Source organism: Piliocolobus tephrosceles, chromosome 6 (assembly GCF_002776525.5).
Source record: "Piliocolobus tephrosceles isolate RC106 chromosome 6, ASM277652v3, whole genome shotgun sequence".
NCBI lineage: Eukaryota > Metazoa > Chordata > Mammalia > Primates > Cercopithecidae > Piliocolobus > Piliocolobus tephrosceles.
This window is the reverse complement of record NC_045439.1, coordinates 7,416,398-7,560,576: the sequence shown is the minus strand read 5'-3', so window position 1 is coordinate 7,560,576 and position 144,179 is coordinate 7,416,398. Positions and strand designations below refer to the sequence as shown.

General features: G+C 46.2%; 1 long non-coding RNA gene across 1 annotated transcript; it reads right to left on the bottom strand.

Moving 5' to 3' along the window:
* Positions 1 to 61,743: 61,743 nt before the first annotated feature.
* On the bottom strand, positions 61,744 to 131,457 carry LOC111538157. Its single transcript, XR_002730237.2, has 4 exons — positions 131,354 to 131,457; positions 110,731 to 110,856; positions 91,109 to 91,181; positions 61,744 to 61,954 (listed from the first exon to the last, which is right to left on the bottom strand). It is a non-coding gene; the product is annotated as an uncharacterized LOC111538157 (long non-coding RNA).
* Between the last annotated feature and the right edge of the window lie 12,722 nt (positions 131,458 to 144,179).

Sequence of the window (144,179 nt, the reverse complement as noted above, 5' to 3'; positions counted from 1 at the left end):
TCTCCAGACCCCAGCACCAGACTGGGAGCTGTCCCCTCTGCCTTTCAAAGTGACTAATCCCAGTGCCTCAAACAGGCTCTGGCAGGGCCTGCCTGTGGGCATCCACTTGTTTCCTTCCCTCCCTCCAAATACCCTCCATTCTCCCACAGAGTCCCTAAGTATCCATCCACTAGGCAAAAAAACAGGAGGAGGAGGCACCCTGACACCTCCATCCCTGCCTTCCCTCCAGTTCCTTCCTCTAAACTTCAGAAGACACTTTATCCGTCCTATCCTAGGCACTAGCACATTCTGCTGTTAATCACCTTAAATTACCTCACACCAATAGGCTGTGACTCCCTGGGGCAGGTCTATGTTTAACGGCTCTGTGTGTGGGGGTATGTGCTCACATCTAGCCCAAGTCTGGCTTTTATCCACCCCATGCAGGGAAGAGCATGTGGTTAGCTACCGAAAGCCTTTCATTATAGACCCGAACTTATCACTGGGCATTGGTTTTCCCACTTTCCACAACCGTATAACCCTTACTTACATGTAAAACATAGTGCTATCATGTGTGTCTGTGACTGAATGTCCAAACCTTTTCTAAATAAGGTCCACTCCCGGATGGAATCCAGATCCTTCTCATGGCACCATAAGGGAGATGAAGGAAAGAGATGGACTGGCTTCAATTGTTTAACACTGGTTGGTTGTTCATATCATTCTTATTTTTCATGCATCTCTCCCCTCCATCTCCAAATGCAAGGTCTGGGGAGAAATAGTCTAGATGACCTGTCCTATGTCACTTGTCTAACCCTCAGCTAAATGCTGAGAGGAGGCATTCAGTTGACAGACCCTCTGACAAGGCACCCAAGAGTGTCCTTCCCCAAAAAGAAGTTGGGGCTAGGGTCAAAAGAGAAAGAAATTTGTGACAAATGCCCCCTACAAGAGGGAGGGAGAAACAAGTTCTCAAAGCCTAAGCTATAGTGGTGGGCATTTGAGCAGTGTGTATAACTCCAGCCTTCCCCTGTTGTTAAGAGAATGTTGCATTCTCCTCTATCCCCCAACTTTCTCATCAAAATCAGGTTGATCCCTTGCTGTGAAATATTGCAGGTGAGCAGATGCTGTTTCTTAACTTGGGATATTTATCAAAGAATTTTGACAAGTCTTTGTCAATAAAGACAAAAAATTCAAACCATGTGACCATACAGTGTTAGGAGAAATGACAACACATGCGTTGTTCTTTCCACACGAAGTTTGCCCTTGAAGTGATATATTCTCTTTCTGATTACACAGAATTTATGAGGTTCCCTAATGTTTAATCTTCTGTGTAAACTTTGATCTAGAACCAAGCATCCTTAAAAAAAAAAAAGAAAGAAAGAAAGAAAGAAAAAATCTACCCAAATCAGAAAGAATTCAAACCAGAAGCATAAAATGTGAGATTCTTAGTGTGGTGGAAAAGCTTTGCTATCAGACGTTTCTAAATTCAGCTCAACCATGACTGGTTGCATGGCATCAGGCAATTAATCGTAGCCTCGATTTCCGTATTGGTAAAGTGGAAATTAAGAGTGCCCCTCGTTATCTGGGTATCATGAAGATTCAATGTGATAACACTTCATCGCCATCATTTATCCTCCCTCAGCTCTCCGGTACTTAATACATGACCATTTATGGAGTGAAGGCTGTGCTTTGGGAGCTTTGTATGTAATATTTCTATGCCTTATAACTTCACAAAGTTGTTAATCCCCATTTCACAGAAGAGCAGACCAAGGTTCAGAGAAACGTGTTCCAACGCCAGCAAGCTCTTTCAGATACTGCTGGCTGCCTAAGCCATCAAAACAGCGTTATCTCATGTGGGCTTTGCAAAGGTTGGAGGCAAATGAGCACTGAAGGGTCAGAGGCATCGCTCTCTGCAGCCAGGCAGGGCCTGGGGCTGCTGGAGCCCCCAACAGGTCAGCCCCCACTCCTTTTATTCCAAAGTGCCGAAAACGTGTTCTCACTCGTATTCTCTGTGTGCCGAGACAGTTTAAAAGGTTGAAAAGCATGAAGTCAAAGAGCTGAGAAAATTCCAAAAGGATAAAATAGGGGCTGAGTTATTTAGAGTCCCCATGTCACTGAGTCACCAGAAAACCCGCCAACCTTTGCTCATGAATGGCCTCTCAGAGAATGTCTCCCTACAGCCCATCTAGGCGACTGGACCCTCATCTGCTTTTCAAACAAGTAAATGTCCAGGCAGCCTGTTTGCCTGGCGATTGGTCCCCTTGGTGATTAGATTACTTGTATCTAGACTTAGGGAATGAAAGAGACGAGGCGAGAAGCGGGGAAGAAGGTTAGCCAGGGTGGAGAAGGTGAAAGAATTTCAATATCACATCTCGTTCCTTATTCGGGCAAAATGAAAAGGCCTCATTATTAAATCACAAAGCAATTAAAAAATTAAAAATTTCATAAGACCCTACATAAAAGAAATACAAGTGTTTAATGATGGATTAGAAAGTGGAAGTAGGGGGAAGAGAAAAAGTAAAAGCCCGCTTGTCTCAGGGGGTTCCCTCTCCTGCGGTGATAGTGGTTTCTGCCTTCACCCTCACGCCAGCCGCAAGAACTAATAAATTCCAGGCTCCCCTGCCTAGAAGCCAAGGCCGATTAATATCTGCCTACCTTGTTACCTAATTCATTATGGAATAGCAGTTAATTTGATTTGATATTATTTTAATAAAATTCTGTAATATATTAGATTGTTTCAGGCTATCAAAATAATTTTCCAATTATTACGGTTACTCAAGCAAGTCTTTTTTTTCCCCCTTCCTGAGCGGCAGTTGGTCTGACTCAGAATACATTAGCTCCTACAGCTTCATCCTGGCCGGGGGAGCAGGGGAGCTATGCATGGCTACCCAGAAGAGCTCCTGCCAAGAACAGGTGCCCGCAGTTCGCAGCCACAGACTGATGTGGATTTGTGGCCCCCGTGACTCCCTGACCGTGGGGCTGGTGATCCTTCAACCACGGGTTAAATTTTAAAAGGATGTTGAGATAAATGTATATGAAAAGATCACTAACTGTTGAGATTAGCGAGTGTGTGCCGGGTGATCAATAATGCCTGGTGGAGAGAGTGTGTACTTTAAAAGCTCAAATTCAAGTGCTGCCTTCACCATGTCCTCCCTCTATTGACAGACTGACCTCCAGCTCCTTGTGTGCAAAATTAGGGAGGCTCACCTGATGTACGGCATTGTGAAAGATGTCAAATTCCATCACTTGTGTAAAAGTGGTAAACGCTGACCTGTAATTGTCTCTAAGACATGAATTCCCTCTTCCCTGTTAATCCACCTGGGAGCTAAAGCTGAGGGAGAATCAAAACCTCAGGAGGGAATTTGGGGGAAAGTCGCTTGGCTTGCAGTGGGAAGCCTGGGTCTAGGTTCTTTTTTTCCTCTTCTTCTTCTTTTTTTTTAATTTGTGATAGAGTCTCACTCTGTGACCCAGGAGTGCAGTGGCCCAATCTCCGTTCACTACAACCTCTACCTCCCGGGTTCAAGTGATTCTCCTGCCTCAGCCTCCCGAGTAGCTGGGATTATAGGGACTCACCACCACACCCAGCTAATTTTTGTATTTTTAGTAGAGACGGAGTTTCACCATGTTGGCCAGGCTGGTCTCAAACTCCTGACCTCAAGTGATCTGCCAGCCTCAGCCTCCCAAAGTGCTGGGATTACAGGCGTGAGCCACCGCGTCAGGCCTGGCTCTGGGTTCTTGATGTGCATTCTCCCTGGGTGGACATAGCAGGCAGTGGGGACCCTCAGTGTCTGTTCCACAACTGGAGACTCACATTCTATGTCTTTGTCGCTGGTTCTCTGATGGGGCCTCCCCAGGGTGCTGAGACAGTCGATGTTCTCAGTCGCTCATTGATTCATTCAGCAAACATTTCTCCAGCTCCTTGGATGTGCCTGGCACCCTGCTATGGTGAGCAGGGCAGACAGAGTGCCCCGTGCATAGTGTTTGTGTAGCACCAGTGCAGCATCAGCAGCCAACATACAGTAGGCACTCAATGAATACGGTTGAGTTAATTAGTCCATTGAGCACAGAGGGACTATGCATAAGCCAAATAATCACATAAGCAATTACAAGTGAAATAAACAACTATAGGATGAGAATCTATGAAGGAAAAGCACAGCGTGCTACAAGAGCTGACAGCGAGGGGACTTGGCCCACAAAGTCGGTGGGGATCCAGAGCGTGGCAGGGATTAGCCATGGGAAGAAGGAGGGAGGAGCTCTCCAGGCAGAGCATGGCGCGAGCAAAGGCCCTGGGGTGGACATGCTGGCAGAAGGCTCTAGGGTACAGAAAGAAGGCCACTGTCAGGGAGTGGAAGGGAGAGGTGGGTGGAGACCAGGTCCCCAGGGCACCTGGTCAGTGGGCATGTTAAAGTCATGGCTTGACCCTGTGAGCCACGGGAAGCAGAGGGATGCTGAAGCTTGGGATTTCTTAAAGCTTGCTCCGAGCAGTGTGGAGAAAGGATTGGCACAGACAGGAACAGGTGGCAGGTGTGGACGGCTCATGAATAAGCCGTGGCAGGTGCCTGGGGAAGGGATGACATCAGTCTAGACCTGGGCAGATGTCAGGGTGAGATTCTGGGGCTAGAGGATCACTCTCTCCTGGGTCACGCAGCAGGGGAAGCTCTGAGCAGGGGCGCAAAAGCAGAGGCTGCCGGGCTTTGTGGCCATGCCTGGCCACCCTCCCTTTGCCCCAGAACCTCCCGGCATCCCCAGGCCTCTGATGCCTGGCTCATTTTGCATGCCAAGCTGCCCCCTGTCCTCGCCAGGGCCTTGTATGCTCGAAGTCAGCCAGCCTCTCACAGAGCCGATGCCACCCCATCCATGGAGCCCCAGAATCCATGTTGCAGTTACTTGCTCTGTCCTGCCAGGCCAGGCGCAGGAGGATTTTTAACCTCCCCTTCCGCAGAGGAAGAAATGACCAGTATGTGCTTGGGCTCACCGGCTGAGCCTCCCACGGGTGTGGGATGTGTTTTCATCTTTCTGCCCTCGGAATGGGTGATTGGAATATGACTCCCAATGGTAAGGAAAGAATCGTAACCTGGTCACAAATGGCGCCATGGGAAGTTCTGTTGCCTTCTGGGGTAAGAAAGAGGATGCTGATGGGGAAGAGGTTGAGTGAACTCTGGCTACCCGCAAGGCAAGGACTGAGGAGGGCCCGGGCCCAGAGGAACAGCCTGGGAGGTGAACTCCAAGACCCCCCCAGCTCTAGCCCTCCCCTCAGGCCAGACCCAGGGGGACAGGCCACCAGTGGTGTCACCTGGGAGCACTGTCTACTGGTGGGAGTAGACAGGAAGCCAGAAATGTATAGACCTGGTGACTCAGGCTGCTGGGGTCTCTGAGACCCTGTATTTCTGTTCACTCTTCCCAGCTCACTGGAAACCAAGCAGCCTGCCCTCAGCTGTGCTGTGGATTAGACAGAGGGGGTCACTTGGCCACACCTGGGGGCTGAGCATTAAAAGAGAATTAGGAAGGAATGAGCAGCTGAGTTCAGGCTGCAGCCCCCAAGCTCTGGGAGTTTGGAGGCCAGGAAGGAGGCGGCTTCCATCCACAGAGCAAACACTGAGCCCCTACTCTGCGCCAAGCCCCAGCTACATGCTGGAGACTCAAGGATGAGCAATGCTGGCCCTCAAGCTGCGGGGCAGGCTCTCAGCTCAGTGGAAGGGGAGAGGGCAGGAAAGGGCACTGTGATTGAGGGGCTGATGCTGCCTGGGAGGGAGCTTGTCAGGTGAATACATAGGAAACAGAAAGTGCAGGCAGGAACTTGGAGAACACTGTGGTCCAAGAGACAGCCCCCAGCTGGGTTAGGGATGGGGGTGGAGGGTGCACAGCCCAGACCTGCAGAGGGAGGAAAGCAGCCAGGGATGGGGAGTGGAGAGGACATGCCCTCGTAGGAGCCTTCCAGAAGGATGACTCTGCATGGGATTCATGGAGGATTAGAGAAGAGAAGACAGAGGCTGGGGGCTGAGGGGATTCAGGAAGACCCAAGCCAAGGACTGGACACACAGTGAAGCAGAAACCCATGAGAGGCTGACTGAGGGGCAGCCGGGGCCAGGCTTGGGGGTGGTGGTCACAGCGTAAAATGCAGGAGGGCCGGGGCTGTGGGTGCCTGGGCTAGGGAGAGGAAGTACCGCTGCCCCATCTCATGGCAGTTTGCTCCTCCTTTACCTCCATGGGGTGGTGGTACCCCAGGCATCTGGGCAGGAGAAACAGCCATGGAAATGTGTGTTTGAGTCTCAGAAAAACAGCCATCCAATTTCATTTCACTAATACGTATGGAGCATCCTAGGGCCTGACATCAGGACTGCCTCACATGCAGGACACGTCCTAGAACGTGGGGAGTGATAAAGTCTCAAGGTTATTCCCTATTTCTGTCCCACCTCCTATCCTGCAACCCAGACATTCATCAAAGAAGTGAGGTCCCCAAATCCCATGACACTTGCCAGCCACCGTCTTCAGCCACTCAGCTTCTTTGAGAGACACCAGCAGAGACACAAATGGCTCAGAGACAGAGGCATGGCTTGATTTCTGTGTTGTTGAATCACTGTGTTCCTGTCTCCACATGGCTGTTCTTGGGTGAAGAGAGCTCTAGGAACCACATGCTCCTATTCCGAGTTGATGGCTGTAAAGAAATGTCCTGCCCCCTGGTTACGAATCACCACTATTGTTTCAGACTCAGGAGAAGGAGGCATTTTGGTCTGTGATTTGATACTGCTTTTGTTAAATTCCCACTGTGGTGAGCTTATTGCCTAACAGAAAGCTCTGTAGTGAGGCATAATAAAGAAGGAAGATGTGTGTCTCATGGCAACTTGCATCCCCTTAAAATAATATAGCCAGCTTGCATTCCCTTAAAATAATATAGCATGGTTACCGGAAAATGTGCCCTTCAGAGGTAAGGTGCCTTTGGTGCTTCTCAAAGTGGGGTCTTAAGAATTCTTCACAAATACTGAGGATCATGGGTCAAATGGGGCCCCCCCTCCCACCGATAAATAGCTCCACCCAGAATCTGTGAATAGGACCTTATTTGGAGAAAGGGCTTTTGCAGGTGAAATTAAATTAATGATCTTGAGATGAGATCATCCTGGATTATCTGGATGGACCCTAATCCAATGACAACTGTCCTATAAGGGAATAGTAGAGGGAGCTTTGAGATACATGTGGAGACTGAGGCAGAGATTGGTGTGATGCTGCCACAAGCCAGGGAACACCAGGAACCAGCAGAAGACAGAAGAGGCAGGGAAGGATTCTCCTCCAGAGCCTTTGGAATGAGCACAGTCCTGCACCTTGACCTTGGACATCTGGCCTCCAGAACCACAAGAGAATAAATTTCTGTTGTTTTAAGTCCCCACCCCACTTGTGCTACATGTTACAGCAGCCCCAGGAACAAATCCACCTACCCTGTGTGAATGCACAATTTTAGATCCGAAAGCAAAAGTGAAGGTTTTAAATAAAACAAATCCTAACATACACATACCCATTCCTAGGAGAAAGGTTTAGGAATTACATACACTTTTAAGAGTCTTATTAAACCCCGGCACTTTGGGAGGCCGAGACGGGCAGATCATGAGGTCAGGAGATCGAGACTATCCTGGCTAACATGGTGAAACCCCGTCTCTACTAAAAAAAATACAAAAAAGTAGCCGAGCGTGGTGGCGGGCGCCTGTAGTCCCAGCTACTCGGGAGGCTGAGGCAGGAGAATGGCGTAAAACCCGGGAGGTGGAGCTTGCAGTGAGCTGAGATCTGGCCACTGCACTCCAGCCTGGGCGACAGAGCGAGATTCTGTCTCAAAAAAAAAAAAAAAAGTTTTATTAAACCACATTAACTGAAGTTAATATTAACTAAAGTCTGAGTTGTCCTATGCAGATGACAAAGCTATGCCTTGCACACTTGACCCCTGCTTAGAACAACATGGTGAAGGCATCACCATCCAGTTTTCATATGGGGAAACCAAAGCTCAGAAAACTGATGCTTTCAGAACCTCCCAGCTAAAGGAGCAGCAAATTTGTGAAAGAATCCCAGGCTTTCTGCTTTCACAAACTATGTCCTTGTTTCAGAAGCAGCTTCCCACCAGCTGTGACTTTTACAGGGGTTGTAAATAGCTTTATTTCTAAGATGTAATATATCTGAATCAGAGGAAGCTGGTCTAGGTAACCAATGGAAGCATCCACCCCTTCTGAGAATATCCAGTCTCCAAGCCCAAACTTTGAAGCCAAGAAGCTCAGTTGTTGTCTTTTTGTCTTGTCCATATGAAACCAAAGGTTAGGGCTTCATTCAAAGACTCCTTTAATACATAATCAGCTAAGATGATGGCAGAGCCTCAAAATTGCTACAAGATGGTTATAAAGTCTTTGTGTGGACAACTTTTCCATTTGGTGGTAAAACTGGAGGGTCTTATCACTCTTTTATAACTTGCTATATAATTTTTATGAAACCAAACAGCCTGCATCAAAGACTAAGGGCTGAAATTGCTGCTGTGATCCAACCCAAGTGGCAAAATGGAGTTCTGAAAATCCTAAGGCTCACATCTGGTTCATGGCCTGCCCAGATGCTTGGCCATGGAACATAGCCTGTGAGTAGACAGATGCAGGAGGAAGCTCAAATTTAATAATCACACTCAGTTACTGAATACAGTCATAAAGACGGAGGCGACGAAATATGTACCCACTGTGCCTTCGTTCATCACCTACCAGAAGACCAGGAGGTATGATCAAACAAATGCAGAACTTGGAGGCAGGGTGGTCTACACTTGGGGTCAGCCAGTAGGTGACCCACCTCATTGAACAGGTGCAAATCCTGAGAGCCCCAGGTGGACACTCAGTGCTCTTAACCACACACTATGTAAAGGGAGAAAGGAAGAGTTCAAAGTTTGGAATTCATCAATGCTGGGTCCAAGCTTGCTCTTAGCCTCTCGCCTGCTGTGTGACACCAGGCAAGACATTACACCTTTTTCAGCCTCAGTAATCTCCACTGTCCAAGGAAGATGGTCATATCATCTTTCAGAGATCACAAGAGGATTAGAAAAAATGTTTGAAAAGTTAGTGATAATGTAGATGGTAGTTATTATTAGCAACTTAAAAGGAGGGGAAACAGTTTGATAGTTTGATATCTAAGAGCATGAGTTTTGAAGCCAGACCCGAATTTGAGTTCCAGTTCTGTCGATCACTAAGGGTTAAGTCTAGAACAATGTGTTTCATTTTTCTCCACCTCAGTTGGGAGGATATAATAATCTGGAACCTGTGAATTTGATCTTACTTGGGAAGTCTTTGCAGATGTAATCAAGTTAAAGATATTGAGATGAGATCCTTCTGGATTACCTGGGAGAGCTCTAGGTGCAATGACAAATGTCCTTATGATGAACATGACAGAGGAAGGTTTACACAGACACAGAGCAAAGCATCACGTGATACTGGAGGCAGAAGCTAGAGTGATGCGTACACAAGCCAAGGAACATGGGTTTCCAGCAGCAACCAGAATCCAGAAGAGGCACAGATGGGGGTCTCTTTCTGAGCCTCTAGAAGGAACCCACCTGTGGACACCTTGGTTTTGGACTTCTGTCTTCAGGACCCTGAGAGAATGAGTTTCAGTTGTTGTAAGTCACCAGTATGTATGAATTTGTTATGGCAGCCTTAGGAAACAGACATTACTTTAGCCCAGTGCCTCAAATGAGAGATGCCCTTCTGAAACAGGGGCTGGGAGAGTTAGTGGAAGCACCTCTTTATTTGAGGAATTTGGAGACACAATCGTGGAGACATTGCCTCTTCCACCTCCCAGTGCCTCCTACCCCCATGTGGGGGACACGCTGTGCCTAGAAAGGCCTGCCCTGCCTAGCACCTCCTGTGACACCCCCAACATGTCACGTGGAGCCTGTAGAACACGTGAAGGCAGGCTGGTGAAGGCCACATGGTGAAGGTCACATAAATGGCAGAGCCAAGATGCAACTTATTTCCCCTGATCATCAACTGAGTGTATTCTTGTCTTCATTTTGCTTTATTTTGCTTCTGTTGAGGAGAGATGCTGTAAGTTGTTGTTATTTTTACCCTTTAGACAAGTGCCCCTCGGATTTGGTCTCACACGGCCCTGGTTTTCCAACATGTCTGGAATTGTCTCAAGATGATTCCAAGCATCCTAATGTGACATTCTAAAAATGCTCTTAATGTAAAATTCATGATAATTTACCTTAATGGAAAAAGAAGGTAAACTTTGTGCACATTGTTCTGCAACTGTTAAGAGAAGAGTCAGGAATTAAACACACCCACACCCACAATTATGCAATGCCACCCTGAAGTTAGGGACTGAGTAGAGGGCACCCATCTTTGGGATGAAAATTTAAAAATGAAAGTGGGTAGAGCCAGATGTGTGGCATCCCCAAACCAACATGTCCAAATCATGACAGAAACCCCAGCCCCCTCTAGAAGGGCTTTTAACAGCTATACAAATTTGCAAGGCTGTTTCAGGAAGGAACATAAATCCTCTCCACTTCCAGATTGCCGCTTCAAGGACATGGGACAGACTTTCCTGCATCCGCTGCCTCTCCAGGCAGCAGGCCAGAGGCACAGGGCCACCCTGGTATCCCCATGGAAATCAGTGAAGCCTACACAGAGCTGATCTTCTAATTGAATGAGAAAGTGAGACCTAGAACATCTGACTGGTGCATGAGAAGGATCTGTTGCTGCTCTGCTGGGTGGAGCTACAGCTGAGGGGCCTAGCCCCACCTGAGTCCTCTTGCCACACCTGATTTCAGTGCAGCTGGGTAGATAGTTCCATGAATGTGGCCAGAGCAGGGCACCTCTCTGCTTTACCACCACAGGGCAGGGCCTGGGTGTGAATTCCCTAGGGGGCTGCCCTCAGCAGTGAAGTTAGAGTTGGTAGATGAATGGGCCAGCCTCCTAGCCTTCAATGGCACAAGGGTGAAGCACATTTATTTGGTCTTTCAGAGGCTGCTGGAGGACATGCACCTAGCTGCCCACAGCAGCCACCATCTCAGTTATGTGTCATGTATTGGCTTTTCTCCTCTTCCCACCTCACTGTCCCCGCTGTCCGCTCTGTGCTGGTGTCAGCAGGGTCTACTTAAGAGGAGACACTGAGCAAAGGCTGAGCACGTGAAGCAAACTGTGACCATCTCCTTAAAAGGGCACTTCAGGAGACTCTGAGGAAGCCCACATTTGTCTCCCAGCTGAAAGCAAAGTCAAGGACAAGTGTTGGAATCTGAGAGACTTGCATTCAAATCTTGATCATTTCCTACCTACCTTGATCATTTTAAACCACCTCCCCAAATGGGCACTTCAGGGGGCTCTGAGGAAGGCCATCCTTTTCTCCCAACTAATAGCAAAGTCAAGGACAAGTTTTGGAACCTGAGAGACTAACATTCAAATCTCAATCAACATGTCCTACCTTTGTGGTCATTGGATGAGATAATGAACCTCTCATTGAGCATCAGTTTCCTCATCTGTAAACTGAGGGTTAAAAGAGCCAACCTGCAAGCTTGGTGCGAAATTCAAGTGAGATTCAAGACTCTTCAAATTGTGAGACCTCGATTTTAAACACAGAGCTATCAAATTTCTCGGAGACCTACGAGAAAGTCTATGTGACCTTGGGTTAGGTAAGAATTTCTTAGCTAAGACACAAAAAGCACAAGCCATTAAAGAAACATATTGATAAGTTGGAATCCATCAAAATTAAATATTTATGCTCTTTGAAAGACACTGTTAAGAGAATGAAAAGATAAGACACAGTTTGAGAGAAAATGTTTCGTTATTTATCTGACGAAAGACTCATATCCAGAGTTTAACCAGAAATCCTACCAAAGAAGATGCATGGATGGCAAAGAAGCATATGAAAACGTACGTTCAACATCAGTGGTGTTAAGAAAAACGCAAATTAAAAAATCAAAATGAAATACTACTACACATTTATTAGAATAGCTAAAAATATACTGGCAATATTAAAAGCTCTCAAGGATATGGGGCAACTGAAACTGTCACACATTGCTGGCAGAAGTGTGACATGGCACAACCTTTTTGAAGAATAGTTTGGCAGCATCTGACAAAGTTCATATATTCTTGCATGTGACCCAGCAAATCCATTCCCAGGTATTTACCTAAAAGTAATGAAGACATGTCCATACGAAAACCTTTATGCAAATGTTTAGAGCAGCCTTATTCATAATCACTAATAGATCCACAAATTGCGGTGCATGCGTATCACGGAATACTACTTGGCAATGAAAAGGAATGAACTGTGGATACAGGCAACAACTGGAGGGATGGCAAATGTCTTCTCCTAAGTGAAAGAAATGAGGGCCAAAAGCTACCTACTGTATGATTCCATGTATAGGCTATGCTGAAAAGGCAAAACTATAATAACAGAAAACAGATCAGAAATTAAGAAGTTGACCATAAAGAGAAATGAGGGGCATTTTGGGGAGTGATGGAAGCATTATAAATCTTCATTCTGGTGGTGTTTACTGATTCTATGTGGTTTCCAGAGGTTGGGTTTGGAAGTGGCTACAGAGGGGCACCAGGGAATTTGGGGGATGACAGAAATACTCTATATCTTGACTGTGGCATTGATTACACCACTATGTACATTGGTTAGAACTCATAGACCAGTACACCTTTAAAGTATGAATTTTATGTATATAATTCTATCTCAATAAACTGGCTTAAAAAAAAAAAGGCATGGACATGTAGCAAACTCTGGCTACAGGTAGGTTTAAGATCTTCAGGCTCTCAACTGCCTGTATCCCATCTCACCACAGGCCTGTCCCACACACCTGCTCTGGCATTTCCCTGGCCGCATCTCAGAGCACACACTGTCCTATCTGCCCAGCATCTGCATCTGGGTTAGGGACTGCCTATCCCCAGAGAAAACAGGCAGTTGTGCAGTTTACTGGAATGTGCTTCAGCATCCAGCCCACACTACTCAGGTGCTCCTACCTCCGCCAAGCTGCATGACTTTGGACAAGTCAACTGGTCTTGATTTTGGCATCTGCAATGGAGGTGTCAATATCTGCAGATAGATACAGCAGTACCTGTCAAAAAAGGCTCTGAAGACTGCCTCCCGTTCAGGGCCAGCTGCAACCCTCACTTGCTGTGGCCTCCAGACAAATCCTTTTGCAGCTCTGGGCCTCTGTTTCCTCACCTATGGGGCAAGGGAGAGATGAGCTTGGACCTCCCTGGGTGGTGGTGGTGAGTTCTGCATAAACTTGCAGAAAGCAGCCAGCACTGGCCGAAGTTCACACTCAATAATAAAAGTCAGCTGCTACCACTGTCATCACAGTGACTGTGATGGATGGAATCATGTTCCCCCAAGAGTTACATGATGAAGCCTAACCCCTAATACCTCCAAATGTAACTATTTGGAGATAGGGTTTCTAAAGAGGTAATTACGTTAAAACGAGGTCATTCAGGTGGGCCCTAATTCAATCTGACTGTTGTCCTTATAAGAAATTAAGATGGAGGCACATGCAAAAGAAAGGCCATGTGAGGACACAAGAGAAAGTGGCCATCTAGAAGCCAAGGAGAGAGGCCTCAGGGGAAACCAACCCTACTGACACCTTGATCTTGCACTTCTGGCCTCCAGAACTGTGAGTAAATAAATGTCTGTTGTTTGGGCCCCCCAGTCTGTGGTGCTCTGTCATGGCAGCCCTGGCAAATTAAGCGATTATGGTTGAGAAGCCAGGATCCCAGCCAGTGACATTTGCCCAGGACAGTGGTTTGGTGCATTCCACTGTGGAGTGAAGGGTGATTCTTGCTAGAACCTCTGGAGCTCACATGTGTCTCCATCTGCTGTGAACCCCGGGCCATTTTCCTCACTGATTTTTGATATCTAGACCCAATGTGTGACTCCTATTTCTCATTTACTGAATGAAACACCAAAAGAAGAACTTGGGGCTGCCCTCCTTTCTCCTTCCCCCAGCTTCAACACACAGCTTGGAAGCCCACTGCAGACCCCCAATCTCTGGCCGGATGCCTGATCCACCAAGCTCTCGGGCCCTGCACAGGAAAGTTGGATTTCCCTGCAAATCTCATTCTTTCCGGAAAGTTTCTTCCTTCTTCTTCTCCTCCCAAACGTGCCTTGGAAGGAATATGAGTACATCTAATATTGCACAATAAACATCCGCAAAGAATGCCAGAGGCAGTCCATAGTGCCTGCCCAGAAGGGAACCCCAGCCTAGTTGTGCTCCTCCATTTCTGTTCACAGGGTGACTCAGCCATGCTTCCTGGGCTCCCATGGCGTGCACTCCACATCAGCCCCCAGAATGCCTGCAGCGGGAGGCTATGCCAGGGCACTGGGCACAGCCAAGCACAGCCCGGGTCCTTGCCCCCTGCCCGTTCTCACGTGGTTCTCCCCGAACTGGTGCTTGACGTTTTTGCTCTGATTTTTCCTTTCTTGGGGTGCTTCATTCCTTCATCTTCCCTTTGGTCTGAGCCCCTGGTTCTGAAGGGATAGAATGGTGTCTCGGGTAGACCTGAGCAGCCTTGTGCAGACTGGAAAGAAACCTGAATGTGATGTTTTCCAGCCACATGATCTTGAGAAAATCACTTCCACTCTGTGCCTCAGTTTCTCCCTCAATGAAGTGGAAAGAACTTTGTCACCTTGAAGAGTGTCTGGGAAGATGGACAATAAATAAGAAATAACAAACAACATAACAGCCTGTAGAGGTACAAATCAGGATGCCAGGCCGTTTCCTGTCTCATTGAACCTCACACCAACATGATCTCAGCGTCCCCAGGCTAGAGACAACAAATAACTACTCCAGGAGGGGAAATGGCCGGTGCAAGGGGCAGAGCTACTCACATATTTGAAAGGGGCTTTGAGAATTAGAAAGAACGTATGGATGTAGGGAGTTTAGCTGAACCTCTAAGACCACAAGTTCTGGGGCAAGGCGGTCTGAGTTTGAAGCTCACCTGGGTCTTGTCCTAGCTATGTTACCTTGAACAGGTTATTCAAACTTTCTGTGACTCAGCTTCCTCATCTGTAAAATGGGAATAATAATAGTACTTACCTCACGTGATTGAGAAATTTAAATGCACTAGTCGTACAAAGCACTTAGAACAGGGCCCTGGACACAGAATGACTCAATAAATGTCAGCTGTGATTACTGTTCTTATTACTATCATCATCGTTATTATTACCATCATCTGTATTATTACTTTAAAAAGAGCACTAGTCAGAGGACTCAGGAGTCCCCGTTCTTGAAGCAGCTTGGCTTGCAGTGGTGAGAACGTGGGTTTTGGGGTCAGACAGGTTTAGCTCCCAGGCCTATTCTGGCCCATGCCTGCCGTGTCACCCTTGGGTGCCTGAGCTGTGATTTCATCTGTAAAGTGAGGCTGAGCAGCCCAGGGGTCCAGGCAGGGCCTCAGGACGACATGCACAGAGCCCCTCAGGAAGTGCCAAGCGCTGGATACAGAAGGGTCAGGGGCTGTTGCTGCAGTTGTCACTGTTGCTTGTTCACAGCTAAGAAGGATTGGACAAAGTTGGAGCCAGCCAGGCAGGGTCCCATAGTTCCAGGATCAAGCGGGGAGCTCGGGTCTCACCAGCCTCTCCACCCTCCAGCCAAGGGCATGACAACAACTGGGGAGCTTTTCCTTCTCCTGGCCAGTCTGCAGAGCAAGAGACTCTCCCAGTTAGCAGCAAGCGTGAGGCTCCCTATCTGGGCAACTGCACAGCACTGACCTGCCTGACCTTGTGCCCTCAAAATTGCAGGTATCTTCCTCCTAAGAAGGATCTTGGAGGCCCTTTCTTTCATGTTTACTTAAGTCCCAGAAGCATCTGAAGGGAGCGTTTGAAAAAAAAGCATGCGTCATTGTTTTTGTCAACAATGTAATGCTAGAAAAACAAGAGAATATAAAGCAACACCCCAAAGTGAGGGATAAACACCTTATCACATGACCTGATAATACCTAATTATTACAATTCTGGGAGCTTTTAAATGCTTGGGGGATCGAAGACAGAGGACAAAGGCCAAGATTACATTACCTGGAAGTATACTTAATATATGATGGAATACTACTCTGCCACAAAAGGGAATGAATTAATAGCATTCACAGCAACCTGGATGAGATTGGAGACTATTATTCTAAATGAAGTAACTCAAGAATGGAAAACCAAACATCATATGTTCTCACTAATAAGTGAGAGCTAAGCTATGAGGATGCAAAGGCATAAGAATGACACAATGGACTTTGGGGACTCAGGGGGAAAGGGTGGGAAGGGGGTGAGGGATAAAAGACTACAAATTGTGTGCAGTGTAAACCGGCCAGGTGATGGGTGCATCAAAATCTCACAAATCACCACTAAGGAACTTACTCATGTAACCAAATACCACCTGTTCCCCAATAACTTATGAAAATAAAAAAATTAAAAATAAAATAAAATATAAAATATATTCTTTAAAAAAAACCAGCATCTTTGACGTTTGGGAGATGAGGAAGATGAGGATGGGGGAGAGTAATGGTCAGAGGACCACACCTCTGGGCCTGAGAAAAGGCGCTACCTGATTAACTGCCAGCATCAGAGAGCAGAGCCCTGAGACCAGAGGGAAGAAACTTGAGGCAGACGCTGCAATCATGCCAAAGGTCGCCCTCCAACTGGGCGTGCTTCATAGACTCCATGCAGTTCCATCCAAGAGCATGGCAGAGACCAGCTCGGAAAGATGAGAGGACCTACTGTGTACTGGACACTTTATGTGCATGTCCCCAAGGAAGTCTCCCAGATAGCTTGCTAAGCGGCAATTGTAGGCTCATTTTTCAGAAGTAAAAACACAGCTAACAGCAAATGAGAAGTAGACAGGCTTGTTCCCACCACAATGCACTGATTGAGGGCTCAGTGCATTCGGGGTCTGGGGTGGTCCCCAGAATCCAAAGGTGAATAAGATGAATGGGATCTAGGTTTGTCCTTGGGTAGCTCAGGTCTACCAGGGACAACCTCAGTAACCGAGCATGACAAAGAGGGTGGCAGGCTCTAGGACGGACACTTTACCAATTACAGAAGTACAGATGGCAGATCCTGCCCAGAAGAGGCTGCCTGAGCCAGATCTTGATGAAAGAGGATGTTTACCAAGGAGAAGTAACACTGCAAGCAGTAGACCATACCAGGTCACAAACAGACTTCATTTGGCTGCCAGTGTTGAATAATGTTTAGATGAGGGTGAACCTTTAAAGATCAGACTTCACATAAGATCTGGCAACTGGCTAGGCTCAATGGCCCACACCTATAATCCCAGCACTCTGGGAGGCCAAAGCAGGAGGATTGCTTGAGGCCAGGAGTCTGAGACCATCCTGGGCAACATAGTGAGACACCATCTCTACAAAAAAATAAAAATAAGCCAGGCACAGTGTCTCATGTCTGTAATCCCAGCACTTCGGGAGGCCAAAGCAGGCAGATCGCGAGGTCAGGAGTTCAAGACCAGCCTGACCAACATGGCGAAACCCCGTCTCTACTGAAAATGCAAAAATTAGCCTGGGGTGGTGGCACATGACTGTAATCCCAGCTACTCAGGAGGCTGAGGCAAGAGAATCACTTGAACCCAGGAGGCGGAGGTTACAGTGAGCCAAGATTACACTACTACACTCCAGCGTGGGCAACAGAACAAGACTTCATCTAAATAATAATAATAAATAAAATTTTAAAAATAAAAATAGCCTGATGGAGTGGTGCACAGCTGTGGTCTCAGTTACTCCGGAGGCTGAGGCTAAGGGATTGCTTGAGCCCGGGAGGTTGAAGCTGCCATAAGCTAGGATTGTGCCTCTGTAGTCCAGCCCAAGCAACAATAAGTCTCCGCCTCTATTGAAAAAAATTAAAATAAAAAAAAATCTGGCAACCCAGGACCTACTTAGCTACATGACTTCAATCAACTAAACAACAGACATCCCAGTTTAGACAGTCATCTCAACGTACAGAGTCCCTACCCCACCCTTCCACACTCCACCCCATCAGCTTTATTCCACATGCATGGTGCCTGCAGACATTTGCATTTGTGCTTTCTAAGACCACAGACTTTAAGCCATTAATCAAGCTCTTTTTGTTTTGTATGGAAAGTTGTTTCATCTAACATGTTACATATGGCATTCAGCCAAAAACACCCAGAAATCCCTGAATCCCACTTCCCATTGTACAGAAGGAAACACAGTGGCCAGGGAGGCAAAGAGCTGTGGCCTGCCTTTCACATTCATTTTGCATTTAATGGAACCACACAGCAACTCTACCAAGTGGGTGCTGGGCATCTTGCAGCAGCCCAAAAAGGCTTTGAGAAGCTGGGAGGCTTGCTCAAGGTCACCCAGCTAGTAAGAGTCAGAGCTTGGACGGGACCCAGGAGTTCTGACTCCATATCCAGTGCTTTGCCCCACCACACCACAAGGGCTGCCTCCCATGTAGAAAGGACCGTGGAGGACAACAGAGAGTCAGAGACCCAGGGAGGCCCAAAACCACAGAGGACCCGATGTCACCCAACTGTCAACAGTAAAAGTGGTCAGCTGATGCTCAAACGGTTTGCATCTGTTCCCGGCATTTTTCTGAAACTCCCAAAGCATAAAGTGTGCAGGAAAATGTTCTATTTCTCACACACACACACAGACACACACACAGTGTCACATTGTTATAGGCCTGTTCTTTGGGGCACACTTGAGCATTGCCAGCTCCCCACAGCCTGGAGACAGCCGAACAAGCATCCGCCCTGGGCCACCAAGGGATTTTTGTTTTGTATTAAGCCAATCTGGTCTAGATTAAAGATAAGTGGGAATAATTCCTTCAAATGAAAACACAAAATCTTTGAACAGAATCTCCCAGTCCACAGTCATGAGAGGCCAGAGCCTTGGGCGTCTGAGGCCATGACATGTGCAGGCAACTGTCCCCGGCAGGAAGAAGGGAAAATATCAGAAAGAGGGATTGTGATCCTTTGTGATTAGGTGGAATCTCGATGATACCTCTCCCTGCTGGCACAATCATAGAATGAATGAATCGTTCATTCAGCCCTTGGCCCGGTTCAGGGTGTGTAAAACAACAGAGGCACAGCCCTTCCCTGTGGGGTCTTCCAGTCTAGTGGGCAGAAAGACACAGACAGGAGGGACTGCAGCAGCTCCCGAAGCTGCTCTCACAGCTGCTTCCCCAAAATGTGTCCCCGCCGTGCTTCTCATCAATGGCCCCGTCATTCTTCCAGGTGGTCAAGTCTGATGCCGGAGCCACACCTGAACCTCTGTCTCTTCCACCTTCCATTTCTAAGACAGAAGGCCGTCATCTGGCTGAACTCCAGCATCAATTTCTGTTCCCATTGCCTCTGCCCTTCCCCTCCTCCTGGTCTGCACCTTTGTTCAGGCTGTTCGCCTCCCCCCTGGACCTCGGCCACAGCCCTGTCTCTGGATCCCCCTGCTCCCGGGTTCCACACCACCCTCGGAGGGGTCTTTCAGAGGCTGTAGGTCAATCTCCTCCCAGCTTCAAATCCTTCAAGGACTTCTCATTGCTCTTAGAATAAAATCAAAATCGCCTGTCATAGTTGGCCTCTGGTCCCCAAAATGGACACGCGTCTCCCCCACCCCATGCAATGGCTCACTTGCCCACACACCTCAACAGCACCAAGGGGTGCTCACCACAGGGCTTTTGCCCCGCTGCCCCCTCAGCCTCAGTGCCTTACCTGCATTCTCAAAACTGCCAGATCCCTTAACCCCCCAGCCCCCACTGCGTGTCTGCTCCTTGGGGAGGCCTTCCTTGTCTACCTTCTATAAAGGAAATTGGAGTTGTGACAGCTTTACTGTGCCTGCAGCACTGTTTGTCGAAACAGACAAACAGTGTTTGTCTCTCTGTCTTCCCAACTAGACCAGAAGCTGCTTGAAGGCAGGAAGGAGATCTGTTTTGACACTCTAGGCATGGCTTAGAATGGTCACTGTCACAGAATCTTTGAACAAAGCCAGAAGTCACTGGGTCCGGTGCTCCAGGAAGTACTGGAATCCCTTTTGCAGCTCCTTAGGGGCAACTGTATCTCATCTGCCTGGCTGCCTCCCAGGGCAGGAAACCCCCGTTCTCCCAAGGATGCTGATCTTATCCTTAAATTACTGTGATGACTAAGTAGGTCTTTCTCACATGGAGCTTTGCCTTCCTGCAACATCTTCTTTCTGGGCCTCCTTCCCTCCTGTAGAACCTGCCATGGTAAGCTGCTTCTCCATGCCTGTAATGGTACTCCAGTTACTTAACGATGGTGCTCTGGATTATTCTGCGTTTTTTCAAGCGTAATCTCAGGGCCTCTAACTGTACTCCTCACAGGACTTCTCTTGGAATTCTTGGACTATCTTGGTCACCATTCCTTGGACCTGTTTATACTTTTTAAAAATATTCTAAACATTTTAGCTAACCGACCCAATACTCCAGACATGGTCTGAGTAGCACAAAGTAGAATTTTCAGCTCACTTATCATACAGACTATACTCTTGTTATTGTAACCCAAGTATACACTACTTTGGCAGGTATTTGTGGTCAGATTTCCCAGAAATGGACTAGGGACTTATTAGAGAAGTTGTCCTGGAGGAAACTAGTAAAAGACTGTGGTAAGGAGAGCATCAAAAGGAAGAAACCTAGCAAGGCTGTGACCACAGCCAAAGCCCTAGGAAGGTGTATTAGTCTGTTCTCAAGCTTCTCTAAATAAATACCTGAAACTTGGTAATTTGTCAAGAAAAGAGGTTTAATTGGCTCATGGTTCTGCAGAATGTACAGGTAGCACGGCTGGGGAAGCCTCAGGAAGCTTTCCATCATGTTGGAAGGGGAAGGGGAAGCAGGCTCGTCCTATATGGCCAGAGCGAAAGGAAGAGAGAGAGAAGGGGGAGGTGCAACACACTTTTAAACAACCAGATCTCATGAGAATTCACTCTCACAAGAATAACGCAGGGTAAGTCCGCCTCCACGAAACAGTCACCTCCCACCGGACCCCTCCTCCAACACTGGTGATTACAATTCCACATGAGATTTGGTTGGAAACACACAAATCCAAACCATATCAAAAGGGCAGCCTCAGACTGACCCTGCAGGTGAGCTCTGGAGTAATAATTACACCTTCCAGTTTGTCAGACTTGAGCCAGGGAGCTGGGCTCTCATACTCCCTCACTGATCAACCCTTGGCTAAGGAAACCCCAAGGGGTCATAACCTCTCAGGCAGTCCCTGTTCTCTTCCAGGGATGGCAAAGCAACTCCAGTAGCCTGAAGGCAGACCCCAGAGAGGGGCACAGATGCAGAAGGTTAGAGACCAAAGCACTGAAGCCAAGAAAAGGGTGCATCTGAGCTCTGCTCTGTTCTCGTACAGTTTTCATCTTAGACATAAACACGAGACTACATGTTCATCCCTGCATCCTTCAACTTCCAATGACATCTGAACTTCTAACTCTCAGTGACATCTAGCAAGCCAAGATTATGTTAAATAGTGTTTCTCTCACCCAGCACAGTCACGTTGACTCGTACCTTCATTCTATGGGCAAATCTGCTGCAGATCTGACTGCTTTTTATCGAATGCCTACTATTTCCATAGCATAACATCAGCCCTTCTTGCATTTTTTTACAGCTTTGTTTGAGAAGAGAACTTCCAGAATGCTCACCACATCCATGAAGAAGAATTGCCATTTGTGGCTCAGAATCTGCATCTGGCCGTAGCTGACCCAACGGCAGATGCCCTGGAGAGGAGCCTTGCCCAGGACGGGAACACACCACCAAGGAACTCCAAGGAATCAGTGAAGGATGCATAGCTCCCATGTGATCTTTAAGATAAAGATGCTACTTACCCCAATACTTGTCATGGCAGCGTGGCCTAGGGCCTAGAGGCTGTAGGACATGGAAACTGTCTCCAAGATAAAATGGCCTCTAGAATGTCTGAGATGATAAATTTGAACAATGATGCACACTAATGTTCTGAGAAATGACCAGGCCCCTTGCGGTTGCTCAAACTGAGGATATATACCTGAAGTGAGGCTATGAATCGTGCCTACTTCAGAGAGCCTCCATGGGGATTAGAGGGGACACCCTGAGGACAGTGACCCCATCCGTGTGCACAATGGGTGGGGAGCACCATGTAACTGTCATTCTTATTTCTACCTGGGCCACAGGCTCTCTTACTCTGATTTTTAAATCCTTTCTTGAGGACAGATTTTTTAAGCCTCCTTAATTATTGGGTAAGAATTCAGATAAGACAAAGAAAACAAGTGGATAAAATTAGACCAAAACAGAAAAGAAGATTGTTTAACCCTGGATTACAGTCGCCCAATGGTCCAAGAAATTTCACATCATAAACTATGACAGACTGCACGTTAATTTTTAAGGTCAATGTTGAAAACAACAACTTCCTAATGAGGTTAAAAACATGGAATAATTGAACAGGCAATTAAGTGAATATCATGTGCTTTACCTCACCCTAAATTTGTCGTATTCAACATTTCTTCTAAAGGGTAGAATAGTTTTGTCGGACCCAGTGATACTTTCCTCCAGTTGAATGGAACTAAAACTATAGCACCATAGGATCTCAGCAGCAAGACTACAGGAAAGTTGTCATCTAGCCTGAATCTCTCGTTTCAAGATGGCCCATCTAGGATGCAGAGAGGGAAAGGGAGCTGCTTGTGCCTCATGGTTACTAGCAGCATCAGGACTAAAACCCACCCACATATTGTCCCAGGTCTCTTACAGTTTGAAAAGGTCATGACTTCACTGAGCAGAGGTCTTGAAGCTCCTTTGAGGCAATTGAAAAGCTCTCTGAGGAAGGCACTCAGCCCTTTAAAGTTCGTGACCTTCACATGTGAGTAAAAAGGAAGAAGACACCAGAACAATCTTGAAAAAGAAGGATGACCTTGAAGGACTCACACTTCCTAATTTCAAAACTTGCTACAAAGCTGCAGTAGTCAAAGCAGTATGGTACTGGCATAAGAATAGACACATAGATCAATGAAATAGAAATGAGAATCCAGAAACAAGCCTTTATATTTGTGGTCAATTGATTCTTTACAAGGGTGTCAAGATAGTTAAACACAAAGAATAGACTTTTCAATAAAAGATGCTAGGATAACTGGATAGCCCCATGTAAATGAGCAAATTCTGACCCCTCCTTCATACATATGTAAAGATTAGCTCAAAATGGACCAAACACCTAAATATTAAAGATAAAACTATAAAACTCTTAGAGGAAAAAATAGGAGTAAATTTTTATGAGCTTGAGATAAGCAATGTTTTCTTGGCTACAACAATAAAAGCAAAAGCAATAAACGAAAACATTATATAAATTGAACTTTATCGAAATTTAGGGCTTTTATGATTTAGACTACTATCAGGAAAGTGAAAAGATATCCCAAAGGATGGAAAACTAATTTGAAAATTATGTATCTGATGTAGGACTTGTTTCCAGAATATACAACAAACTCTTTCAACTCCATAATAAAAACTTATATAACACAATGTTTAAATGGGCAAAGGATCTGAATAGGCATTTCTCCAAGGATTATACACAAATGACCAATAAAGACATGAGAAAATGCTCAGCATCATTAGCTATCAGAGAAATGCAAATCAACACCACAATGAGACACCCATTTCACACCCACTAGGATGGTGGGATCAAAAGGATGGACAATCACAATTGTTGTTGACGATACAGAGAAGTCTCATAGCAGGTGAGAGTATAAATGGTGCAGTCACTTTGGAAAAGAGTTTGGCAGTTCTTCCAAATGTTAACTGCACAGCTACTGTATGACTCAACAATTCTATTTCTAAGTTACACCCACGAGAAATGAGTACATAGATCACACAAAAACTTATACATGGATATTCAAGCAGCATTATTCATTGTCGATATTCCAAAATAAATAAAACATGAAAACAACCCAGTGCCCATCAACTGATAAACAGACAAATAAAATGTGGTGTATTCACAAAATGGAATGTTATTTAGCAATAAAAAGCAATTAAGTTCTGATACATGTTACAACATGGATGAACCTCAGAAACATTACACTAAGTGAAAGAAGTCAGTCACAAAAGACCACATATTGTATGATTTCATTTATTTGAAATGGCCAGCACAGAAAAATGCATAGAGACAGACATAGAATAGTAGTTGCCTAGGGTAGGGAAAATGGAGAAGGATGTTACTGGATACAGGGTTTCTTTTTGGAGTGCAGAAAATATGCTAAAATTAGATTGCAGCAATGCTTGGGTAACTCAGTGAATTTACCAAAAACCACTGAAGTGTGTACTTTAAATAAGTGAACTGTATGTATGCAAATTATATTTCAATAAAGCTACTCTATTTAAATGGAAGAGATACATTTAAGCATTCATTCATTTGTGATTCAGCATTCATTGAATTATTCTATTCTAGATTATGGACTACAGTAATGAGTCTACCCTACATAAATACCCTACATTCTATTGGATGATAGAGACATTAAGCAAATAAACTACAGTCCAAGAGCCAAATCCAGTCCATCACTTGTTGTTATAAATAAAGTTTTATTGACACCCAGCCACACTCATTTATTTACATATTGTGTTTAGATATTTTATGCCACAACAGCAGGAATGAGTAGTTGCAACAGAGCCATATAACTCACAAAGCCAAAAATAATTACTATCTGTTCCTTTAAAGAAAGTTTGCCAGTTCCTTTAATAGAAAGTCAATTAATGAGATAGGCTGAGTCCAAATAAAAGAGGGTAAGAGGACAGTGAGTGACATGAGCTGCTGTTTCAGGCAGATGAGTCAGAAGGTCTTTCTGAGCATTGATACTGGAGTCCCTAATGAGCATGAGACTGGAGTGAGTCACGTGACCACCTAGGTGAAAAGTGGTCCGGGAAGAGAGAACAGACCGTGCAACTACATTAGTCCATTTTCACATTGTTGATAGAGACATACCCAAGACTGGACAATTTACCAAAAAAAGAGATTTAAAGAACTCACAGTTCCACATGGCTGAGGAGGCCTTGCAATCATGACAGAAGGCAAGTAGGAGCAAGTCACGTCTTACATGGATGGCAGAAGGTAAAGAGATAGCTTGTTCAGGGAAACTCCCCCTTATAAAACCATCAGATCTCATGAGACTTATCACGAGAAGAGTACAGGAAAGACACGCCCCCATGATTCAATTACCTCCCACCAGATCCCTCCCACAACATTTGGGAATTCAAGCTGAGATTTGGGTGGGACACAGCCAAGCCATATCAATGATGGGAGCCACTGAGGCAAGACTGTGTCCCAGGAGCCAAACGAGCCACAGGAGTCACAGGAGGGAACATAAGTACCCAGATGGCCACACCCACAGCACCAACCCAAGCTTGGAGATAAATGAAATCATTTCAGAAAATCTTAGGAAAACAGACACTAGGAGGCATTTCACTTTGGGGTGAAAGGGACTCTTAACCAAAGAGCCACCAAAAGTCACTGATGGTGAGTGGATTGGATAAAGCTATACTTTAAAGCAGAAAGGCCAAGCTCATCAACACTGTTCTCCCAGGCCAGCAGAAGCTGTCGCAGGATGCAGAGGACTGCTGGGAGTGAGAGGCAGCAATCGCTATGGGGGACCTAAGTTAGAAATGTCCCTTTGGCCGGGCGCAGCGGCTCAAGCCTGCAATCACAGCAGTTTGGGAGGCCGAGACGGGCGGATCACGAGGTCAGGAGATCAAGACCATCCTGGCTAACGCAGTGAAACTCCGTCTCTACTAAAAAATACAAAAATCTAGCCAGGCGAGGTGGCGGGCACCTGTAGTCCCAGCTACTCGGGAGGCTGAGGCAGGACAATGGCATAAACCAGGGAGGCGGCGCTTGCAGTGAGCTGAGATCCGGCCACTACACTCCAGTCTGGGCGACAGAGCGAGACTCTGTCTCAAAAAAAAAAAAAAAAAAAAAAGAAATGTCCCTTTGTCACTTACTGGCTGTGTGCTGCCATGATGGATTTGTTTATATATGTTATTATTATAATAAGGATTTATTACCTTATTATCTCCAGCAAGGCCCTTCCTTCTCTTGAGTTCCAGCTTCCTCTGACGGGAATGATAATCATATTTCCTCCTCAATACATACACAATCACCCACCCTGAGACCAGACACTGACACTTCCTCAGTTTGTGCCATTGAAGCCGAAAGTGGCTGATGGTCAGGGGTAGCCAGCAGGGTTTACAATCCTGAAGGTCAGCTCCTCTTGGAATGTCACAAATCTGCCCCTACAGCTGGCAAATAAACACCCCTAGCAGAGTCATGGATACACTCTCCTGCCTAATCCAGGATAAGAAAAACACAAATATCACCACTTCACATCTGCAAGCCTCCAAAAAAAATAAATAACATAACATAACACGCCAGAGGATGCACTGAAAATCCCAAATTGCATTTACTCAGAAGGTCCGTTTCGAGTCAATGTCCAGAACATTTTGGAAATATGTCCAGAGGCTTCTTTCATTTCATGGTATGCCCGGGGCATTATTTTCTGTTCGCCTCATATGCCTGCAGGAGAATGAGAATGCACTGTGCAGGCATTGTGCTGGTCGAAAGGAACCAGATGGCTTTAAGGCACAGGAGACATGTAGGGTGGTGTCTGCATCCGTGAGTGAGCCAAAGACGTGTTTGTCTCCTGTTGGATAATTTGGAACCTCAGGAAACTTCACCCCATTGTTATTTTAACAGCAAATAATTCCACTGGAACTGAGAGGAAGAGTCTAGAGATAACTGCTCTGTCCACTCTGCCCTGAAGGGATCTTTAGTGCCCCAAGTCCCCAGAGATACTTCCTCTGCCTTTCAAAGACTGGCATCATGACAAAATCCAGTCTGGAGTCCAGAAGTGCCATGCTTTCTGGACTCCAAGGGCTTCCTCTATGCTGCAACAGAGAGTGACTGCGATCTTCACTGGAAATTCTCCACCGGGCGTGGTGGCTCATGCCTGTAATCCCAGCACTTTGGGAGGCCGAGGCAGGCGGATCACAAGGTCAGGAGATCGAGATCATCCTGGCCAATACGGTGAAATCCCGTCTCTACTAAAAAATATAAAATAAAATACAAAAAATTAGCCAGGTGTGGTGGCACACACCTGTAGTCCCAGCTGCTCAGGAGGTTGAGGCAGGAGAATGGCATGAACCCAGGAGGCGGAGCTTGCAGAAAGCCAATATAGCCCCACTGCACTCCAGCCTGGGCGACAGAGAGAGACTCTGTCAAAAGAAAGGAAGAAAGGAAGAAATCATCCCCAACCTGGAGGACTGGGTGTCCCACGCTGATACGACTTAGCTGTTTGTTCCCTCCTGATACAGTTTGTGTCCTCACCCAAATCTCATCATGAATTGTAACTCCCACAATTCTCATGTGTCATAAGAGGAGCCTGGTGGGAGGTAATTGAATCATGGGGGCGAGTCTTTCCTGTGCTGTTCTTCTGATAGTGAATAAGTCTCATGAGATCTGATGGTTTTTTAAAAAAAGGAAGTTTCCCTATACCAACTCTCTCTCTTTGCCTGCTGCCATCCACATAAGATGTGACTTGCCTTCCACCATGATTGTGGTGCTTCTCCAGCCACGTGGAAACGTGAGTTCTCCATTAACTCTCTTTCCTTTGTAAATTGCTCCATCTCAGGTATGTCTTTATCAGCAGCATGAAAATGAACTAATACACCTCCAAATCTCATGTTGAAATGTGATCCTCAGTGTTAGAGGTAGGGCCTGGTGGGAGGTGGTTGGATGACGGGTGCAGGTCCTTCATGAATGTCTTGATGGCATCCTTGCAGTAATGAGTGAGTTTTCACTCTGGATTCACAAGAGATCTGGTTGTTTAAAAGAGCCTGGCACCTCCCCTACTCTTGCTCCTGTTCTCATCATGTGATGTGCCTACTCAGCCTTTCCCTTCCACCATGACTGTAGCCTCCCTGAGGCCTCACCAGAAACAGATTCCAACACCATGCTTCCTGCAGAGCCTGCAGAATGGTGAGCAATTAAACCTCTTTTCTTTATAAATTACCCAGTCTCTGGTATTCTTTCATAGCAATGCAAGAATAGACTCATACACTCTGCTGACTTGCTTTTCCTGAATTGCATGACACCCATGATCCACCTGGGAACCATTCTTAATCCCAAGCCCAATATATTTCCTAAAGCTAAAGAACTTTTTGTTCAAAGGAAGCTGTATTAGTCAGTTCTCATGCTGCTTATAAAGACATACCTGAGACTGGGTAATTTATAAAGAAAAGAGGTTTGACACACAGTTCTGCAGGGCTGGGGAGGCCTCAGGAAACTTACAATCATGGTGGAAGGGGAAGCAAACACATCCTTCTTCACGTGGCAGCAGCAAGAAGCGCCGAGCAAAAAGGGGGAAACTATAAGATCTTATGAGAACTCACTATCATGAGAATACCAGCATGGGGGTAACCACCCTCATAATTCAATTACCTCCCACTGGGTCCCTCTCACAACCCATGGGGATAATGAGAACTGCAATTCAAGATGAGAATTGGGTGGGGACACAACCAAACCATATCAGAACCCTTGGGCAGAATGTCTGCCCTGAGATATAAAACAAATAAAAAGGAAGAAGCTCTAGATGAATTAGTGAGTTTCAAACTTCACCACTATCCCACCAGCGTCTGCTCCTCCCAATAAACTCCACTCTGGAACCAAATGGGGACCACCAGGAATCCAGAAGGCATAACTGGAAAACCAGTTTAACCCAAACTTTTCATTTTACAGATGAGGAAACTGAGCCCCAGGGTCAGGAAGTACCTTGCTCAAAGGCCAAGGCAAAAATCAGGCCAGGACCTGGTCCTACTAATTCAGGGGTTGGCAAATTGTTTCTGTAAAGTTCTCCAAAAACGTCCAGATAGTAAATATTGAGGGAATATGGTCTCTGTTGCAAACACACAGCTCTATCATTATAGCTCAAAAGAAGTCACAGACAATACATAAACTAATGGACATGTTGGGGTTCCAGTAAAATATTATTTATAAAAACAAGCAGTAAGAGCTGCACGATGTTCATAGCAGCATTATTCACAATAGTCAAGTGTGGAAGCAACCCAAGTATCCATGAACAGATGAATGGATAAACAAAATGTGTTACATCCATATGATGGAATATTATTTAGTCTTAAAAAGGAAGCGAAGTCTGACCCATGCTATAACATGGATGGACCTTGAGGGCTAAGTGAAGTAAGCCAGTCACAAAAGGACAAATATGGCATGATTCTACTTCTTCTTTATTTTTTTTTTTTTCTTCGAGGAACAGATTCTTACTCTTGCTGCAGGTTGGAGTATAGTGGTGCGATTTCAGCTCACTGCAGCCTCCGCCTCCCAGGTTCAAATGATTCTCCTGCCTCAGCCTTCCAAGTAGCTGGGATTACAAGCACCTGCCATCATACCTCGCTAATTTTTGTATATTTAGTAGAGACAGGGTTTCACCATATTGTCCAGGCTGGTCTTGAACTCCTGACTTCAGGTGATCTGCCTGCCTTGGCTTCCCAAAGTGCTCAGATTACAGACGTGAGATACTGTGCCCAGCCAGCATGACTCTACTTTTATGAGTCTCCCAGAGGAGTCAAATTATAGAAAGTAGAATGGAGGTTGCCAGGGTCTGGAAGCAGAAGGAAGTGAAAGCTAGTGCTTAATGGGTACAAAGCTTCAGACTGGGAAGATGAAAAGTTCTGGAGACGGATGGTAGGGATGGATACACAACCAGGTGAATGTCCTTAATGCCACTGAATTGTGCACTTAGATATTGTTAGGATAGCAAATTTTATGTTAGGTATATTTTACCCCAATTTAAAAAACAAAAATAAATTAATTTTTAAAGTAATGGGTGAGATTTGGCCCATAGGCTGTAGTTTGCCAAGCTGTGGGACAGTTCAAGCTACTTGTCTTAAAACAAAAAGGTGGCCGGGTACGGTGGCTCAAGCCTGTAATCCCAGCACTTTGGGAGGCCGAGACGGGAGGATCACGAGGTCAGGAGATCGAGACCATCCTTGCTAACACAGTGAAACCCCATCTCTACTAAAAAAAAAAAAAAATACAAAAACTAGCTGGGCGAGGTGGCGGACGCCTGTAGTCCCAGCTACTTGGGAGGCTGAGGCAGGAGAATGGCGTGAACCCGGGAGGCGGAGCTTGCAGTGAGCCCAGATCGCGCCACTGCACTCCAGCCTGGGCGATAGTGCCAGACTCCATCTCAAAAAAAAAAAAGAAAAGTGATCAGACAACAGCAGAGAATGTAGAGGAATCTCAAGCGTTCTTGGGGCATAGAAATTTGGCTGTCTACCTCTAAACTATCTGTGATCCATTGACTCAAGAAGCCAACGGTGGGTCAAGAAAACTTATACAGTAGCATGTCACCTACCTGGAGCCATGCACTTTCAGTCACTCTGGCCACAGCCAGGTTAGTTAAAACTGGCAGAACACAGGTATAGCATCAGACTAACTGCACTTTGCATCCTGAAACCTCCATTCAATGGCCGTGTGCATCTGAGCAAGGATTTGGTTTTCTGAGTCAGTTTCCCCACCTATAAAATGAGTATTTTGTACTATATGATCTCTTAAATTAAATGATAAAATTTTCCATGCCAGGTTATGCTGACATTTATTTTATAAAAATATGTGCAAATAACCTACCACACAATATAGGTTCAATGATTGTTACCTAATTTCTTTTTGTTTCTAGATCTTAAATTAACAGTGACTAAAAAGTAAAGGACTCCCTGAAGAGAAGAAGAAAAACATTTTACAAATCAAAAAATGTAAAAGCAGGAGAAACTCCAGGGAGCTGCCACAGCTGCCAAAAATGGAGCCATTTCCAGGCTTGCCATGAATGAGGGCAGGTCTGGAGCCTGTGACTCTAGGCAAAAGCACAGCCTTCGGTTTCTCCCTGAGAACAAAAACATCTTCTCAGCCAAGGAAACAAGGTCGGCCGCTGGAGAAAGAAGTTTCATTTTAAGAATTTCCTTGCTTCCCTTCTGTGATGAACTAAATGTTTTTGTCCCCCACCAAATCTATATGTTGTCATCTCCCTGACCCTCCATGTCCAGCCTGCTCTGAGACCGGTTCCTTCAACCTCCTTCTTTTCCTTCCAAATCTCTCCTTCTTCTCAGTCCTCATGGCCTTACTCGCATCCTAAATGGTTTTCCTGTCTCTCTTCTTGCCTTTCTCCACCCTGTGGCCAACAGAGAAATCTCCCAAGATCATGCCCTTTGTCAATGACTCCCTTGTCCCAGACTCTTTAATGGACCTGAGTGATAAAGTCTCATCTCAACTCATTGGTCTGGAGTCGGTGGCCCTCCTGACCACCCCAGCCTACCCCTCCAAGTCATCTTCTAATGCCTCTAGCCTCTCGTTATCACTGTGTTGGTCTACAGACAGCCCTCCACCCCTGACTTCTTTTCCCTCCTTCCTGCTGGCTTATGCTCTTCCCTCCAGATGGATTTTCTTCTCTCTTTTTCTTTCCTACTCCTTTTCACCCTTGAAGAGCCATCAGATATTGCCTCCTTCAGAAGCCCATCTCTGTGCTCCCAGAGCCTCTGTGCCACATTTTGCGTCGCACCTGGGAAGCCGTGCTGGGAGGGCTCTAGGGGAGTCTGCCGCTCCTCTGGGTGACTGCAGTGGCAGAGTCTTTTCAGGCCCAAATCCCAGCCCCCAATACTAAGACCAGACCCACAACAGAGGCCTTCTCTCTATGTCAGTGAAATAAGTGGGAAGGGCCTGTGTCTTTCCACCAGGACAAAGGAAGATACACATATGTTCTGGTCACCTCTTTGAGTGCTATTGTGGTCCTTTGAAAGGAAATGATTCTGTCCCTTGCTAGATGTGAGATTAAGAAGCTTTGCAGACTCCCAGGGACCACTGGATCTGGGCTGACCAAACCAGACCCAGAACACAGAATGCATCCAGCCAAGAACCAGGTTTGTGGGTGTGTGGGCTGGCAGTGGGGCAGGCTCGAGCCGGCCTGGTCACCACACCTGATTGCCACAGGGGCAACCACAGGCTGCAGGGCCAGCTGTAAACATGCAGGTGTCACAGGTCTTCGGCCACAGAGGAAGCAGTCCCCACCCTGTGCTGGGGCTCCGGCCTCACAAACCAGTGACACTACAGGGCACAGCCCTGCACAGAGCCCTGCTCTGCCCATGCCCTGAAAGGCACAGAGAAACCAGGAAACACAGGTCCTGTTGGTCCTTCTTTTCTCAGTCCCTCTCCTGCTTCTTTTTCTTCTTTTCTTTCTCTCTTCAACAAATGTAAGTTGCCGTTGTAGGCCCTGGGACACAGCAAAATGTTTAATCCCCCAAATAATTTCCTTTCACTCTACTTTCATTGCATGAGTAGCCAACATCCCCATGTTAGGCCAGGAGGATGTAGTAGTGAGAAGGGGATACACTCTCCGCCCTCCCGGAGCTCGGAATAATACCACAAATAAATACATGTGGATTCATGGCCATGGCATGTGGAAAGACAGAAAACAGGATGGACCTATGGGAAAAACAGTACCAAGAGCAACGGCAATCAAACCCAGACAGGCTCCCTGAGGATGGGCATTTGAATCCACAATGGAAGGATGAGTGGGGAGGTAACTGGGTAGAACCCAAGGCCTGGCCTGGGTACAGGAAGGGGGCATATTCCAGGCAGGAGAGAGTGAGGACAAAGGCCCTGAGGTAGACAAGATGTAGGAGGCAGTAGGTCTAAGAATCACATAATGACCCAAGTAAACACAAGTGGGCTCCTTCTCCTGGATCTCACACTTCCAGCAACGGTGGGTCCTTGTGAGTTCCTCCATAGAGGCCAGAGTCCTCCCCAGACCTGAAAGAACAGGAGCCAGCAGAATGGCGCAGGGAGAGAGGAGCTCAGAGGACTAAACAGGGTGTACTTATATCCCCTGTGGAGAGGGGTGAGGACGAGTGGTCTAGTTCCAGACCAGGAAGGGCACAATTGGAAAGAGGAAGAGCGAGCAGAGCTGGCTGCAGGGAGAGCCAGGCATGCTCCAGGAAGGCCTGGGATCCTGCAGCCTGGAGAGGCACTCTGGCCTGGGGGCGGGGGACAGGCTGACTCAGAGGGCCCTGCCAGGTGAACAGGGAGCCAAGGTGTGTGAGGAGGCAATGAAGAAGGCCAGCCTGCATGGGTCCCCTGAGGAAGGAAGGCAGGGTGGGAGGAGGTCAGAGCAGGGGGCAGAGGGCAAGGCTGGGGCAGGGCCTGGGGTGGGGTGTGGGTAATTGAGAGAGGCTGGTGCTGCTAGACACCACTCAGTGACAGATGGGTGAAGGCACCAGGGAGGAGAGAGGTTGGGCATGGAGGCCCAAACCAGGGCCTGCCTCACAGGGCAGAGGGGTGGGCCTCGCAAGTCACTGAGCCTCCAGGAGCTGCCCTTTCCTCCTTTAGGCTGGAGTCAAGTAAAAAATAAATCTACCACTTAAAAAAATAAACAATCTGAAAGTCACTGTTTGCAATGCGATGCACCATTTCACAGGCACCAACTCATCGTTTCCCCTGCCATGAGCTCTGAATCAAGCAGGAAGATGGACAGACTCTCAGAAGGCACCTGTGCTGTTGCTCACAAGTGGACTCTGCAGCAGGATGACCTGGTTTCGAATGACTGCTGTGTGAATGGGAGCCCAGTGACTTAACCTCTCTGTGCCTCAGTCTCCTCACGTGTAAACGGGGTGTAACCATTGTGAAGATGAATGAGTTCGTGTACATAAGCGGCATTTAGAAAAGCATCATTTGGCTAACGCAGTGAAACCCCATCTCTACTAAAAATACAAAAAAATTAGCCGGGCATGATGGCATGCACCTGTAGTCCCAGCTACTCAGGAGACTGAGGCAGGAGAATGGCGTGAACCCGGGAGGTGGATCTTGCTGTGAGCCAAGATCACGCCACTGCACTCCAGCCTGAGCAACAGAGTGAGACTCCGTCTCAAAAAATAAAAATAAAAAAAAAAGAAAAGCATAATTTAAACGTGTGCTCACATGGCACCACCTTACAGATGTAGAAACTGAGTCTCCCAGGGGTTAAGCACTGGACAGAGAGGAATATCTCAAAGCCCACGCTGATGGGAATCTATCCATCTGCCCTCTGCTCAAACACTCCTTTTCGGAAATCCCTCAGAAAGATGAAAACCAGATCAGAGCAAAGATCCAGCAAGAATTAGATGGAATGGATGGTGTGACTTCTATCTTTTTTCTTTAAAAAAAAAAATCCAACTGGAAATCATGGCACTGAAGTCACAGTGAGGAGTCGAGGCTGTGATGTTGTGGGAGCCTCAGGCAGCTGTGTCAATTCCTCTAGGAAGTTCACAGGGAGTCCAGGCTTTGGAGCCATGCCCTGCCAGGAGAGCTCACCAGCTTGAAAGCAGGGCAAGTGGTTTGGGGTTGATTCCCGCATGAATGGGGAACTCCCCAGCCCCACCTTCCTTTCTTCCTAGGCATCTGGGGGGTGATGGTGGTGGGAGGATCCCCCTGGCTCCCTCCTCCTCCTCTCCTTGCTTCTAGATGAGGTAACCGTGGGCTCCATCCCAGGTTCCCTGTCTAACTGCACTCCCCACAGACTTGGCCCAGCCCTGCGCCAACCCCAGCTTCCAATATCCTCAATAAGCTGATGGCTCTCAAATCCCTATTTCCAGCCTCTCTGCCAGGAGATCTAAGAGCAAGTATATAGCTGCCTTCTCCACCATCCACAGTGGGCAAGGCCGGGTGCCTTATTTCCTGGCAATTTGCAACTGCTTCTGTGCAGGCCAGAGGAGGGGCAGTGCTGAGTATTTCAAGGTTGCTGTTTTACCAGACAAGTACCTTGGAGGGTGAGGGGTGAGGGAGAGAGTAGAAGACTGTGGAAGTGACTAACTAAGTACCGCAGGCCAGTGGATCTGGGTCCAGGGTGGGGTGGGGATACTGGAGGGAGCTAGAAAGGAGAGGACGTTTGCAGCCTGGAGTTTGCAAGCGGTAAAGTTATGGCAAGGGAACAGCGAAGTCCAGGGGTGAGCATGGAAGCGGAGGAGGGAAAGAAATGATTGGAAGCAAAGTTATCCATCCCTGTATCCAAAGTATGTACTGAACCTGTGCATCATTCTCCCATATCAACCAGCCTGGCCCAAGCTACCACCAGCCCTTATCTCCTACCTGGTCTCCCTGATCTCTCTCCTATCCTGAGCCCCTCACTTTATTCTTCGCAGATCAAACAGAGTCATCTTTTAAAACTGCAAACTGTGTCACGGCACTGCCCTGTTCAAAGCCCTCGGATGGCTGCCATCACAGGTAAGATACGCTAATAACTTCTTGCCCTGGCTGCCACACGCTATGCTCTCAAAGCTTCTACCTCTTTTCATTCCCATCTCTTAAAGGCTTTGAATTCCTCCAGATGCAGGAATCGCACTCCTTGCAATACAATGTTGCTGCACCCCCACCCCACGCAATGGTGAAGACTGGAATCTGACTGGGCCTCATGATGTTTAAGCTACAACCTGAGTGACAAGAAGATCTGGGGAAGAGCAAGCCAGGCGCAGAGGACTGCCGACCTGAGTGACCTTAGGCAGGAGCAGGAAAGCCAGCGGGGCTGGAGTGTAGAGGGCAGAGGGAGAGAATGGCTTGGGAGGACACGCCAGTCAGCCTCTGCCATGTAACGAATGGCCCTGAAGCTTAGCAGCTTGCAACAACCACCATCTCAAATTTCTTCTGATCCCGTGGGTTGGCTGCACAGTTCCTCTGCTGGCATCACTGAAGCACCTGCAGTCACACTGCGCTGGAAGACTGGCCTGGCTGGGAGGTCCAAGGCAGCATCACTCACACATCTAGCAGTGGGTGCTGTGCTGGCTGGGATGCCTCAGTTCTCTCACAAGGCACAGCCTTGGCACTCAACCAGCCTCAATTCCCCTGCCTGCCTTTCCTTCACTGTCTTCTGGACCTGGAGTTCTTTCCAGTGGAGGCCTGAAGTCAACCTACCATTGTAAGAGGATTCCGGAAACGCTGGCGCGGCCCTTCAAATGCAATTCCTCAGCTGAAATCCAGGCCTGCTGGAATGAGATGGAGCTCCACAGGAGGGACACGTGCTAAACCCTGGCCCGGGTAGCCCCAGAGGACACACGAGGCCCGCTTCTTCCTAGAGCAGGGCTGACAGACCTCATGCCTCCCAGCTCTAAGATGAGCCCCATTCAGTGGCAGCCTGGGTGTCTGTGAGACCATTGCCATGGGCTTTGATTGGCATCAGCGTCATGGCACCTCTCTGAGCCTCAGGTTTTTCTCCCATAAAGTGAAAGAACAAAACAGAGGAGGTGGGAGTATTGGGTTCACCTTCAAGTACCAAATGCCTGTGAAGTATCCTTTGTGCTCAATCCGTGAACAGAGGATTATCCATGATATTTTGCTGATCGGGTAGCCTTTGGTCTACCAATGCAGACCCCAAAGTCAAACCCTTGTAACTCTGCAAGATGACAACTTAAGTCTGAGTTACATGAGAAGAAAAATCTCAATATGCCTGAGAAGCAAGAGGCTGCAGCATGTGATCCTAAGCACCCGGTGCCTTTGCATTTTCAGGGAAAGAGGTGGAAATCTCTCCTGCTACATGAAATTTAAAAAGCCAGCACAGAAATCTCTTGACAGCTCTGCTCTCTGGAATTTCATCGAGGTGCTCAATGGAATACTTCAGTTGCAAAGTAACCATTTCCATTGTTCTTAGTGGCCACAATCTCTTTTTATTGATGTCATAAAGTAGGTATTTATGAGATGAGGTTATTAAGATCAACAGAATAAATGGAACACCTAATTCTATCTTTTTCTCAGCAGCACAAAGCATTCTCTTGGCACGATCCCAATGAATAAAGGGACCTGGGCACTGTCACATAGGCCTAATCCCAAAGCAAAGAGCTCACCCTATTAACGGTGACTCCCTTTTTACATGCTTCTTAAAGTCAAAAATTCTGTTGGCCCTAAGTAGCCTTTATTGAAAATTAAAAAAAAAAAAAAAAAAGAGGACAGACTGGAATTCATTGTGCAACTGGATTTACCACATTTATAACCAGGTTGGCCGCACTAGTTTTCATTTCACCAGAAGAAGAAAAAAAATAACACGGAGAGGAAAGAGCCTTCTGTTTTTAAAAGCTGTTTGGAAACATGTAACTGGTTTACCCAATACCCCTTTCAAGGGAAAAAGTTCCACTGCAGGGGAAAACGCTTGACCCTAGACTCGACTCTGGTGGTTAAGGGAAGCCCTTAATCTCTGCAGACTGCTGGGCTCTTAAGAAGCTAATGCTGAGACAAGCCCTGGAAGGCCAGCCCATTCCTTCTTCCAAGACAAGGAACAGCAGAATAGGGACTGCGTTGTTGATCTGCGTTTGCACCAGCATGAATGCTTCCAGGGGTAATTATCGAATGTCTATATTTAGACAAACCGGCCCATTCTGAGATAATAACACAGGCTCCTATTTACCAAGTGTGTTTTCCAAGGAAGAAAGCATCCAGCAGCCGTGCTCGGCATATTTGCTCAGGTTAAAGCAACTTGGGTAACTAGGGGGCAGAGCGACTGCGTTGTCCGCAGCGGCTTTGGGTAACTGATTCTGACTGCACCCCAACATCCCATGGGGTGGTTCACGTCAGTGGAACTGGGAGGAGCCCAGCCAGCACCCAGCACATGTGTTCCATGGCCCTTCACAGAGGTTCTGCTGTGTGCCTGGCACCATCCTAGGCACTGGCTGCGACTGTTCTTGTTTTTGTAGTTATCTTGGCCCACGAGGCCATCGGTGGTCATACCTACCTACCCTGTTCACCTTCTCCCCACTCTCATCCTCAATGCATGCTACAGGCAGATCAAAGGCAACAGCCTTGTGTGTCCTGTTATTCCCTGTGACATCCACCCTAGGCCCTGATCCATGGGATCTCTGCTTCTCACATTCCTTTCCCCTCTCACCAGTGGGATAAGATGTGCCCCATCTTATCTGTGTATTTATCACCTCCCATAGTTATTAAAGAATCAGCACATAACAGTATCAAGTTACTCCAGAGCCACTCTTCAGGGTCTTTGCATCAGCGATGGAAAGAGGAACTCTTCCCTTGGCCCTCAGGGCCAGGGTGAGCAACCCAGATTAAACGCCAGTCCCTCCCTGCAAACAAGCTGGGGACAGACGCAGACAGATGTAGATAGTGAGGACAGACAGCAGAAAATCACAGAGCATGCAGGGATCTCAGAACAAGAAGAGGACATGCCCAGCTCCCCAGCCCACTGGTTACGAGGCATTTCCACATCCATGACCTCATCAGGTCCCTCTACCAGCCGAGGAGGCAGTGGATGCTGATCCTGCTTTGGAATTGCAAAAACCAAGCTGGGTGACCTGCCCACAAATTGAGAAGGTGCGAGAGTACAAGTTTAAGCCCATTCATCCAATGCTTGAACCATTGCTCTTTTTACCACACCCCAGGGAGCAGCATGGCATGCCCAGTTGGGCTGTTCCCAGAGTCCACCTGCCAGGCTCCAGGTCCCACTCCACCCCCATTCAAGCTCGGAGACCTCCTAGGCCAGGTGCCTTATTAGTCCCTCTATGTCTTGGTCTCTTGGGTAGAGAATCGAGGTACAATGGCAAAAGGTGGGTGACCCTGACCGTGATCAATGGGGTTGTCTTCAGGATTATGAGAGAAGATGCAGGAAAGCATTCACTTGGTGCTGGACATACATGAAGCATTCAGTAAATAAAAACAATTGTTCTACGTCATTCTTTAGGTCAATAACTTTATAGATGAGAGGTTGGATGACTTGACTGAGACCACACAGCATGGGGCAGAGTCAGGACTAACCACAGACACTCAGATGGGCAAAGAGCCTCAGAGTGACAGGCCCTGCCCTAATAAGATGCAGAAAACATTTGTAGCCCTGTTTAGGCAGTTAGTAAATGATGAGTCCAGGATGACACCTTCACTCCAAATCCTTTGCTCTTTCTCACTTTATTAGGCAGCCCCTTCTTTTTGTCCTACCTAGGTAGAGAAAAGGAAGTGCCACCAAGTCACTAGGTACCATGGACCAGGACAGCAGAATCCCAAGGCGATGAAGAGTGAGCTACAACCTCACGGGTGCCCCTGGGGTGTGCTGGGCACCATGCCTGCTGATTTCCATCAACTGGGGCTTCCTGGCAGCAGAGCTCAGCCTTTACAATCATCCTTTCTGAGTGGGTATCATTTTATGATGGGAGAGACTTTCCGCATCCTGAGAGTAGCAGATTTATAATTGAGCAAAGCAAAAATGCCGTTAGATCAAAGGTCCCAGGAGGTGAGGCCTCATCAGTTCTCAGTAACACATCATTTATATGGACATCAGGGATGGGCGTCCAGCAAGGACATGTTCAAGTTCAAGTCATCTAAGTGCCTGGAGCAGCTGGCCATTTCCTAATGACATGGACGGCTCTCATGGCAGGTGCTTTCCCTGGGATCTGAGCTCATATAGAAACAGAGGTTAAACATACAGTATGGACTTCCAGAGCTGGGAAGGACAGAGGCAACCCAGTGTTTTGCTTCCATTTATCTTACAGTTGAAGAAATAGAAGAAAAGCAACGTGCCCAGATGTCAGGTCAGACCAGTGACAGAGTTCAGGCATTCATTCATCAAACTCTCATGAAGCATGCCCTCTGCATCAGGTCCACTGCTAGATGCTGGGCATATATACAACAAGACTTAACTCAAGGAGCTCCTGCTCTCAAGGAGCTCACCATCCAGTGGAGCATCAAATGATCCTCTGAGGATTCAAATGGAGACAGGAACTACTGACCATCAAATCCAGTGGGACCAAGAGCAAATGTTTGATTTCAAAGGCAAGTGGAATAAATGACAAAAGCAGAAAGATGTATCTCTTGGTAGTGTATTAGTCAGAATGAGATAGGTTGTGCTGCAGTAACAAAAAAAGCACTCACACCATGCCCAAACAGTTCAGCAGAGGAGGCTCAACTTTACACAGTCTCTCAGGCTGACCAAGGCCACCACCACCTTGCAACTGCACCTGCTAGAACACACCAAGGCAGAGAAAGAATGCCAGGAATCTTGGACCAGCAATTACATTCTTCAACTCCTAAGTAATACGCTTCGCTTCCACTGGCTGCCCTAACCAATTCACTGTCTACTAACCAATTCAAAGTAGTCTTGTGTCTTTACCTAATTACAGAGGGGTGGGACATCATAAATCTCCACCAAGCCCAGAAGGGAGGGCAAGTGAATGTGAGTGAGACTTAGAACCCCACAGACACACTTCTGCCCTAATAGATGCTTGAGACTGTGTTTCTCTTCCACCAAAAAACTTAGTTTATCTTTGCTGAAACCCTGTTTCTTTAGTTTATTTTTCATTTTCCCACTTTCGGTAAACACATGAGCATAAGAGATCTTTTGTTCCTCTTAACGTTTCCATAAATGACAACTAGCATTCAGCCCAGAGTGGGAGCGATAAGGGTGAGTGGAGACTGCGGCATAAGGGGGATGGAGACAGGGGCCATTTCTGCTCTCTCTGCCTTACTGCGGCCATGTTGAAATGCCAGCAGCCTAAGTGGCACCAGTTGGGTTTTTTTCAAAGAAAAGCCAAAAATCTGATTTTTTTCAGTAGTACCTCTTGATGTTAATATATTAGCAAGTAAGCCAACTTTTTCTTAAAGAAACAGTGCTGGCCATACTATAGACACCAAAAATGTATAAAATAAAAATAAATACCTGGCCATCAGTGGGAGACCTCTGCTCCAATCAACATCTTCTTCTCAAAGAAGGGGGCAAGGCTCCAGGGGAAGGAGAAAGTGGCTTGAAGTCAGCAGCAGCTCAGGGGATGGGGACAGACTGGGCAAGAGGACCTATGCTCCAAGTATCCATGTACTTGGCCTCTCCTTAAGACTCTCTCATCAAAACTGACCAACACGGCCCCTCCTGAGATGCAATGCAGCTTGGCATGGATCCAGGCCTCTTCCCTACCTCCTTATCTTTACTCAACTTTGCCAGTCCAGGGCTTGGCAAGCCTTTGAACAACACCACACTGCCAGACTAACAAGCTAAGAGAACTTCCAGCATGAAGGAGCTTTCCAGTGGTCCCTGCTCATGGAGATGTCCTAGGGAGGGCTGGCAGGGGTGAACTCCCATGAGGAACCTCAGCTTTCCCATTCAGGACAGACCCCCATCACAGTTGGAGCCTCCAGCCTCTTAAATTAATGCATGGCCCAGGGAGCTCTGGGACCCCGATAGGTGTCCTTCTACACTTGGACCCTCTCCTTCGTGAGCTCCAGATCTTTTTCCTGGGAGCAACTCATGCTGCCTGGCATTGAGACATTGAGACTACCAAACCAAAGACAGGCAATGCACCCAGAGGTAACACAGGGCTACTCATATCGCACTGGATGCTCTCCAAAGTCCTGACAGGCAGGATTTTGCCCAAGAGCCCTTGTTGACCTTAAAGATTCAGAGGGGAGGCCGGGCGTGGTGGCTCACACCCGTAATCCCAGCACTTTGGAAGGCTGAGTCCGGCAGATCACCTGAGGTCATAAGTTTGAGACCAGCCTGGCCAACATGGAGAAACCCCATCTCTACTAAAAATACAAAAAATTAGCCAGGCGTGGTGGTGGGCAACTGTAGTCCCAGGTATTCGGGAGGCTGAGGCACGAGATGGCTTGAACCAAGGAGATGGAGGTTGCAGTGAGCCAAGATCGTGCTACTGCACTCCAGCCTGGGCAACCAAAAATAAAAATAAAAAAGATTCAGATGGGAAAGATCACACAACTGGTTAGCAGCAGAGCTGGAAGTAGGGTTCTGGTCTTTGAACTTTAAGGAAACTATTTATTTCATCCATTTTCCATGAACAGAAAGTGAAGATTTGAGTCAACTGAACAATGGGTGGCATCATGGCCACCACATTCATTTGTTCATCTGAGAAAGAAAATGTGAGTGTTTATCATGTGCCAGCACTTTCCAGATTTCAGCTATGTCTTCGTCAGTTCGGGACACTGTACAAAACACCATAGACTGGGTGTCTGCAGCAGCAAACATATATTTCTCACCGTTTTGGAGGCTGGAAGTTCAAGAACAAGGAGCTGGCATGGTGGGGTTCCTGGTGAAGGATTGCCTCGTGGTTTACAGACAGACACTTTCTTTTTGTTTTGTTTTGTTTTGAGGCAGAGTCTCCCTCTGTCACCCAGGGTGGAGTGCAGTGGCGTGAACTTGGCTCGCTACAACCTCTGCCTCCTGGGTTCAAGCGATTCTTCTGCTTCAGTGTCCCGAGTAGCTGGGATTACAGGCACATGCCACCACACTCAGCTAATTTTTGTATTTTTGGTAGAGACGGAGTTTCACCATGTTGGCCAGGATGGTCTAGAGCTTATGACCTCATGATCCACCCACCTCAGCCTCCCAAAGTGCTGGGATTACAGGTGTGAGCCACCACGCCTGGTTCAGACAGACACTGTCTTGCCATCTTCACATGGCAGGTAAAGAAAGTGCTGGTCCCTTCACTCCCTTATAAGGACACTAATCCCATCACGGGTGCTTCACCCGGTGACCTCACCCAAAGCCGATCCCCTCCCAAAGGCCCTGTCTCCAAATACCACCACAGCGGGAATGAGGGCTTCAGCACATGAATTTGCGGGTAATGCAAACATTCAGTTCAATATGTAAATATGTAAACGAAAACACACACACACACCACTGCCACAGATTCAGGAATTGTTACAATTTGCAATTTATAGAGAAAACAGAGGCTCAAAGTTACACAGATAAGAGCAGTCTAAGCATTTGGGTGTGGAAGAGCAAAGCTGCCAGGAGGATCTGCATCTGAATTCCCAGGCCTAGATCAACGTTCCGGGTTTAATGATCTCTCAACCCCAGCCAGAGATAATGGGAAGAATTAACACCATTGATGGCCACCACCACACCTTATTCTGTACCATGTATGATGCCAAGGACTTTTTTTTTTTTTAACATTTTCATTCACATACCATAAAATATACTCTTTTTAAGTGTACAATTCAACAGTATTTAGTAAATTTGCCATTACGCAACCATCGCCACAATCCAATTTTAGAACATTTGCACCACCACAAAAGAATCCCTCAGGCTTATATACAGTCACATCCCACTCCCGTCTGTCCCCAGTCCCTGGCAACCACGAACCTACTTTCTCTTTCCATGGATTTGCCACTCTGGACATCTCATGTAAATGAAATCATACCATATGGGGTCCTTTGTGCCTGGCTTCTTTCGCTTAGGGCAATGTTTTTGAGATCCACTTTTTTGTAGCATTATTAGTATCTCATTCCTTTTTATTGCTGAATAATATTCCATTGATGACTCTAACACACTTTCTTTCTCTATTAATCCGTGGATGGGCATTTGGGTTGTTTCTTCTTTGAAGCCACGATGAATAATACTGCTGTGAACATTCACGTACAAGTCTTTGTGTAGACGTGTTTTTATTTCTCTTGAATAGATATCCAGAAGTGGAATTGCTGCTGTGTAAATTTATGTTTAACTTAAAAAAAAAAAAAAACCTGCCACTGTATTTTCCAAAATGGCTGCAGTATTTCATGGTTCCACCAGAAATGGACAAGCGTTCCAGTTGCCCCACACCCTCACCAACACTTCCTATTGTCTGTCTTTTTACTATTGCCAAGTGATTTGTTTTTACCAATTAACTTAGAGAATCCTGGCAGATACCATAGAGATACAGGCTGTTCCTATTCCTACTTGACAGCCGGGAAGACTGGAGTGCAAGGATGATGAAGCCCCTTGCCCAAGGTCACAAGCCAGTAAGGAGCACAGTCAGGGCTAGACCCAGGTCTGCTGCTCCCTGAGGCTGGTCTGCCCCTCACCACCCTACTCTCCTGCCTCCTGTGGCATTGGGCAGTGCACTGGCTTTCCCCACATCATCCAACCATTAATCAGCACCTACCAAGAACCAGCACTGACAGGTCTCGAAGAATCCATAGTCCCTTGTGTCATCTCATACTCTCACTCACAGCTAGCTTTTCCCTGCAGAAACTAAGATTCAAGAGGAGTCACCATCTCTCCAGAGATCAGCAAACATATTCTGTAAAGGGCCAGAGAGTGAATATTTTAGCTTTGCAGGCCCAGTGGTCTCTGTTCCAAATACTCAGCCCTGACCCAGCAGTGCAAAAACAGCCACGGACAATACATAAACGAATGGGCATGGCTGTGTTCCAATAGAATTGTATTTACTAAAACATGCAGCAGGCCAGGTGTGGCCCACAGGCCATAGCTTGCCAACCCATGATTTTTTATCCACTGTTACATGACCAGGAAGGGACTGAGTCATTTGAATCCGGGTGGGCCTGACGTCTTGGAACCCATGGTTGTCCCAATCCTCGTAGCCTTTTACACATCCACTTCCCATGTTGATTTCAGGACACTCTTTCCATCCAGGTTGTACACGACTCTTCCCCTCCATTTTTGCTCATGACTGACTGTGGTCATTAATTCATATATTTAGCACAATTCAACCACTAGCAATTCCTCATGCCCCAGGCTCATGCACATGTAACAGGAGCACAAGCACCGGCCCCAAATGCCCAGTTCAAGTCCCAGCTCCACACCGCCTGGCTCTGGACCCTCTCAGAGCCTCACTCTTCTCCTTTGTAAAGTGGAGGCAGTCAGAGTGCCTGCATCATAGGTGGGTTGTGATAATGAAATAAACTCTAGAAACATCACTTTCAAATAGGGCCTGGCACAAAGTAGGCTCTCCTCAAATGATAGCTATCACCAGGTAGCCCCTGCTGTCCAGGAAATGGCATCCATTTCATATCGACGCGTTATTTAATATCTCACAAGGGACAGCAAAGAACGCACTGAGGTTTAAAGTTCCCATGTAATTATCGTTGGCTGCGCAGGGTGGTGCCACACACTTCTGCACAAAGTGGAACAGCCTGAGGACAAAACCGTAACACGCTAGTAGTAATAATAATGATGATAATAATAATAAGAGCTCACATTTATTAGGCACTTAGTAAAGTGACATGCTAAGTGCTTTCCGAACACGGTCTCATAATCGCTCGCATCAGGACAGCTCTTCCGAGCTGACAAAGCGTTTTCCTGGGCTGTATCTCACATGTACCTCCCATCTGCCTGTGAGGGTGGCCTCTGTGTCCTCTCTAGTTTACAGATGAGGAAACTGAGACTCTGAGAAGGGACGTGACTTATGCAGGCAGCCAGCGAGAAAGTGGCCAGGCGGGGCCCTCACTCAGGACTCTGACTTGCGGAGTGGACTCCCCTTCCTGACTCCACACCCCACCCTCCCCATGCCAAGCTTCAGTCCTGCATTTTCCTTATGCTTCTGCCCACAGCTGCAGAGCGAACAGCCACGCTAAGTCACCGGGCACTACCCACTCCCAGGAGCGGGTCTGCTCCAGAAGACTGGGGAGAGGGAACGCTTAGCCAGGAGAGTGCCCTGTGGCAGGAGGTTCACGTGTAGGCAGGGCACGCCGGGTGCTGGAGGACTCTTCAGGCTGGAGCCCTGTGTGCAGTGGATGTGCAACATGAAATTTAAAGTGGGGAGAAGCCTGAGCAGCCACTGTATTTGACCTCCCTCCCCAATGTTAGAACATTCTCACAAGGCCATGGTCTGGGGAAATCCCTCCAAGAACAGGGGAATCCTCAAAGACAGGAATCATCATTCCTGCCCCATCCCCAGCAGTGTGGATTGGGAAAATCTGTTTGTGTGACATCCTCTAGACAAACTAGGGGAGCCCGGCGTCCTCTGCCCCATGACAGCCTGAGAGCAGTGCTGCCGGCCTCCATGCTTCCTCTCCAGGTAACCGTGCAGTCGCAGCCCCCACTGTTTGTACCTGATGTCGTTTCCAGACATCTTCAGGGGTCAGCTCCGGCTACGTCTTTGCTGGCCACACCCATGGGTGGCTGGTTTGGAAGGACACAGACCAACCTTGATCATTTCCCTCCCCTGTAAAACAGCAGTGATGACCCTCGCGGTGTGGCTGGTGTCTGATAGAATCAGAGGCGGTACACGCCAGGGGCTCCCTGGAAAGCCACTGTGTACTAGGACTTCTCTGGCAGTGGTAGATGCTGTCAGCTCTGTCGCAAAGCCAGGAGCCCTTCAACAGGGGCCGGAAGGCATGCCTTCGTTTTGCATGTCCCTCGCACAGCCGCTCCTATTGGGTGAAAGGGATTTATTAATAGAGGAAACAAAATCACTTTAAAAAGTATTTATTTAAATGTTTAGTTGACAAATAGAAGTCGTACATATTTGCTGGTGTGAAGCGTGATGTTTTGAGGTAGGTACACATTGCAGAAAGTCTCAATCAAGCTAATTAACACATTCATGGCCTCACATACTTCCCATTTTTGTGTGTGCAGTGAGAAGAGAATTATAATTTTTTATTTAAAAATGCAGAAAGCAATCTTCACGGCGAACGCCATGACCATCACAATTGCATCTAATCTGTTGCTCTCTCATGGTTCGCACACTGGAGCGGGGGCAGCAGCAGACCATTACCCCCCCGGGAGTGGCCCCCCAAGAACATGAGCAAAGAAGGAGGTGCCTGCTCCCATCAGAGCCGCCAAGGACCCCCAGCCAAGCACCAGAACATGCTATCCGTTTGCCCTGCTGTTCCTTCTATCTGGAAGACACTCTCTGTTCCTTCTGTCTTCATGCTCTAGAGCCGCCATCCTCTTGGCTCTGAAGCTCTCCCAGGCAGCGTGGGTGTGAACGCTGCTGTTTCCTCTCTTGGTGTGTGCTATGCCGTGCCGTGTGAGTGCTGACCCCCATGCCTTACTCTCCACCAGCCTGTCACAACAGCGATGAACAGCCACTGTCCGCTGAGCACTGGCTGCACGTGAGGCACAGTGCTGAGTGACTTAGATGCATGCTCTTGCTGTCCTCCCTAAATCCTTGATAGTCAACCCTTTGGTCTGATGCGCTGAGGAGGAAACTCAGGTTGGCAATTTTTCAAGTTACACAGCAATGTCAGGGCAGAGCTGGACTTGATTCTGAAGCTTCACTTATAATCTCAGCCGTCTCTCTATCCCCAGCCCCTAGCACCTGTGATTCCAGCCCAGAGAATCCCAACCCTCTTAGGAGAACAAGGATTATCAGTTGTTGTTTTGCAGTAACAGGGTCACCCAGATACCTCATTTAGTAGCAAACCAGATGGCAGCCCGATCCAATGATTCCTGCTCCACTGCCCAAGGGAAAAGGCCTTACCTCCAATTGGATCATCTCCCCTTCCATTGGGGGAGTTATTGATCTAATGACCTTGGCAAACAGAGACTTAAGCTAACTCCAGCCTCCTGAATCTGACCATCCTTCCCTCTTCCCTTCCTGCATTTCTTTGTTAGCCTTTCCTTCCTGCCTGCCTCCTTTCCCTCTTCCCTCCCACCCTTTCTCTCTCATTCTTCTGCACTCAGTGGACAGTAACTGTGCCCTGCTGTGGGCTGCATCCTGGGCCACATGGAGAAGCAGACATGTCCAGGACATGGAGCAGACATAGAGGAGTTAAGAGGGGGACTGACAGGCTCCAGGAAGGCTTCACAGAGGCCGTGTTGCCTGCACTGAGTCCTGATGGCCTACACTCAGAGGAGTTAGTGGAGCCAACAAGACAGAAGTTTTTCCCCACAGGCCCCTGCTGAGCGGTCTCCTCTCCTGATGCCCCAATCCTTGTTGGTGCCACCCACCTTCTCGCCTCCCTGACTTAGGAGCTTAATGCCAGTGTGGCCCCCTCTCCCTGTTGTGCCTCAGTTACCCACTAGGCATCATGCTGTTGCATCTCACTCTATAAAGTCGGCCAGCTGGGTTCCCGCTCTTCTCCCCACTCACTCACAGTCACTCACAGCCAGACCTACAGGCGCCTGCCCAGCCACTGTCACAACCCCCAGTCTGGCCTCCCTGCTTCCCATGCCTCCCCATCACACCCAGCCTCCAGGACACACCGCATCTGCCTGAATAATCTCCCAAGCACAGCAGAGCTCACAGGGCTGCCACCCACAGCCATGGCAGGGTGGGACCCACACCCCCAGACCTGGATATGAAACTTCCAGTCTCATCCTCCACCACATGGAGGCCCAGAAAGGCACCTCCTCTGCACCCTCGCTTCCACCATTCTCCCTTCCCAAAGGGCACAGGCACAGAGAGTTTTGGCCAACTTGGAGGGTGCTGGGTCCTGAGAGGTGACAATCCCTCAGTAACAGCCACAGTCAAAACCCAACCAAGTGCCAGGCACAATGCTCAGTGCTTCACGGGGTACCACCCGTCCAATCCCCAAGACCATCCATCAGAGAAGCATCATTAGACCCTTGTCCCCAAGGAGGAAACTGAGGCTCAGAATGGCAAAGTGGCTCACTCAGAGTCACCAGTTAGTAAAAGGAAGGTTGTCTGTGAGTGCTGGTCCCTGTCTCCAAAGCTCATGCCCTGCACCCTTATGACACCTCTTCCCAGGCACAAAATGGGAGCTATCCATCTGCCTGTCTGCCTGACTCCCTCTTATTCTTTAAGAATCAGTCACCTCCTGCAGGAAGCCCTCCCGACCTTCCCCAAGGCTGGGGTGGATGCTTCTGCTTTGTAGGTGTGGCATACACACTTACGAAAAAAATCTCTGTTCCCTGCACCGCCCCGCCCCCGCGCCCCAACACACACACACAGACTGTGCAATCCTCCCAGGCCTTCCCCACAGCCACCACTCTGCATCACACTGGCACTGCTGAGAAAATCCTACAGGCTACATGAAAAGACGGAGGCGTCAGGGCTGCCACAATGAGCAGAAGATGACAAACACCTGACTCAAGGAAGCCGGGGTTTCATGGAAGAGCTCCTTGAGCAGGAATTCATGGGTCAAGGCGGGTTTAAACAGATCTGGGTGAAGGACACCCCAGCAGGCAGGCCTGTGTGAAGGTGGGAGGAGGAGGAGCGCCTCCAAGCAGGGGTCAAAACTCCTTCCCTCCTTCTCAGTCTATCTGCCTTCTCCTAATCCTTACATCAGAGCTCACAGGCTGGAAGTCCAGTTTTGCTTGACCAGCACAGCGCTTTAGGTTTTTTGTAGATGCATGGCCAACATTTAGTCATTGGGAATTTCAAATTAAAATCTGGATTTCTGGGGTCTGGCGGGAGGTGTTCACATCACTGGGGCGAATCTCTTATGACCAGATTCGTGTTCTCACTTGGGAGTAAGTGAGTTCTCACGCTGACAGTGCCCAGCAGAACTAGTTGTTAAAAAGAACCTGGCACCACCCCCGAGCCTTGTGTCCCCTGTCTCCATGGGAGCGACACACATACCAGCTCCCCTTTGCTTTCTGCCATGAGTGGAAGCAGCCTGAGGTCCTCACCAGATACCCAATCTTGAACTTTTCCAACATCAGAATCGTGAGCCACATAAACCTTTTTTCTTTGTAAATTATTCAATCTTGGGTATCCCTTTAGAGCAACACAAATCAGACTAAGACACTCCCACCCAAGGGGACCTTCTGTCACCAACCGTCAAGGTACCAGTAATGTCACCTGGCCAGCCACAGGCCTTGGTGGCCCCTGCCTGGCTCTGAAGGCGTTTAGATTAACCCAATCCCAAACCACCTCTGATGGGAAGCCCGGGCTCCTTCCACTGGACTTCCTGCTGGCACAGAGAGGTTTCTGCCTGGAATACACTACACTTTTATACAGTCACACATTTTCTCCCCTAACACAACCATGCCCACTCTCCCTTGGGGCCGGGCAGGCCCATACTTGAATTCTAACCCACATGACATCAGAGCGTGTCTCACAGCCCTCTGAGCCTCAGTTGTCCCTCCAACTTTAACATAGGTCACCTTGCTGTGGGTGGGGTTTAATACTTCTTTTTTTTAATCAGGTACACTTGACAGGGCAACAGTCTCCAAAGGACATTTTGTATTTCCACCCTGGGTCTCATCTCCCTCCCCCAACCCCACTTCTCTCTCTCTCTCTTTCTCTCTGTAGCTAACTCTAATTCACACACACACACACACACACACACACACCACACACCACACAACTCCCAAACCCAGAAGTATTTGGTTGAGTTGAAACTTGACACCAGAGTCCTGAGCCTTAAGGCAAACATTTGTCCTAGAATTTATGGAAAAATCACTTGGCTTCTCTTAGCTGGGTCATGGCAAAAAAAAAAACACACACACACACACACAGCAACCCCCTCTGTGCCTGTCCTGCACCACACTATGCCATCCCACCCCCACCGTGCACTTTGGCTAATTAGAGGCTCTTGGAATTTCCCTGGGCTAGAGACAGGAGCTACTCTAGGCACGTAACACAGCAAACTACCACCCACGGCTACAGTCCAGGCCATAGATAGCAAAGGGTGCCCATTATTGACACCCCTATCCTTCCATCGGCTGGTGCTCATCAAAGCTGCCTTGAGTTTTGAGTGGATTCTGCATGCCATCCTTAGATTCCCCAGGATGAGGGTGCATTGGCAGAACTTGGTGCTGAGGTGCCTGGCATATGCCTGAGAAGCTCATTAATGAGAGAAGTTATCTGTTCACTCATGTATTCACTCACACATAAATTCTTCCATTCATCTTTTCATTTGTTTCTTCATTTATTGCAGCTTACTCTATTTTACTCATTTTCTTCCTCACACATTCATTCACTCAGAGTTTGACTAGTTTATGTAGAGATATAGATCCAGATCCAGATATAGATATTGATTGATATAGATTCCCTTGTTCACTTACTCAGATATTAATGCATCCATCATCCACTTTCTCACTCGTCTATTTATCCATTCATCCATTCATTTATTTCCCCAGACATTGACTCACATTCTTAATGTATTTATTAATGCATTCACCCATCCACTGTCTATTTATCCATCCACTCAATCACTGCATTTATTCATTAACTCAAACACATATTCACTCAAGAATCAGCTCCTCCTCTGGGGAAAGCAAGTAAGAACGATCCAGGCGAGGGTGTCACCCACTCACACCTGGGTCTCACACAGGAGATGAGCCTCAGACTGCAGTCAGTCCACCTCAGGGAAGAAGTGAGTCACAGCATGATTGGGAAAAGAGAGGCCAGGTTCTTTAGGGCACCAGGGACAGAGAGTAATTTGGGCCAGGGCAACCAAGGAGCTCTCCCTTAAGGGCAGTCCTCCCTGAGGCCATGGAAGACTTCCAAAGGCATGTGGGGCAGTGGTGAAGACCGCTCCCTCAGGTGCTGGGTGTGCACCTAGGCCAAGGAAGGGGAATCCCACTCTCGTCTGGCAGCCGCCAACTTCATAAGTAAAAATATGGGCTGCTGGATGTCCTGGCTACGGCAGAGGAATACGGAGCTGCAAGATCCTGGACTCCATTCTAGAACTGCCACCAAGGAGTCCTGAGACCTTGGGTGGCTTTCTCAACCTGAGTGAGCCTCACATCATTCCCTGTCCTGGGGCTGCTCTGAGGACACTGATGGATGAAACCATTGTCTGTGTCCCATCTGTGAGGCCCCCTGAGGGCCCAGACCCGGGACTGAGCCAGCCTTATTCCCTGCTGTTTATCCAGAGCCTAGAACAGGGCTGGCACACAGTGGATGCTTGGTAAATATTTGTTGAATAAATGAATGATTGAACTGGAAAGGGATTTTTGAAATTATCTCATCCAGTTACTTTCAAACTTTTTTTTTTTGAGTCGGAGTCTCTGTCTGTCACCCAGGCTGGAGTGCCATGGCGCAATCTCAGCTCTCTGCAACCTCCACACCTCCTGGGTTCAAGCAATTCTCCTGCCTCAGCCTCCCAAGTAGCTGGGATTACAGGTGGCCATCACCACGCCTGACTAATTTTTGTATTTTTAGTAGAGACGGAGTTTCACCATGTTGGCCAGGCTGGTCTCAAACTACTGACCTTGTGATCCACCAGCCTCAGCCTCCCAAAGCACTGGGATTAGAGGGGTGAGCCACTGTGCCCAGCCATTTTCAAGCTTTTAAGGGGCTGCAGGGACCACTAGAGAAAGTTTGGGGCTGTATACCACTTCACCTAGGTACCTCTGTTTTTAACTGTTTACATATTGGGCTTTCCAAATTTCATTTGCAAACTGAAATTTTGCACACAAAAAATTACAAAAATAAAAATTTTCAAAAATTATGGTCTAATTCTTCCCTTTTAATGATAAGACACCAACGCCCAGAAAGAGAATACAATGTGCCCAAGATCGCCTAGCAATCTGTTGATGGGGCCAGAAAGAGGATCCAGACCTCCAGACTCCACATCCAGGGCCCTTCTCACACTGCCCTCCTCCCCTGGCCTTGCTCTATCTTAATGTTGACTCTGCAGGCTTTCAGGGGCCACCTGCCATCCAGTCCCCCTCCTGTGGGCTTATTAGTGGCTGCCTACAGGACTCTGAGATTCCAGATGGAAATGGAAAGAATGGCAAAAAGGAGGTAATTAGGCCAAGTTGTGGAGAGGGGAGCCGTCTCAGCCAGGTATGCAGTGTCTCCTCAGGTGGAGAATCTGGCTAGAAATTCCAAGGGGAGAAAAGCTAACTCCATATGACCATGGTGTTGGGTTTTGAAACCCTATACATTTTTTAAATCTATAATTATGTGGTACACACCTAATTAAAATGGACTATAATTGTTGAAATATTTTATTGAAGTCATTTTTTTTTTCCGAACGACAGGTTTAACAGATGATAAAACTTGTCTTGTGGTTAACTGGGGCTGCCAAGATCCCCAGGCACAGTACAGAGGGTGGGGCTGTCCGACAGCGGACAGTCAACTGCATCTGAATGCCAGCATTCTTTGCTAAGCACTCCCTTCTGAAGGCTCCTCTTGGGCCCCATGCCAAGCGCTCAGGACGAAGACAAATAGCCTGGGTGGGTGTTTTGTGCACAAAGATGATTGAGGTTTGCTTTCACTCGATGGAGAAATCCTTTGAAATTGTGCTCCCGGGGAGCGAGGGCAGCTAAGATCAGAGGGAACTGTTTATTCAAAAGCACAAGGAGAGAAGAGTGATCCCTCCCCTCTCACAACCCACACCCTCCTTCAAACTCCAAATGACCACAGCGAAACAGGCCTCGACAGCGTCAGGGAGCTGCATCCTCACGTCTTCCAAAGGATGAGATGGACGCTTCTCTACCAGTGCCTCCGACAGCAGTTGCAATTTACTGACAGTCTCCTAGGTGCTCAGTGCTTTACATGCTTTGTTTCTAGTATTTACTACTCACTTTACAGATGAGGAAAGTAAGTCAGAGATAAAATGCGTGGTTTAAGGTCTCGCGGCAAGGAAGTGTGGCATAGTCTTAACCCCAGCTCTGCCGACCTCGGAAGCCGACGTTTTTCCACTACTGTGTTCTGACTCAAAGGCTGACTCAAAAAGCGCATCTTCATTATTCAAAAAACTGAATCAGCCTGAGGGAGGGCAGGGCAGGAAAGCATGCCCCAGGAGTTGGGGGTTCCTCTTCGTTTGTGTTGTCTGTTTGTCTGTCCTCTCTACCCAGCCCTGCCAGCGGCATGGGGGAGGGGGCATATTACAAGACCCAGGGGTACTTCCCAGCCCACACCACCAGCACAGCAAGGACTAGGCCAGGGAGGCAAGGGAGAAGTTTGCCCCCTTTCCTGCCTCAGAACCAGGGACTAGTCATTTGACTCCCAGTTCTGAGCTCAGCGAGAGTGAGAGCAGTAAGGTAGGGCCCTAGTTGTGAGCCACGTGCCGTTGTCCAGATTTTGTGATGGCTTTATCCTCTGTGACTGTCCCAACCCAGCTGTTGTCATCCCCGGGCTACTGGTGACCAACAGGGGCCTAGATGCTGCCTCAGACCTAACCTGACCCAGCTAAAACAAAGCTCCAAAACCACCCTAAAAAGAGTATTCTGGGAGTTTCTCCATTTCACGTTGGTGGTTTTTTGTTAAACATATTCTTTCCCGTGCATTCTTTGTTCTTCCTTTGCCTGTCTGCTTTCCCTCAAGCTTGCCCTTCATTTTTGTGGTCCTGGTTTTTATTGAGCACCTACTATGTGTGAGACCCTCTGCTAGATGTGTACCTTGGAGGAAACACACGTCTTGAATTCCAGCACCCACTCTCCCCCAGGGGTTGCAGCGCTCGACTACTCTCTGCTTCCTAAGTTCAGTTTCTGCCTTACAAGGCCGGCCGTCGGGGTTGTTGTGTGGAAGGAGGGGACGTCGTTTGTGTAGAGCCTGGCTTAGGGCCCGTGAGCCCCTGCCCCTCCTCCAGTCCCCACCTGCCCCTTCCTTCGCTTGGGGGAGGGACAGAGCCGGCTTCATGCGGGACTCATTCTGACAGCTGTCCGGGAAGGGGGGTGATTTGTACAAAGCAGCCTGACTGTGTCTCAATCCCTCCCTGGGGCACTGTTTCCAAATTAAAATGTGGCAGGTTTGATCCCTGCCACCCAGCCCCACCTGCCCCCACAGGACTTCCCTCCATCCTGGGCCCTGTGTGATGGGATGACGAGCCCTTCCATCTGCCCCGCCATCCCTCCCAGTCCCCCTCCCTCACTCCTTCCCCACCTGTTGGATCTGTCTGTCCATTTGGCATTGGGTGAAGCAGGCGGTGCCTAACCTTCAGCACTCAACGCCGGGATAGTGACAGCAGCAAGGGGACAATTACATTCTAGAACCAATTAATTAACCGAATGCTCCCCTGCCAGTTGCTTCATATCACTGTCTTATCAACTCTGAGAGTGCTGTCTCATTATGCCCATTGAAGAGATGTGGAAATTGCAGGGCAAGCAGATCACTGCCCCAGGTGACAAATGGCCTGGATACAGGTGGATGGGATGCCCACTCAGGACCTCCTGTCCTATTTATAGTAGGAACGGCTGCCTTTTGAATGTGCCTCCTGGCCTTGGACATGCTGCGTACAGAAGCACCGATCCTCAAAGGATTAGCAAGGTAGGTACCACCCAGTTCACCTTACACATGGCAGAACAGAAGTCAGGGAGGGCACATGATGGGCCAGGAAGCTCTGGCTAAGCACAGTGGTAAAATGAGACCTCGTATCTTTGCAGCCCTCTGACTTTCCCTCCCTTTGGAGATGCAGAAGAAGGGGAAACCAAGCTGCCTTAGAACCGAGCTGTCCCCATGCACCACGGCCATTTGGAACTGGGTAATGAGAGGCTGCCCTGTCCATTGTAGAATGTTTAGCAGCATCCCCTGGGAGTAGTGAACTCCCCTCTCTCAGGACAATTTAACAACCAAAAATGTCTCAACGTTGCCAGATGTCCCCTGGGCGTTGGGGAGCGGGGGGGGTAAAATCACTCCTACTAGAGTTGAGAACCATTGCCTCACAGTTTTCAGTTTTCCTTCAAGAAAGTCTATGCTATTTCTCACAAGGGCATCTAGAAATTCAGAATACACGATGCCCAAAAGGGAAGGAACACGGAGCATGTCACAGCAAACACTGATCACACATGGCATGATTATTATTAATCACTAACTTGACTACAGTCGGTGGGAATGAATCGCCTCATCTTCTAGTGACTGAGCCCTGGGGGATAGACAATGGGACTTCAGGACATCACTGTTGGGGTCCCATGGCTGACTCACAAGGGATTTTGGACAAGTCTGTTTGCCCTTTTGGGACGCAGTCTTCCCCTCTCTAATATGGAAAGGCTGATGGATGTGACTGACAAGGACCCTTTTAATCTAGTGTTGGCAGATGTCCCAGATTTTGCCACCCTGGGACCAGTGTTGTCACACAGTACAGAAGCCAATGTGCTCTGGGTTCTGCTCACCTGGGTGCAGACTGTGGCCTGAGTACTCCCTGGCTGGGTGACCCTAATCAGGTCATGTAACCTTGCCATGCATCTGTCTCCTGCTCTGTAAAAACTCTGGGATCATAGAAGTATCTGCCTTATAGAACTGTCATGAGCCTTCACTGAGAGGATATATACAACACAACAGTGTCTGACATTAGTAATAGCCTCATAAGAATTCGTTATCTTCAGAACACCATGGCAGTATGTGAAACCACAGGACCCTCAGTCCCAACCACAGCCTGGCTGAATCAGATCTCCCAGGGAGATCAGCAACCAAGTGTGCATGGTTCCTGAAGGATGGATTTGGTTTTGCCAGCTGGAGATACAGTGCAGAAGAAATGGAGGGAGCACGTCTGGCTGATTTTTTAAAATCCTCCACAAATGATTCTGAAGCAGTGAGTCCCTGGCCTGGCACTTAGGAACCACTGTAAGTTATGTGAAGCTCTCTGACGTTAGGAATATTCCAGTAATGTTTCGAGTGCCACTCTGTATGAAGGCCTGAACGGTGGAAAGATGGAAAAGGTACTCTTTGTCCTCAGAGAGCCACTGCCTAAGCCAGCAAAAGCAATTCCTAAGCCACATATATAGTCCAAGTGGGCCTCTGTGTTCAGAGGCACAAGGAAGCCTGAAACGTGTGCTCAGCGATGACAGAGGAGACAGTGATCTGCAGGATTATCAGTAGGATTGCGCAGGTTATTGGCTGCACAGAGGTACCCAGAGAAAGGTCACTCTTGGTCACTCTTCTTTCTAATTCACATAAAAGCTCCATTGGGCCAGTGGCAGGTCTGGAGGTCACTATTCAAGCAGGCTGCTCTGGAAGCTCCTACTCATCCATCAGTGAGAGTTTAGCTGCCCCTTTCTCTAAGGAATCTTCCCCAAAACAGAGTCAACAACACCCTTTTCTATGTCATGCCCTATTAAAGTTTTCCTTACCCCAGATTGTAAATGCATGTTTGGATTAATGTGTCCCCAACTTGTCTTTGAGCCTTTTGAGAGTAGTTACTGGGTTTGTTTGGTTTTTCTGGTGTTCTCACGTTAGCACCCCAACACAAGATCTGGTACAGAGTAGGTGCTGAGAAGATGCTTGTATTTTGTTTTGTGGGGTTTTTCGGTGGGGTGGTTGCTTACTACAGCTGCTAGCGGCAGATGCTTATTGAACGAATAAATGGATGGACGAATGGGTGGATGAGTGGATAGGTTAGATGGATGGATGATGAATGAACAAATGATTAAATAAAAAAAAAAATCCCAACTAACTAAGAGGGTTTTAATGGACCTGGGTAAAAAGGACACTCAGTTACCAATCGAGCAAGCTGAATGTCAGCCAAAGTGACTTCTTGGAGGCGGAGCAAATGGCCCCTGAATGATGGATTCGTTTTTGCCAAGTGGAGACACAGTGCAGAGGAAATGGAGGGAACATTCTCTAGCCAATCTCATGCCCAGAAAATTAGATTTTAAAAAGTGGAAGATACCAGGAGTCGTTAGCGAAGTGTTCATGGTTTGATGGTTGCTGTGGCAACATGCTCTTCATTTGGTATGGAATCGCAAAGTAAATATTTTCATAGCATCAGCAGGATAATAAGACACACGTTGCCATATCTGAGAGAGAACCAGCACTCTGCACTCTTCTGTGGGTGTCCTTCATAACTTGGTTATTTTGCCCACAGCTTCCCCTAAACATGGAACGACTGAAGGACTAGAAATTTGGCTCCCATGTGCCTAAGAGACAGAGGAGCTTTGAATGTCAATAGAGGCCTAAAAAATGCACTGTTTAGCAGGTATGTTCATGTCAATGATGTTCCTCCCTGACCTGGGGTCAGAAATGACCCTGTTTTAGTGCCTTACACATCTAGAGTATGATGTGCCTCATCTTGTCATGTGACCCTGGATGAGCTGAATTCTCCTCTGAGCTTCAGTTCCTGTATCCATATATTCCCAGTACAAATACCCACCTCTTAAGACTCATAGTTGAATTAAATGTAATACAACATTGATTTCATGGGCACTTAATCCATGTTGGTTTTCTTTCTCTGGAATGTTCCATTAATGTCCACTCCACACCCCACTGACAATATGAGGCAGATCATTGAGACAGAAAACTAATAAAGTAGTTCTGGACTTAAATTCAATGTTTGACCAGTCGAACCCAATAGGCATTTACGGAATATGTTACTCAACCACAAAATATACATCTTCTCATCTGCACTTAGAACATAGTCTGAGATCGAGCACATGTTCCACCATAAAGCAAGTCTTACTAAATTCAGAAAAAGCAAAATAATTCCAAGTACACTCCTGGACCACCGTGCAGTAAAAAGAGAAATCAATACAAAGAGGACTTCTCAAAACTACACAAAAACATGGAAATTAAACAACTTGTTTCTGAATAACTCTTGGGTGAACAATGGCATTTAGACAGAAATCAAAAATTCTTTGAAAGTAATGAAAATAGAGACACAGCTTACCAACATCTTTGGGTTGTGGTTAAAGCAGTGTCAAGAGGAGAGTTTATAGTGCTAAATACCTTCATCAAGAGTTTAGAATCTCAAATTAATGATCTAACGTCACACCTAGGGGAATGAGAAAAAAAAAAAAAAGAACAATCCAACCCCAAAGCTAGTAGAAGAAAAGAAATAAATAAAATCAGGAAAGAATTGAAGGAAACTAAGACCCAAAAGTCTACAGAAAGATCAATGAATCCAAGAGTTGGTTCCTCAAAAGAATAAGCAAGATTCACAGACCACCAGCTAGCTAGATTAATGAAGGGAAAAGAAAGATAACGTGTATTTAAAACTTATGGAATTTCCTTTGAACCAGCAATTTCATCAAGGGACTCTGCCTTTCAATGACCCAAATGGCAAAGATTTATGCCCAACAATTCCCACTGTAGTGCCATAAAAATGGTAAAAATATAAGCTATGTCAGCAGTATGGGGACACTTAAGTACACAGAGAAACACTCATACAATAGAATATTCTGCAGAACTGAGAAGTATGAGTATGAGGCAACACAGGGAAACTATTCCTATACTCCTGAATTCAACTGGGAAGCTACAAACAAGATTCATAAGCAATTTCACCTTTGGGTTCTTTGCTTTACTGCACAGCTTTCTGTTTTGTTTTGTTTAGATACCATTAAAATAGAATACCTTGGGACAACTTCCTCCAACAACCCCAAAGCAGACTCAGCAACCAAGCATCATAAAACCACAGCTGTCAAGAGCACACAAGTCGTAGGACATCACCAGGATGCTATGCACTTCCTCTGAAGTAAATATACTGTGGTGGTGCAGAAGACATTGGGCAAGTGCAACGTGCCAGGCACCCTGAACAGCAACTGCATGCACTGTTTCGTGCTAGGGGCTATATGGAAGTGAGGAGAACAGGTTTGCCCTGGCCAGGAGAGACTGTAGTGAGAGAAGACGGATAATGTATAGAAGATGCCTGTTCTCAAGTGAGTCCTCTCACTGAGTCCTACAAATTCCTGGCCTTAGTTCTAAGTCTCATCCCAGATACTCATGCTAGAGGTAGTTTCAGGGTTAGAAGCATGGATGCTGCACTGGGGCTGCCTGGGAACAAAGCCCAGCTCTGATAGGACCAGCTGTGTGAGCCTGGGCAGGTGATGTGGCCTCTCTCTGCCTGGTTTCCCAGGCAGAGAAAAGTACCCTTCTCATAGATGGTGTGGGGTTCCTTGGTGTGTAAAGCTCTTAGGACAGAATATACCCGTTAGCCTGTTCTAGATGAGGCCTTTCTATTAATATAAGTTTGGAAGCCGCTGAGATCAAACTGACTTCAAATCACATCATCTTGCCACTCAGTGCAACTGCCACATGTCCACAAATAGCTCTGAAAGAAGGCTCTCAGAAGGGCTAACATAGAGGGTCAAATAGGACACGGTGGAAGTTTCAATGGGGTGGGAACAGGATCACTGGAATTTGACTGCCTTGGGTTCAAATTCTGATTCTGCTATTCATTAATGATCTACACTCCCTGCCTAGTTCCTCTGAGCCTCTGCTTCTTTGTAAGGTGGGATTAGCTTCCACCTGCTCATGGAGTAATTTCCTTCAGCAATAATCGTGCATCAGATGCAGCTCAAGAACAGTGCTATTAACCTTGCCCCAGGATGCCACAAGGGGTTATAGGAAAGATGGCATGAGAGAATCTATGTAGTACAACTGCGCAAGCTGGGTACCCACCCAGGAAGGACAAGCTGAGTCTCTCTGCTGCAAAACACTCAAGGAAGCAGCAGCTGAGCCAGTTCTTTGGGGAAGCAGGGGTTTCAGGTGACACTGAAGGAAGACAGGACTTTAGACAGTCAGAAATGGGGCAGTGAAAGGGGCAAGCCTGGGCAATGATCCAAAGCCCTGGAAGATTCTCAGATGGTCAGACTCAAGCAGAGCCCCCAACATATGTCTGGAATATAGCAGGTGGTAGCAGAAAAGAAGGAAAGGAGGAAGGAAAAGAGGAAGAAAGGATGGGGGAGAGAAGAAGAACGAAGGAAGGAAAGAAGCAAAGAAGGGAGGGAGGAAGGGAAGAAAAAAGGAAAGAAAGGAGAGAGGAAGGGAGGGAGGGAAGAAGGGAGGAAAGAAGAGGGGGAGGAAAGGAGCGACGAAGCACGGAGAGAGGCAGGGAGGGAAAGAGTGAGGGAAGGAGAAGGATAGTTAGAGTCCAGACCTCTTCCCAATTCCCCATCTGTGGCCAGTGCGATGCTAACCACTTCTCCCACTGCCTGACCCCACACAGAAGGCCCCTTGTTCTGCAGCCCACTCTGCATGATCTTGGGGGAATGTGATTACAAACCTCGACACTCCCATTTCACCCTTTCAAAGGGCACTGTTCCCACTCAGGCGTCTGCTTCTCCCCTCGTGACATAATGCACCCTGCTCACCACTGAGAGATTTAGTGTCCTCTCCCCATCCCCCGAAAAGAAAAACGTAGCTTGAGATTTTAATTCCAATTCATGTCATTTTACAATAGCTTCATTCATTCCCACTGGCTGTATGATTTTTTTTTAATTTACGGAGTACATTTGTGATGTATAAATTAGAGAAAGAAAATGTTATTAGAAAGGTCCCAGGGAGTAAGCTGTTTCTTGTCTAAAGGCTGAGAAAGTAAGTGTGAAGAAAGAGGAGTGAGTTGGAAGCTAAGAGAGCCAGGTCTAGCTTGCAAAGTGGCCCCCAAAGTGCTATGACTTTGGAAAAGGGGCTTAACCTCTCTGAGCCTCATGACCCTCTAAGGGATGTCTTCCCACGCTCATCAAATAGTGTCTCTGCTAACAATTACAATACCCCTGTGAATTAAGTATGGTTGTTACCATGTTACCATAATTAACGTGTGATGTACCCTTTAGGGGACCTGGCTCCAGACCCCACCCCATCTCACAGGGGCTCTAGCTAAAAGGACAGGCTGAGCAGCTCTACACCCGCCAACCCCTGCTGTCCAGCTTCAGCTGTCAGGGCCCCTGTGGGCAGAAGCACAAGTGAAGAAATTTAGTAAGGCTGCAGAGGCCAACGTTCTGGCCTCATAAAGCTCTTTTCCGAAACAGCTGCCCACAGCTGCCCAGAGCTATGTTCTGCAGTAAATTGGCCCACTGCCCTGGAAATGGAGGGGCTGAGGGCTGGGGCACAAAGGCCAGGGTCGGCAGGAGGAGAAGGAAGAAAGGCACTCCTGGAGGAGTGAAAAGAGTCTCTCTCTGCCCTCGCAAGCCTCAGTTTCCCCAGGTGTAAAGTACAGAGAATCCCCCTCCCCCACGTTGCACAGCAACGGTAAGGACAGCATGGTGGAGGGTCCTAGGCCAGGCCTGTCATGGAGTGCGTTCTTGGTAGGCCCCCCTCAAAAGTCCAGCACAACCACCATTCCCAGGTTCTGCTGTCATACAGCTTATCCCCACCCCTCCCCGGCCCCAGACTGCAAGGAACATGCACACCTCTCCCTTCCTCACCATAGACAAATTACCAAATTCTGGTGCTTCTAGGCAGGTTGTGCCCTACTGAAAGCCAGGTACCGGCAGCTCACTCTATGCCTGTTGAAACGGCCATTCAGAAAGGGGGTGCTTTTCCTGGTTGGCTGCAGATATGTTTTATTTATACTTCATTTACCAAAATGTCCCCAACAGATTGCAGCAGAGGAACTGGAAGCACGACCTTGCTGGTCTGCATGTGTTCCCAGGCCAAGTCCCAGGGTGCAAAGTGAGCTCTCGGGCTTCCTTTCTGCTGAGGGTAGAAAATCATCTGCTCAGGATAACTTGGTGTCTTCTGATGTAAAACGGGGAAACACTCGGTCCCTTCAGGGTCTGTCCCTCTCCTCTCCAGGGAAGGTCTGAGCCTGGAGGAAGGGAAGTGCATATTATTCTGACCACAGTGGTCCCCACTGCCCACTGGCCTTGGAGGGCTGACCCTCATCCCCTTCTGTCCTTGTTTTCATAGCTGGGGATTTGAGGATGACGGCTGCCTTCCTCTGCGCTCTCCATTCACAAGGCCTCCCTTGTGCTGAGTCCCCCAGCCCTCTCCCAGCAGTGCCCCAATCTCAGGGGGCTCAGATTCTCCTGGAGGCTTTGCAGACATGTACCATGGAGGGCCTGTGAACTGTGAGGCCAGGAGACCCTTCAACTCACTGCTCCTTGCTCTGCAGCCAGGCGGGACCTGGCCCTTCCATCTAGATCATGAGCAGAGAAGCAAGATGCAACTTGTCCCTGCTGCCCCTCTCGTGGGTCTGGGCTTGCTGCTGCTGCTTCACCCAAAGTTGATCCAAGAAGGGGGCAGGAATATCCTCCACATGGACATATGCCCAGCAAAAATCAGGATTTAAAATAATACACAATCTCTGTTTCTTCTGCTATGAAAGACAGTGAGACACTGCAAAGTGGCATGCTTTGCCCTTGCTAACACAGTCAGGAAGTGGAGAACAAGGACTCCCCTCCAATCCTGTATTCCCGCCTCTGTCATTGCCATTGCACACCCATCCTTGTGTTCCCTAAAAACAGCAATGAGAAAACACCCCAACTTCCCTGTGCACTGGGTAGTTGCCCGCCTCCTCTTATACAGACCGTATGCAAATCCCCTATTACATCACAGTTAGCAGAAAGTGACCCAAATGGAACTGTGAACACCCTATGGGCAGAAAATGAGAAGTAAGATCATATCGGTCCTTCTGACAGTTAAAGTAAAATTTTATGTGAGCAATATACTCTCGCTCTGATTACCATGCAGTATAATTTTATTCTGGTTTTCCTGGGCCTGCTGAACCCCTGCTCTTTTAAGTGTTCCAATGCTCTGCTTGCCAAGATAAATGATTATAATTGACAGGGCATTGTCAATCTATCGAGAAACTGATTTCATTAAGCATGCCAAGGGCCAGCTCTGGGGCAGGTGGCTGAGCTGAGAGGGGTTTGATCTCACCCTCTCCCTGTAGTACAGTCCACACTGGCACCAAAGGCTGGAGGGCAAGAGAACAAAGGGAACGTTATGTTTCTGAATTCAAATCTTTCCCTTTGAAATGAGGCGTCCGGAATGGCCAATAAAACTGTGGAAATGGATTTCTGGCTGCATTTGATGTTAAGCCTTTAGTGTCAAGCGCCAGGTCTACCAGTTACCTTCCCCCCACCCTTCCTTTCTTTCTTCCTTTTGCCCCCCTTGTCTTCCCCCCTTCTCTGGATGGCCTTGTGGGGAATTTGTCTTTTCATAAATAATTTCTTAGAGTTGGCAGCTAGAAATAGTTGCATCCCATTTCTGCTTTGACGTGAGAAGAGCAAATTAAGTCTTAAAAGGATAGAGACTCGCTCTTGTGTCTGTAATAGAATTGGTCTCATATAGATTGATTAAGACCCAGACTTCTCTGGCTTCAGTGTTAAATCCTCTGTTTATTAAGGCAACTCCATGCACGGAGTCTCCGTCCTTTCCCGTTGAGTCATCATAATCCTGCATTCCATCCCTTTCTACCTAAACGAAGAGTTGGAGAAAAAGTTCAGACTCTGGGGCCTCGTCCCTAATCATCTGTGGCCAGATATACCCAACAAGGAGCCAAATTTTCATCTTCAGCCTTTAGCCTCGTCCTTGACTGAGAGAAAAAGATACAGCCATCCAAGGTGATGTCCTCGCCGCCCTGCTGAACCGTGCTCAGGCTGAGGAGGAGGATGGAAAACAGAGCTTTGAACACCCAGCCCATCATCAGCTTGCAAAATCCCAGTGAAACTGGTGTGTAGCCCTACCCACCCCGGCTATATCCCTGAGTGGGATCAAGCTAATTGGCCCCACTCACATATGGTTCATGGTTTGTGATAAGAGGAGAGGAGCTGTGAACAGAACAGGAAGCAAGATATGGAATCCAAAAAACCCAGTTTCCAGTCCTGATGCTGCCCCTGATGGGCTGATGTGGGGCTGCTGGCTCCTCCCTGGGCTCAGACTTCCAGCTGTAAAACGAGACCCCCCGCCACAAGTTCCAAAGCAGCTGGGACCCTCGAAATCCGTCATACGAAGAAGAGTTCATGTCCCTGCAAGAACACCACAGCCATTAACCTCATTCACCCTTCATAAGAAGTTAGCTGAGTGTCGTGGCGCGCACCTAGAATCCCAGCTACTCGGGAGCTGAGGCAGGAGAATCACTTGAACCCTGGAGGCAGAGGTTGCAGTGAGCTGAGATTGAGCCCCTGCACTCCAACCTGGGTGACAGAGTGAGACCCTGTCTCAAAAAAAAAAAAAAAAAAAAAATTAAGCAGAGAAAGTACTATTTTCTTCCACTCTCGGAGTGGGGAAGTTGAGGCACAGAGGACCTGCAGCAGTGATAGAGCCACTCAAGGGAAGAGTGCCATTTCCTGTAATAAAACCACCTAGGTTGGCTGGAAATCACACACACACACACACACACACACACACAACTCAGGGTAAACTGTACCAAACAGTTTCTTAAACAGGTAGAACAGCTGGCAAAGTAGCAAGAAGTCCTGAAGTCCAAATCTAACTGGGATTAGAGAAGGAAGTGGAGCTGCAAAGCCCTGAGGACATCTCTTAACTCTATGGGGACTTTGACCTTGCATTTTCAGAGCCTCCAAGGGTACCGAGATATGCGGCAAAGCCCAGGGCCCATTCAGGTGGAGTGGGGATGGGAAGGGAGGTGAAGGGAGAGTGTCCAAAAGAAGATCCTCCTTATAAAAAGTCAGATTCTCAAAGGGTGCAAAGGCAAGCTCAATGGACACACACACACACGGAATAAAGGCCAAGTGTTAAGCAGAAATGTCCTTAGAATGTCAGTTGGGGACCCACAACACAGCGCCCCTCCCTCTCTGGCTTCCCTCTGAGTTGCTCCCACACTCCCCAACTCTTGCCCTCCTCTCCTCCCCTGCCTCCTGTAGGCTGCAGGCTCAGGCTAAAGCTGCCGCTGGACACCCTCCGCACATACAGCCCCAGTTTCATCCGCTTTGGCCAATCTCTGTATCAATTACATCTCTTCTAATCAGAACCCTGGAAAAAATCAAATCAAGCTTTGTCTGCTCAGATGTTACAATTTCTCTCCTAATAATAACAATACATTCGATGAAAATCATAGACACGTCTTCTAGAAACAGCTTCTCTTATATTTTCATGGACCCAAACCATGTCTGAGAGATGGGACGGGACACAGATGCCAGTAGAGAGGGGACATCATCTGGGGACACCACCCCTGGCCCCAACTCCTCCTCTGGCTGACACTGGCCTTGTGATGGTTCTACTCCATTTCAGGGCTATGCCTAACATCAGACTCTCTGCAACCCCACCTTTTTTTCCTAAAGACAGAACCTGCTAAGGAAAGAAGGATGAGCTGCTCCAAACCCCTGGGTGTCTCCTTGACCTCATCCAGGTCCTGAGCAACAGGAACAGGCCAGAGGCCACAAAGTGCACCAGCAGGGGCAGCGCCCTGGGAGGTCCCAGCAGGTCCCCGCCTTGGCCACACCACAGCACAGCCAGTGTGAAGGGCTGGCCCAACCCTTGGTGCTTTTCTGCATGCAATAGCTTCTTTGCTTCTCATGGCAACCCTGCTGAGTGGGGAGGGGCAGGGCAGCCCTTACTGTACACATTTACAGATGAGGACAAAAGGCTGGCAGGCAAGTCACCCAGCAGAGGCATGAGAGGACTGGGGAGAGGGGAAATGAGGATCTGAGAAGGTGCGCTTGCCGTTTACAAACAGCCTCCCTCAGATGAGCTTAGAGACAAGCAAGGAACAAGGCAATGGTTTTTAACTTGACTTTTGCCAGGGGAGCTGTGTTTCCTGTCCTTCAGCCCCCAGTGTCTGGACCACATGGTCACATCTTCAATAAAGTGAATTGAGTTTGGTTTATACAACAGAAGAAGACCATCACCTTCTTGTCACTGGATTGATGGTGCTGAGATGGAGGAAGTAAAAGGGTTGGAGATGGGCCGGGTGTAGTGGCTCACACCTGCAATCCCAACACTTTGGGAGACCGAGGCACGCAGATCACTTGAGGTCAGGAGTTAGAGACCAGCCTGGCCAACGTGGCGAAACCCTATCTCTACTAAAAACACAAAAATTAGCTGCGCAAGGTTGTGCACCCCTGAAGTCACAACTACATGGGAGGCTAAAGCAGGAGAATCGCTTGAACCCCGGAGGCGGAGGTTGCAGTGAGCCTAGATCATGCCACCTGCACTCCAGCCTGGGTGACAGCAAGACTCCATCTCAATCAATCATCAATATAAAATAAAATAAAAGGTTTGAAGAGGAAGGCAGGGAGAAGTACTGCATGCTTCGCCAGAACTGAAAATCGGTCCTGAAATTTTTGAAACCTTATTTAGGATTGGAGAGGGTGTCTAATTTCAAAGCTTCCAAATGATCTGTTTTTAACATATACATGAAGATGTCAATTTATCATTGGAGAAAGAGAATACTCTTGTTTTTGTGAAAAACCAACACATAACAGGTTCTTTTGGAGCTAAAGCAGAAGCCTGCAGCTGATACAGCTGTATCTGTGAACCACACCATTCTGTATCCAAGTCAGCATGTATTTGCTGAGACCTACTGCATACCAGACACTGTTCTAGGCTCTGGAAAATGGCAGTGAATAAAACAGATAACAATTCTCACCCTCATAGAGAAGACAGATAAAAATAAGTTATCCGACTTTAGGGTATATATCAAAGATGTTAAATGCTTTGAAGGAAAACAAAACAAGGAGAAAGGTGGGGAATGCTAGAAGGGCTGGGAATTTAAATACAGCAATCAGGGAAACCCTGTTCTAAAAGGGCGGAGAGTAAAAAAATGAGCTATCAAGCCATGAAAAAACTTGGAGAAAACTTTCATGGATAGCACTAAGTGAAAGAAGCTAGTCTGAAAAGACTACCTACCATATAATTCCAACTCTATGACACACGGGAAAAGGCAAAACCTTGGAGACAGTGAAAAAAGATTGGTGGTTGGCAGGGGTCGGGGGAGAGAGTGATGAACAGACAGAGCACAGAGGACTTCTAGGGCAGTGAAAATACTCTACATGGTCATACAATGGGGGATCCCTGTCAACTGAGTTCTTCATTGGCCCATCCCCACTGTATTAGTCCATCCTCATGCTGCTATAAGGATATACCCAAGACTGGGTAATTTATAAAGGAAAGAGGTTTAATTGATTCACAGTTCCACATGGCTGGGGAGGCCTCAGGAAACTTACAATCATGGCAGAAGGGAAAGCAAACACATCCTTCTTCACATGGCAGCAGCAAGGAGAAGTGCCAAGCAAAAGGGGGGAAAGCCCCTTATAAACCATCAGATCTCATAAGAACTCACTCACTTTCATGAGAGGAGCAGCATGGGGAGTAACCACCCCATGATTCGATTACCTCCCACCGGGCCCCTCCCATGACCCGTGGGGATTATGGGAACCACAATTCAAGATGAGATTTGGAAGGGGACACAGCCAAATCATATCACCCACACAGACATAGAAAAATAGTGACCAAATGCCTAGCCCTATTTTTTTAAGCGGATAATTTTTATTTCAAGATATTAAGTGGAAAGAAGTAGGATTGCTGGTGGGGGCACCGCTGCCTAGATCCAAGGGAATGAGCATGCCCCAGGTCCATGTCATTCTTCATACCACTCCCTGACCCCAGAGGGGAACCTGGTCATCAGTCAGCTCTGCCCAGATACACAGAGCTCCCTGTCAGTTATTTAAATCTCACCCTTTTAGTTAGATGGTTAGACAAGGGTCTCCAGACAGAGAAGTCTGAAAATAGAAGAGAAACTAAAAGAAACACACTGAAAAATCGATTTTAGAGAAAACAAAGATAATTCAGAGAAAATAAGCTTGTATCCTCTGAGATATGTAAGGAGATATTGCACCTATAAGGTAAGAACAAGACGGTATGTAAAAGGAACAATCATTTAACAAGAAAGTCTTCTGGAAAATTAAATATATGACTGTCAAAAGAGAAGAAAATTCAACAAAAGCCTTGGAAGGTAACATAAAGAAAATCTAGAGAGCAGAATAAAAATATTGTGAGACAGAAATATGAGAAAAAAAGAAAGAGGCAAAGAAGCACAATTTAAGAGGTTCTGCATCCAACAAATAAAAGTTCCAGAAAGAGAAAAGAGGTTAAAATAAAGGATAGAAAAGTGTCCCTCTTCAAAAATAAATAATAATACAAAAGAATGTCCCAAAGGTAGAAGACATTGTCTTCAGAAATACTGGGCCATTGAGTGGCCAGTACAAACGTGTTTAAACAGATCCATAAGTAAGCATATCGTTATAAAATTTTAGAACACCAACAATAAAGAGATAAATGTTCAATCATCTAGGGATCATCTTCAAAGAAAAGGAAATAAAACCAAGGTCAGATTTGTCATTAGCGCCTCTGGGTTTGGCACAATGGAGAAATCCTTCTAAAGTTCTAAGGGTAAATAAGCAACAACTTGGAATTCTATATCCTGCTAAACTGTCACTGAAGGGCAAGAGTAGAATAATGTGTGAGAGATGAAGAAAGACATAATCAGGCATACAAAGATGTATAGGAAAGTTTATAGAGGCTACGCTTGTGTAATATGGTGAGTAAATAAGCAAGAAAGATGAATAAGATACAGTATTCAACCCAGGACGTAGAATGACAGCCCTACAGCACCCAGAGTAACTGGATGAGACCAGAGCAGAAGAATGGAGGATGCTGGGGGTTGGGAAGAATCTGTGAAAAATAGGTAGAATTCTATGGGTCTGAATTTATTTTTGAGAATTGCGGATACCTCAAGCAGGTGATGAATACAATTAGAAACTAAAAGAAGAAAAGGAAACGGACAGTATTTTGGGGGCGGGGAGATGGAGTTTCACTCTTGTTGCCCAGACTGAAGTGCAGTGACTCGACCTCAACTCACTGCAACCTCCACCTCCTGGGTTCAAGCGATTCTCCTGCCTCAACCTCCTGAGTAGCTGGGATTACAGGCGCCCACCACCACACCCAGCTAATTTTGTATTTTCAGTAGAGATGAGGTTTCACCATGTTGGCCAGGCTGGTCTTGAACTCCTGACCTCAGGTGATCCACCAGCCTCAGTCTCCCAAAGTGCTGGGATTACAGGTGTGAGCCACCGTGCCTGACTGAAATGAACAGTAATCATAGTAGTAATTACAGTATACTACTTGGCTGCAAATGCAATATTTACAGAATACAGTAAACATAATTTGTTTTCTGAACTTCCAGAACGCCTATATACAGACAAAGTGTTGTAGATTTAAGTTTATAAAATACGAAATAAATGTTACCAATCTTAGCAATATAAAAGCAAAAGTACAGTTGTTAGAAATGAGAAGTAGCAAGGAAACAAAAGGTGATGAGAGATTTGCAGTGTTCCTATGTTCATTTTACAAACAGTGAGTCAAGTGTTATTGTATACAGTTGAAGGAATGTGTATTCATATATAATTTACATTTACAAATGCAAATCATAAGGAAACTAAACGATTGTGAGGGGTGTGTGTATAAAATGAGTTGTAGGGAAAAAGACGAAGACGAAGGTGATGGTTCGAAAGAACAAATTCTTCATCTGTTACAAGAGGAGGTCAGCAGATGATATCTAAAGCTGATTGTTCAAAAAGAACATGATTAATGTGTATAGACACATGAAGTGAATCACCAGGACAAACAAAAACAAACAAAACTGGTTAACGAATTAAAAGTGGCTTACTCAGGAGAAAAGGACGAGTGTGAAGGGGTGCTGTGATGAAACTATTATCTTTTATTATTAGGTTGGCGCAAAAGTAACTGCGGTTTTTGCCATAACTTTTAATGGCAAAAACCACAAGTACTTTTGCGCCAACCTAATAACAATATATCTCTAATGATATGATTTTTAAATCACATGCAGATATTTGATCAATATTTTCAGTTATCATTTTTACCTAAGGCTGACTTCATGTTGCAGCCACAGTGCATGGTGGACACACCTGCATGTGTGTTCAGAGTTCCAAGCCAATGAGTCCAGCAGTGGACCATCCGGAAATTCATTCCTTATCTATGAGGAACATCTGAACCCTCCGCCTGTACCTTGGAACATGGGCCGTGAAAGGGATTGAAGCCTCATTTTTGGGGTTGGTTGAAGGTCACCAGGTGGAGGTTGTTAGTGGGAGGGTGCTAAGAGAAAATGCTGTATAAACGGCATGCCAACATGGTGAAACCCCATCTCTACTAAAAATACAAAATTAGCCAGGTGTGGTGGTGGGCACCTGTAATCCCAGCTACTCGGGAGGCTGAGTCAGGAGAATAGCTTGAACCCAGGAGATGGAGGTTGCAGTGAGCTGAAATAGTGCAACTGTACTCCAGCCTTGGCAACAGAGTGAGACTCCTTCTCAAAAAAAAAAAAAAAAAGCCAGGCACTGTGGCTCTCACCTGTAATCCCAGCATTTTGGGAGGCCAAGGTGGCCAGATCACCCAAGGTCAGGAGTTCAAGACCAGCCTGGCCAACATGGTGAAACCCCCCTCTCTACTATAGAAAATACAAAACTTAGCTGGGCATGGTGGCACCTGCCTGTGGTCCCAGCTACTGGGGAAGCTGAGAGAGGAGAATCACTTGAACCCAGGAGGTGGAGGTTGCAGTGAGCTGAGATAGGATCATTGCACCAGCGGGGATACCAGAGGTCAGAACAGAGACCTAGCAATAAGGAGGGGGGCATCCCTTGGAAAACCAAGCCTGGGTGACGGAGCAAGACTCTGTCTCAAACAAAACAAAACAAAAAAAGGGATTCGTTCATTTATCTATACCCGTTGCTTAGGAAGACCCTACTGAGAACAATGAGATTTTCATTTCTATCCTTGAGAAAACATATGTGACTCTTCCCCAAAACCAGGTCACAGGGGAAAGTTGCAGAGGCTGGGTACCCTTCTGCCCACCTTCACCGACACCTGGGTTTCATACACTATGGATGGAAAGAACTGAAATCAGGAGGCTGAAAATTTTAGACCCAGGTCTTTCACTTTCTCTAGCTGTATCACCTAGGCAAGTCGCCTCTCTTATCTGAACCTTGGTTTTTCAAAATATGAAATAACAGGGTTTGAAGCAGTAGCATCAGACCTTGTGGCCTTGAGCTAACTGGTCAACCCCAACAGCTGGCTTGTGGTGGGGGAGAAGCAGGGACGGGGGGCGTCTATTTGACGCTGCAGGCAGACAGGGCCAATTAGTGATATTAAAGAGGACTGTTTAGGCACCAAAGGGCAACGTGCAGTCTGCACCTCAGCGATCAGGTGGCAGCCTGTGAAGCAAGCCCATGTGATGGAAAGATGGCAGGCCCGGGGGTCCGGAGACCCGGGTTTAGTTCCAGCTCCGCCAAAACTTTGCTGGACGATCCTGAACAAGTCGCTACAGCTCTGTGGCCCTCACTGTCCTCACCTGGAAGATTAAAGGGTTCAACCAGACAATCCTCAGAGTCCTTTCCAGCTCTGACATGCTCTCATTCCATGATTGCGTGACCACCAAATTAAATTAGAATCAGAGCTTTTGCATCACCTGTGAGTTGGCGAAGACAAGAAACACGCCCATGCGTACATGAAAAAGCCTTCCACAGCGGGTCGCTCAGCTTTTTCTTGTTGTTGTTGTTGTTTCTTCCCTGCACTTATCAGCCCATGATCAAGGGTTCGCTCTCCAATGCAGGTGCTTATCTGCCGGCTGAGGCCAAGGGCACATCTTACTACCCAGCAGCTGGTGAGGCAATGTGGGCGTTTCTGCCACTGTTAAGCCGCCACCGCTGGCTACAAGGCGTTGCCTGATAAACAGACTTGCTACACACATGTCTGCCTGGGAAGGAAAGAGACTGCCTGCCAGCCTACTCCTGCCAAGGTCTGCACCCAGCCATCTGCAAGGGTCTGAGGACAGGCACATGCAGGGACTGTCAGGATCCTGCCAGACTTGGGAACAAAACAGATGGGACTTGAGGTTCCTGTGAGATGGGCTTCCCAGGCATTTGAACTCAATGCCTGAAGGGTCCCTGAGGGGATACCGGAGGTCAGAACAGAGACTTAGCAATAAGGCGTGGGGCATCCCTTGGAAAACCAAGGCTGGGCTTGGTATCAATATGTCAGGGAGAAATGCCCCCACAGATCTGGCTATTTATTTTATATATAAATATATATATATTTTTTTTAAGTTCTAGGGTACCTGTGCATAACGTGCAGGTTTGATACATAGGTATACATGTGCCATGTTGGTGTGCTGCCCCCATCAACTCATCATTTACATTAGGTATATCTCCTAATGTTATCCCTCCCCCAGCCCCCCACCCCCGACAGGCCCCGTGTGTGACGTTTCCCGCCCTGTGTCCAAGTCAGATTTGTCTATTTCTAAAGGCCAGGATGACTCATTTTTTCAAGGAAAATTTCCTGAGAACTGATATTCACCGAGCATTGAGGGAACAGGTGAAGTAATATGTCTAGGTCCTTCCCATCAGAGTTGCTAGTCTGTTGTAAGAGAAAATAACCACATTCCACAAATAATTGTAGTATGTTTTATTCCCTCATTTAACCAGTAAATATAAAATGAACACCTATTGTGCCCAGGTACCGTTCTCGGTACTAGACAAATTCAAGTGAATAAGATAGAAATTATGTCTATTTTGACTAGACGCAGTGGCTCACGCCTGTGTTCCCAACAGTTTGGGAGGCAGAGGTGGGCGGATCACTTGAAGTCAGGACTTCAAGACCAGCCTGGTCAATATGATGAAACCTCATCTTACTGAAAATACAAAAAATTAGCTGGGGGTGGTGGCAGGCACCTGTAATTGCAGCTACTCTGGAGGCTGAGGCAGGAGAATCACTTGAACCCAGGAGTCAGAGGTTGCAGTGAGTGGAGATCACGCCACTGCACTCCAGCCTGGGCGACAGAGTGAAACTGTCTCAAAAGAAAAGATGTCTATTCTTTCGGTGCACAAATCATCCACGCTGTTCTCACCATCTTCCCAGGGTGATGACTGTGTTTGCTGAGTGTTTCCTAGGGCCTGTGTACCTTGCTGGAGCTTTACATGTGTCAATTCTACTCACCCTAAAGGCCAAGGAGGTAGTGATTACAACTCTCCCTATTGCACAGAAACTGAGGCCAGAAAAGCCAGGAGCCTTTGCCTGCAGGCCCTCGGATAGTGGGTGTCTGAGGTGACATTGGACCCAGGCTTGCTAACCTCCAAAGCCTGATTTCCTTCTACTAAAACGTTATGCCCCAACTCAGTCTTGCCAAATCCATTTTTCCCACCCTGCCCTCGGCCTGCTCCTCCTCCTTTATGCCCTTGCTCAGGGACCCACATCACCATATCAGTCAGTATGCAGCAGGCTCTGCTGCAAGAACAGGTGACTCTTAAATGGCCATGGCCTAAAACAACTAGGAATTATTTCCTACTCATACTCAGCAGCAACGTGGGTAGTTAGGTGGCTCCTGCTCATCCCCATCCTGAGGTTCCCAAGCTGATGATGTCTCAACATGTGTTTCCTTGCTCAACAAAGCAAAATGGAGATCTGAAGGGCCTCACATCAGCTGGCACATGTGCCAGCCCAGAAGTGTCATCTGTCAGGTTCACCCTCAACACATTGGCCAGAGCTAGTCACATGGCAGCATCTGCCCACAAAAAAAGAGGTGGGATATTGAGAAGCAGTAGTGATGTCTGTCAATGTTGCTATTTGCCCAGGATCCCCAGGGTGAAACCTTGGTCTTCTGAGATTAATGGATGCTTTTTCCGCCTTCCCTAGGAGTTAGGGGCAACAGAGCTGACTGTGGAGTCCCGTAGACAGGTAGGACTTGTGAAGCTTTGTTACAAATTTTTCTGTGTGTGTCTCTGCTGTCTTATCTGTAAGAGGGGGCAATCATGCCTCTATCACAGGGTCATGGTAAACATTTGCAAGCTAGGTCCCTTCCTTTCCTTCTCACCCCTACCACACTCCCTTACAGTCGTCCAGCCTCTCCTCTCGACCACCCATGACTGACATCTCTCACAGGCGCTCCTGCGATGAGCTCACCCACCTGCCCCTCTGTCCTGAACCACATTCCCTCCAATCCATCCTCTGCCCCGTGGTTTCCCTGATCATCTTCCTGAGCCACAAACCTCACTTTATTGCTTCCCTGCTCTTGATTTTCTCACAGCCCCTCAGCCCCTCCGTGATACGGTCAGATCCGCATCTGTCTCTGCAGCCTCCTGACTTTCCCACAGCCCCATCCTCATACACATTACACCACTTCCCAGGAAATTCTTCCTGATTTTTTAAACCTGCATGTGTTCGGCTATTTTCTCCTTTTGCTTGGAATGGCCTTTTCCTATCTCAGCTGGAAAACTCCTGTTCATGCTTCAAAACTCAGTTCACATGTCACCTCGCATATGAAGGCTTTCCCAGCTACCCCAGCAGGGTTGATTATCTTTCACCTACTATAGATTCAGCGCTGCCTGAAATTCCATCAACAATACATTCCATTGAGACAAGCTAAAGTTTCATCAACCAGTCCCCTTTGTGAATGGGAAGAGCCCACACCACAGACAGCAGACCCAGCCCAGAATTTGAACTCTGGGCTTTTCTTGAGCTCATTTTGTAAACTTAGAAAGGTCACCTACCTACATGCATCCATCCCCTAGAGGAGGGACTCACTGTTTTGTGGAGCTGCCATAGAAATATCTCGACTTCTTTATGATTACCACCTGCCCAGGGCTTTTTCTATCTCAGGATCCACCTGTTTCCGAGGTGACAAAAACTAGAAATGACATCACCTTTCAAGAGCGAGCCCTCTCTCTCTCTCTACTCTTTGGCGTGACTTCTTCATTGTAGACACATCATACTTTGAGGTGTCACAGAAAGCACAGTCTTCCCATGACAAAATCTATACACGCAAAGGGAGCAATATGGGGGGTAGGGGTGTGGTTATTTCATCACGAACACATCCTATGTTGAGGACAAGGAAGTTTTATATTTAATACTTACACCCTTAGGTGTGGGGGCAGCTGGAGCTATGGTGGAACCTCACATTTATCCACATAATTCTTTGACAAGCAGCATTCCACTTGAAAGATAGGGAAGTTGAGGCACAGAATGGCGACGTGACTGGCTCAGGGCCCACCTCCATAATTTCAGGTCATGGACAGAAGCTCTTCTGGTTTCCAGGTTATTTTTTCAGAAATTCATTGAGCCGGATTCAATGGCTTACTCCTGTAATCCCAGCACTTTGGGGATCTGAGGCAGGTGAATCACTCGAGCTCAGGAGTTCAAGACCAGTCTGGGCAACATAATGAGACCTCATCTCTACAAAAACTAAACAAAAAATTAGCCAGGTACAGGCTGTGCTTTCTGGGACCTATAGTCCCAGCTACTTGGGAGGTTGAGGTGGGAGGATCTCTTGAGCCCAGGAGGTTGAGGCTACAGTGGGCTATGATCTCACTGCTGCACTCCAGCCTGAATAAGAGAGCAAGATCCTGTCTCAAAAAATAAATCAATAAATAAATACAGATCACTGAAAAGCAAGTCATAAATTTTGGTGATAACCCATGCCTGTGTGGATAACTGAGAAATAGCAGGGCAGCACAGTGGAATGTGTTCAGCCACTGAGAAAAATGCACCTGATCTCTAGCTAGCAACATAAACAGATGCCAGAAACACATCACTGGGGGGAATATGTTATTGATGGTTCTGGACAATATGATACATGATATCATTTACGTGAATGTTTAAACACAAAAATAATATATACTATAATTATAAAATATGTACACAATTTTTTAGTGGCTTAGAAGGACATGAAACTCATAATAATCGCTGCTTCTGGAGACAAGGAAATGGACCAGGATGGAAATAGTTGTCATCGGAGGCAGGCATGAATTGTGTGTTTATCTACAAGGTTCTAATAGTTTTTAAAGTACTCTGGTACATTCATATATTACTTGCAGAATAGCTCAACTATATACACAGAAAAATAACGGAAACAAATATAAGAAAAGGTAAAAGGTTAATTATGAGTGGTGAGAATATAAAGTGGTTGTAAATGTTTTGCACCTTTTCTTCCTTTTCAAATTTCCCCAAAAAATTCTATGAAAATAACTCTGGGTTCAGATCCCATCTCTGCTGCTAACAAGTTATAAGGCTCTTGTCAATGCCCTTTCCCTCTGTGTGACTCGGTTTCCTCACTGGTGACCAAAGGGGTTGGGTTAAACAATCACTTAGGTTAGCTTCCAGGTCTTAGCCCTGTGAGCTCCACACACAGAGGTGGGGGCAGATCCCTCCCCAACCAAGTGACATTTTCCAGCCAGACTAAAAATATGAAACTAAATGTTTCATAGGGCCAAATTGTCAATTGCTAAATGTAAGAAGGAAAATGGACGGAAGAGGAAATAATGCACTTAGGGTCCATGTTGAGAAGCAGCAGCAAGGTCTTACCAACCCAGCAACACAAGTATCTCTATGTGATGCAACTCCACCTCTCTTCTGTGCACACAGGACATGTACACCCCGCTGGGCTGTACAAGTGACAGCTAGAACCTTAAGCCTGTCTCCACTGTACGGCCCCTGGTGAGTTCTACTGCAGTATCTCAATCAGGGAGGTCAGACCAGTTCAGCCTACAGAAAGTACCGTTCTCCAGGTTCTGTACATCCCACCACCTCCAGTCCCTCTTCCCCCAGGTGCATGTGCGGAGCCAGCCACCCTTCCCCATCTAGTAGAGTCAAGACCAGGAAGCCACTCCTATCTCCCTATTCCAGGCCACCTCTCAGTGGGCTTGGAATCAAAGCACCTCACTCAGGTGAAACACTCCAAGACAGCTGTGGTCTGATCTGATCCCATTGCTCACCAGCCAAGGGGTAAGGAAAGAAACTGGACTCCTGATCCCATCATCATAAAAATCAGCACACTGGCTGTGAGGCTGGCCTTGTACTAAGCACACCACCTACTTTTTACCACTGATCCTCACAACAACCTATTTCATAGGCAGAAAACTACAACTCAGAGGGATCTGCCCAGTCCACAGCCAGCCGGGCCAGGGGCTAGCTCCAAGTTCAAGGCTTTTTGCCCTGGACAAAGTCACTGCATGTTTGTAGCTTGGCAAGTTCAAAAGCCATGTGAGGATGGGTTCCAGTCCTCCCCAAACCTTCTGTGGTCACATTCACGCCCTTTCAATGCAAAACGTCCCCAGCACTACCAGGCAACAGACTGCGATCACTGGACCGTCTGGACATCCCCAGGAAGAAGAAAGGGTGCTCTGGAGTCATCAGGCAAGCTTTTGCCATCTCTTGCTTTCTCTCCCTATAAATGGCACAAAGGTGCCCATGTCACAGTACTTTACGGAGGATCAAGCAGAGGGCAGGTAAGAGAGGTCTCCGCAGCACAAAGGTCCTCTGCAAATTCCTCCCGCTTTGGGTCAGCCTAAAAACAGGCACAGTTGCTCCTAACCTGTCCTAGTGGCTAAGACAGGCCAACATGTCCCAGTGAGAAGCATTGGCTGCCCAAGTCTAGCATTGCCTGTGGAGTTGCAGGATGTGGTTGGCGAGTAGAGCGAGGCATGTAGAGAAAGCCTTCCCAGAGGCCTTTGCAGCAAAGCCACAAGTTGGCGGGGCGGGGGGACAATTTGCTGCCTTCACTCTCTTTTGGTAATGCAGATTTTTTAAAGCTACCAAAAGGAAAAAAAAAAAAAAGTCATTTTCTTCCAAAATACTCTTCCTTCTCATGAAAGGGTAAGCATGGAAATTATTAGGCCTGAGAGAAAATCTGCTGTGCCAGCTTTGAGATCTCCCCAGGACGCTGGACAGCCTGCCTTTAGAAAAGAGGCCGAGCTCCTTCCTGAGCACGCCGGGCAGTCCTTTCAGTCTTAGTAAAGCGTAAATCACTGGGTCAAGGAGCAAAAACAAAACAGCTTTTAATGCCTGCTTGGACATCAAACCCATCTCACAAAATAGCACTTTGATGAGTCTCATGTACGTGAATCCAAAACACTCAGTTTAAAGATCCCTCAAAGCACAGGAGGCTTGGAAACTAGCAGAGAAGTACACTTTTTAAGAAACATGAAAAACACAAACCCACACTTGGGGCTTTGCCAAGCCCAAATGTTTGAAAAGATTTTTAACTATAGCCTGGCATCCGAGCCACTAACTGTGCAACTAGAGTGGACTCAGGGTGCCTATGGAGGAAGTTACCAGAATCCATTGACCATAAGCCCTCCTGGGGTGATTACCTCATCTAGCCATGTATCTTTAGGAAGGAAAGGTAGGCACCCCCTATCCCACACCTCACTTCCTCTGTCTTGTCATTCCCAAGCAATGTGGCTTTGGGGAGTAAATGATTCCCAGGTGACAGGGAGGGCAGGCTTCACGCACTCACTTTTACTGAGTATCTTCCCTGAGCATTCTCCATCAGCAAGTCAATGCCTCCTCTCCTTCCTGTTCTCACCGCGAAACCAGGACTTATTTTGTAGCTGGATGGACCGGCTGGAGAGGCTAGAACCCAGGGTGCTTGAAAAGTAGCAGAGGTAGGTAGTGGGAATAGGGTCAGAGAAGCGGGTGGCAGGCACAGAATTATAGCAGCATCCTTGGGGAGTTTGGGGACAGTGAGCAGGGACTTTGTATTTGGAGATTAAAACAGGAGAGAGATGGAGGGGACAAGAGCTCCTGACCCTAATGTGTGTGAAAGTCTGGTTCTCTGCGAGTCCAAGAGCGAGACTCTGAGAGTTGCATGGAGAAGGTTTATTGATGAGTGTTCTCTGGCACAACAGGTTAGGAAGGGTGGAGGGAGCATTGAGAAAAGCAGGATTGGGCAGAGGAGAAAGTTGCACTATGGTTCAGCTGCAGCTGATCTCACAGGAAACTCTGGAGCTAGGAGAGACCTTCAGGGATGCCCCCAAATCAAAGCAAAGGGATTGGGCATTTGTACTCCAGCATTAACTGGACATAGGATGCAGGTTGCCTATGGAGAGGGCATGTTTTGGCTGAGGGCAATGTCCAGAGAGTGATGACACAGCCAACACTCCAGACACCTGAGGCAAACCGGGATCAGGGCTGCTCCCCACCGTATCGACCATTGTCCACCCCTTGTGGTGCCTACACCCATTTATTTCACATACTCAGTTTACTCTATCTGGGAACAGCTGCTCCAGGATTCTGGTTGGTCATTTTCCCTGGGAGGACTTACAAGAGCAAGGTTAATGGGACAGACTGCAGCCACCACTACTGCCCTGTTGTCATAGCTGCATCTGACACTCATGGTCTCTCCTATAGTACATTTTGTACCCCTTCTTATTGTTGTTAGCATCTCTACTGCATGGCAGGAAACAGGGGCTCACCAGAGGGAACGAAACACCCCATCTCACCACTGTAAAACTCTCACTTGAAGGATAAGGGAAGCAGGACTGGACAAAGGGAGAAGCTGAACTTCAGTGGCTCCCACGCCTTCCTAATATCCAACCTTGGCATAGCAGACCTGCAGGGTTTGAGGATCCGACTTCCTCTGGAACACTCTGCCACTTTTGTAATTATGACCTGGGCCTGATCCTCAACTCTCCGTCCTCCAGGAGGGTGAATCTCTTTATCTGCTGCCCTCTGGCTTTCACACTTAGCCCTTAATTGGTGATTAATCACTCTCAGCCTAGCATTGTCTCTGTAACGCATTCATTGCCCCCAGCGACAATTCCATAGTACTTTTAATTACTATCCCCTCCCTCCTCACCTGACAAATTGCACCTGCCAGTGCACCCCTTCCCCCAATATCCCATCTCATTTCACCACCAGCAAAAAGGTCAAATAATTGCATTGCCACTGCATGCCTGGGTTCTGTCCATGCGGCACCTTCTCCAGGAATGAAGTCTCCACTGCCAGTTAGCCAGCAGGTGATCCAGTGCCAAAATCGAATTCTAGAGTCAGCCTCCTAGGGCCACTGCAGGAGCATAGATTGTTTAGTGGGCTCGTAGGTAATAGAAGATGAGATGGAATTTACATCCTGGAGGTTTGTTGAAGAGAGCTCTGTTATGGTTTGGCTGTGTCCCCACCCAAATCTCATCTTGAATTGTTAGCTCCCATAATTCCCACGTTTTGTGGGAGGGACCTGGTGGAAGATAATTTTATCATCATGGTGTTTTCCCTCATACTGTCCTCACGATAGTGAATAAGTCAAACAAGATCTGATGGTTTTATAAGGGGAAACCCCTTTCATTTGGTTTTCATTCTTTCTTGTATTCCATCATGTAAGATGTGCCTTTGACCTTCTGCCATGATTGTGAGGCCTCCCCAGCCACATGAAACTGTGAGTCCATTAAACCTCTGTTTCTTTATAAATTACCCAGTCTGGGGTATGTCTGTATCAGCAGCATGAAAATGGACTAACACAAGCTCTCAGGAGCCACACCTGTGATGGAGCAAGGGGAATATGGGGCAGAAGGAGAAGCTGGACTGGGATCCAGTTGCAGTAAAGGCCTCAGCTCACCCCATGGGGAGCTCTCAATCTGGTGTCACCCATCAGAGCTGTCCTGGATTGAAACAAGGGGGCCAGGTCTTTATGTCCAGCTGGCACAGTTAGTAGAGACGGGATACACCCAGGGAGAGGGAGAAACTTAGGGCTAAGCAGCTTCCTTCAGCCAAGAGCAATTTCCAGAAAGGGATACAGCTCTGAGCCAGCCCTGGCCAACAACCCCAGCAGCTGGGAAATGAGTTCCTGGGCCCTAACAGAGAACATACGCCATGCATCACAGCATCCACTACAATGTCCACCTTCCCCAGGAGATGAGACAAAATTCATTGCATAGACACACGAATGAGTACGTGATTACAAGGCCTGAGAGGTGCTCAAAGGATTGGGCACCAGTGAGGGTCTCTGTTTTCATTGGAGGGTTAGGGAAGGCTTCTTCAGGGAAGAGAATTTGAGCTGAGGGATGAGCAGGCCAAAGCTGGGTGAACACAAAAGGGGATGAAGCCATCCAGCAGAAGACCTGACAGGTGTGAGCAAGAACCAAGACACAGGAAGGATGGAGGTGCTCTTAAAGAACTGCAAGAAGGCGATGGTGGCTGGAGGAAGAGCAAGGAAAACCTTGGCCTGAGATGAAACCCGACAAAACCAAAAAGGGAAAACCAAAACTAGGCCTGGTTTGATGAAGCCAGATAAAATGAAAAAAGGAAACCAGGCCTGGAGAGCCACGGGGAGGGATTTTGATCTTCAAGGAGCTACTGAGGATGAATTTAAGGCTTGGAGAGGCAAAGCAGCAAAAAGTCATGGCACACAGGCCACTTATTGGGGATCTCCTGAGGATCATCCCCTGCTGACGGCAACCCTTGGCAATGCAAACCCTTGGCAATGCAAACCCTTGGTGTGGTCATGCTGAGGTCAGGCTTGAGTTGTGGCTAAGATGGGGCCACATCTGGGTGGAAGGGGCCGCCAGGGAATAGGCATAGGACAGTGAGAGGGAGAAACTGCAGGGCCAAGTCCCAGCAAGTGGATTCTGTAGAAGATGGAGAACAAGGCTGGCTGGCCAGGACCAGATCACAGAGTGCACCATTCACCAGGCTAAGGAGACTGTCCCTCAGCAGGTAGGAGACGAGAGCTAGCAGCCTTGGGATGATGCAGTGTGGGATTAAAGATGGTAAGTACAGGCAGCATAGTGGAGTCTTGTGCTCGACAGAATAATGGCACCCAAAAATGTCCACATCCTAGTCCCGGGACCTGTGAACATGTCATTTTACATGGCAAAGGGACTTTGCTAACATGATTAAATTAAGGACTTTGAGATGAGCAGATGATCCTGGATTATCCAGGCAGACCAAGTGTCATCAAAATGTCCTGATAAAAGAGAGGCAGGAGGGACAGGGTTAGGAGATTCAAGGTTGCCAGGTGGCTGGCTTTGAAGATGGGGGCAGGAACAAGGAGCCAAAAATTACAAGCAGCTTCTGGAAGATGTAAGAGTCAAGGAAATAAGTTCTTCCCTAGAACCTCCAAGAGGAAGGCGGCCCTGCTGAGTTCTTGATTTGAGCCCAATAGGACCCATTTCAAACCCCTACTTCTGGGGTGGGATTAAGGAATGATGGACATCAGGATATGGACAGTGGAGAAGGAAGGGGAGCCATACATGAGAGAGGGTCTGGGAGATAGAAGCCACGGGATTGAGGGGCACCGTCAGTCAAGAGCAGTGAGTATAAGTGGGAGACCGCGTGATTTCTATGGGGCGACATTCACAGAGAGGAAAGAGAAGAAGAGACAGGAACTGGAGGAGAGGCTGGTGTCTGCACTCTGCTGCTGTTCCTTTAGAGAGGAGCCAACCAAGTTCGCCTCTGGGAGAGTCTGAAAGTTTCTGGCATGGCTAGACCTGCATGGCTCATTCAATACTCTACATTTTCCATCTACCTGAGACTACGTGGATTCAGAAGCAAAAGGAGAAGATTATAACTCCCAACACAAAACTTCATCCATAGGCTGCAAGCTGGAGAAGTGTGGGCCTCCAGGATATCAGCTGCCTGGTGCTGGGGACAGTCACCTGTCCTAGTGTAGGGCAGGGAAGTAAAAAGGGGTGGAGGGCGGAACCGCGTGCTCCATGACTCAGCCCTGTGAAGGTGCCAGCAAGGGAAAGGTTGGGAGGCAAAGAGAGGAAGTCTACACCTGGGATGCCAACTGCTCTGCCCAGCCCCCTAAAACGGGCATTCCTGCTTGATCACCTCCAGTGTCAGGGAATGGCCTCCCTCGGACAGGGTTGGCACAGTAGGCTTGGCTGGTGTCAAAGGATCTTCCTTAGCCTGTCCCAAAGTTGGCTTCCATATTGATGTCTTCTTGTTTTTCCTTTCAGGCCCTACTGAGTGCCTTCACTCCTTTTCTCAGTTAGCCCCTGAAATCTGAGGGCAGTGGCATGTGTTCATCTAGGGGCAGCATGCTCCATCCTTCCACAGCTCAGTTCTGCCCCTCCTCAGTATCTGATGAGATGGAAGTCTCCCCTCCCCCACTCCTCGTCGCCTTCTTATAAAATGTCCTGCGATTTGCTGCTTTTGGGGGAGGGAGAGCCCACTGCCCACCCTGAAGTGAGCACAATGCCTGCAGGCAGCAATGCAGAAATGAGCAGAGTGCCCATCTCCCCATCCTAAACCTGAGTCCACTGTAATGCAACCTCAGATCTCAATCACTTTATATAAGCCGCCACAGCATCCTGTTGACTTGGGTTGAGTATGATTCCCAAGGTATTTGATTCATGCATTTCTACAAAGCTCAATTTACCCTACCCTGATCTTCCATGTGCTCCCGCTCTTTGACCCTACATAGAGGAGGTTGCGTGAATGTGGCTTCAGGGTCCAAAGGGTTCTGTGGTCGTGGGTCATTGCTCTGTCTTCCCCATCAGGCTGGAGCTCCTCTAGGAAGTGACTCAGTCTTATGAATGTCTGTAATGCTAGAATCCACCATAAAAAATTAGGGGCTGAGAAAAGGGAGAAAATGGAAGAAGGAAGGAGGGAGGACAGGAAGGGCAGCAAATGTGAAAGGAATAGAGGAGGGAACCACAGGAATGTGCCACACCTGGGTAGGTGCACGTAAGCCTGAGACATGAAGGGAGGAAGCCGAGGTGGCAGGGGCTTCTGCAGAAACAGGTGTGGCTGAGTGTTAGGCAGGCTTGGGACATGGGGAGATGAGTAGAGCCGGGGCAGAAGACAGAGACTGGACCGCACTGGACCACACTCAGGCACCACTCAAGGCAGTGTCGTCTCCCTGGTCTGTCCAATCTCACAGGAATATACCCCAGCCTCTCTCTGAGGCAGTGCACATTGGCTCACTGGGCTGCAAAAAGTACAGTTCCAGCCCCATCAGAAAGTGAGGCCAAAGCTGGAATCAGAATTGCCATGGAGCCTGGAGCAAGCCTGGGCTGAGTCCTACCCATCCCACCCCTCCAAGGAAAAGCCATGAGGCTGGGCAATGAGGCTGGGACACAGCAAAGAGGGGAAGAAGGGAAACCTAAGGATATGGAGAACTCGATGAGATGATCTGTGTAGAGTACTCCACACAGGGCCCAGCACTGAGCAAATGTTCTTTAAACCATGACGATGGCAGAGGCGGTGGTTAGAATGAGGGAAATCAAGAAGAAAACTAGTACAGATTGAGTGTCTACTGTATGCACTTGGCATCTACTAGCTGCCTTCACCACTGGGATTTCCATTAACCCTGCTCAGCAATTTTATGGGGTGGGTAAGCTTATCCCTGTTTTACAGATGAGGAAGCTGAGGTCCAAAGTATGGAGCTCTCTGCAAAGTTTAAAATGGGTAGGACGGGAGTCAAACCCTGGTCTTTGTGACTCTGCAGCTCCTGTTTTCCAGTGTAGAGGGAGACAGCGGAGAAGAAACAGGAGAAGATGAATAGCACCAGAAAACTATTTAGTAGGACTTGTGCTTTTCTAGCCCACCAGGGGCCAAACCCTGAGTGAGGCACAGAAAACCAAATATGGGCTCTGATCCCAGGGAGTCCACAAAGGTGCATTGGGAGGCAGGAGGTGGCAAGAACAATGATCGTACTGAAGCAGACCATGCCACAGTAGGGGATACACAGCATTCTTGAGGGCGCAGAGGAGACAGGTGAGGTAAGGCTTCCTGGAGGAGATGACATTTGAGCTAAGCCGTGTGAGTAAGCATCCATCTTCCCAGAAGATCAAGGCATATCTGGTTCAGGGCAATGTGTGAATATTGACAGTGCCTGACACATTTTCCTGCCCTGCTCTGCCCCTTATTCACCCACTCTCCACAGCAGATTCCAAACCAACAGTAGACGCCACAGTTGCTCTAAAGCCATCCTACTAACAACTTCCCTCTGTCTTTGTTCTTCCTTCTGTCCAAGGAACTTTAAAGACCCCCAGCCCTAACACAGGACATCCAGTCTCAGACTAGGAAAAAAACTGTTTCAGCCAAGCTGGCTACAGGCAAAGCATCTCCCCTGGAAGAGAGAGAAGGTTCCCAGGTTTGGGTCAGGGGGCGTAAATCGATCCACAGCATACAACAGGAAATAGAATAGCACCTCACCCAAACTAGTTATGTAATGTTTAAAAGGCAGCTCTCAAATGGGAAGAGCATTTATCTATTATGAACATTTTCCATTTTTAGTGGTAATTGAAGTTTCTCGTCGGAGGCTCATGCTAAAAGCGCCGGGGTATTGTGATCTTCCCCACCCTTTTGAATGCAATTAGAGAATTTAATCAAACTCCACTGCAAGTGCAGTGCCAGCCAGGCTATTTTTGCATTTTTCAATCTAGAATCATTTGGGGACTTTTTAATTGTTAGTTGGGTTTATTTATTGAACTCGAGCTTAAAAGAAAAATAAACAGCAAGAAGGCAAGAAGTAGCTGGAAATGCAAGAAGAACCCAATCCCTGCGATTTAATCAAGTCTGTCCTTGTTAGCTCCCGCAAATGCTAAATTCCAATGAATTCAAATTTCAACCGGGTCTCTAAACATCACATTATTTACATCTTTCATATATTATGGTATTTCAAATAAGATTGTTATAAAATTGCCCCAACTTTGGGCAACCGTAGATCATAAAGTGGGAACATTATTGCATTAAAGGAGAGGGGCTGTATCTCATTGAAAACACATAAGCACATAATTTCATAGACGTATATCTGCAGCCAGATATATATCTATGAACAATGAAATTGCCCCAAAATTAAAAGCCTTCTGGCTATATATTTGTAAACACAATCAGATCACAATCCAATGAAGGAGCCTTTCTGAATTAATGTGCATCACGTGATCTTCCTATCATTACATTTATAACTTTCCTTTTGGACAGCTCACTGCCTTCTCTTTGTCTCCATAAAAGTACGAGGGTTTGTGTGTGGATTTTCTTGTTTTCTTTGGCTAATGGTATATGTCTCTATCCTTGTTTTTAAAGAAAGGGGATTAGATCAGAACTGTGAAAAAAATACACAAAGAAAGAAAGAAAGTCACTTTTACACCTGCAGATAGCGAGAGTCCCCATCTAATTTCTCATAACTTCTGGCATAAAACACTTCGCATTTTAAAAAGAAACTGTCATCTCACTCATTTTTATGATTTTGATAATGAGAATGGAAACTATATTGTTAACCAGAAAAGCGCAGTGATTTTATACACACATTTAAAGGGAAAGACCATTCCTTTAATTTAGATCATTTAAAACAAAACTTTCCAAGTGACAACCTTTTAGTTGTAATTTATTCATCTACTGCAGTTCAGTTTTCATGGGGGAAGTCACACCTGAGAAACAGGGTGCACAGTAAATGTGTAAGCCTTCCTCTTCCACAAACAAAGCCACAGAGGTACCCCAGAGTCTGGTAGGAGTCCACACTGGTCTGGTAGAAGGAGTCTGGTGGAAGGCATCCACACTGAGAGTGAGAAGATCTAGCTTCCACATCGGCTCTGTCTAGTGTGTTGTTTCCAAATGCATAAGGACCACTGAGCCTCAAGTGACCAAAAGCCGAATGAATAAAGTATCTGGTGTATCTCCAAAATCCAAGGTGCATTGGGTTTAGGCATGGCTGGATCCAAGATCTTCAACAATGCAACGGGAATTAGTCTATCTTTCTCTCTTGTCTCTGTTTTCCTCCGTGTCGGCTTTATTCCTGGAACCTATGTGATCGTGCTTAGCAGATACATACTTGTGTCATATGTACTATTCTTGTGCTACTGTACTACTCTTGTGCATCTGTACTACTCTATTGGGTACACTAGAAAAAGGCCCCGTGTTTGCTCCCACGGGCCACCTCTGAGTCCTTGCCCATCCCTGAACTAATTCATGGTGCTCAGGCAGGTGGAATGCACTGAGTTCCTGAGCCCAGGTCACCTGCACACTCTTGGAATTTACAGAAGGAGGCAAGCCGCATCCACGTGACATGGATGGCAGAAGGGGCTACTGCATATCCTCAGGGGTGCTGGAGCTTCAGAAAGTAACAAAATGGGTGATACGTAGCTTTCTCATCTATCAAATTGAGCCAAATTGGCCAAATATTAAAACTGTGTGTGAGAGAAACCTATATCGTGGGAAAACTTTGTTTCTCAAACTGCCAGGTGATCGTTCCTATTTGGTTATTCTCATAATTTCAACAAATACAAGATTCCCAAGTAAAGTCTGTTTTGTTCTGTTGAATTTGTGCTTGGTTTTTAACCCAGGCTGGTTCAGTCCTTCCCTAGGACAATTGTTCCCTAGAACAATTTGATAGTTCTCAGCTATCAAATTGAGATTATAAATATGAAGGTATTTAGCAGAGTCCAAATGAAAAGCATTATATAATACCAGACTTAAACTGCACATTATGATTATGGGATACTATGAAAAGTGAATCAGCGGATGACGCCAAACTAGTCTCCAAATGAGTCCACAGCACACACGTTTGCCCTCTTCACACCTGCTTTGTGTCAGGCAACTCCCACAAGAAAAGAGGCATTGGAGTTCATGATATCACTTCAGTGCCGTTAAATTAATGTATTCTTTATAATTAACTTAAATGTAAGTGCACTTGAACTTTATTCCATTGTATGGCTTTTTTTTTTTTTTTTTTTTTTTTTTTTTAAGATGTAGCCTGAGCTTCAAAGCACATCACATATTCTCGAAAAAAATTATCGGAAATAGGTTTGCAGCCACCATTAGAATTTGAATGTCCAGAATGGGCAGCCCAGAGAGACACCTCCCATCATAGAGTGGGGATAAAATAAAATTAGTTTGTCTTTTTCTCCCATTGTGATAGCGTGCTTTTTTTTTTTAAAGAATATCGACTCTGTTTAGTAAATATAATACATGTTCATTGTGAAAATACCCCAATAATACAAAAAAGTAGAAAAAAGCCAGTTTAAAAAAAAAAAAAAGAAAAACTATTCAAAATTCCATCACACAAACAATGACCACCAGTATTTGGTAAACATTATTCTAAGCATTCTTCTATGTGTAAAAACAGATAAAATGATAGTGATGGTGAAATAAAAGAAAGATAAAGGGACAAAAATTGAAACATTATGCACACTTTTTAATATTTAAAAGTTCTAGATTATATTTTACTTGAATTTAATGGAATAAAAAAGAAACTAAAGTAAAATTGGAAGGCTTATCTCAGATCCATTCTCTTCAGTATATGGGATATGACTTCCTTCCTAAAAGGCCCCTCGAAAGGAAAAAAAGACATTATAACACACATTGGGTCTGAGTTATCTTTAAATTACATTTTAATTTTAGACTAATAGCTTCCTGCAATGAAGGAAGTGGAAATTAACACCATATATTTCTTCTCTATCTCTCAACTCTTTTTAGTTGTATTATTATTGTCTAGCTTTATAATATTTACATTTCATTCAGTGAACAAAATTTTGGTTCAGTCGGTTTTAGTGACTGTTATGTTCACCATCTCGCCATGATGCCATCATTCCTGCATCATTTATTTTACTTCATCTTTGTGTTGTATAGATTTGAAAAACAAAATAAATAGGGAGTTTCCATTTGGGGAATGTTTATTTTCCCTGAAATGCTCATAAGTATTGTGATCTGTAGCCCTTATTTCAGTAATGTTTTCTTCAGTTATATCGTTTAATGTTTTTCAGTGTAATGTGTTCGGTCTCTCCCCAAAGAATACAAATTATGCATTTATCTTATTTCTCTTTTCTGCCTATCTATTATAAAAATATACTGAAGCAGGAGGATTGCTTGAGACCAGAAGTTCAAGACCAGCCTGGGCAACACAGCAAGGTCTCATCTCTATAAAAAATTCAAAAATTAACTGAGCATGATGGTATACCCCTGGAGTCCCAGCTACTCAGGAGGCTGAGGCAGGAGAATCACTTAAGGCCAGGAGTTCAAGGCTGCAGTGACCAATGATTGTGACACTAAACTCCAGCCTAGGTGACAGAGCAAGAACCTCTCCCCCACCACAAAAAAAAAAAAAAAAAATTATAATAGTAGTGTATCATCTTTACAATCATTTTATATCATCATACATTGAAAATGGGGGATGGTATTTTTCCTTGACACAGTAGCTGGAGAGGCTGGGGGTTATGTAAGCCTCCCAAATATCTTTCAATATGTGGGAGTCTTGTACTATAATGAGTGTGGTGCTGAAGATGCCAATAGATACTATAGAGTTGACCAGACCAGCGTGTCCTCGGCAATGTTTCTCTAGTATGTTGATTCCCACTTTCAGATTCTAGTGAAGCTTAAATTTGTGTAGCATTTTTCTTTTTCACATCAGTTTTTTTCTTGAGTTCTGCCATCTCCCTTTTCATCTCTTTATATGTTGTTTTATAATTTTTTTTAATTTATGGAGAATTATTTGTCTAAATTTTTTCACTCTTTCCTTGGGCAATTTATGTTAGAAATTCCCTTTATCTGCCTTTTGATGAGAGAGTTCTTCCCTCCATTGCTGTGATTATTTTATTTTTGCAGTACAATAGGTCACAGGCTGGTTTCTCTGTTTAACCTTTCATGCTGAATGGAGCTAGCCACATATTGACTTGAGAGAGAGTGAGGTGAAAAACAGCATGAACTGGGACATCACAAATTTGGACACGGCCTGGTGTCTGGAACTCCTCATTTCTTAAATGTGATTTCCTTTGCCCTGAAACATGTCCCTATCCTGTTGGCCTTGAAAAGGAGCTTTTCCTTTTCCATGGGAGGTCTCTGAGTTTGATCCAGAGTTCAGCATCTATCTCTCCTCCTCCTCATTGCACAGATAACCAGTGCTTTCCCGAGACCAAGGGCCTTAGTCGTAGGTACTACAACTGGCATGCTGAGTCCATTTCTCCTGCACCTCCACCCTCTCATCATTGCATGATGTCATCCGAGTCTCCACAGGACATTACCCACCCATGCGTAGATGATGTGGTCATAATCCATGGTTCATTCGATATGTCATTTAGCCCCGGGTGACTCGTTCTTAGGGAAAGTTGTTTCCGGCTCAAAGTCCAAAGAGTTGGTACTAGCTCTGGGTACCCTCCTCTTCAATTGCATTTTGCAGGATTTAGGAGATATGCATAACTTTCCACGGTTTGCGAGTGTGGTTTTTCCTTATGTCAAGGAAAGTGAAAAATTGATCCATTTTCATTGTTGGCTGAGATACATTTTGGGTAACAGTAATAGAGACAAATGTCCCAAACCCACTTTGTGTAGCCAGAAGCCTGGCTTGAGTTTTGTCTAGAAAAGGGTTTCCCACTTCAAAGGGTCTTCATCCAGCTCAGATCCAGTTTTCTAGCTGTGTAACTTCAGCCCTCAATTTCTTAACTGTGGCATAGTTTCCTCATCTGTAAAATGGGGAGAGTCATCGTCCCTAATCTTCACAGAGTTGTTGAGGACCAGCGAAGGAATCTATGATAAGATCTCAACACAACCCGTCGCAAGAACACCTCCTGTTGTTATGATAATGATCCCACAACATCATGAGATGGACACCATGGTCTTCGTGTGACGGATGTGAAAACTGAAGCGCAGGTCAGATGACTTTCCCAAGTCTTCCCAGTATCTAAATGTCAAACCTTGGCTTCAAAATCCAGACCTCTGCTCTACCCTGTTCCCAGCCTCGAGAGATGATCTGTAGAGCATGCTCTACCAATACTTTCAGGTTCACTAGAGCTTTAGATCAACGTGGACCCATTTTATGGATGAAGGAAAACAGAAGGAGACTTGTCTAAGGCACCAAGGCTAGTAAGCCACACAATCAGGACTAGAATGCCGACCTTCAGCTATCTAGAAACTAATGGAAGAATGCAATGAGCTAGTTGATCCATGCCCAGAGGAGTACCTGCACCTGATATGGGGGCAGAGAGAGAAGAGAAGGAGGAGGCAGGATGGAAAGCAGGTCCCATCCACCTGCACAGGCATAGACACATCATCCCACCCTCTGAACCACCAATGCCTCATCTTGAAAATGGAGATAACATCTGCATCATCAGCATCAAGTGAACCAAAGCCCCTTCTGAAACAGAATCTACTCTATTATCTCAGCTGTGTTTTTAAAAACCATTCATCCCTCAGTGTGCGTGTCTGTAAGGTCATTTCTCCATCTCTTATCTATCTACCGATCTGTCTAAACACAGGAAGAATGTAAACAAAACATACTCACGTGTGTTTTTCTGGGTGGCAAGGATACAGGTGATCTTCATTTTCTTTCTGCATTTCTAAATTTTCAAACGTTCCTGTAAAAAAAAAAGAGCATGTGTTATTTATATTACCAAGGAAAAACACAAGCCTTCCGTGAATACTGGTCTTGGTAGTGTTGCTGCAGGATGACTGAGACAGTGAGGGCGCTGAGGTGCCAGGGGTCTGCACTCTGACAAGCCTGACGTTACTTCCCTTTCCCCGGTCCGAGAGCTCTGGCTTGTGCCATACCATCCCTGAGCCTCCATTTCCTCATCTGTCGAATGGGGATGATACTGACTCTTGGAGTTGGCATGAGAGTTTAACGGGACAGTCTATTCAGATGTCTCACATGGGGCCGAGCACACAGTAATTACTCCTCAAATGTCAGATCCTTTGCCTTCGACGAAAATTCCAGCTGGATCCTCTGCAAGCCTTTGCTAATGGGCCAAAACTGTAGCCAAGGAGAACTCCTGAACAATACTGTTTATTTATACAGTGGGAAGATTGAAATCATTATGCTTTGACTGGCAGGAGTTATTTATAGGCCTTGTTCCCAGTGAGCTGCTGGGATCAGGGCTCTCCCCAACACATTTACCAACTCCCCTGCCTGGCCATGAAACCCCATGGATATCTGAGTGGGCCTCTGCTTCTCAACCACATGAAAGCGGAATTCCTTCCCGGTTCTATTAAACTAAAATCACTCCCTGCAGTAAACAAGGCACGAGAGGGAGGAGGCCAGAGAAAACCCTCCAAAAATGACGGGGCGGAGCTGAGCGGCAGGAGCAAATGCCAACATCCCTCTGTGCAGCTAAGTGTCCTGAGCAATTAGGGATTCCAACCCAAGGAGCCAGATCTCCCTGTGAGTCCACCATTACTCCCAAGTGTTGATGGAGCCCAGAGTCTGGAGAAAGCACTGCAGTGAACATTATGGGTGTGAATGGATGAGACTTGGCTGGAAAAGATCGGAAAAGGGCATGCCAGGTAGGGGAATCCACACGGGCCAAGGCAGGTTGGCTGGAACATTGAGGCGCTCGGTTGGGTAGAGCATGGGAGAAGAAAGAGCAAGCAGTAGACATTCACATGGAATCCACTCAGAATCCTGGCACAGAGGAGGTGTTCGGTAGATGTTGACTGGCTGGACATTGATAGACTTTGAGTAAAATTAGGATGAAAGGGGGAGGTCTCTGGAAGATATAGGTGGCAGCATTCTTTTCCTCCTCAAGTCTAGCCATCTCCCCGTGGTCAGAGGTGCACAAAGCTGATGGCTCCGGCGCGGGAGGAATCTGAGCCCCCACCCCCACCCCACTCCTGCACAAGTCTCTTCTGCCTCCCCACCAGTCAAAGACATTTCCAGAGGGCCCAGGAGAGCCCCTCTGGAGCTTATACACGGAAAATACCTTATGCCAAGTTTTCAAAGTCAGGGCATCGAGTAAAACCCAGGCTGTTTCTCCAAATCCTTTCTTTAAAAAAAAAAAAAAAAAAACTTTAAGTTCCACATGTATTTGAATTCAGGGGAAACTCGGACCACATGTTTTTAATCCATCAACACTTAAATCATCAAAATGCTATAGGCCGATGGTTTGGAGGCCAACAGGAACACCAGAGTCTTTTAAAGACTTTCTTCTATTTCTCTAGCAATCAGGAAGTACTCGTTTTCCAAGAGGAAACCAAATTTTGACTCCAAAGGGGCTGCTGCATTTAGTTCCAAACTCAGCACCCTCAAAGGCCAAGCAGACTCAGAATTTGGCAAAAGCTGCTGTTGCAATCACCGCAGAGAAAGCATTTGCAGTCCAAGGAGCTCCACGCTCCTCTGCCCTGTTCTGCTGCAGACTCTGCCCTGGATGCAGCAGGCAAAGGGGGAGGAGGAGTGGCTACAGGCTGGGAGAGAAAGGGCCAGCGATGGTGGGAGTTGGTACCAGGAACTGCTGGCAGACCCAGAGGAAAATGCAGATCCTGGCTCTACACATGGGACCTGATGCTGCCGCCCACCACACGTGGCCCTGGTGGGGAGCATGGGACACTCCATCTCTGCGTGGTCTTTGGGAGAGTGAAAGTCAACATCTATTCCACCAGACTGTGGAAAAGAGGAAATATTCAATAAGAGGGAAGTAAAATAAAACAAAGCAAAGTACACGTAAATGCATGCCAGGAAACACACTTATCCAGGCCAGACAGAATTCCATCAGATTTTACCAAAATCTTGCCCCTAGCAGTCATCGTACCTCCATTCCAAATGCCTACCTATCCACTGTGGCTCACTGGCTGGAATAACATTGGCAGGGATTCTGCAACTCACCCAACCAAATGGTGAGTGAACAAACGTTGAAAGCTCCCTGTGGAGCAAAGAACACATCGTTTCTAGAGCTTAACGTGTCATTAACAAAACTACATTTCCAGCGGTTGATATGAACCACTAGAGCCTCTTTGCTAAGAGATGATAACAATAACAGCAATGGTAACTAATAATGGCGTGTCCCCATCCCCCTGAGATTTGTTCTGTAGGCCTCTTCCTGTGTGCCCCATACTGACATCTCCTCAAAGCAGGGGAGAGATGGTGACTTATGACAGACACATCCACCCCTAGCCATGCTGGTTTGAGAGGGATAGATCCCACGCAGGCACAATGGGCAGGAACATGTCCCCATTGGTGGCCAAGCTGAGGTCTGAATGTGTAACACTGCCCTGCCTACCCATCCCCAGCCGACATCACCTCACCTCCTGCAGCTACACAATTCTCGGGGAGGTTATCCCTAAGGAGTAAATTGCAGTCTGACTAAATGGATAACAGCACAGAGTTATGCTGGAGTCAGACAGTTGCAGTTGGATTTCTGGCTCCACCACCTCTGAGCTGTGTGACCTTCATCAGGTTACTAAATGTCTCTGTGCTTCAAAACCCTCTACTGTAGAATCAGGATAATAATAGTTTCTACTTCATAAGATTGCTGTGAGGCCAGGTGTGGTGGCTCATACCCATAATCCCGGCACTTTGGGAGGCGAGTGGATCACATGAGGTCAGGAGTTTGAGACCAGCGTGGCCAACATGGTAAAACCCTGTCTCTACTAAAAATACAAAAATTAACTGGGCGTGGCAGCGGGCACCTGTAGTCCCAGCTACTCGGGAAGCTGAGGCAGGAGAATCGCTTGAACCCAGGAGGCGGAGGTTGCAGTGAGCCGAGTTCATGCCAATACACTCCAGCCTAGGCAACGGAGCCAGACTCTGTCTCAAAAAAAAGAAAAATAGATTGCTGTGAAAATTAAATTAGCTAGTACATGCAAAGTATGGAGACCCTGGCCGGCATCCAGTGCCTCTCCCATGTGTCTGCTATCATCATCATTCTTAGAGGACCAAAGAGTAACATAATCTGTGAACACACACAAAAACACGTGGCACAAAGTTAGCTCTCCACAAACATCAGTTGTCTTTCCTCACACCCCTGCATGTTTCCTACCAGTCAGGAAGGTTTGCATCAATGGCAAACTCTGCAGTTCCAGGGAAGCCTGAGATCATGGAATCCAAACACTGAGGTGGCAGGGGAGCAACAGTGGGGTGAGGTCAAGTGATCATGTCCAAATACTGCCTTTGGGAGATTTTGCCTTTTTTTATTTTTTTTCTTTTTAATTTGCCAGCAACACTTCAGTCTCCAATGCTTTGAAATCTCCTGGGAAGATTTTCCCACTGATGTCAGTTGCCTGTCTCCCCAGAGCTAAAGATGCAGAGAGAAAATCCTCTCAAAGGTCTGGACCACCCACAATGTGCCCTTGGCCAAGCAGCCCCTCCTGTCTGCTAACTGGGGCTTGGGGAGGAGGCCAAAGGAAGGTGGGCCGGGCAGGAAAGGAAGAAAGAGAAGGCGATGAGGAGATAAAAGGGAAGTGGGGCCAGGAGGAGTTCCAAATCTTAATCCTTTCTTTCTGCTGGCCTGTCCAGAAATGAATCATAGTTACTTGGTTAAAAGATGTTTTCAGATCCTGGAAGCAAGGTTAAGTAAAAACAATAGGTCTTAGCTCGGGGGGAAAGGAGGGGCAACATCGTGTGTAGGGACAAGAACTGTCCCTAAGCATCAGAGTCAGCCCTAGGTAACCCCAAGGAGCTGAGAATTTTCCTGCCTTGAAACTCTTAGGGGAACAAAGAAGTGTCGCAAGGGTTATTGTGTCAGGGAGCGAGAAGTCACTCTGACAGTTGGGAACGGCTCTGACCAGAGAACAAGAAGATGGGATGGCAATTACCGTGGATCTTGTCTTTCCTGTTGCTGCAGTGGAAATGCAGACGGGTGCCAACTGGCCGGCTCATTTGTATGAAGATGAACTAAAGATGAACAAGACTCCTCCCTGCCTCCCCCGGGGGCTTCGCGCAACAGGACAGACCACAACATCCAGGGAGCCCAGGCTGAGGAGAGAGAACCTGACAGCCCAAGTAGCAGCTGGAAGCAGGGACTGCAACCCCATCCAAACCCCAAGTTCATGCCTCCACACTCCAAGTGTCCATGGTCACAGGAGAGGGGCCAGGACGGGCACTCAGACCCGGGATTGAACCCAGCTCACTGTCTACATGGACTGTCTGGGCCTCTGTGTGCTCACTGGGGACCCCAGGAGAGTCACACACCTTGGTTGTGGTGAGGGACGGTGAGAGTGTGTGTCTAACTTCGGGACACCAGGCCCAAAGTGGGCCTGGAAACAAACAGGTGTGCAGACTGGAGCTCAGCCTTCTTCTTCTCGAAGTCTCAGAGCCCTGTTTCCCAAAGAATCTTTGGCCTTTGGTGATTTGGAAAAGAGAGAGGGAAAGTGAGCGAGACAGAGAGACAGACACAGAGGGACATGGGGTGATAGAGATACACAGGAAGAGAGAGAAAGGAAAGAGAGGAGAAGGGAAAGCAAGGGAACGGGAGGGGAGAGGAGGGGGGGGGGAGGGAGGGGAAGAGAGGGGAGGGGAGAGGTGGGGAGGGGAAAAGGCTTCCTGTGGTCCGACAAATTGGGAGACTGAAGATTTGGGCAGAATTCAACCTCCTGTTGTGGAGCAGGTGCTCTCCTGGTCTGCAAATGCCAGCTGGCCTTGTCAATCTCCAACAGGAGGCAGAGTTTGTGTCTGCATGGTTTGTGCACCCTTGGTGGTGAACGCACCATGACAAACCCTGGGGGGCGCTGTCACTCCTGTCAGTTGGACCACTGGGGCCCCCACAGAGCCCCTGCGCCCCTCACAGGTGAGCCTGGCCACAGTGGCTGGAAGGAGCTTGTGGTAGGATCTGGCCAGACTGGGTTCCAGTCTTGGTCAGGCTACACCAAGCTGGACCATGCCAAGCTGGACTGTCAAGAACAGTCAGGACAAGTCATCGTGAACAAGATGCCTTAATTCTCTGTGTGCCTCAGTTTACCCTTCTGAAAAGGTGGAATAATAAAACCCAGTTCCTGGGGGTATTTAAGACAAAAAAAAAATGAACTGATAGATGTGAATAGTTAACTGTGAGGCTCACAACCTAGAGGGTAGTTCACGCTGGTTCAACCCCTCCTGAGGCCATCCCCATGTGATGCGGGCAGGGGTGTCAGAGGAAGGATGCTGACCAGGGATATTTGGTGCTTAAATGGGAGGCAACTGTGTGGAACTCTTACCTCATGCTTCCCAGAAAGACCATAGCAGGTCTGGACTAGGGAGCCAAAACCTAGCCCCATTTGGGCTGGGAAAAGGTCACTTTTTGAAGCTGCACTTCCCCATCTGTCGTCTGTCAAGCCTAGGTCTATGAGGTCCTACCTCCCCCCACTGTGTGGGGGGAACAGACAGGGAAGGAGAACACACCTGCCAGCCTCAGAGGGCCAGAGAGGCCGGGAGGGAAAAGGGTGTTTCCTGAGGACCCATGCAGGGAGCTCACCAGACATTTACATGGGGCAGCATTTGCTGAGGATGCCCATTGACCCTCTCAGCCTGCATTGTAGAGTCAGGCCTGGGTGACCACTCAAAGGCAGAGGTGATGGTGTGTGAGAAGATAAACGAGATGGGAAAAGAGTCTCACAAACATGACCAAATGGTCAATCCATCCATCAGTGCAGAAGGAAGGCCAAGATGGATGACAAAGTCCTTTCTCCCCACCTGGAAAATCTTCCATATTTTATAACTTGGCATGTCCTCAAAGCCCTTCAGATGGAATCACAAACTTGTCCAGTCCCGAGCCACAGGGGTGCAGCTCGAAGAAGTGAGACCCACCTTCTTGAGGCCACTTAGCACCTCGTGCCCTGCAGGTAACCTGAGTGAGGCCCCCAAAGAGCAATGAGGAGAAAAAAGCGGTTCTGGTCAGGAAATGCTGAGTTCAAATCCCTGCTGCACCACTTCAAAGCCGAGGCCTCAGTTTCCTCACCTTTCTGAAGGAGAAGCTAACACTGGCATCTCAGGACAGTCATCAGGTTGATGCACAGGTGGGAACAGGAGCACCCAGCTCAGGCAGCCACATCCCCACCCCCTACCCCCAGCTTGGAAGCCAGGAGCTTAAATCCAGGTGCTCCAGTCTGGAGATTTCTCAAATAACTTTAAACAGAAATATGACTCCACCCAGCAATCCCATTACGGGGTATATACACCCAAAGGAATAGAAATCATCCCACCCTAAAGACACATGCACTGGTATGTTATCACAGCACTATGCACAATAGCAAGGATAGAGAATCGACCTAGCTGCACGTCAACAGTGGACTGGATAAAGAAAATATGGTACATATACGCTATGGAATACTATGCAGCCATAAAAAAGAATGAAATCATGTCCTTTGCTACAACATGGATTGAGCTGGAGGCCATTATCCTAGGTGAATTAGTGCAGGAACAGAAAACAAAATACCGTATGTTCTCACTTAAAAGTGGAAGCCGAACATTGAGTACACATAGACACAAAGAAAGGGACAACAGACCATGGGACCTACTTGAGGGTAGAGGGTGGGAGGATGATGAGGATTGAAAAACTATCTTTCAGATATTATGCCAATCACCACCTGAGTGACAAAATAATCTGTACACCAAACCCCCACAACCTGCAATTTACCCATGTAACAGAGCTGCACATGTACCTCCCAAACCTAAAATGAAAAATTAGAAAGAAAAAAAGGAAATACATCTTAACAAAAAACAAACAAAAAAAAAACAACAACATGCTGAGCCTCCCGGGAAAGTCCAAGGGCCCTGTCAAAGGGATTGGCAAGCAGTTTAGGCGTTTCCAGGAAAAAAGGGGACCCAGCTCGAGGCCACAGAAAGCTCAGTCCCCAACCCTGAGTCAGCCTTGAGTCATGAGCTAAAAACACGCCTTTGCCAACTGCAGCTCTCAGCAGCCATAATTAATACGGGACTGATGAAAACTGTGTTTTTCACTCAACGGAGGAGGGTATTTCAGGTAATTAGGCATAACCTCATGTATAGGTAATTTGCCTTTTCACATCAGCTCTGGCCGCCATGTCTGGCCATGTCTACCTCCAAAAAAAAAAACTTACACCAACATTTAACTGGCAAGATGTGTTTGATTTCAAAGGATTACTCTTCCCCTGTAAGTATTTTGAGTGCAAAATGTTAAATACACAAACACCCTTAATTAGTTTGTTCTAATCCGCTGACTTGAGCCTCTCTAAGAGAATCTTTGCACTTGGTCTTTGCAGCCACCTTGCATTTGCTGACGGCTCTGCTCTGAGCTCATCTCCGAGCAAAGCATTCCGTAGACTGGAAAGAAGTGGAGAGGTTTGTGTTTTGATCTATCATTTTTCATTCATTTCTTCACATCACAGCTACTGGGAACCCACTGTGCACCCTAGACGAGGAGCAGAGAACTCAACTTGGAGAAATTTAAAATTGAGATGGATGGCAGAGACCAAGTCTGATCCCTTCCTTTTACAGATGGGAGCCCTGAGGCCCAGCCTTGCCTAAGTTCACCCAGCAAGTTAATGGAGGAGCTAGGAGTAGAAGCTGGATCCATGCCTCTTGGCCTGCTGAGGAGGCCACAGAAATCCTAGCCGTGACCTCCCCCACTTACGAGGGGCAGGAGCAGCCCCCCAGTTTCTCCTGGGCACATCGAGACCTCTGAGTCTGTGCAGAGACCAGGGATGCGCCCGCAAGTGGTTGCTTGCACAACAAGGTCTTCCCCGGCCAGGCCCCTGACTAACCACCGATGCCGCAGTCTAAGCCCTGCCCCAACTGCAGGACACTCCTGGGAGAGGTTCCCCAGGTTCCCATGACTAAGGCGGTTCTCCCAGGACAGCTCTATTTTTCACACTGTGCCGATGTCGCAATGCCCAGCCAGATGAAGCAAGAGGGACATTCGATGTCTACCCAACATTTCCAGAGAAGCTCAAAGAAAACTGCCAAAACCCAGAATTCCTCGGGGCTAACTCCCAGCTCCCCTAATTCCCCAGCCCTTTCTTCAGCATCGAAATCCCCTTCCTTTCCTTTTAACTCTAACGACCTCGATGGAGCAGTGGAAACAGCAAGAGCCACGTGTGCTGGCCGAGCAGCTCCTGGAGCAGGGCAGGAGGCCAGGCCCGTGACACCAGGATCTCGGGGTATGGCTGGGGGTTACCGTCTGCCTCATTTTACACCTAAGGAGACCGAGGCACAGAAACTTTAATGGATTTGCCCAAGGTCACCTGAGGAGTGATTGGCAGACCTGGGTCTGGAACCAAAGGTTTCTCTGATGATAACGTTAAAAATATGAGCTAACCATGAGCATTCCCTCGTGTGGCACAGGTTTGAGTCCTGGCTGGGTTATTACTCACTGGATCCTCACAACAAGCATATAAGGTAAGAAGCATCAGTGCCCCATTTTATACCCGAGCAAACTGAGATGCACACAGGTGAAATACCCTGCCCCGGTCACTCTGAAGTGAGGGGCAAAGCTCAAACCCAGCCTCCCCATCACTACAGAGAAAGCGCCGAACTTCTCTCCAGGTGGCTCCACCATGCCCTCTCCACTCATGGGAGCTTTGGGTCATCCCTGCATGCTCCTGGGAGGCTCCCTTCTCCTAAGGTCCAGGTTTCCATCGGTGAAATGGAATCCTGATGGCTCCCTCATAGCATACAAGATGACAAGGACCTGATATGAACTTGTGAAATCTGTCTTCTCCTCTCTTTTCTTGTCCACCCCCAAATCCACATCTCACTCAAGCCATACATGTCCCGGAAGCCCAGGTTAGTCATACCCATCCCCCAGACACAGTGAAAGGAAAACAATGAATGGTAAATCTAAAGCCAGAGGGGCCAAGTCCAGGCTAGATCACGGGGCTGTTGGGTGGCCCCAAGCAAGCCCTTCCCTGAGCGGGTCCACTGTTCTCATCTGTAACATGAGCCCGTGGATAAGAGCAATCACATGTGTCCCTTTCAGTGTTACCAGGTTAGGGCTCTGAAATTCAAAAGATGATTTTAAGCCACTTGCTTCCTAATTCAATAGACCAGAGGTATCAATATGTTCATTTCCTCCTCCTCAAGAAAAGACAGCAGAAAACCTTTCATTGAGCAGCTAGGATGTGCCTGACACATGAAAAATACTCAATTAATATTAGTTTAGCAAACAAAGGAATTCATTTGTTTCACTGATTCGTGCATTCCCTCACGAATGAGTGAATGAATGAATTAGTGAATGAATGAATGAATCAATCAATCAATCAATGAATAAGAGTGAGGGAATGAATGGATAAGTGAATGAATGAATGAGGGAATGAATGCAAGTTCTATGCCCAGGTTTGGTGCTCTCAGATCCAAGCATGGAGCTCTCATAATCAAGGTGCACTGCCTCTGGCCCGGAAATCAACTAGCCTCTCACCCTCGAGGCACATCTATAAACATCTCTGCACCTTTGTTTTCCTCTTTGTAAAAGGGACCCATTGAAGCCTACATGAACCAGGTCCTTGTGTGGGTTCAACAAGGTGCCTGGCCTGCAAGTCAGTGAGCCTGGCTGCACTCAAGAACCAAGAACCACCCTTATTATTTATTTTATCATAAATAGGTATAATTTAAGGCTGAGAGTAGTGAGCCCTGTTCGAGGAGGTTAGAAAAAGTATTGTGGAGGTTGACTGGAAACGGAAACCAAACCTTCTTCCAGTCGGGGGATGGCATCTGAGCAGAGAGCTGACTTCAAATGGGATTCATAGTAAGGTGTGGATGTAGGAGAGGGAAGGTTCTAGGGTGGAGAAGAGCAGGAAGGACAACAGAGAGAGGAATAATCATGGGTTGCCTAGCAGAGGGGCTGGTTCATCTACCATTCAATGGAGCATTTGGCAAAGGTGAGCTGAGGACCTACTAGCACAGCTTCCCCACACTGAATAGGCAAGACTTGCTGCTGGCCTCACAAATCTCACGGTCTAGGGGGTGCATAGACAGCTCTGGCCACCACAAGTGTGCCCCGTATTGCAGCAGGGAGTGGCCTGGGAGAGGGAGAAGTTTGCACTGTAGTGGGAGGTTGACAGCCCAGTCACAGGGAGCCGTGACTCCCAAGTTAGGGAGGTAGAAAGACCTTCCCTTGTTAGCAAAGGGAGCCATGGAGGAGTTTGGATCAGGAAAGTAGTACAAGTGAAAAACAGCTTCGGAAAGATGAAGGTCACAGCGATTCAGACAAAACATTTGACACAAAAGAATCCTGAAGAGACAAAGAAGAAGACAGCTTGAACAGGATTCCAGGTGACAGCTCGAGGTAGAGAGGAAAGGATGACAGAAGGCATGAGCAGGGAAGGGAAGGACAGAAAGATGGTGGTGAATGTAAAATAAGACAGCTGTGGGGTGGTGGGAAGGAGGCCAATGGAGTGAGGGAATGAGGGGCGCTCAGGCACACCGGACCCACAAGGAGAAGCAGGCTGGGAGGGCAGGTGCGGGGCTCAGGTCGGGACACATCGCATTTTGAGCTAGGGGTGGGAAACCCAGGTGTCACGTCCCACCAGCAGTGAAATGTGGGAGACTCGCCCCAGGTAGAGATCAGGGCTGCAGAAGCTCCTAGGGTACCACCTGTACCCGGAGCAGGGAGTGAGTATCTTCAGTGTCCCTGGGGCAGGAGTCAGGACAGCCCAGGGCTGGCAGTGATGGGGCCTCCTGGAGATGCCACCAGCCTACACTCTGATTTGAGCACTCACCAGCCCTTCAACCTCAAAATTAAAATCTCTTACCATTAAAATGGGGTTTTTGTTTTTATGTATATAAATACTATTTTTGAGACTCTCTGGAGGCCTCATGGTCTAGTTCCAAAGCAAGGGAGCTCCTCAGCTTCCCTGTATCGTGAATTCTCAGGCTGGGGGATATCGATGATTTGAACTGGGTCACTCTTTGTGGAGGGCTGCCCTGTGCCTTGTAGCATGTGTAGCAGCATCCCGTGCCTCTCTTCACTTGATGCCAGTAACACCTCCTGCCCCTCAATTATGACAACCAGAAACGTCTCCAGACATTACCAAACATCCCCTGGGGGCAACACTGCCCCAGCTGAGAGGCACTGTGCTGTCACTAAGGACACTTTCATGTCTTTTCCTACTTGCTCACCTGACACACTCATGAGATTTCTAAGACATCTGATTAAACAAGAAATAAATATTTCTAAGAAATATTAATAATAATAATGGCTAGGGCTTCGTGGTCAGACCCCAAGACAAAGCTGCTCTGTTGCCCAGGACTGTAAAGCATCAGGCAAGTAGCTGAAATTCTCCTCCACCCCAAGGGTGTTCATCTGCAGAATATGGGGGGAGAGAGAACAAATGATCCCTCGGGATAAGGGGGCTCCCACCCACACAGCTGGCCAAGAAGAGAGTAGACAAGGCCCCACCTCAAGCCAGGGTCTGGGCCATGAAGCCGCTACCATTTTTCTGGCTGGAGTCCCCGGACTCGGTGACTCAGCTGGCAAGGATACTCTCGCTTACGAAAGAGGGTGGTTCGGGTGAAGCAACAGTTGGAGCCTGCACGAAAGGCAGAGAGCTGATCTGAGCCTTTTGACTCACTAATGGAGAAGCCCTCACTTTCTAGAAATCTCCACATTCACCAGTGACAGTTACGTCATGTGTGTGAAGGGGAGGCAGAGGCTTTGGCGCTTCCCTGTCCAGTTTGCCTAAGGGTAGCCAGCAGGGACGGGACGGGAACTAGTGAGTGTTTACGCTATTCACAAGGCTCACCCTGAGAGCTCAGCCCCGGCCCCACGAGGTCTCAGGTGGGCGGCAACCCCAGGCCATGGCAGCCCTTCTTGGGAAATGGCTTGGCCAAGGCCATATCGTCCAAGGGCAGGTATTTTTCAGGTGGGTGGGAATGGGCATGGACAGGAAGAAGCTGGCCAGCGAGACAGTCATAGGGTTACAAAATTGGGAGGCGCCTGAGAAATCCTACATTTGCTACAGGCAAAGCTCAGGCCCACAGAGGGTGGAGGAGCAGGGATCCTGGCGAGGTGAGGAAGATCTCATTACAGCACCCGTTTCTCAGATGAGGAACTAGAGACTAGAGAAACCAAGTTCGTATGCTGAGAGCTCAGCTAGTCAGCGGCACAGCTGAGATTTGACTTTGAAGTTGATCCCACTTCCCTGAACATGTTTCCACCTGGCTTTAAAAAGGGGCTTGGCTGGAGCCATCTCCCCGAGCTCTGAGCTCCGGCAGAGCCTGGGGTCAAATCCTTTTGAACTAAGTCCCACCATGTGTGCGACCCAAGTAATCCCACCTGGCATCTAGACCCACTTCCGCCGGGCAATACGCATGGGAAAGAGGCCATTCGACAGCGCAGCACGGCCAGTGGGTCCAGTCAAGACGTGAGGCACGTTAGAGTCATTAAAAATCATTAGGATGGTTGGGTTCTGAGGTCAGATAAGCAGGATAAACACTCCGGAGAAACTAGTTCTGCCTTTTCCTGCAGCTGCTCCCACTCATCCCAGCCAAGCACTCAGCCAGCCAGACTCCCGGGAACCTGCCGCTGAGCTCCAGGGGCTTATTTAAGATCCAGGGTCCGCAGGCAGGTCCCCGCTCTGCTTCAACTCTGGAGTCACACCTTGAAAAGCATGTGGGAGATTTGGTTCATTTGGAGTGGGCTTTTACACACGGACGGGATAAAAAGGCCCACCTAAAGAAAGGTCCTTGGGTCATTTTACCTGAAGACAAGGAAGGGACTGAGGTTCAGAGTGGTTGTGTAACTTACCTGAGGGCATACAGCTTGGTGAAGCCAGAATGGTCAAAGGCCAGGACTGTGTGAGCCCACACTTGACCTGCCCACACTGCCCCTGAACACCCTTCAGTCCCCACACAAGCTTCCGCTCTTGAATTTGGCAGTCTGCAAACAGACCTTTACCCAAGCCTGTATCTCAGGTCTGTTATATACAGATGCAAATGGAGAGATGTACTCTTAAATCACTCTGGGTGCCTCTGTCCATCCGTCTGTCACCACCACAGGGGCCTTAGCCACAAGGGCAGGGACCACGTCTTAGCGGGACTAGCTGCTCCCATGGCTCCATGCACCCCACATTTTACACATATTATTTCTCATTCTCGCAGACAACCCTGCAATGGAAATATTCTTATCGTGATTATATAAATGAGAAAACCGAGGGCTACGGAGCTGAAATGACTTGCCCGAGGTCACAGTTAGTAAATTGCAGGGACCTCTTGGACCCGAGCTTCCTCTTTCCCACAGCTCCAAGCCTCCTCTCCACTTTTTCTGTATAATTGGGAGCAGCCCCAGACCTCACACATAGGAGGTGTTGACTACTTGTTTGCAGAATAAATGAATGAGTGGGTAAACGAGCAAAATGACTTTGAAAACTTAAATTGCTTTATTTGGGTTTTCAAAGATGAGTCCATCATGAGGCTATCGGGAAGAAAACAGACTGTTGATTAAATAGTCTCCTGGATTTCTGAACTCAGTGAAAACAATTTCTAAATAATTTTGTGACTTTTGAGCCATTCTTAAACAAACAACAAAAATATTTTAAAGTTGATTTCGAAGCCAACTTTTCTTTCTTAAGAGATGGGAAACTAATGTTCACTGAGTAGCTGCTGTGAGCACACAGACCATCCTGTGTGTATCAACACACTTGATCGGGTTCACAGCAACACTGCAAATGGGCATTAATGCCAGTTATTACCAGAGGAAAAGACCAAGGTTCAGAGTGGCTGTGCAACTTTCCTGAGGACATACAGCTTGGTGAAGCCAGGAAGGTCAAAGACCAGGACTGTACGTCCACACTTGACCTACCCACACTGCCCCAGAATACCTCTCAGCCCCCAAACAAGCTTTCTCTCTTGAATTTGGCAGTCTACAAAGAGACCTTTCTCCAGCATCACCACTTATCCAGTGGACCTTCCAAATGTGGGCTCAGGACACCAGAGAACACACCTATAATAAATTAATAAAGAGAAAGACCCCAAAAGTCTACAAAGAAGCTGTTTTGTTTTCAGCATCCATCATGTTTGGTGTCACTTCAATAAAATAAAAGAGTCTCTTGTAGTTTTAGTGTTGGCTTCATTTGGAATGGCAGGTGGAGGGTGGGGAGGAGAACCCAGTTTCTTCAGTATGAAGGATCACAATATCCAACCTTGCCTCTCTCCACAAATGGGCCTTCACCCACAGAAAAAAGTTTCCAGCAGAAGAAGGAGGTTCGCATCCGTCAGTTTTTCTGGGGGCTCTGTGGCAAGGCTGCCGGTTCGCCCTGCCATGCTGAAGGCATGTGCTCAGATCTGTGCTCGTGTGAACAACTGCACCCAGCGTCCCAATCAAGCAATCCCTACCTCCATCCCACACCCCACTCCTGCTCCAGGACCTGCAAAGGCAGGCAAAGGAGTCTGGGCATCCCAGCCCCCCAGGGTCTGCCTGCAGCCTGTCAGGGGAGTCCTTGGCGAATAGCCATCCTGACGACTGCTAGAACCTGGCTACTCCCTGAGTGTGCAGTATTGCTGAGCAAATTCCCAGCTTTGGAACTGGGCAGACAATCCCCTTGTGTTTTCCCACCTTCCCACCCTGGCTGCCAGGAGCTGGCCCAGTCTTGGAGATGCTGAATAGGCCATTTGTTGTGAGATCAAAGGGCCACCTGCGGGAAGCGCCCCACCGCCTGGAGCAGGCCCAGGCTGCGTCCTGCCCCATTGCCCGCCACCCTGCCTGCCAGGTCCCGGGCCTTTTCAAACAGCCCACCTTGGCCAGGGCATTGCTCCACCCCCACCGCCTACTCGCATTTCTCTTTCTAACAGCACCTAACCACCTTCCTCAGATACCACGTTCTCCAAAGTCTCCCCGTTTCCAAGTTCGCTGTTCCCTCTATTCGGTACACTCTTCCTTGCCTTCTGCACCCAGATAAGACCCAAGCATCAGCCCAGGCGGAAATCCTTCCCTAGCCCCCGTGATTGGTTTAGGGCTCCCGGGATGTGGAAGGAACACCATTGTCACTGCCAGGTGGGCCCCCAGGCCATGCCGGCTGGGCTGTGAGCTTCCTGAGGACACAGGGCTGGCCCCAGAGCACCAGGCACAGTCCTTTCATGGTTGGCATCAAATGCTGGTGGACTGAGAGGGGAGGCAGAGGACTCGTCCATTGCTTCTCCTCCAGGGCGGAGCAGGTAGTAATAGATGAATGGGCATTGTCGCAAAACATATCTGGAAACAGCTTTGGATAAAAAATACCACAACTCAGGCCTCCAGAAGCTTCTGCTCTTACTGCTCTCATCAGTGTCATCCTTTTCAAATGCTGATCTGGTCACAGAGCGCACACACCCCACCTAAAGTGGGATAGGGTCCTTCTACCAGTGCTTTTGGGGTAGAGAAGGAATCTTTACTCAGGCCCGGATGCCCATCATTTTGGCATCAAGGCATTTAGTGTTTGCTAGCTTTCTATTCTTTCCCTCTTTCTCACTCCATCCCTGAGTCCACCCAGGATGTCGCTGGGTCACAGGCCCAGCCACTCATTTAACAGGCCTGATCTCACCATGTCACATCAGCCAAGGGCCAGGGTGGGAGAGGATGCCAGGGGGTTTCCAGTGAGCACCGGGTGGTGTGGGATCCCTGGTGGGTCGGATAATGCCCTTCCAGCCCACCCCTCCAGCACATCTCCTGCCTCTCAACTACCACTCTCACCACTCCAGCCACAATGGCCACCTCCAGGGCCCCTCCCTCAGGTCCTTTGCACCTGTGCTCTCCCCTCTAGTGATGTCCCTGCCCTACCTGGCCTTCTTACCTTCACATCTCCACCCCTGGTCTTCCTGACCAGGGAAGACCTCACTCCTAACAGCATCTCCAGCACTTACTAGTGATGCTTTGATTAATGGCTAGCTCCTTCACTTACTGAAATGGAAGCTCCTTGGAGCAGGACTTTGACTGTCTGATCCGTGCTGCTGGGCATGTATACGTGTTTAATCCGTGCATGTGTGTGAATGGTCATTTCGCAGGGCAGACAGTCTCTGTAAAGTGGGCTTTCGGTGACTCTAGGAGGCTTTCGTGTACTTGATCATCTCCACATCTGTCTGCCTCTTTCACCTGCGACCTCCCAGGGGCACAGGGTATGATTTGTTCACCTGCTCCCCTAGCCCTGAGCACAAGGCCCATCTCATTGGAGGTGCCCCCAGAGCCTGTATTTGAACAACTAAAGGAACAGCGGCCACTGTGCCAGAATAGTCCGTGAACCCCCTGACATAACATCTTTGTCCGCTGCCCAGGATGTCCCAGCAGCGGGGCCAGCCCCAGCCTGGCAGACCTGGCTCTTCCTGCCTTATTTCATTTTCCTTTGGCCCTGCCTCAGCTCTTCCAGTCCCACCTGACCGCGTTGGGGTGAACTGTGGCCAGTGGCACCATGGAGCGATGGGACCCACTCTCACCCTCAACAAAATGTGCACCTGACTCTTGATGCAGGGGAGCGGCCTGGAGGGGAATCATCTAGCTCCACCCTGTCGTGGCTGGGCTCGTCCCCTGTAAGATGGAGAAGAATGAACTTGGGAATGAGTTCACCTTCACCTTTCAAATCCATCTCAAAGGCCGCCTGCTCCTGGAAGTCCTTCTGGGTCCCCCAGAGAAACTGCTGCTTTCTCTGGGCTCCCCCAATGCATCACTTACCTGGCCCTTATCACGTTTGACAGGATGGCCCAATCGCCCCGCGTCCATGCTTATTCCCTCAGGCAGGGACTGTGATCTCTTTTTTCTTTATACCCATTCATGTACTCAACAAAGCTGGCCTTTATTCTGGGCCACGTCCTGGGCTGGACACGAGGGACATGGCTGGTGCCCTCCAGCCACTGACAATCCAGTGGAGGTTGGACAGTCACCTCCTACCACACAGTGAGATGGGCATCCGATGGTGCAGGCCCCAGCTATGGAGGCAGAGATCCACTAACCCAGCCCAGGGGAGCATGCGCAGGTCCGGAAATGATTCTCAGAGAGAGGACTAAATGAGTAGGATTTTGAAGGATGTATAGGAGTTGGTGGCATCATGAAGGAGAAAGGGGGCACATCAAGTTCAAAAATAGTTGCCAAGCTGGGCGCAGCAGCACAAGCCTGTAATCCCAGCACTTTGGGAAGTGGAGGCAGGTGGATCAAGAGGTCAGGAGTTCAAGACCAGCCTGGCCAATATGGTGAAACCCCGTCTCTACTAAAAATACAAAAATTAGCTGGGCATGGTGGTGGGCACCTGTAATCCCAGCTACTCGGGAGGCTGAGACAGAGAATTGCTTGAACCCAGGAGGCAGAGGCTGCAGTGAGCCGAGATTGTGCCACTGCACTCCAGCCTGAGCGACTGAGCAAGACTCCATCTCAAGGAAAAAGAAGAAAAGAAGAATAAGGAGAAGGAGAAAGAGGAGAAGGAGAAGAAGGAGAAGGCAAAGGCTAAGGTGAAGAAGAAGGAGAAGGAGAAGAAGGAGGAGAAGGAGGAGGAGAAGAAGAGAAAAAAGAAGAAGAGGAGGAGGAAGAAGAAGAAGAAGAAGAAGAAGAAGAAGAAGAAGAAGAAGAAGAAGAAGAAGAAGAAGAAGAAGGAGAGGAGGAAGAGGAAGGAGAAGAAGAAGGAGGAGGAGAAGAGAAGAAGAAGGAGAAGAAGAAGAAGAAGCAGAAGAAGAAGAAGCAGAGAAGCAGAAGCAGAAGCAGAAGAAGCAGAAGCAGAGAAAAGAAAAGAAGAGAAAAGAAAAGAAAAGAAAAAGTTGCCAAATAGTTCAGTAAGACTGACTATAAACAACCTGGGGTGACCCTAGCATATGCAGGGTGCTAAGAAATTTCTTCTTTCTCTTGTTCACATTTCTGGGTACCAAAGAAGACCCAGGCCAGTGCTCAAGACACAACAGGGTATTCAGACAGCAGATCTTCTCTCTGCTGTTCCAGCCCATTCGATGGTAAACTTCTGCTTGCCAAGTTCCATATATGTCCATAGGCCCGTATACAGCAATTCACACAGACACTATATATTTGGCTTCGCCAACAAATGAATAGCATGTGGGATGTGCCAAGTACTTGGGCTAATAGCAGCAATCAGTAGCTTTCCCCTGCCCCGTGCCCAGCACTGTGCTTAGCTATGTGTGCTTCTCATTGCATTCCATTTGATACCCACTACAACACAGTGAGGCTGTTGTCACTGTCTCTGTTTTGCAGATGTAGAAACTAGGAGACAGAGACAATTGCCCAAGGGCATGAGTTGGGATATGAAGCCAGGCCCATCTGACTATGTGACACTAAACTTCCACACTAGTTCCCATTTGACAGGTTAGGCAAACTGAGGTTACATGCCTTGCCCTGGAGAAGCACCGTTAATCAATCAGTAAAATCCCCAAGGCATGAAAACGTGATTTTACTTGGCAGTGTTTCCAGCTGAAGAGAGAAGGATACAAGCCCATTTCATCATTTATAATCCTTTCAAAATGAATCCTCCAGGACCCAGGGGCTGATCAACCCCCACCCTTGCTCAGATTGCTCTGGAGGGCTTGCTGAGCCTGAGCAGGCCCAGCCGGGGTCTGTCTGCCAAGGTCCTGGCCACCAGGAAGGGTCTGGCACCCACACGCCCACTCCCTGTACAGCCTGCTCTGCCCCACCCTGCGCTGCAGGAGATGGCCTCCCAGTGAGCTGTCGGTAGCCCTAGAGGTGAGAGTAAAGAAACCAAAGTGGGGCTCCCACCCCTCCCCTTCAGTCTCCTCCAGGTCTTGGCTTTGTGAGACCACAGGACTGCGACTCTGCATAGATGCCAGCCTGGGCTCAAACTGTATGAGTCTAGGCAAGCCACTCACCTCCCTGTGCCTCAGTTCCCATGCCAGTGAGAGGAAAATACACCAGGACTTTCTTTGGGTATGGGAAGGATGAGGGAGGTAACAGTGATGTCAACCAGCCCAGCTGCATCTGATTTTCCTGGAGCCACCTGAAAAATGCAGATTCAGGGCCAGTGCAGCCCATCTGAGCATGGGGCCCAGGAAGCTGTGTTTCTAACAGCCTCTCCAGGTGATTCCAATGGGAAGCCAGGTTAGAGGCTGCACAGAGAAGACCGAGCACCAAGACACCCCAGGAACCAGGGAAATGACAGTCCCTTAAACCCATGGCTCCCTCTGCAGGTATTACCTGGCTCAGGGCCAGGGAGTCTTTCTGTCTCCTCCCCCGTGATCCCCGTTATCCAGTCCCATCCTTCCTCTGCAAGAGCCTCAGGACTTCTCCCTCCACTCTTCTCTCCACTGGGATCTGGACACTCTTAACTTCTCACCTGGACAACACAGTAACCCCAACAGGTCCCCATCTCTAGCATCTCCCCAGTCCAATCCATCTCACCGCAGTCCTCTTCCCAGAACCAGGTTCTCCTCTCTTCACCCCGTCGGTGGATGCTTGTGTCCTGTGGAATCAAAGACCCTTCACCGTGAGGGATAGGAACCAGCCCTCCCTACCCTTCTATCTGGTCCAGCCTGGACCCCTGTCCAATCCAGACCCCAGCTCCTGGCCTTATCCACTCTAACTCCAAACCTGAAAACTTCCTCCACCCAGCTCAAGTGTCATCCCCCAACTCCTGGACCCCAGTCTGCTGCTCCACCAGCCCAAATTCCACTTCCACCCCAGCAAGGCCATGTCAAAGGCCATGTCCTCTACAGAGGTGCTGCCCCTTGGCCTCTTGTGAGCACCTGCTGCACTGTGCACCTTGCAGAGCCACAGGAGACCCGCTGCTGCTGCTCAGCTGTGTGGGAAGGAGAGTGAGGTGGGTGGGGTATTCCCCCCCAGCACTCTCTCCCAGGCTCCCCACAGGCAGGTGGGCTACATGCCCCCATCCCCAGCTCTCTCTGCATCCCCAACCCAGGCAGCTCTTCCTCTCCTCTCGACTGCAGGCCCCAAGTCCAGCACACTGCACTGTCTCCTAGGATGACCCTTCTCCCTCCTCGCCCCTTTGCAGATGGCACATCTGCTAAATTCTCCTCAAGTGACTCAATTTGAGGGTGTCCTCTCTCCTGCCAGAGACTGACCAATACCCTTCCTATAGCAAAACAGCCTCATGAAATGGCCACATCAAGTGGACCCTTCCAAATATCTTGCTTCATTCAGGTAGGTAATATAATGTCTCCATCTAGCTCCTGGGGCACCTATCTCTCCCCGGGGAATAATGTTCTAGACATCTGAGAAGTCCTGGGGTGAGCTCAGCTTCTAAAAGCAGGGAGGCAAGGCTGGCTGGGCACTGCTGGGGACATTGGAGCCCATACTACTACGGAGGGCAGGCACATGTCAATGTTCCCAATCCAGTGAATGCCAACCTGTAGAAAACACCTCTGCAGACTCTTTCAGTGGAAGGAAGTTTGGGAGACAGAGCCCCACGAGGGACATGGGAGAGTAAGAATGAGGAGGTGAAAATATTCCCGATGCATCCCCAGAAACAGAAACACTGGAGTGGACAGATCACCTATGGGGCTGGACCAAACCCACCTACCTGCCCAGTCAGGACCTCAAAGAAGCAGCAGGAAATGTGAATGTTTGCAAAGCTTCCCAAGGGGATTCTGATCAGCAGCCAGGCTTGGTGAATAAATGACTTAAAATTCCTGAATGCCAATCCTGAGTATCTACAGCCCTATGATCTAATATTAACAAGATTCCATGAAGATTGCAAGTTCCAATTCTACTCTGGTCCTCGGAAGCACCCAGAAGGAATTAGACAGGAGTGTATCATAACCACCCCACACCTCCTCCTTGATATTCCCAATCAGTCTGCACTCTGAAGAAGCTTGCTCCAAACTCAGACTTTATAAAGATCAAAAGATCCTTGCACTTGGCTTCCAAAGAGGCACAGACCTCATTGCAACACCCAGACCCATCTCCAGTGTGAATTCCACTTACATTTCATGAACCAATAAGTACATGTCTAAAGTAATATCAATATTTATTGGGGTTGAACAAGAATCCACACCGATGTGTATCTCTGGGCTTTATCTACGTGTCCCTTATAGAGTTATTAAAACACCAAAATATAATTTTAATAATCAGTGGGATTTTAATTAACACACAGTAATGATTCCCATTCAATGGAACGCCTCAGATTCAGAAAGTAATTACTCACTCACGACACTTAATTTGAAGTGTTGCCACAGATTTGTATCTCCTGAAGCCACAAGAAGTTAGATCATAATGTTTCTTGTTAGAACTCATAGAGCGAGTTCACTTCAGAGGGAGGATGGAGACCAGGTTCCAAGGCAGAAGGAAGAAAACGGAAAGAGCTGAAGCCAGTTGGGCAGCCTCCGAGGAAGGAAGAGAAGCATTGTCCCAAGAGGGAGAACATGGTGGCATGGCCCAGCATGCTCCCCTGCACCATGCCAAGGTCCCCAGTGTTGGGTACTTCCAGGAATGGAGAGCTCATTACCACAAAAGAAAAGTGTCTGGTGTAACCTTAGAAAGTTACTTATCTCTGAGTCTCTATTTTCTCACCCACCCAGTGGAAGGAATGAAACCTGGCCCTTGCTGCTGTGAGTAAAAGCTGATCGAGTACTGGTCTCTCCAGACACGTGAGGTGCTCAGGATCAGCCTGGAAAATGTTCTAGGGCCATAATTCCAGAGGACGTTGGCAGGCTCCAGGGTATGGGATAGGTAGAGAAAAGCAAAGGCTGGGCAACCTTCACCCACACAATCATGTTTGGGCACCAGTGAGACTGGCTTCAGCATCACTGGGCTGCTTCATACCACCCTCGTTATCCCTACTTCATACACCGATCCCAGGGGGAGGCCATATTGATACTAATAGCAGAGCCCTTTAGAAGTTCAAGCCAGGTGTGCAAAGGAGACCTGTACAGTGATGGCCACTGCTGCAGGCCCTATGGCAGCAGACATGCAAGTCCACCTGCACACCCAGCAATAGAGAAATGGCCTATCGATTTAAATGTGCTACAGCCATCAACAGGACGATGAGGATTTTAGATGAGGTAGATATCATCCCACCAAGTCTTCTCCACCTGCACAAAAATTATCCCCATACTGACAGCTCAGAGTGAAGTTCTAGAAAAGCACATTGCTTGCTTCAGAGCAGTGTTTCTCAACCAGGGAGGATTTTGTGCCCCAGGGCACATTTGACCCAATCTAGGTGCTCCTGGCATCTAATGAGTAGACAGCGTGATGCTGCAATGCACAGGACAGCCCCCCACAGCAAAGATTTCTCCCATTCAAAATGCAGGAATGCTGAAGTTGAGAAATCCCGTTCTAGATCTCTATGTGGCCCCTGCTTCATTAATGAAAAAGAACAGATCTGCCAGGCACTGTTCATATGTGATCTCATTTGATCTTTACCTTATGTGAGGTAGGCATTAGCATTCCCTATTCTACAAATGAGAAAACTGAGGCTCTTCATGGTAAAATAACTTGTCTGTGGTTATATAGAAAGCGGCAGAGCTCGGTTAATTCATCAAATGTCTGCTGCCCATGATCCTTGTAAGACACCATGCTGTGTCCCCAGATTGACGCTGAAGGCTTTTCAAAGACTACAGCCCTCTCTCCAAGGTAGAAGCTCTAGCCCAGTGCATCTTAAAGCCATGTAAACTCTTTGAAACTCCTTTGGTTTGTACAGAAGTGTCCCTTCCAAAATTCTTGTTGCAACTTAATCCCCAATACAACAGTATCAAGAGGTGTGGCCTTTGAGAGGCACCCTTATAAAAGGTCTTAAGGTTGTAAAGAGCTCTGTCTTGCCTTTTCACTCCTTCTGCCATGCGAGGATACAGCCTTCCTCCCCTTCGGAGGATGCAGCCACAGGGTTCCATCTTGGAAGCAGCGTCAATGCCGTCAGCTAATTTTTTTTTTTTTTTTTTTTTTGTATTTTTATTAGAGACGGGGTTTTACTGTGTTAGCCAGAATAGTCTTGATCTCCTGGCCTCGTGATCCACCTGCCTCAGCCTCCCAAAGTGCTGGGATTACAGGTGTGAGCCACTGTGCCCGGCCCTTTTATGTATTCTTACAGGACTTTTTTCTGGCCCCAAACACTAGATATCATGACCCTTTAATGTCTTCAACTGAATAGAGGGGAGAAATTGAGGCAAGTGTGTATTATTCTTCTTTTTATAGCAATTTCAATGATAACTCTTAGAATTATGGTGCTAAGAAGGCCATTCAGGATGTCCAGTCTGACTCCTACCCACTCATCCTGCAGTAGGAAAGACTGAGATTAAGGGAATATTCACATGATGGACACAAGCAGGAGGGACAGAGAGAGAGAAGAGCAGAACTGATGGAGCAGAAAACCAAATCAACCAAGTAGAGCACTGGCTGAAAAATCCTCCTGTAACCCAAAAGAAAGGATCAATAGACAGCATGAGGAACAAAGTGATATGTATCAAGAAAACTATCCTAGTGGCACAATATTTGTGCAACTGAAATTCTAGAGAGTCCAGATTAGACAGAAAGCAAGCTCTAATTTAAGTACTAAGTGAAAAATAGTTGCCCTGAGATCAAGAAAGTCTCTCCTTGTGTTGATTTTTCATGTTCTTTTTTAGATAAAATCAAAGAGACTAATGCTAAAGGATGAAGAAAAAAATGGACTGGCATCCTAGGTAGGGGAAAAATGATTTGGCTTCAAAATTTTCCTCCATATTCCCAAATGACGGAACACAACAGCACCTTCTCCATAGATTAGGAGGGAGAGTTAGTGACCCGAGAATTTTTCCCTGCCAAGAAATGGATCAAAGATGAAGAAGAAGAAAAAAAGATTGAAAGAAAGGACTCTGGAACTCTGAAAACATATTTCTCACATGCCTTTGAGGAGAAAACATTTACTCTGAGAGAAATTCTCTAACTTGAACCAGGAAATAAGAATCCTTCCTGCTCTAAATCATCTATTTTTTTAATCATCCCTTATTTCATTTCAAAACAAATTGTCTAGTAATCAGAAATATATAAAAATGCCTCTGTAAGGTGGGAGAGCTCCATCAGAGACATGACCAATTTTCTTAAAAATTTTCCAAAGTATATTTTTTATATTGGTGTCCAGATGTTGGCTCATGTTTCTGAAGTAAGGATTAATAAAACACATCTTCCAGACCTGAACGTACTCAAGGTTCTCGTAATTAAAGACAGATCTCCCTTTCTTTCACGGTGCACCGTTTTTCATGGCAGATAACCACCCACCTTCAGCGCATGTTTGGTCCTGGGGGACTGTGTACCTGAAACTGTGCTAACTTCTTCCTCTATTTATACACATACATTTTTCATTGCAATTGCAACTTTATAAAGTAAATGTTAACACTAGCACCGTTTTTGAGATGAGAAAACTAAGGCTTGCAGAGATTAAATAATTTGTCCAAGGTCACCACTATTGAATGGTAAAGAAAAAATATACACTCAGCTCAGTGTATCCTAAAGTCTATTTTCTCTCCTTCATTATACGGTGACATTCCCCACCAACACATGCAGGGAGGGGCTGCCAGGATGAGACCACTCCTTTGTGTTTTTTTTTTTTTTTTTTAATCCTTTGAAGAAATTTTACAGATAGTAAAATGTACAGATCAATGAGTTCTGACAAATATGTACATCCTTGCAATCATCAGCCAAATAAAGTTACAGACTATGTCTCTCAAAAAAAGAAAGAAAGAAATTCCCTAGACAACCAAAATATCTACCAAAACAAACAAAAACTGTGAATAATTGTATTGATGCTAAAGGTAGGTAATATATATATTTAATCTTACCAGTAAACAAAGAAATGTAAATTAAAATAACTGAGACATCACATTTGCCTATTAGTTGGTGCCAATTATTTTTTTAATGTAGGCTCACAGCTATTTATCTGATATTCCTGAGGCCAAATGTGAGCCCAAACTTAGAAATTTTCAGACTTTAGAAAGGAACTGTGGTGCATATGCTGGACATAAGCAGCCCTTTCACCCTAAAATGTCTGGAGCAGCACCCCAAAATCCAACAGCAAGATATTTCTAAAGCAAAATAGGAATGTCTACACTAAATGAGACAGATGCAGGCTGTTAATGTCTTCATGTCAATTGAGGTCACGTTTTGATGCTAAATGAATGATGAAAAAAATTTTGGTTTTCAGAGCTACATATGAATATCAGAATTGGATATCAGAATTACATATGAAGGGCTGGAAACTTATAAATAACATCTAGAATTTAGGAGGTGTCTAGAAAAAGATGTACTCTTACTTTATAAATTGAAGTTTATATTCATAAAACCTTTTCTGGAATTTAATTTGAAATGTTTCAATACCTAAAAAAAAAGTAAACGTTCTTTGTCCCAGAAATTCTGCTCCTAGAAATTGATCCTAAGGAAATTATCATAGCTGTATACAAAACCTTCACTTTAAGGGGCTCAGCATAGAATTGTTCAAGGCAGTGAAAATTTGCAAACCATTCAAATGTCCAAAAACAGGAGATGGTTAAATAAATCATGACACATCTAAAAGCAAATATGTGGTAGGCATTGAAAATGCATGGTGAAAGAATATCTAATTACATAGAAAGCTGATTATAGAAAATGTTAAATGAAAAAAATTACAAAGCCAGTTATCCTGTATAATACCCTTTTATAAAGGAAAATAGAAATATATGCATAAGTATATACAGAGAAGAAAGACTGGAAGGATATTGTATTAATCCTTTCTTGTATTGCTATAAAAAAAAAATCCTGAGACTGGGTAATTTATAAGAAAATAAGTTTAATTGGCTCACAGCTCCACAGGCTGTACAGGAAGCACAGTGCCAGCATCTGCTTCTGGGGAGGCCTCAGGGAGCTTTTACTCATGGCACAAGGCAAAGCCAGAGCAGAGGCATCTTCATATGGCCGGAGCAGAAAGAACAGACAGAGAGGAGGGAGACGCTACACACTTTTAAACAACCAGATCTCGCAATAACTCACCCACTCATTATCACAAGTACAGCACAGAGGGCATGGTTATAACCCGTCATGAGGACTCTGCCCCCATGATCCAGTCACCTCCTACCAGGCCCCACCTCCAACATTGGAGATTACAATTCAACATGAGATTTGGACAGGGACACAGATCCAAACCATCAATATAACCAAAAACTTAAAATAGTGGTCATTTCTGGACTGTATGATTTTTGTACGGATACTTTCTTCTTTTTGCAAATCTGTATTTTCTAAATTTTCTCATTCACATGACTATTTCTGTAATAGAAAAATAATTATGAACATTAAGCAAAATGCCTGTTTTTATTACAAGAAAGCATAGGAATAGAATAGAATTTGCAACATGCTCAACACATGCAAAACATCCAATGTGAGATTATGCAGGGGGGAGAATGCATGGAATGTGAAATGGTGCATCCATTTGATATTAGAGTTGGAAAGGAAATCACTAATCCATTTTCACAGCTGGGAGACTGAGACCTAGAAAGGAGACTGAATCCGATGAGCCAGCCAGGCCTTGACTTTGAGACAACCAGACTCTGAAGATTTTTCCATGACCCAGGCTTTGATTGTTTTTGGTTTTTGTGGCCCTTCCCTCTAAGTTCTATCACTTTAAGAAATCAGCTGGGCTTAACTCTCAGTACCAGGATTGTTCAAATAAGCAATATGCACCATAGGGGGAAAATATTGATCCGAAAACATGAGGGTTGTTTGTCTACTTTCACACAGCCAACCAAATTAACAAGACAGAATGACTCAGAATGTCAACTGAATCAGGGAGGTGTTGCCTTGGAGGACAAGGAAAAGGTGATCTGTGAAACCAGCCACAGGTGCCATAAGCCAAGAGGACAGAAATTGCTCACAATTTCTGCAAATCTAGTTCCTTCTACATGGCATGAAAGATAGACATGACTTTGATGCTACATGGAAACCTACAACTTTGTCACTGAGGCACAAAAGATATTCATTTTCTGGTGGTGAAAAATTTATTACCACAAAAAAAAATTTATCTCAGTGAGGAGATAGTTCGGAAAAAAAATACTCTTCTCCTCCCCTGGCCATGTCAATCTTATTAGTGACAAATTACCCTTTCCCACACACTGTCCTTTTGTTTACTAATTATGACTCCTGCTGTCAGAATAGAGAATCAGCCACACTGGCTCCTGCCTCAGTGGATGCTCAGACACATGCAGATTCCTCTATGCCCTTGTAAAATATTCTGCACAAAAGAAATAATTCTAAATCCTACCATTTTTTGCACAATCCTCTTAGAGTCTTGAGGGGCAGTAAAAAAGAAAAAAGGGAATTGTTGGTAGATTTGTTGAGACTTTGAGATGTCCTTCAGTGAGTAGAGGCAAAATAAAGCCTTTTTTCAGACGTATAAAAGCTAAAAGAATTCATCACCAGCAGACCTGTGCTACAAGAAATGTTAAAGAAAATCCTTCATGCAGAAGGAAAATGATAGCAGATGAAAACCTGGATCTACACAAAGGAATGGAGAGCACCAGACATGATAACTATGTGGGTAAATACATAGACACTTTTCTTATTATCTGAAACTCTTTAAAAGATAATTGACTGCTTAAAGAAAAATAACAACAATATATTATGGGGTTTGTAATGTATGTAGAAGTAAAATGTATGGCAACAGTAGTGCAAAGGCCAGGAAAGGAAAAATAGAAATATACTGTTATAAGCGACTTATACTGTATGTGAAGTGATATAATAACACTTGATGGTTGAGCACGATAAACTAAAGATGCGTATTAACCCTAAAGCAACTACTAAAATAACTGAACAAAAAGTTATACTAATAGGCTAATAAACCAAATGAGATGACATACATGGATCATTAAAAAAATACTCAATCCAAAAGGCAGACAAGAAGAAAAAAAGAACAAAGAACAGATGAGAATAATAAAAGATTAACAGCAAGATGGTAGATTTAAACTTAACCATATCTATAATGGTATCAAAAATTAATCATTCAAATATCGCAATGAAAAGACAGAGATTGTCAGATTGGATAAAAACAAAACAAAACAAATAGACCCAACTCTGTACGACCTATAAGAAACTCACTTTAAATATAAACACACTAATAGGTTAAAAGTAAAAGGATGAGAAAAAAATATACCACACTAACACTAATTAAAACAAAGTGGGAGTGGTTATATTAAAAATCAGACAAAGTAGATTTCAGAGCAAAGAATAACAAAGAGATAGCAAAGGTCATTTTTAATGGAAAAGCATTAATTCATCAAGAGAACATAATGATCCTATATGTATACTCATCCAGTAACAAAACCTCAAAATATAGAGGGAAAAATTGTCAGAACTGCATAAAGAAACAGACAAATTCACAATTCTAGTTGTAGATTTTAATATCCCCTTTTCAGTAATTGACAGAACAAGTAGATGTGAAATCATTAATAATACTTGAAGAACACTATCAACCAACCTAATCGATCCATATAGAGCACTTCACCCAACAGCAGAATATACATTCTTTTTCAAGTACACTTGAAACAATCACCAAAGTAGAACACATTCAGGACCATAAAACAAGTCTCACTAATCCATGTCATACACAACATTTTCACTGACCACAACAGAATTAAGTTGAACATCAGTAAGACAAAGCTATCTGGAAAATCATCAAGTACAGTCATTTCTTGGTATCTGTGGGGGATTGATTCCAGGACCTCCCACAGACACCAAAACCTGCAGATGTTTAACTCTCTGATGTAAAACGGTTTAACTCTCCGATATATAACGGCATAAGTTATTTCCATATAACTTATACACATTCTCCCATACACTTTAAATCATCTCTAGATTACAAGTCATGCCTAATAAATACAGTGTATATTCTATGTAAATTAGTGTTATGCTGTAGCTTTTAGGAAATAATGACAATAAAAACTAAGTCAATACACGGTCAGTACAGATGCGATTTTTTAAAATATTTTCAAACCAATCTGTAATTCAACCAATCTATAATTGGTTGAATCCATGGGTGTAAACCCACAGATACACAGACTAACTGTATTTGGAAACTAAACACTCTCCTAATACTCCACGGGTCAAAGGAACAATCAAAATGAAAATGAGAAAATATTTTAAACTGAATAAAAATGAAAATACATCAAAATTTATAGAATGCTGCTAAAGCAGCACTTAGGGAGAAATTTGTAGCATTACAGAATAGGAAATGTCTAAGTCGATTAGCTCAACTTTCAGCTTTAGAAACTAGCTAAAGAAGAATAAATGAATCCAAATTTAAGCAGAAAATAGTGAAAATAAAAACAATCATAGCAGAAACTGAAGAAATAGAAATCAGTAGAAAAAACTAATAAAACTAAAAACTGGTTTTTTGACAAGATTAGCTGATGAAATTTTAGCCAGGCTGACCAGGAACAAAAAAGAGAAGAAAAAATTACTAATGTCAGGAATAAGAGAGGTGATACCACTACAAATTCTACAGATATTAAAAGGATAAATAGTGAACATTACTATATGTTGTATGCCAACAAAATCAACAACTTAGATGAAATTTGACAAATTACCAAAGCTTACTTAAAAAGAAGTAAATAACCCAAATAGTAGTTTTACTGTTGAATAAATTCAAATTTTTGTTTAAAACTTTCCCAGTAGAAAACACCAGGCTCAGATGGCTTTACTGGTAAATGCTACCCAAATATTTCAGAAAGAAATAATACCAAATGTTTCCAGAAAATAGAAGAGATGGGAGGGTTTCTCCACAGATTCAATAAACCGGCACAATCTTGACAACAAAACTAGATTATTACAAGACAGAAAACTATAGAACAACATGATCATAAATGCTTCACAATCATAAATGCAAAATTGCTTTAAAATTTTTTAGCAAATCAAATATAATAACAAATATAAAGGACGTCATGACCAAGTGGGTTTTCTCCTTGGAATAACAGATTGGTTTAATTTTTTAAATTATTATTATACTTTAAGATCTAGGGTACACGTGCACAATGTGCAGGTTTGTTACATATGTATACATGTTGGTGTGCTGCACCCATTAACTCATCATTTACATTAGGTGTATCTCCTATTGAGGATTTTTGCATCGATGTTCATCAGGGATATTGGTCTAAAATTCTCTTTTTTTGTTGTGTCTCTGCCAGGCTTTGGTATTAGGATGATGTTGGCCTCATAAAATGAGTTAGGGAGGATTCCCTCTTTTTCTATTGATTGGAATAGTTTCACAAGGAATGGTACCACCTCCTCCTTCTACCTCTGGTAGAATTTGGCTGTGAATCCGTCTGGTCCTGGACGTTTTTTTGGTTGGTAAGCTATTAATTATTGCCTCAATTTCAGAATCTGTTATTGGTCTATTCAGGGATTCAACTTCTTCCTGGTTTAGTCTTGGGAGGGTGTATGTGTCCAGGAATTTATCCATTTCTTCTAGGTTTTCTAGTTTATTTGTGTAAAGGTGTGTATAGTACTCTCTGATGGTATTTTGTATTTCCATGGGGTTGGTGGTGACATCCCCTTTATCATTTTTTATTGCATGTATTTGATTCTTCTCTCTTTTCTTCTTTATTAGTCTTGCTAGCAGTCTATCAATTTTGTTGATCATTTCAAAAAACCAGCTCCTGGATTCATTGATTTTTTGAAGGGATTTTTGTGTCTCTATCTCCTTCGGTTCTGCTCTGATCTTAGTTATTTCTTGCCTTCTGCTAGCTTTTGAATGTGTTTGCTCTTGCTTCTCCAGTTCTTTTAATTGTGATGTTAGGGTGTCAATTTTAGATCTTTCCTGCTTTCTCTTGTGGGCATTTAGTGCTATAAATTTCCCTCTACACACTGCTTTAAATGTGTACCACAGATTTTGGTATGTTGTATCCTTGTTCTCATTGGTTTCAAAGAACATCTGTATTTCTGCCTTCATTTCATTATGTACCCAGTAGTCATTCAGGAGCAGGTTGTTCAGTTTCCTTGTAGTTGAGCAGTTTTGAGTGAGTTTCTTAACCCTGAGTTCTAGTTTGATTGCACTGTGGTCTGAGAGACAGTTTGTTGTAATTTCTGTTCTTTTACGTTTGCTGAGGAGTGCTTTACTTCCAACTATGTGGTCAGTTTTGGAATAAGTGTGATGTGATGCTGAGAAGAATGTATATTCTGTTGATTTGGGGTGGAGAGTTCTATAGATGTCTATTAGGTCCCCTTCATGCAGAGCTGAGTTCAATTCCTGGATATCCTTCTTAACTTTCTGTCTCATTGATCTATCTAATGTTGACAGTGGGGTGTTAAAGTCTCCCATTATTATTGTGTGGGAGTTTAAGTCTCTTTGTAAGTATCTAAGGACTTGCTTTATGAATCTGGGTGCTCCTGTATTGGGTGCATATATATTTAGGATAGTTAGCTCTTCTCATTGATTTGATCTCTTTACCATTATATAATGGCCTTCTTTGTCTCTTTTGATCTTTGTTGGTTTAAAGTCTGTTTTATCAGAGACTAGCATTGCAACTCCTGCCTTTTTCTTGTTTTCCATTTGCTTGGTAGATCTTCCTCCATCCCTTTATTTTGAGCCTATGTGTGTCTCTGCATGTGAGATGGGTCTCCTGAATACAGCACACTGATGGGTCTTGACTCTTTATCCAATTTGCCAGTCTATGTCTTTTAATTGGAGCATTTAGCCCATTTACATTTAAGGTTAATATTGTTATGTGTGAATTTGATGCTGTCATTATGATGTTAGCTGGTTATTTTGCTCGTTAGTTGATGCAGTTTCTTCCTAGCATCAATGGGCTTTACATTTTGGCATGTTTTTGCAGTGACTGGTACTGGTTGCTCCTTTCCATGTGTAGTATTTCCCTCAGGAGCTCTTGTAGGGCAGGCCTGGTGGTGACAAAATCTCTCAGCATTTGCTTGTCTGTAAATGATGTTATTTCTCCTTCACTTATGAAACTTAGTTTGGCTGGATATGAAATTCTGGGTTGAAAATTCTTTTCTTTAAGAATGTTGAATATTGCCACCCCCTCCCCCACTCTCTTCTGGCTTGTAGAGTTTCTGCTGAGAGATCCACTGTCAGTCTGATGGGCTTCCCTTTGTGGGTAACTCAACCTTTCTCTCTGGCTGCCCTTAACATTTTTTCCTTCATTTCAACTTTGGTGAATCTGACAATTATGTGTCTTGGAGTTGCTCTTCTCGAGGAGTATCTTTGTGGCGTTCTCTGTATTTCCTGAATTTGAATGTTGGCCTGCCTTTCTAGGTTGGGGAAGTTCTCCTGGATAATATCCTGCAGAGCATTTTCCATCTTGGTTCCACTCTGCCTGTCACTTTCAGGTACACCAATCAGATGTAGATTTGGTCTTTTCACATAGTCCCCTATTTCTTGGAGGCTTTGTTTGTTTCTTTTTACTCTTTTTTCTGTAAACTTCTCTTCTCGCTTCATTTCATTCATTTGGTCTTCAACCACTGTTACCCTTTTTTCCAGTTGATCGAATCGGTTACTGAAGCTTGTGCATTTGTAACGTAGTTCTCGTGCCAGGGTTTTCAGCTCTATTGGGTCATTTAAGGACTTCTCCACATTGGTTATTCTAATTAGCCATTCATCTAATCTTTTTTCAAGGTTTTTAGCTTCTTTGTGATGAGTTTGAACTTCTTCCTTTAGCTCAGAGAAGTTTGATCATCTGAAGCTGTCTTCTCTCAACTCGTCAAAGTCATTCTCCATCCAGCTTTGTTCCATTGCTGGTGAGGAGCGGCGCTCCTCTGGAGGGGGAGAGGTGCTCTGATTTTTAGAATTTTCAGCTTTTCTGCTCTGTTTTTTCCCTATCTTTGTGGTTTTATCTACCTTTTGTCATTGATGATGGTGACGTACAGATGGGATTTTGGTGTGGATGTCCTTCTGTTTGTTAGTTTTCCTTCTAACAGTCAGGACCCTCAGCTGCAGGTCTGTTGGAGTTTGCTAGAGGTCCACTCCAGACCCTGTTTGCCTGGGCATCAGCAGCAGTTGAACAGCAATTTTTGCTGCCTGATCATTCCTCTGGAAGCTTCATCTCAGAGGGGTACCTGGCCGTGTGAGGTGTCAGTCTGCCCTTATTGGGGGGTGCCTCCCAGTTAGGCTACTCAGGGGTCAGGGACCCACTTGAGAAGGCAGTCAGTCCATTCTCAGATCTCAAACTCCATGCTGGGAGAACCACTACTCTCTTCAAAGCCGTCAGACAGGGACATTTACATCTGCAGAGGTTTCTTCTGCCTTTTGTTTGGCTATGCTCTGTCCCCAGAGGTGGAGTCTACAGAGGCAGGCAGTCTTCCTTGAGCTGTGGTGGGCTCCACTCAGTTTGAGCTTTCCAGCTGCTTTGTTTACCTACTCAAGCCTCAGCAATGGCCAGCGCCCCTCCCCCAGCCTCGCTGCTACCTTGCAGTTAGATCTCATACTGCTATGCTAGCAATGCGGGAGGCCTCATGGGCCTGGGAGCCTCTGAGCCAGGTGCAGGATATAATCTCCTGGTGTGCCATTTGCTAAGACCCTTGGAAAAGCACAGTATGAGGGTGGGAGTGACCCAATTTTCCAGGTGCTGTGTGTTATGGTTTCCCTTGGCTAGGAAAGGGAATCCCCTTACCCCTTGTGCCTCCCACGTGAGGCAATGCCTTAGCCCTGCTTTGGCTGTCACTTAGTGGGCTGCATCCACTGTCTTGCACCCACTGGCTGACATGCCCAAGTGAAATAAACCCGGTACCTCAATTGGAAATGCAGAAATCACCCATCTTCTGTGTTGCTCACGCTGGGAGTTGTAGTCTGGAGCTGTTCCTATTCGGCCATCTTGGACTATTGGTTTAATTTCTGAAAATCACTATACTTCATTATATTAACAGACAGAAAAAAATTGTTTTAATATGACCATCTTAATAGACATATAAAAAGCATTTGGCCAAATCAAGCATTCATTTCTGAAGATGTGTAGTGAATGAATAAATAAAAGAACCCATCATTAAAAAAAAAAGAAAAACAAAGACACTCAACAAACTAGGAATGCAAGACAACTTGCTCAATATGATAAGGATGATTGCCCAAAATCTTTTGCTAATAGTATATTTAATGGTAAAATACTAAATTGTTCCGTCCTAAGTTCAGAAGCAAGTCAGAGAAGTTTGCTCTCACCACTTCAATTCACCATTGAACTGGAAGTTCTAGGCAGTGAAGTAAGGCAAGACAAAGAAATAAAAGGAATTATTGAAAGAGAAAGCATAAAACTGTTTTTATTCATGGACATATTGCCCATATAGAAAATTCTATGTAATACGCAAAAAAAAATTGATTAAAACTAAATAAGTGAGTATGGCAAGGCTGCAGAATATAACATCAATATAAAATTCAGTTATATTTCTATAGACTGGAAACAAACAACGAGAAATTGAAATAAAAAAATTTATGTAGCATTAAAAAATAAGAAACATTTAGGGGGATAAATTTAACTAAAGATGTGGAAGACCTGAATACAGAAAACTAAAATGCTGAGAAAAACTAAGAAAGATCTAAGTTAAAGAAGAAGTTTTCATAATCATGAACCAGAAGATTCATAATTTTAAGATATCACATCTCTTCTAATTGATCTATAGCTGCAATGTAATCTCAATAAAAATTCAAGCAAGCTTTTCTGTAGAAGGCCAACGTTAAAATTTGTATGGAAATGCAAATGACCTATAGTAGCCAAAACAACTTTTAAAAAGAAGGACATAGTAGGGCGACTAACACTAACTGACTTCAAGACTTACTACAAAACTACTGTGGTCAAAAAAGTATGGTATTAGAGCTAAAATAGACAACTAGATCAAAGTTCAGAAATCAACTCACATAGATAGGAACAACTGATTTTCAACACAAATATTAAGACAATTGAATGAAGGAAAGACAGTCTTTTCAACAAATAGTGCTAGAACAACCAAATAATTATATGCCAAAAAAGAACTTCAATCCATACCTCACACTATATATAAAAATTAACCCCAAATGAATGATAAAACTAACTGTAAAAAATTAAACTATAAAACTTCTAGAATAAAACATAGAAGAAAATCTTTGTAACCTAGGGTTGAGCAAATATTTCCTAGATACAACACTAGAAGCGCAATTCTTAAAGGAAAAAAATTATAATTGAACTCATCAAAACTAAGAACTTCTGTTCTTCAAAAGACACTTTGGAAACTTAAAAGGCAAACCACAAAATGAGAGAATGTATTTATAAATTGCATATCTAATAAAGAATCATAACCAGAATACATAAAGAAATCTCAAAACAGTAATTTTTTAAGCAGACTAAGTTAAAAAAAAGTGTTGGTAAGGATGTCGAGAAATTGAAACACTTATGCACTGTTGGTGGGAGTGTAAAATGGTGTAGTCACTGCATAAAATGGTATGTCAGTCCTTCAAAAAATAAAAAACTAGAATTACCTTGTGATATGGTTTGGATTTTTGTCCAAGTCCAAGTCTCATGTCAAATTGTAATCCTCAGTGTTGGAGGAGGGGTCTGGTGGGAGGTGACGGGATCATACAGGCAAATTTCTTCCTTCCTGTTCTCGTGATAGTGAGTGAGTTCTCACGTTATCTGGTTGTTTAAAGGTGTGTAGCACCTCCCGCCGCCACTGTCCTCCTCCAGCTTCAGCCATGTAAGATATGCCTCCTTCTGGCCAGGCACAGTGGCTCACACCTGTAATCCCAGCATTTTGGGAGGCCAAGGCGGGCAGATCACAAAGTCAGGAGATCAAGACCATCCTGGCTAACACAGTGAAACCCTGTCTCTACTTAAAATACAAAAAATTAGCCAGGCATGGAGGAATGCACCTGTAGTCCCAGCTACTTGGGACACTGAGGCAGGAGAATCGCTTGAACCTAGGAGGCAGAGGTTGCAGTGAGCCAAGATTGGCACTGCACTGCAGCCTGGGCAATAAAGCAAGACTCTCAAAAAAAAAAAAAAAAAGATATGTCTCCTTCCTCTTCACCTTCCACCATGATTGTAAGTTTCCTGAGGCCTCCCCAGCCATGCTTCCTATACAGCCTGTGGAACTGTGAGCCAATTAAACCTCTTTTCTTTATAAATCACTCAGTCTCAGGTAGCTCTTTATAGTAATGCCAGAACAGACTAATATACCATGTATTTCAGCAGTTCCACTTCTGGCTATACTACTGTCTGAGTGTGTGTGTCCCCTCAAAATGTATATGCTGGAACCTAATCTCTAATGTAATGGTACTAAGAGGTGGGGCTTTTGGGAGGTGATTAGGTCAAGAGGGCTCCACTCTAATGAATGGGATTAGTGCCCTCATAAAAGAGACTAAAGGAACTTTTTTATCCCTTCCATCCTGTGAAGACACAGCCAGAAAGTGCCATCTATCAGGAACAGGCCCTCACCAGAAACTGAATCTGCTGGTACCTTGATATTGGACTTCCCAGCCTCCAGAATTGTGAACAACAAATTCCTATTGTTTATAAATTACCCGATCCAAAGATCCCAAATGAACTAAGACAGGGTATAGATCCAAAAGAATTGAAAACACTTTCTTGAAGAGATATTTGTACAGCTATGATCAGCATTTCTGTACATCAGAATTATTCACGATAGCTAAAGCATGGAAGCAGCACAAGTGTCCACTAATAGAGGAATGGATAAACAAAATGAAGTCTATCCATACAATGTGATATTATTCAGTGTTACAGAGGAGAGAACTTCTGACATATGTTACAACATGGATGAACCGTGAAGACATTATGCTGAGTGAAATAATCCAGTCACAAAAGGACAAGTGTTGTCCAGTTTTGATGGCTTACATCTTGTAATCCCAGCACTTTGGGAGGCCAAGGTAGGCAGATCACCTGAGGTCAAGAGTTCAAGACCAGCCTGGCCAACATGGTGAAACCGTGTCTCTACTAAAAATACAAAAATTAGCCAGGCTTGGTGGTATATGTCTGTAATCCCAGTTACTTGGGAGGCTGAGAATTGCTTGAACCTGGGAGCCAGAGATTGCAGTGAGCTGAAATTGTGCCACTGCACTCAAGCCTGGGTGACAGAGCAAGACTCTGTCTCAAAAAGAAAAAAAAAAAAGGACAAATGCCATATGATTCCAGTTACATGAGGTACCTGCAGTAGTCAAATTTATAGAGCCAGAAAGTAGAACGGAGGTTGCCAGGGTTTGGGGGAGGGGAATGGGGAGTTAGTGTTTCATGGGGATGGAGTTTCCAGTAAAGAGTCCTGGGGGGGCGAATGGTGGAGATGCTTGCACAGGATTATGGATGTATTTAATGCCATTAACAGCATGCTGAGAAATGGTTAAGATGGTAAATTCTATGTTAGGTATATGTTAACACAATGAAAAAAACTGCAAAACAAACAAAACACATGCGTGGGCCAGGCACGGTGTCTCATGCCTGTAATCACAGCACTCTGGGAGGCCAAGGCAGGCAGATCACTTGAGGTTAGGAGTTTGAGACCAGCCTGGTCAATATGGTGAAACCCTGTCTCTACTAAAAATACAAAAATTAGCCAGATGTGGTGGCAGGCGCCTGTAATCCCACCTACTCAGGAGGCTGAGGCACAAGAATCTCTTGAACCCAGGAGGTGGAGGCTGCAGTGAGCCTAGATCTCACCACTGCACTCCAGCCTGGGTGACAGAGTGGTGCTCTGTCTCAAAAAAAAAAAAAAAAAAAAACAAGTATACACGAACCTTCATGTAGTTGTCCCAGGAAGAGGCCCTCCAACTCTCTCTTAAATCTTACTTTGGCTCTTTTGTAATAATCTTGCTTATTTACTTTTTTCTCCATGCATAAATACCTAAGGCAACTTCTTGTATATGTTTTTTCTTTCCAATCCATAATAGATTTCAGGGAGGGGGAAGAAGGAGGGGTGCTGAAAGATACACTGGCCAACATCTTTCAGTGTGACAGCATCACTGGGCTAGAAGGGACCAGAGATGATGACCTGGACCAATCCACTCATTTTACAAACCAGGAACCCAGAACTCAAGGAAGAATAGGGATCTTCCCAAGCTTACCTGGTAAGCTGGTGGCCAACCGGAACCCAGAATCCCAAATCCTCCAAAATTCCTCTTAGACTCTTACCTTTATGCAGTAGCTTGAGAAAGAGATAGAACAACTAAAAAAAGCAGAACTGAAGTCTGGAGCCATTTAGTGTCACTGAAAAATAGTAGCCTCTATTTCAGTATTCTAGAGTGGTACTCGCTGATATTCCCAACCGGAGCCCGGAATTTCACAGAAAATGCTACATCATATTCCACTGTCTCCACCTAAGCGGAAATTATTTCCACTTAAAGTGGTTAAAACAAAAGGTGGTAGACACCTAAATTGCTGAGCTTCTGTTATCTAGGCATAGTTTGTGAGCTATTTCAAAGCAGAGATGGAATGTTCGAGCACAGACTTCCTACGTATACACTTCTTTGTAAATTAAACACATGTATTGTTAAGCATGTGTTGTTATTTATATTGAGCTGAGTTAACCATAAATAAAAGTTCTAGTGTATTTTCCTTGTCTTCAGTGTTAGCTCCCTGCAAGTACATCTACCCCCTTTGGAAGCCACCAGTGTAGAAGATTTGATTGTGGGGAACAGCGTGTTGGCGTGAGATCAGGAAACCTGGATTCTACTATATCCTGTGCCACCCTATCTCACCCAATTCTTACTTCCATTATGCAGACTAGGAATCTGAAATGCAGAGAGGTGGAGTGACTTGCCCAAGTCACACTGAGAATTGCCAGAGAGCAAAATTAGGAGTTGGGTCCAGATGTGATACCAGAATTGTTTCTTCTGGGATTGGGCTACGGTGCTACAAGGCAACATTTAGTAAGAACAGGAGATCTCAAAGGTTCCAAGGTAGAGCAAACACCCAACTCCTAGAATGTCTTGGCAAAAACACTGCAGTCTACAGCTTAGCTGGAGATACAGACATCACACCAAATAAATAAACACGTAAGTTTTTGCAGGAAGTGCTACAGAAGGGGAAATGGCATGTGTGTCATGAGAGAGTAAGATGAGAGGAACATTGGAATCCAGAAGCCAGGGACTTAGAACTGTCTTCTTAGTTTGCTTATTTCAGACTCTACAAAATAATATATCAGCTATCAGGGGATGGAGGATGGTTTTTAGCACCCCACATTCCCTAACAGGTTAAAATTCTCCACTTAGTTCAAACCAAGATGCCAGCTTCCCTCAGCTGTCTGTAAAGAGGCTAACAGCCAATTTGTGTTAGTAGGAAATCTGTTGTGAATGTATCCAATTCACTGCCACTGTATGTATGTTTAATGTTTCCTGTTAGGAATCATCTTGTTACTGTTATGTCCCCGTCATTTCAAGCTCTCCTCCCCCCTCTTCATTTTATGAACATGGCACACCAATTAATATTCCCCCAATTTTGTTATTGTTCCCAACCTATGTGAATAATCACCCCTCATTGTATTGCGCATTAATTTCTACAGTCTGTCAGCCTGTATTGGAATGTTCTTTCTAGCAGGGCCCTGGGCCAGGCCTGGAGCTGCTCCTTAGTAGATGAGTAAAAATTGATTCCCTGGTCCCCTTGAATGATTCCCTGGCCCCCATAAAGGGGCCCTTTCCTCAAGCTGTGGCCCCTCCCAAAGAAGAGGGAAGAGACAGAGACAGAGAAGCTTCCTTTGACATTTGAGGTGTCTGGACTCCTCTAGGTAGCAAATTGGTTCTCATGGTGTACACAGAGGAGGGATGATATCAGAGCTCAAGTACAATGCTCCAGCAACGCGTACAGATCGTGTGCTCACAGGGACACAGTTTCACCTTGTGAAGCAGCATCAAAAGGAAGGGAGGGAGGAAGGGAAGAAACGGAAGGAAGAAAGGAGGAAAGAAGAAAGGGAACGAAAGAAGAAAGAAAGAAAGAAGGAATGAAGGAAAGAAGGAGGAGGGAGGGAGGGGGGAAGAGCAAAAAGCCTGCAGCATTTCAACAAACCAAAAAGGAAAAGGGACGACTTCTGACACTTACCTATTTTGAGGACTGAACCCAAACGACTGAGGTGACACCAAATAGGACAAATGTTGGTTCCTAGAGCATGGTGACCTCACTGCATAGCTACCAAAGAACACGGCGTCTTCAGAGCCAGGCAGAGCAAGATCGGAGTCACAGCCCTGCCCTGCTGTTTACCAGGCTGAAGGCTCCTGGTGGAACCTCTCTCGCTGGTCTGGGTGAGACCCCATAGGCCACCTCTGCACCCACAGAGCTTGCCCCATTCGTGTCCTATGGGGTTGATCAATTGTTAAGTCCAGTCTCTTCTCCTAGCCTGGAAGTTCCAGGCATGGCACTGTGTATAAGACTAATTATAGCTGAAATCCCAGAGCTTGGAGCAAGGCTACAGAACTCAAGATTCACCAGAGAGCAGAAGCTAAAATCAGACTAGGATAATGAGTGGTGGGACAATCACGACCCTTATGGCAATGACACAATGTAGCCACCTTTGACTGAGCATCTATTCTACACCCAGTGCCCTCACACGAACCCCAGGTTCACCGACTACTGAACGCCACCAACAGTCCTTTGAAGCTGGGACTGATAATTCCATTTTATAGATGGGAGAAGGATGCTCAGAGAAGAGAGGTGGCTTTGCTGCAACCGCATAGCTAACTAATAACATAAGCAAGTCTGAAACCAGCTCTAAGGATCCCATAAAACACTGTTCTCTCCTTTGCACCCGCATAGCTCAAAGGGGTCCTCCATGGACGAGGTGACCCAGAGACGCAACCATGGAAGGTAGAGCAAAAAGTGCAGCCTCAGCACTTCACTGACCCAGTCAGCGGCCTCTGCAGGGCTGGCCCAGCCGCAGCTACAGATCTGCCCCGCCAGCCAATCAGCCCATGACAGGAAGCTCTTTCTGCAACTCATCTGCCCTTATCTCCTAGCAGAGCGGCTCTGTGAGGTCACGATCACCACACCTTATCAGAATATCTGCACCGACTGGGGACACAGCCCAGCAGGCTCAAAACAGCAATTTCCTTTAGTTCTTTTTCCCAGAACCCCGTATCACAAGCACCGTAAATTAAAATAAGAACCCCAAACTGAAACTTTAGGCAGGTCCCCCCTTGTAGGGCCTAGCCTGGAGCAGAGGCCATGGGAAACCATAGGTAGCAAGTACCTTGTTTTCCACTATCTGGTGAGCTTCTGGCTATTATGCAGAAGCCCAGCTCAAATGTCCTTCCCTCTAGATTTCCCAGTCTCCTCCACCCCCAATTATGGTGGCCAGTACTCTGACAATACCATGTCCTCTTGTCTCACTGGATTTTGATGTCTGTCTGCCCCACCAGACTATAATTAGAGGATATAAACCTCCTTGTGGTACAAACATAGGTGACCCAGAGACGCAACCATGGACTAACATAGGTTAGGCATGTAGAATGAATGTAGGATTTAATTGTGGTTGATCAGGTTATTAGCTCTATGACCTTAAGCACAATCTTGCCTTCCTGAACCAGTTCACTCATCTGTCCAAGGGGGATAAAACAGGTATCTCTATCACTGTGGGGATTAAATAATCATTCCAGGCCAGGTGTGGTGGTTCACACCTGTAATTTCAGCACTTTGGGAGGCTGAGGCAGGCAGATCACCTGAGGTCAGGAGTTCGAGACTAGCCTGGCCAACAAGTTAAACTCTGTCTCTACTAAAAATACAAAACTTAGTTGGCCATGGTGGCGGGCACCTGTAGTCCCAGCTACTCAGGAGGTTGAGGCAGGAGAATCACTTGAACCTGGGAGGCAGAGGTTGCAGTGAGACGAGATCACGCCACTACACTTCAGCCTGGGCAACAGAGCAAGACGCCATCTCAAAAACAAACAAATAAATAAATAATCATTTCAAGTGTTAGAAACATAGAAGCCACTTACTACATGTTAGGACCACTCCCTTCACCTCCCACCTCCCCCTTGCAAACACTGTGCCTAGCAGGTTGAAATGCTTACCAATAAATCACTGGACCAATGGATTTTTAAAAAGGTGCTGAGGTTTTACTCAATACACAATCCTTAAAAGAGCCAGGAGAGATCTAACTCAGGGGAGAACCCCCATCTCTTTGTCAAAGAAAAAGTTCTAGGACGGATCCAGCGAGATTCTCACCACTCCTGTCTTCTTGGACACACAGGAAGACTACACTTTCCAGTGTTGGTTACAGTGATGTTAGGGTCATGTGCCCCGGTTCTGGCCAATGGAACGGGAGTGGACACACAGGCACCTGTCAAGTCCTGCTCCAATCCACTCTACAGACTACTTCAGGCTCTCTCTGCTTCCTCTGTCCTTGTGGCTGAAGGTAAAAGGCTCTGGACATAGGGGAGCTGCACTGTGGAAGGAGCCCAGTCAGTACTCAGAGGAAACTCAATGGACTCTAACACAAGTCAAAAGTCAGCTTTTGTTATGTTAAGGCACTGAAATGCTGGATTGTTTGTTATAGCAACTACTGTTTCTTATCCTGATTAGCAGAACGAGGAGACAAAAGAGGGGTGCAGATTTCTTTATATTCTAAAACAGACGTCATCAGATTATCAGTCAAGTGTCAGGAGGTGAGGAAACAGATTTTGGAGGATAGATGGCTAGACATTTAAGTTATCCAGGGAAAGGCACTTTCTAAGACTGTTGCCTGTGATTATGTGGCAGGCAGAACTTGTGGCTACTGAACTTACAGCTCTAGAGAAGCGGTTGGAAAACTCAGCGTTGATAATCTGCGTGTATCAGCTACATTTGAGTGCATCTGGAAAACTATTAAAGAAAGAGATAAACTGAGGAAAGATTTGACCAGTTTGCAAGCAGAATAGAAGGAGAATAGAGAGTCCAGAAATTTGGGATTTTGCCAGGTTAGAAAAGCCAAATGCTTCAAGTCCCCAGGAGTCAGAAATAGGATTTTAAAAGGTTTGAAGGGCAAAGGCCTAGGAAATCTTCTGAGTTGGGTAAAGGAACTTGAAGCAAAGATTCAGATTAAGGGTGTGGCATTTCTATTCAGTCTTTTAACTCCAAGGAAACACCAGTAAATCGAAAGAGAGAGAGAGAAAAGCAGGGGAGAGAAAGCAAAGAAATGAAACCCATCTGAGAACTACACCTCAAAAGGTACTTTGGGTGTGGCTACCAGTACACAGAATGGAGCCAGGCAAATTGATCAGAAGCTTACTAAATTCTTAAGGGATATGCATCTAAAGAAACCAGAAGTCTGAATTCTAAAGCCTTTCACTATTCAAGATTTAAAACACATTTTGTTCTAGAAGAAAACAGGAGAAACACTTTGCGACCTTGGCTTAGGTAAAGATTTCTTAGATACAGCATCACAAATTGCAATCTTTAAGAAAGAAATTGATAAATTAGACTTCATCAAAACGAAAGCTTCTGCTCTCTAAAAGTCACTGTTAAGAAACAGTAAAAGACAGGCCAGGCACAGAGGCTCGCGCATGTAATCTCAACACTTTGGGAGGCCAAGGCAGGCGGATCACCCGAGGTCAGGAGTTTGAGACCAGCCTGGCCAACATGACGAAATCCCATCTCTACTAAAAGTACAAAAATTAGTCAGGAGTCATGGTGGTCGCCTGTAATCCTAGCTACTTGGGAGACTGAGGCAGGAAAATCGCTTGAACACAGGAAGTGGAGGTTGCAGTGAGCCGAGATTGTGCCACTGCACTCCAGCTTGGGTGACAGAGCAAGACTCTGTCTCAAAAACGAAAAAAAAAAAAGGAAAGAAAAAAAGAAAAAATTAGTAAAAGACAAGCCAAAAGACTTGGAGAAAGTATTTGCAAATCACATAACAGAGAAAGGACTCGTGTTCAAAGTATATAAAGAACTCTCACAACCCAAAATAAGAAAACAACTCAATAACAAAATGGGCAAAAGATTTGAAGAGATCGATCATCAAATAAGATTGATAAAGGTCAAATAAACACATGCTTGGTTTTTAGGGAAATGCAAATTAAAGCTACAATGAGATACGAAGGCACACTTATTAGAATGGCTCAAATAAAAAAGACATACACCAAGTGCTGACAGGACAGAAAGCAACTGGTACTCCCATATATTGCTGGTGGGCATGCAAAACGGTACCACTGCTTTGGAAAACACAGGCAGTTTCTCATAAAATTAAGCATACACTTACAATATGACCCAGTAATTCCATTTTCTATGTACCCAAAAGAAATGAAAACTTAAAACCTATATGTGAATGTTCTATTTATTCACAGCAGCTTTATCCTACTTGCAGCCAAAAAACCAGAAACAACACAAATGTCCTTCAAGAGGTAACATCTATATACTTAGAATATTACTTGGCAATAAAAATAAAGAAACTGTTTCATTGATACGGGAAAGAACTTGGATGAATCCCAAATGCATTATGCATGGTGCAAGAAGTTAGACCCAAAGGCTACGTACTGTATGATTCCAAAACAGATCACAGGTTGCTAGGGACTAGAGCTGGGGGAGGGGTTGATGACAAACAAGATGTGGGAAATTTGGGGAGGTGGTGGAACTATCCTAATTCTCAACTCTGGCAGCGGTCACATGATTATGAGTCTTTGTCAAATGTCAGAAGTATGCACTAAAGGTGAATTTTAACATACTTAAATTGTACCTCAATTTTTAAAAATATGAATAAAAGCTTATCATAGGCAATCAATAATTGATTTGCATTAAAAATATTTAAGCCCCCAACCTCCCCTCAAGAAGAATGCAGCCTTCAAAGGCTGCTCAGCCTCCAAGAGCATGGCCCCAACAACAACTTTAGAGGTGGCTAAGGAGAGAAATGAATAAGGGGACTCCCCTAAGGGATGGAGGCAGGAGCTGCAGAGAGACATGGACCCAGGGGTTTCTCTCAGAGACCAAGACCAGAACTTCATCAGTGACAGTCCCCAGAACTCAGGTGCAGAGAGCGTTCATAATGCACACCCAGGCTGAGGATCTCGGACCTGTTATGAATCAGGGGCTGCTAATGTCTTCCACTCATTCCTTTTCCTAAAGGTAGTACTTATTGCAAGGACCCAGCCTTTGTTCCACCACCTCATGTTCAGTGTATGGGGCCAAGCAGCTTGTCACTGTGGTACATAAGTCGCTGGTTCATGAGAAGCCACATTTGGACCAGATGTAGAGGAGGATGTAGCACTCAGAAATCCTGGACTTTCAGCTAGACGTAGAGACTGGATGGAAACTGGACTGTTTTTGAGGTTTCTCCCCTTGGGAAGGGGGTGAGTGTCTTCTATGTGTAGGAGGAAGAGTCAAACAGTGATCTGACAACCAGAAAGACAGATTGTGGCCATCATTATCTAGAGGCTCATCAATCCCATGTCCTCTTCCAGGATGCATGGGGAGATTATAATTCCCAGCCCAACTGTGGTCAGGTTGGGTCATGTCACTGAATTCTGGCCAACTGAATGTGAGTGTAAGAGTCATACACATCAGTTCTCAGCTTTGTCCCCCAAAAGTCCCATATTACCTTCCATTGTCTCTTTCCCTCCAATCCACGTGGCTGGAAGCAAAGGAATCCAAGGCAGTATAGTCATACAGTAGAAAACACCAGGATCCCTGAGTCCCCACTTGAAGATAATCTGCCCAGGAGAGGCTTCTGACAGTCATCAGATGATGATATGAGCAAGAAATCTTGCTTTTATATCTCCTGAGAGCTGGTTTAAGGATTGGTTATTTCAGCAACCAGTATTACTAACACTAACCAATATACCTGGTCATATTTAAGGAAGTATGTGTGAGCTTGTCATGCAGGTATCTAACATCCGAGCCAAGGCAAAAGGCTGGTTGACATCCAAGGAGCTTGTGTAACTTCTGCAGGGCACAGGTGGAATGGAAATGGTCAGACACCAGAGTGAATGCAGGACACTATAGCGAGGACTGTGGCCAATCAATGGTCCTTCAAACAGAAGTCACTGTGCTCCAGAAATGACAGTTTTAATTGACCTCTACATCCCAGAATGGCCCATTCCATAAAATGTCCTGCCTCACAGAGGATCAGGGTCACAGGAACCCAAGGACAGGGTCGGGGAACAGGCAGGCAACATCTAAATAGGATGCCATTCACTGGTTGCTAAGAGCCAGGATCCGATATCTGCAGGGAAAGCCTACACCCACAGAAGGAAGGGCAAAGTGTAAAGGGATTGGAATGACCTGAGTCACCAGGAAGGACCACAGCAGAGAAGCCCAGTTTCCAAACCTGGAACTCAGGAGACCGGACCTGGGACAAGACCAAAGCCCACAGGCCACAAACAGTCCACAAGTGTGGGGGTGGATTAAATCCATGAAGACTCGAAGCTGAGCTAACAGAGTAGAAAGCTCCTTGCTCCAGGGCCCCCACTACATAAGCAATGCTGTTTCTGAAATCTAACTTTGGAGTTAAGCCTGCAAGTAGGGATGAAGTGGTTCCAGCTGCAGTGAGAGGAGCTCAGAGGAGGCAGGAACCAGGCAGGACCTGCTATTTACGGCTCTTTATTAGTGCTTTCTCCTGCATATCAAAGTTCTCTAATTAGCAACAAGGGGTGTGTGTGCGTGGGCTGGGGTTCTTCAGAAAGTGGGAAGTCTAAAGGTTAAAACAAGTCAAAGGAAATATTGCTTTCGAGAACATCTAAATTATAGATTAACTTATAAATGGTTACCTCTAGCAGGAGAGTAACTAGGCTACAAGTTTCCTGAAAGGGGAAACCATGAATCCCTCTCCACGTGTCTTGCACACTGCCTGGCACCCATGGTGTATACACAGGTAAGTGTTTATCATGAAGACCAGGGTTACAAAGAACACACTTTATTCTTTGTTTTGGTGGTTTTATGTTTTGTTGTTGTTGTTGTTGTTTTGAGACAAGGTCTTGCTCTGTCACCCAGGCTGGAGTATAATGGTGCAATCACGGCTCACTGCAGACTTGACCTCCCGAGCTCAGGTGATCCCCCTACCTCAGACCCCAAGTAGTTGGGACCACAGGCATGTGCCATCACGCCCAGCTAATTTTTTGTATTTTTTGCAGAGACAGATTTCGCCATGTTGCTCTAACTCTTGGGCTCAAGCGATCCACCTGCCTCGGCCTCCCAAAGTGCTGGAATTACAGTTGTGAGCCACTGGGTCTGGCCAACACTTTATTTTTTGAATGAGTAAACTATCTTTCATTTTTCTATTGAGTGGTAAAGTTTAGAAGGCACAGTCATGTCTACTGTCTCATACGGTTTCCCCAGAACTCTTGGAGGCAGTTGTTCACACTCTCTAATTGGCAGAGGAAGGAAGAGGAGCTCAGAGTGGTGAAATAAGAATAAAGCTAGAATGTGTACTATTCTATGGATTAGGGTTTCTCACCCTCAGCATGATGAGCATTTGAGACTGGAGTATTCTTTGTCTGTCATATGGTATCGTAGGATGTTTAGCAGCATCCCTGGATTCTGCCTAGTAGATGCCAGTGGGAACCCTACACACACGTTACAATCATCAAAAATGTCTCCACGCATTGGTACATGTTCCCTGGGGAATAAAATCATCCTGGAGAGAATCACTGCTCTAGCTTGATTAACTGACATCCCAGAGGAAGGCTCTGGTCCAAAATCCATATTCTTAAATTCGTGGGGCCCAGTGTGGTTTAGAATCCAGGATATTTTGGATTTTACAAAAGTAAACATATAATACCCCAGTGGAGTCTAGGGCAGCCTTCAACTGTCCCAGACGGGACTATTTCCACAGCAGAATGAGTAGCTGCATTAAGCAGCATAAATAAAGATTACAAATAGTCTCATGTCAGCTCAGGTCAGGCTTTGCTGCCACATGAGTGTGCTATGAAATTATCAAAGCATTGACTTTTGGCACTTTCGGATTTCAGAATTGCAGAAGAATCCATGAGCAAACCGCCTCACAGAGAGGTGGACGCACGTGCCCGAGGTCACATGACGGCTGCCAGGAACCTGGTTGCTTGGTGAAAGCCAGTGCTCTTCCCATTACTCACACTTGTCTCCCCTAACTGCCTCTTAAACCTGCCAATCCCCATGCTGGTGAGAGGAAGTTGAGGATGCAGGGCCTTGGCCCTTGGCCATAGCCCACCTGCTCCCTCTGCCCCAGCCAGCTTCCCTCTGGAGCCCCCGATGTCACCGGTCATGGGCTTTTTCCTTCTCAGGCTGACCCATTGTCTAATCAGTCTTCCCATGTGGTCAGTTCTCAAGACAATGATCAGCAAAGTTAGAGACCCAAGGACTTAACAAAAGAGAAAGAGCTCGGCTGGGAGAATGGTTTAGTGAGCTTTCCATGCTGGTCTAGGGGCCCATGACATTTTTGCTCTGTCCTGATGGTAAGACTCCACTTTAAAACAAACCCAACAGGGTCAAGGCTGTTTACTCAAATATTTGCCCCCCAAAACTGAGCTGTGAAAACTGTCAACCTCACCAACGCTGGGGACACGGATTTGCCTCCAGCATGACAAGCAAGTCCCCTGCCTTTAGGTTGGGGACCAATCAGAAGACAAGACAAGCCATGGGGTGCAGGCGCCCATGGTATCCGGCCATCTGGGGGCCCCCGCTTCTCTCGGCCGGCTGTGGAGGCAAGGGAGATTTTTTTTCCAGAGCTTGGTGGGGCTCCATATGGTCGAGATCAAAGGTGTTGCTGGGTGCATGGTTCTGCTTTATTTCCAAGCACTGCTGTTAATTAGAAAACAAGATCAGAGGCAGTATTAAAATCCAATTAAATTGATATGAACAGATTGCCAAGTGATGTTCACTAATGTATAATTGAGCACCATGCAAATTTCGGTGGCTGGCTTTTGTTTTTTTCCCCCACACTCTGGAATGAATGATGAGGCTATGAAGTTTTTCTTCATTGTAAAAAACAAACAAGTTAATGCATTGATCTAGGGGGTATTGCCCTGGTGATTGATGAAAATGAGAGAGAAATAGTAAAGTGTGACTTTTTGAAGGGAGGGAGTAAAAATTGTTTTACTCTTCCTCTTTTTTCTCTCCTTGGTTCCACACCCATTTCTTATGCACAGTGGCAGGCCTCACTTTCTGTTGACATTCCATCGTTAATGATCCAGAGAAAGTTCCTCTGGATTTCAAGGATGGATTGAAAACAAATTTTGGAAGTTTGAAAACAAACATCACAGATAAAAAAGGATCTGTGTGCAGGTAGGTTTTGTTTTAGTATTAATGTCTTGTGCGTGTCTCCATGTATTAAAAACAGGGAATTTGCCTGATTTGAGCTTATGAGCAAACATCCCAAGGATGTAGACTCTGGGAGAAGATACCGGGAAGATGAGGAGAGGTCAATTTCACCAACAGAGGGGAGATGGCTGCCTGTGGAAAAGAAGCAGTTATCCAGAACGTGCATCAGGAGTTGCCTGCTACTGTTGCAAAATCACATTGTTTGCTCACTGCAGATATAGCAGGTTTGTAAGCATGCTGTCGGTGTTAAGGTTTTTTTTTTTTTTTTAAGTACCACCAAAGACAACAGCGGATGGCAGTGTCTACATACTGGTGATGCACTCATAGCATTTGGGTTTTTGTTTTAATTCTCTTTAAAAAGAAGGCAATCTAATCAGCTCGCTCCCAGGATTACAGCCTGGGTGTCGGGCAGTGAGGAAGACTCAGAGATAAGCAAGCCTCTGGCCTTGGCCTTCAGGCATCCAGAAAAGGGGCACAAAGTATAGACAGATAAGCAGCATGAAGCCCAGGGAGAACGTGTGGCTGCTTCCCAGCATGCATCCGCCTGCTGTCTCTTCCTGTCAGAGCCCTGATGGTGCTCAAGGAAACTGCCAGCTCGCTATGGAATTCAGGAACTGGCGAGCCCCGTTCTAGGGGAGATCCTGATTGGTCTACGCCAGATGGTGTAACTCCATGTCTTGAGCCAGCAATGAGTTCTGGTGTGAACATATGACTCACTTCTAGCCAATGAGATGTGGCATGAGGGGCCTCTCCCTGGGCTTTCTGGGAAACGTTGTCCCAGGTGATAGGAAGAGGTTCATGGGAAGCAAGAGTTGCTGCTGCCGCCATCTTGCTACCAGCCCAAGGGTGAAGCTCACACATCAAGCAGGACCCAGAGAAACACAAAGAATCAGAACCAAGCACCCACCCAACCCCTGATACTCAGCACCTGAAACTCACACACCTCTGGACTTCTCTCTACATATGAGGATCATTATGTATGCCTCACTAGGCCAGATTTTCTGTTCAATGCCACCAAAAACAACCCAACAGAGCCAGGATGAAACACCACGGAAGAGGGCAAGTTTCATCCCACTCATGAGCGCAGGGGAAGCTTCCTAAAGAAAGCAGCCCTGTGTGTCCTTGTTCACAGCAGCTGTGGAATACAGGCTTAGGTTTGGTTGGTTGGTTGTTTAGTTGGCTGGTTTTAGAGAAGACCTTCAGCAGATGGCTGGAAGACAGAATATAATTATTAGTAGCCCCTCTTCTCATTTTAACAAAAAGGGGAGAAGAGTGACATTTGGTTTTTGGAGAGGTTTTTTCAGTTTTTTTAAAAATCGCTTTATTGAGATATAATTCACATACCAACATACCGTACAATTCCTCCATTTAATTCATTGGTTTTCAGTGTATTCACAGAATTTTACAACCATCGTCTTTATTCAAGAATTTTTAATATTACTTGTATGTTACAACAGGAACTAGAAGAAATGTTTCTTTGGAACCCTTTTTAAGTGATCATTTAGAAATGGTTATACTTACATTTTATGGGGTTGTTTTGGTATATTTTATTTTCACATAAGTTTCATATGATGCTGTTTTTATTCCCCCAAATAATCACTGAGTTTTCCTAATCATTTTCCCAACTTCTGTCATGACACAAAATGCAATTCCTGGTGAGAATAAATATTTAAGCATATAGTCCTTAGAAGAAAAATATTACTATAAACATAAGATTAAATATTTATAAGAAAACTATAAGTGTCAGTGCTTTATATTATTTAATTGAATATATTTATTACAGATCGTTGTATTAGCATTGGTCAAAAAATTATATACAAAGCAAGGGCCCAGTCTCAAGGCTTGCATAAGACAAAATACAAGTGAGGCTACTCACAGTGGATCTTTCTGATAGGTGTCCAGATGATGTTATTAAATAGAAGGAACATTTAATTGGTGAATGATCCAAGTAAATACCATCATATAGCACTTGGGAGAAATTTAAATTTTTACCCCAAATGTTTTGTTAACTGTTAGGGTTTTTCCAGATTCTTTTAAACTGCAACTCTGTCTGTAATAAACATAGCTAACAATAATTATTAATAGTTGAAAGGTAACTGTTGATTGAGAATAAATATAACAGTTGACTTTCTTTCAAAGATAAAGTATGGACATAATATCTTAAAAGAAGGCAAGAGAGTTCAGTGGTCCAATTTTGGGCCAAATTTGTGCTTCCCAAGTAGTTCCCTTTAAAAGCAGCTAGTACACACAAGAGGTATCTCTTTTTTTTTAATTTTTTTTTTTTTTTTTTTTTGAGACAGGGTCTCACTCTGCTGCCCATGCTGGAGTGCAGTGGCGTGATCGCGACTCACTGCATCCTCCACCTCCCAGCTCAAGTGATCGTCCCACCTCAGCCCTCCATGTAGCTGCGGCCACAGGCGCTCATCACCACACCTGGCTGATTTTTGTATTTTTTAGTAGAGACGGGGTTTCACCACGTGGCCCAGCCTGGTGGTGAAACTCATGAGCTCAAGTGATCTGCCTGCCCTAGCCTGCCGAAGTGCTGGATTACAGGCATGAGCCACCATGCCCAGCCTGAAGTATCTCTTTTAATTCTTCTCATGAACCTCTGCCATAGGTTTTATTATTCCCATTTTGCAGGTAGGAAATGAGACTTTAAAAATTTGGTAACTTTCTCTGTTACAATCTCCCTTTGAACCCTGCACATTTCCTTCATAGCCTTTACCACACAGTAAATAAATATTTCTGTACTGGCTTTGTTGATATCTATCTCCCTAGCTCTAGCCTCCAGGAGGAAAGTGCACCCATCTGCTCACTGCCATACTAATAGCCCCAGGCAGGGCAGGAGCTCTTCAAATGCTCTATGGATATGGCCAGCATCACTTAGCTAATGAGGGAGAAAGCTGCCCTCTGAACCCAGTTCTGTCCATCTCCAAAAACCAAGTTCATAACCAATAGCCCACACTCCTTGCTAGCACAGCCGTCTCCCCAGCACCAGGCCTGTGACCCGACACAAGGTAGAACTCACTGAATGTTTGAAGAATGAGTGCCCATTACAAAATCAAAAAGGCACAGATGAGGATATGTGCCCACTTGGCTTCCAGGTGTGGAGTAGAAAAGATAGGCCGAGGACTCTGGCCATCAGGATGTAGGATACCTGAGTTCAGGTCTACCCTGCAGCTGATGAATTGTGTGACTTTGAGTGGAACACTGAACTTCTCTGGGCCTTGGTCCACCACAAGAATAATCATACCAGATACACACAATTCCAAGGAAAATCCAACTTTCAAAGGCAAGAGATTCCTTCTCACCAATTCCCACCATCTGGTTATTCCTATGAAGCCTTGGTAGAGTGGCTTCAACTCTAATTCTGAGCACTTTGTTATATGAGCTTCTGCAAACCCTCATCCTGCTAGAATATGGTGTAATATATCTGTGTCTCAATCTCAACAAAAGACTTGGTCAGCAGTGGCTGCATAATCTGTGGGGCACAGCATAAAACGTAGAAGCAGAGGCACTTGCTCCAAAAGCAGGAAAACGTGCCCTGCAAAGTACTAAAATGTACCCTCACTGTTCCTTCCTCTCTCTCCCTACTTGTCGTGGTGTTTTTGTTTGCTATGTATTGTCATTCAAAGTAAAGAAAAATTAAACTTAAATTATTAGTATGAAG